The 144,179-nt window shown below is 38.1% G+C and overlaps 7 protein-coding genes and 2 long non-coding RNA genes across 14 annotated transcripts in view; 1 reads left to right on the top strand and 8 right to left on the bottom strand.

The window, feature by feature from the left end:
• Positions 1–14,845, bottom strand: part of LOC143877555 (Zn-dependent exopeptidases superfamily protein) — a 19,403-nt gene extending 4,558 nt beyond the window's left edge. For 2 of the 3 annotated variants that reach the window (XR_013250665.1, XM_077379679.1), the window contains exons 1-7: positions 14,626–14,845; positions 14,428–14,512; positions 10,827–10,962; positions 9,041–9,313; positions 4,431–4,557; positions 4,022–4,261; positions 406–538 (exon numbers count right to left, since the gene is read on the bottom strand). Coding sequence is in view for 2 of the 3 variants with exons in the window: in XM_077379679.1 (XP_077235794.1) it covers positions 406–538; positions 4,022–4,261; positions 4,431–4,557; positions 9,041–9,313; positions 10,827–10,962; positions 14,428–14,512; positions 14,626–14,787 (1,156 nt within the window). In the remaining variant the exon portion in view is untranslated. The remainder of the gene's footprint in view (positions 1–405; positions 539–4,021; positions 4,262–4,430; positions 4,558–9,040; positions 9,314–10,826; positions 10,963–14,427; positions 14,513–14,625) is intronic. The other variant, XM_077379680.1, reaches the window with a different exon arrangement.
• Positions 14,846–21,846: 7,001 nt separating this feature from the next.
• Positions 21,847–34,823, bottom strand: LOC143877554 (poly ADP-ribose polymerase 3). Its single transcript, XM_077379678.1, is given in 19 exon segments — positions 21,847–22,053; positions 22,173–22,306; positions 22,309–22,354; positions 24,123–24,278; positions 24,504–24,586; positions 24,674–24,776; positions 24,937–25,146; positions 25,438–25,595; positions 25,675–25,751; positions 25,887–26,014; positions 26,244–26,487; positions 27,479–27,612; positions 27,716–27,881; positions 28,452–28,521; positions 28,637–28,694; positions 28,780–28,887; positions 32,881–33,067; positions 34,050–34,330; positions 34,579–34,823. Coding segments are annotated over 19 exon segments (2,451 nt in total). The 5' UTR covers positions 34,618–34,823; the 3' UTR covers positions 21,847–21,984.
• A 5,549-nt stretch (positions 34,824–40,372) lies between these two features.
• Positions 40,373–44,156, bottom strand: LOC143876672 (zinc finger protein WIP3-like). Its single transcript, XM_077378359.1, has 2 exons — positions 43,451–44,156; positions 40,373–41,254 (listed from the first exon to the last, which is right to left on the bottom strand). The coding sequence occupies exons 1-2, from the start codon at positions 43,985–43,987 to the stop codon at positions 40,805–40,807; spliced, it is 987 nt and encodes a 328-aa protein (XP_077234474.1). The 5' UTR covers positions 43,988–44,156; the 3' UTR covers positions 40,373–40,804.
• A 14,727-nt stretch (positions 44,157–58,883) lies between these two features.
• On the bottom strand, positions 58,884–74,414 carry LOC143877553 (uncharacterized). 2 transcript variants are annotated; one of them, XR_013250664.1, is made up of 3 exons: positions 72,161–74,414; positions 60,028–60,144; positions 58,884–59,391 (listed from the first exon to the last, which is right to left on the bottom strand). It is a non-coding gene; the product is annotated as an uncharacterized LOC143877553 (long non-coding RNA). The 2 variants fall into 2 exon arrangements; XR_013250663.1 differs by lacking the exon at positions 58,884–59,391 and having other exon boundaries at positions 59,754–60,144.
• Positions 74,415–76,234: 1,820 nt separating this feature from the next.
• On the bottom strand, positions 76,235–81,146 carry LOC143876671 (uncharacterized). Of its 3 annotated transcripts, XR_013250453.1 has the most exons (5): positions 80,517–80,583; positions 80,173–80,273; positions 79,160–79,244; positions 77,436–77,524; positions 76,235–76,476 (listed from the first exon to the last, which is right to left on the bottom strand). It is a non-coding gene; the product is annotated as an uncharacterized LOC143876671 (long non-coding RNA). The 3 variants fall into 3 exon arrangements; XR_013250454.1 differs by lacking the exon at positions 80,517–80,583 and adding an exon at positions 80,753–81,146 and having other exon boundaries at positions 79,160–80,273; XR_013250452.1 differs by lacking the exons at positions 79,160–79,244; positions 80,173–80,273; positions 80,517–80,583 and adding an exon at positions 80,753–81,134.
• A 2,396-nt stretch (positions 81,147–83,542) lies between these two features.
• Positions 83,543–85,868, bottom strand: LOC143876670 (protein SELF-PRUNING-like). Its single transcript, XM_077378358.1, has 4 exons — positions 85,602–85,868; positions 85,368–85,429; positions 84,614–84,654; positions 83,543–83,980 (listed from the first exon to the last, which is right to left on the bottom strand). The coding sequence occupies exons 1-4, from the start codon at positions 85,800–85,802 to the stop codon at positions 83,763–83,765; spliced, it is 522 nt and encodes a 173-aa protein (XP_077234473.1). The 5' UTR covers positions 85,803–85,868; the 3' UTR covers positions 83,543–83,762.
• Positions 85,869–91,576: 5,708 nt separating this feature from the next.
• On the bottom strand, positions 91,577–120,686 carry LOC143876365 (uncharacterized). The gene is made up of 11 exons (XM_077378076.1): positions 120,299–120,686; positions 119,990–120,201; positions 116,362–116,629; positions 115,675–115,987; positions 111,279–111,335; positions 107,748–107,935; positions 107,125–107,374; positions 94,744–94,997; positions 94,439–94,650; positions 92,828–93,092; positions 91,577–92,172 (listed from the first exon to the last, which is right to left on the bottom strand). Exons 1-11 carry the CDS (start codon positions 120,548–120,550, stop codon positions 91,858–91,860), a joined length of 2,586 nt encoding a protein of 861 aa, XP_077234191.1. The 5' UTR covers positions 120,551–120,686; the 3' UTR covers positions 91,577–91,857.
• Positions 120,687–125,534: 4,848 nt separating this feature from the next.
• Positions 125,535–130,188, top strand: LOC143877552 (putative lysophospholipase BODYGUARD 2). The gene is made up of 5 exons (XM_077379677.1): positions 125,535–125,732; positions 127,162–127,415; positions 127,542–127,753; positions 128,712–128,985; positions 129,701–130,188. The coding sequence occupies exons 2-5, from the start codon at positions 127,164–127,166 to the stop codon at positions 130,013–130,015; spliced, it is 1,053 nt and encodes a 350-aa protein (XP_077235792.1). The 5' UTR covers positions 125,535–125,732; positions 127,162–127,163; the 3' UTR covers positions 130,016–130,188.
• Positions 130,189–132,981: 2,793 nt separating this feature from the next.
• On the bottom strand, positions 132,982–143,357 carry LOC143877551 (diphosphomevalonate decarboxylase MVD2, peroxisomal-like). The gene is made up of 10 exons (XM_077379675.1): positions 142,759–143,357; positions 142,463–142,661; positions 139,910–139,973; positions 139,521–139,584; positions 139,331–139,411; positions 136,255–136,341; positions 135,825–135,982; positions 134,872–134,920; positions 133,555–133,679; positions 132,982–133,463 (listed from the first exon to the last, which is right to left on the bottom strand). The coding sequence occupies exons 1-10, from the start codon at positions 142,972–142,974 to the stop codon at positions 133,244–133,246; spliced, it is 1,263 nt and encodes a 420-aa protein (XP_077235790.1). The 5' UTR covers positions 142,975–143,357; the 3' UTR covers positions 132,982–133,243.
• Positions 143,358–144,179: the final 822 nt, after the last annotated feature.

The following is a 144,179-nucleotide window of genomic DNA, read 5'->3' as shown; positions in this document are numbered from 1 at the left end:
TTTGTATACGCGGATTTTAGAATCTTGTATTTCCTCGAAATCCTGGATGGGAGACGAGAGAAGAAGGTTTTAGAAATCTCAGGATCGAGGAGAAATTTCTAAAACCTGGACATCTTACTTAAAATCCAGGATTCTAAAGAGAAGCAAAACGGACGGTCTCCTTCTTATCTTTGTCTCCCATCTGGGATTTTGAGGAAATCCAAGATTCTAATCCGCGTATCCAAACAGCCCCTTAGTATCATCACTAACCTAATAACAAAGATATTAGGGGAACCTATATAACAATTTTACAATTTTCTAAATATAATCTATCGCAGCTGAAAAAAAAAAAGAAAAAAAAAAAGAGGGAATAGCCACCAAAGCAACACCTTGCAAGAAAATACAACAAAATTGATAGGAATATACCAAGAAAAGATTCACGGATTGCACGCTCGAAACCACCCTCGCCCACATATTCTTGAGCTAAGCAATCAACTATGCGTCTCATTGCCTGAAACATGGTGGGTGCACCAGCCCCCTGTAATGAATTTGATCCTACCTGTACAAGTGATAGAACGATTTATAATGTTCACATGTAAAGTGAAAAAACAAATAGAAGATTATAAATATTTTAAATGTGAATAAATATTGAGACTAGTTGATTGAAAGTACATCTTCAATAGCAGTTAGAATCTAAAAGTTCAGACTAAAATAACCCATTTGAATAATTTATGTTTGCTGCTTCCACTAAGAAGCACAACAATATAAAAGCAGAAATATATAGTGTGCAGATCTAAGATGAGCACAAAGAAATTAAAAGAGTAAATCTTCTTGTAATTCAACACTTTAATCACCTTAATTTTATTCTTAGAGAGGGTTTTAAGAATATAGTAGGCACTAGCATCTAGCATGCAATAGATCTATTCAATGCTTAGAAGGAAGATGTATTCATTCAGATGATTTTCAAAGAAGACAGCAAAATGATCCACAAAAACTATTTCATTTGGTTCGGAAAAGGTTTTGCTAAGGCACATTGCAGAATCTAGGCATATATTCTCAAGCCATGGTCAGAAATTCCAAATCCTCTACTAGTACAGGCAATGGAGTTCAGGGTCGTTTATCAACAACTTCAACTAGTACCTTTTTCCAGTAATTATATGACCTGTTTGTGGCTCTCTTACAGACACGTTAGAAGGTTAGAGTATCAGGAATAAGAGTGACTATTTTCGAATGATGGAAAATATGAAAGAAAATTTGAAGCCCTTTTTTAATTGGAAAATCTTCAACATATGGCGGGAAGGTAACAAAGCTGCTGATTATCTCTCGAAGCCTTCATGTTCTAGTAAAGGGGACTCTGTCCCAATTGATGCTTTACCATCTGATCTATGTCAAATCCTGTATGATGACTCCTCTGGAGTTTTATTTTTGCGTTTGTAATCTTATTTTATTAATGAACTGGTAGGGGTCTGCCTAACCCCAAATTGCCCATCAAAAAAAAAAAAGAGTGACTATTTTCTGTATGTTATAATCTATTTGCACAGATCCTTGGAGAAGATTGTGTTTAGTGTGTTTAGTAGAAACCGGTGAGACCTGGACACATGGCAGAGGTGACAAATGCCCTAAAGTGTCAGGGGTTTAGCATGGCTACCTCCAAAAATCTGACAAACGGACACTTTTATGTGCAAATAATATTTTAATGCTTGGTTACCATTAAAAAACACAGATGTTCATAAGTGGCGTAAAATGTATAAAAAGTTTTTTTTTTCAAAAAAATTACCAATCAATATCCAATTCCAATCACAATCAATTAGCAAAAACCTTAGCTAACAAATAATCAATTAAGAAATAAATAAAATGCATGCAATGTGTGAACATTACAAAATGAGCAACACTTTCTCCCTACAAAGATTTAGAAAATACTATAAGAAAAGCAGCAAGTAGAAAGTACTAGAAGAAAAGAAGAAAGCACAAAGAACAATTTGATACTTTGGTAAGCGGGACTTGGTGCCTTTAACATGGTATCACCAGTCTTAACTCTCAAGTATCCATACGATGGGAAAAAAACCTAAAAACTATTAAGTACCCAAATAACACTGAATAAAAATGACCTTAAGATAAGTCCAAGTTTTCTTCACAACTGCGTAGAGGTAAAGAGGCACATTGTTTTTGTATACTAAATAGGTGTGGTATGTTTTTGAAGACAATAGGAAACAAAAGAAGTTTAGCATGACATGTTTGGCCCAGTTGTCAGTCATGATGCATGTTCAGTATGTTTTTAGCACTGCGCTGAGATACTCATGACAAAAATCTAAGGGGCCGTTTGGATACACGGATTTTAGAATCTTGGATTTCCTCAAAACTGTAGATGGGAGACAAGAGAAGAAGGAAACCAGCCGTCGTTTTCTGATTTCTCGCCCTTCTTTCCGACAGCAAGAGAGTGGGACATCATCCCATGTTTCCAGGTTTTAGAAATCTCAGGATGGTGAAGAGATTTCTAAAACCTGGACTTCTTACTTAAAATCCAAGAAATGTTGTTAGGACAGCATACAACAGCTTGACCATGAACCCTCTTTTACACAATTTTCAAACTAAAACGTGGATTCTAAAATCCGCGTATCCAAACGGAAACGGCCTCTAAGGGCTGTTTGGATACCTGGATTTTAGAACCGAGGTTTTAGTTTGAAAGCGGTGCAAAATTCTGGATTTTACAATCCATTATCCTGGATTTTAAGTAAGAAATCCAGATTTCATAAATCTCTCCCCCAATCCAGAGATTTCTAACACCTGGAAACGGGATGATCTCCTACTCTCTCGCTTGACGGAAAGAAGGCCAAGAAATGAGAAAACGAAGGATGGTCTCCTTCTCCCAAAAGAGGATTTTGAGGAAATCCAAGATTCTAAAATCCGCATGTCCAAACGGCCCCTAAGAACTTGGCATTTACCCCAGGCAGTAAGAATAAAATGTTCTTGAACCTAAGCCACTTTGTGTTGGATTAATGTGTGCGTGGTATCAGCTTATTTCTTTCATTTAGACAATGACTCGTATGGGGTTCTCATGTGACATGGAATGTGTTCATGTTGCAACCTTTGCAGAAAAGAAAGTGGAGCTTGAGGCAATAACTCCCGAGTCCTGACAGACCTTTTGGGAGTTACAACCATGTCTTTAGTATGAAGTAACACCCAATGTTTCATCATATTTGAGCATTCTATGGTCAACAGAGCAAGGCAATGGAGAAAATTAAATACGCACTAGGGTTTGGCTTTGAAATGCTTCTGAATGGGTTCTTTACATTCCACCCCTTAAACAAAATAAATAACTTGGTTTTCTATTGATTCAAGAGCTATTTGATGAGTTCTCTGCAAACTTTGTCCAGACAAGCTTTCATTGAAGGTTGTGGTCAACAATATGCAGGGCTGTATTGAGGCCTTATTTAGAGTGACTTAGGGAATGCACTAATATTTTCAACCATTTGTTGAAGCAGTCTAAGAAAACGGGCATAGCATCCAAATTTGTCACTTAAGTTGATGGGCACATTCCAGTTGTGAGTTTTACCCAACTGGACTGGTTCCTTGTCCAAGACTTGCCTCACTTGGTTCCATATCATTCATATCACCATATGGTCAGTTGCCAGCTAGGCCTGTGTCCTAAAATAATGATCTGAAGGCAGATCTTAGCGATGCTTCATATTGATTTTTAAAGGAAAGAATTTTCGAAAAGACAAAATTTATGGCTTCTCAGAGTGATGGTAATCATTTTTTTTATAATGGTCAGAGGGACGATAAATATTAGGGCAATGATAAATTCACACCCCCTGTAGGATAATTCACACCCCTTTAACGTGAACTGACGTTAGAAAGCGTTAAGTCTGCCACATACCCTCCATTAAAGGGGTGCGAAATATCCTACAGGGGCTGTGAATTTATCATAGCCCAAATATTATCATAATAAATATGAACAGCATGTTATGTTCCAAGAATCAGATTCAGATGTGAAAAAAGGAACTAAATCAATACATATTTGTGTCAGCTGAATAGAAATTACCTCTTCATTGTCAAACAAAGCAACCATTCTGATAGCGTGTTCATTTGATAAATCTTCAGGCAACTGACATGAATCCACAAGAGCTCTAAATGCACAATAGCTTGAAGCAAGATTGTCTAGTCTTCCAGAAAAGATAAATTCATTATTTCCACCTCCAAGGCAGCTAGGCTGGGTATCACATACATTCAACTCGATACTCACAATTTCATTAGCACAACAGCCCAGCTCATCTGACAAAACCTGAGACACAGAGGGGCTAGATTAAGAAACTATAGAAACAATCTTCCAAGTGCAAGAAAATTTTGTAAATATCACATTGTTACTCTATCCATTGAATCTACCATTTTATTGAATTTGATGAGTAACAATAATTGAATGTCCACAGATTAATAATGATAAAAGAAGACACCTGCATGAGCAGTGGGTGATGAGTAGTTTTTTCTTCAGGCTTTGTAGAAGTCTCCTCATGCTTTGTTGCAAGAAGTGGAACAAGATGGGTCTCTAGGTTAGGTTTAAACCCATCTGTGTTCACTGAGCTGAACAAAAAAGAATAGCAGATAAACCGTTAGCATACGGTCCACTTTCTGAAGGCATCACTGTAAAAAATGGAAGAACATTAAGTAATTCATAAAACAAAATTATCAGAGAGAAATTAGTGAAGTGGAAGAACAGGAAATGAACTTCAGCTAATATTTAACGAAATGAGTTTTTTTTTTTTTTGCTAACTTATTGATGATAGTGTGTAGACCTCAGTGACAATAGAATGGTAGAGAATGTAACCTCTAAAATAGAAATAAAACCTGTGGTTGTTGCTGCAAATAAGTTCCAAACTGGCAAATTCTATTTTAAAATTTCATGTCAATGTGACGTTACTGCAAAAGTTATGTTTCCCTCTTCTTTTTCCTTAGTTATGAGTCCAGAGTCCAGACATGTTCATAAATAAATAGTATGTCCATAGGTGGACTTTGCATTTACAAATAGATTATGACTAACTTCTTTGGCTGATCTGAAGCAGGAACTTCAATGTAAATTATTTCTATGTTTAATGGAATGTTGTGTCTGAATTCTGAAAGTTGCTGGACCATCTCAACTATTGAACAACTTGCTTTAACTTGTGGAAAAGTGTTGTTCCAATGATATGACATGTAGTAGGCACAGAAACATGTAGGAAATCCCTAATTTAATGCTCTAGTATGTTCATGGAATAGACCATATCAATATATCTCCAGGTAAGATTTATCATATACGCTGATTAAAGAACAGGTTGGGCATGTCCCAATTAATATTTGTATATTTCAAGTCTTTCCTGACAGTCACATCTTCCAATCAAACCCCCTCCATACAATCATGGTTTTAAAATTTCCACTGAAACTAACATGAAACGGCCAAAATGTTTTCATTTCCATCCCCACAGAAATGCATACCGAAACTGAAACACATAGTGAAACCAAAAACCGTAAGTATATTAATGGTATATTATATCAGTAAGTGTTAGACAGTTATATTTATACCAATTGCATGCGAAATGTGGTGTATGTATTATGTATAAATATTTCTATGAACTACATGTGAAATCTATTATGTACTAAACTATCACATCTGCGAAATCGCATGTCACTAGGTGTTCAATGTTGTTAAACCATTATGGATGGTTGTCTTGTTTATGTGATGGTCTCTACATGTGTATTGTGTCTATTCTAGCATTCCATGAAGTTTCATCTTAAAATTCTACCATTTGCATATGTTTCCATATGATTTTATAGAATTTCTATTGAAATTTCCAACTGAAACTGAAACATTTTCGTTTCCATGGCGACCAAAACCGAATTTTAAAACCTTGCATAGAATGTATCTATTTTTTTTAATGACTGAATAGAATGTATCTATTAAAAGTAATATATGAGATGAGGCAGATATTACAATGGCCCGTGAGTTCCAACCACCCATGAAGCTAGATTCAACTGATTATCCAGCATCACTATTGGAGCTGGTGGAATACTCAACTCAACAAAGCCTTTGTCCCAAACTAGCTGGTGGAATGAGGTACAAAATTGTCAACCAATCCCATAGCTGTTTTTCCATGGGAGGAGGATATCAAAGAAATATGAGTAATCTAACAAGATTGAGAATTCAAATACATGAGTATGATCAAACACCATGGGCTTTTTGGTAATTACCCATCTCATCTGAATATTTTCTAATTTATGGTATTTGGTCATAAGTAAAATTAAAAAAAAAATCAACTAGAACAAAAAATTGAAGGAGCAACAGCAGCGAGTGATCATTTAGACATAAATAAAAAGGAAAGTTAAAAGCTCAAATAGCTACCAGCAAGCTATCATTAAAAGCTCACAAGTGTTATCAATCATCCCAAAAGAAGTAACTTTGAAAAGCTGGGCACATGCTCAACAATAAATATTAGCAAAGGTATAAATTGCTCAAAGTAACAGAAAATAGAAACGATGATGAGGCTATCAATAAGACTTACCAAAATATGGAAAGATGGAATCATTAAAAGCAGAAAGAAAGGAAAATCTCAAGGAGAAATGGAACTAAAAGCACTAAAGAGGAGGCCAATCACTAATCAGTGATGAATATTATGTACCTAGGAGAGATGTATTACCATCTCTTCTTGTGGAACATTTGACATGTGGTAGACAAGTGCCAGGACGATAAACAAATATGGGGAATAGCTTTATGGCCGGGATCAATATGGAGGAGAGTAGAGCAGCTATTTTGGCGGGGGTTTTGGGTGCAAGATAGATAATCTCCCTCTCTCTTACATTGGTCTTCCTCTCGCCACAGGTATCCCTATCAAATCAATCTGGAATCTAATGATAGTGAAATACCCCAAATGATTTGGGTTCTATTCATTTCTAAGTATTAAAAGAGGTGTATTTTTGTCATTCAACATCAAGTTAAGTTTTTTTAATTTTTTATAAAACCAGAACTTTATTGTTTCTTCGACAGAAACACAGAGAGAGGGTTTGACGGAGAGAGAAAAAGAGGAACTAGGGTTTGGCGGTAAGGAGAAGAAGAAAAGGGGATTTTGTCGGGAATGGGTGGTCGAGCGGTGGATTTTTGGCGTTGGAGGTAAGTAGTGTTAGATATTTTGATTATCAGCATGCGAAATAGGATTTTTAGTTGCTTAGGGTTTTTAAAAAAGGGGAAATTGTAGGGTTTTCTTGATTTCTTAAATCCGGCAATGTTCTGACAGAATTCTATCAGTGAAATTGGTTCTGTTAGAGAGCTTTCCTCGTAACCTACCCAACGGAACCAGCTTTACCCATTTCCATCGGATCGTTTTGGAACCCCCAAAATTAGTAGGGTTTGGTAATTTCTGATTTGGGCTTGTTTGGTGAAATTTAATACTTTTAATCTATGTTAGACTTCGTATCTTTCCCTAATTACTGTTAGGTTATGTTTTGATTTGTCTGTGATCCTTTGCACAGGTGATTGAGTATTTTGTTCGGAGAAATTGGGAAGTGCTTATATTGTAAGTATTCAGCCTAACTTTAGCGGCCTTCGCATGGAAATTTTTGAAAAGATTTTGCAAATAAAATTATTCTTTGAAAAATATGATTTAGCATAAGATTTTGTAACTCTGGGTATATCTAGAAAATTCATGAGGTCAGCATTTTGGTAATGCCCATCGTGTCTGGCTCGTGATGGTTGGTGTGTCTATGCTCCCCCCAATGGGATGGTACGTTGGCCCTCTTATGTCAAAAGAGGCTAAACAATTGACCCTGTCGACTTGTATCTGATATCTACTGCAAAAACAGTTATGTTAGCGCCTCCTAGTACATGAGCATTGTTTTGTTACTATACATTTTCTGATATGTACGAGTAGTGATTCTGATTTTGGATTTCAAACTCTATATGTACCTAGACTTAGCTTTAGTTGAGCTATATTACTTGCTGGCTTTCGAGCTCACTGTGGTTTATAAATTTTTTTTAGGCTCTGAGGCTGGCTGAGGCGAGGGATTCACCCTGTACTTGCGGGATTTTTTCGGGACTAGGATCAAAAAGAAGTTTTCCCATTGGTGTATGTTTGGAGGGAGGATCTCTCCTATAAAGGTAGTCTAATGCAACATCCCAACTTTATGTCCCTCTTTAGAATCCCGGTGGCAGTTTCCAAGTGGATTGAGAAGCTCCAAAGAGATTTTTTTTGTGGGAAGGGAGGTAGGGTGGGAAAAGACTAGCACATGGTGAAGTGGGAGAACAAGTGCAAGTCTAGATCGAAAGGCGAACTGAGGGTGGAAAACATTCAAATCCGAAAGTATTCTATATTTTGGTAAGTCATATTGGAGCCTTTGGGTAGAAAGAGATGCCCTTTGGAGAAGAACTTTTATGGGAAAATATGGGAAGGGAGATGTGAGTTGAGTTCTCTTCTTTCACTAGGTTTACTTCCATGCATTTTGACTAGGTGATGATGAATTCTTCACTTGAAACTCTATTTCTTCTGATTTGCTAGCATCCATCGCAGAAGGCATTTCGCGGATGGGCTCTGGCATGTGAGAACAGCCACACCGGCTCACTTTTCAGCAGATTTTATCTTCATTCATGATGTGGCTGCTCTCAAATGCAATAGCCCATCTGCGAAATGCCTTCTGCGACGGACACTAGAAAATCCCTACTTCTAAACATTCTCTATATCTTAAGTTCTATCTCATTTCTAAGCATTTAACAGTGTCTGGGCCAGAGTATGTCTTGATGTTATATCTATAAATGCATGACTAAGGAGAATGGGCAATTGTGACTACTGCTTCATGAAGGTGACACTTCGAATTTCCAGGTTGTATACTAATCCTGAAGGGGCAAACTGCTTCGAAAAATACTTGTCATTCGTTTACCATGCTCATCAATAAAGACTACCAAAAATCATCCAGAACAAATTGACAAGTTGTAATCATTTTTATGGCTTCCAAAGAAAATTAAATAATTTCCACACCATACAAAAACAATGTGTACACATCAAAATTCATCTAAAGAAGAAAGGGAGTACAAATAAGCAGCAACCGGTCAAGATGAATGGCCAGTGTTGGTACTCGTAACAATGGTTTCTTCACTTTGACGAGCTTATGAATGAAGGACCCATCACCAGCTTTCAAGATAGCTCTTCCGGCCACGCTTAAATCCCTATCAAACCATGTATGCCATAAACCAGCTCCGTAAGTTTGTACATTAATCATAAGAAATCCGGATTTTGATGAAGCAGATTTTGGTTTTAGTTTCAGACAAGGGCTATCTGTATGTGCAGCAACCACATGAAACCCGCTACCCAAAGTGTACCTGTAAAACAAAGAGAGAATTTAATCATAATAATCCCGATATCAGTATGCAAAATTTGAGATATGAGAAAGACATGCGGCTAAAAATTGACAGATATTCAAGATAACTGCGTAATAATATTGAAATAACAGTGATCTTTTCTAGAATGGCAAATGTGTATCATATTTTACTAATTCAACTGCACAAGTTGTTGCATTTTGATAACTCATAACAGGTGTTGCATTTTTTTCAGTTTTTATGGGGTATAAAAGAATAAATTTGAATAAATTGGTTATTGGAAGTGGATGTAATCCAAAATGTGGTTGATGGGTACACTTTATTGTGTGTAATACTGCAAGAAATAAAGATAAAGGAAGGATGTAGATGTTAACTTACCAACTTCTCTGATAGCTTAAGCTATTGGAGAAGTTGGTAAGTTAACATGGTACCAGAGCCAAAGGTCTCGAGTTCAAACCTCCCGGATAGCGAAAATCCACATGCAATGGTCAGCCCAAAGTGGGACCACATGTGCCTCGTGTTTGCCAAGTGGGCCACACGTGCGGGGGAGTTTTAAAGTATAAAAGATAAATAACGCCTTTGGTTAGTTAACATGGTATCAGAGCTGTTGGAGAAAGGCGTTATTTATCTTTTATACTTCAACACTCCCCCGCAAGTGTGGCCCACTTGGCAAACACGTGGCACATGTGGTCCCACTTTGGGCTGACCATTGCATGTGGATTTTTGCTATATGGGAGGTTTGAACTCAAGACCTTTGGCTCTGATACCATGTTAACTAACCAATAGATAATATAACAATGCACTCTTTTCTCTTTTGGGCCTCAGTTATAGTAAATAAAGATTATATAATAAGCGTTTCTTCGCAGTATACTTGGGTGTTGTCACGAGTCATGCAAGGAGACAAAAAATGACCCAATCACCTCAATGAAAGTTCATCTGACTATGCCAGAACAATCCTAGTAACGGTCAACTCGCAAAGATAACCATACCTTGTTAAGGGGTCATTTTTTCACAAGCTTTCAATGGATAATTGCAGCTTGATGTGTTTGACTTGCTTAGCTTCTATTTGTTGATTTCGTAGGAGATTCAATGTCACACTCATGATGTCACACTCATGGAATTTAATTCTATGAGAAGTATACTATTTTCTTGAAATTGCAAATCATTTTGGCATGTGTTTAGTCTTGCTTCCAAACTACAGATCTATACAAGTTCAGATGATTTGATGCTTGGATAAATATCCAGAAAAGTGATGTGTGTTTTTATTGGCGAGTATTACTCGGAAATAAAAAGACCCAAAAATTTGCTAGAAGCATATGCCACTGAGGTTCTAGAAATATGACAAGACACTCAAAGTTCAGATACTATGTAGCTCAACAACTCTATATTTAACAACTCAATGCATGCAAACATGTGAAAAAATCCAAAAAAGCTAATGTTCTTACACAGTTAAATTGCTTCCCTAGTAAGTATTCAAAAAAGATAATCTAATAAAAAATAAAAATGATTGACGCACTTTTCTCCAACAGCAAAAGCCACCAAGCTGGACATGTTCCGTGTAAAGAAGTAGCGCCCACCGGGTTTTAGGTCCCATTCATCATTCTCATTTAGCAAATGAAATCCAGCTGCTAGAAGTTGGCGTTTAGCTTCAGCTGCAAATAAGGACAGAGCATAAGGTAAAGTGCAAAAATAAATGAGAACACAAGCATAGTGGAATAGGACATCAACCAAAAATTCTACTAAGATTCACTGGGGCCCTCGAGTGGTATTTCCACTTTGTATTTTGAGAAGAAATTTGTCTGATATTTCCACTTGCTACATATTCTGAACTTTCAAATCATATTTTATATCACCATATTACATTTCTTGAAAAACTCTAGTCGTTACAAGTTTCTGTTGCACAACATTCTCATAGTAGCACTCAAGCATCTAAGGACTACTGAATACTGACCCCCTTCCTTGTGGGTAGCATCATTTGAAAAATGGCCCCCTTCCTTGTGGAATGAGAGAAATGAACACACATTTCAAGAGAAATATAGTTCAGTAAAATCAGTTGTGTTGAAAATAAAAGTATCACTTATTGGCAGGGGGCAGTGCAGGAAGACGTGGGTATTCCCATGAGATATTGTTGTGAAAGTGGGAGGAAATTATGCAGGAAAGATACCCAAAAAAAAAAGATCAAAGTCTGTTGCCCGCTAATATAATTTTGTAATTTTTATTTTTATCCATAAATTTATCCCTTCTCGAAAAAAGGATACTCCTATATACCAATTATTCTAATATATAATAGAAATTTTTATTGAAAAGTTAAAACTGAGAATACAAAACATCCAAGATTCAAACGAAAAATGGTTATATCAAGGCAAAACTTGCTCAATAAACAGTTTCAATTTTTTTTTTTAAAAGAAAAGTAGCTGAACTGCAACTAATATATTCAATTTATCTTTCCAAAAAAAAAAAAAAAAAACTAGTATATTCAATAGAGGTACTAACTATTTTGACTTGTTTTTCGAGCTGTCTGCTGAATTCCAAAACATTATTGGTCGATTATTTTGTTCCGTTGCCTTGATTGGTTATATGCCTTCTTTTTCAAAAGCTCACATCTTTGCCTCTTAAATGCCTCTTTCTTGTTTAATTATTCTTTTTGAATAAGACAGATCAATCGAGTAAAGATTAAAGTACAACTACAACATGAAACAATTCTACTCCATAAAGAAGATCGAAGTCCCAAGACAAAGATGGGCAGATTGACACCTTAATTATATCACACTACCTTCTATATATGTGTGATCTCAGCTAACCTACAGTAATGTTCAATATCTCTGCAGACAATGCAGTTGCCTTCGGTAAGATATTTGATATATTGTTGGCACAGCACATAACAATGACACAATCGACCCTGATGTTCCAACCAACCGCCCTGCAAAACATCCAAAGTGAGCATTTTATACCATCCTCAATGGTCTAGCTTCATCCATCATAAATTTTCTACCCCATCCAGGTATAAAAGTAAAAGAATTGTTCCGTCCCATTTGAGTCATGAACAATCGCACCAATAACCTGCCAGACCCTGATAAGCCTACTGGATCTATCAATGTTCAGCTTAATCACTTCCTCTAGGAAGGATCAAAAGGGAGTAAGTCCAATGGGATATCAATAGACCAATCAACCATAACCCCCTCGCCCACTCCGCAATTGGCTTCTTATCATCGAGGGTGGCAATCAAAAGAATTTTCATCGCACAAAAGCCCGGGGAATTTCCAAAAGTTAATACTGTGCCAAAGACCCCAAGAAGTGGCATATAAGAACATCCTAAAGTACACTAAACTTCTCATTGACACCATAGAGTCAGCTCCCATCACATAACAAAGAACCGTAAAAAACATCTCCAAACTTGTTTTTTTTTTTTATGACATAGGGTGTCCCCACCCCACTTTGTAGAGTGGGACTAATTCCCTCCGGATGCGCGCAATCACCCGTAAACCACGCGCATCAGGTAAGCCCAGGGGGATTCAAACTCTCGTCTCTGGGGAGCATACCCAAGACTTTAAGCCAAAGAGCCACACCTGTATGGGTTTATCTCCAAACTTGTTGAGCTCACTAAAAAGGTTTCAAATGTAAGTTTCAATTAGGAATTCGGTCCCCACAAAAGTGGAAGTACTTTGTGAATGGAAGTCCATGGAAATCATGTAAGAATCATGGAAGTTTATGGAAGACCATGAAAATGACAGAAATTTAAGATGCAACTTCAGAAAATGCTAGAATGAGCACAAATACACACCTAGAAATCATTGCATAAGCAAGACAACCATCCATAATGGTTTAACAAGAACAAGCACCTAGTGGCACGCATTGTTGCGTGTGACTAGAATAGTAAAGGTAATTCTAAAGATAGATGTGTCACAACTCACAAGTTTTGAAGTTCATGATTGTGATATTCTTTTACTTTTCAACTTACTCGTCTTATTAATAGAATATCATTAATATTTCATGGGTATATGGGCTTTTTTAGTTGTGTGAGCACCACAAGGCATCAATCTTTGGACTTCGTTCGGACTTCGACTTTGGTCCGCACTTTGATCTCCACGGAAGTCGACATGTATTGGCCAAATTCGACACATGTTGGTAGAATTTTAAAACCATACTCACCGACACTCAAAATGAAGCTGTGTCAACAATTTGTCCCACATGCCACATAATGGGCAGCTTCCAGAATGAAGGAAGAAGGTAAGGAAATTAGGCATATTTATAGTTTTGCTATTATGGATATCTGAAGAAAGCTGGTACATGTTATGTTTCATACCCAGATGAATAGTAAAGAATCTAGTTTTCAATGCAATCCAATTTTCGGATTTGTTGGTCCTCTAGAAATCCTTTTGTCGTAAACTACTTCTCTAAATTGTTAGCAGTAATCTAGATACTATAAATAGAAAATAATATAAAAAAGATAATTAATATATCACTCATGGGAAAAAGAGAAAGGAAATCCCTTCAACTGAAAAAATAATCCAAGTCGCATAACAATTTTGTCAGTCAACCATTGTGTTAAGTACAAAATGGAAGTTCAATACTAATGACATCAAATTGGTCGTACAGAAGATGGGATGGCTTGGGGGTTTTGCTTGGCATTTGGGTGCCACATAACTAAAACCCCTTGTTTGGTTGCCAATATAGCATTGAGATCCCTTGAGAATACCTAAGATGTCTATAAAATCCAAGCCCAAAACCACAAAAAAGGGTGGTTTTTTGCTTGCATTTCTTGGGAATGATGCTTTGTCTCTCTTTCTCTCTCTTCACTCTCCCTCTTATTTCTCTATATTGGTAATGACACTCCCTACCACTACTCTACAAGGTTTGACAATCAAACAATACTCACCACTATTCTATTAGGTAAGTTCCAGGTAGATCCAACACTTGTATGTTCCCTATTGACTACTTACATCACTACACTACAAGGTAAATACCCTCAACCAAACAGAATCTTAAGGAAATTCAGGTTTATAGAATGCAGCATTGAATAGATTTCGATCATGACGAACCCCATAGCATATCAAGCATCTTTATTATTCTAAATGCGATGAGTGAAGTGAAAAAACAATAACACATGTTATTGTTACCAGTGGCATGGAAATGTGTCCAAGACTCGTTCAGATAATCCAGTAGATCGCCAACTATAGATGGATTTTCCCCACTCTTTGAGGTCTGCTCAATTGCAAAATCCGATGGAAAAAAAGGTTCAATAATCAGAAACAGTATCTGAATTGAATTGAATTTTTGAACAGAATAGAATCTCCCAACAAATCAAAATTGAGTACCTCTCCAATCTGATCTGGATTAGAGGAACGGAGATGCGTGGTATAAAATCTGCAAAGGCGATTATTGGCTTTGAGAAAGGAAGTCGAGAAAGGGTATTTTGGTAATAAGAAGGGTTTGAGAATTGGAGAAGGTTTGAGAAGTTGGAGACGATTCATCGCCATATCCAGGGGCTCTGGAAATGGATTTCGGAGAGAGGATAGAAGAAGAAAGCAAGCCAAGAAAAGGACCCTTGGTTTAGCTATAATTACGGAAGTACCTTAGCTTCCATGGTATACCGTATATGTGAAAGGATTCCGTTATGATCGTCGCCCAGCGGATCCCGATCGTCCATTAGGGTGGGGTCGACTGTGGATAACCAAGATTAAGGGCTGTTTGATTTCGGGGTAATCTCTGAATAAAAGCTTGTCCTAAATTGTTTTACTTTGGAATTATTTTTGTCCACTATTTGTCTCATGGAGCAACCCTGCCTGTAGAAAATGACCAAGTAACCTTTTTTTATAATGTAAGAAGGCGGGGTGAAGATGTAGTAAATATAATTGGACATGAGGTATCTAAGAGGGATATCTTTCACTATCTTGGTTCAATCCTACATAAGGAAGGATAGATTGAAGGGGATGCTAACCACATAATAAGAGCATGTTGGTTGAATTGGAAGCATGCTTCAGGAGTAATATGCGACCGTACAATACCTGCCAAGTTGAAAGGAAAGTTTTATAAGAAACCTGTGAGGCCAGACATGTTGTACGACTCAGAATGATGTGCCACAGAGAAGCAGCATGTGCGTATGGTGAGTGTGGCGGAGATGCGGATGCTTAGATGGATGTGCGGCCACTCAAAGTTAGAAAGAATTAAAATGAAGATATCAGTAAAAAAAAAAGTAGGGGTGGCACCGATCGAGGAGAATATTAGGGAGCACTGCTTAAGCTGGTTTGGGCATATCCTACGTACGCTTTAGATGCTTCAGTGAGAAGAAGCGACTCGTGCCAAGTTGATGGAGTAAAAAGATGAAGGGGCAGACCGAAAACAACTTGGGTATAAATAGTGGGGAAATACATGACCGCTAGGAACATAACAGAGAACATGACTTTAGATAGGAGAGAAATGGAAGAAAATGATCTATGTAGACGAACCCAACTAGTGTTAGGATTAGACATAGTCAATTTGAGCCAGATGGATTCTTTCACCATCTTTTTGAAAATTTTACAAATGATTCATTAGCTGACCCCAACTAGTTTGAGACAGAGGCTTAGTTGAGTTGAGTTGAGTTGAGGGTATCTTCGCACCATTTCAGGACGGGACTAATCCTGTGGATGCATGCAATCACCAGTAAACCACGTGCATCGGTATTACTACGGTTCAATTTCAAATGCACATCTGCATGACTTAATCGGGAAGCATTAGCGGTGGAAGCGTCCATGTACATTGGTTTGCCAATCCCGCTCAAAGTCTTGCTTAGTCCATAGGGAGTCCAAAATTTTAGATGAAGCCCTGATAATCTTATCCATATGGGCCGGGACTGTTGAGAGAGATAATTTCTCTGGGGAGATATCAGGAGGCCACCGTCATCTTAGCAGGTGATGTCCTCCATAACTGTGGGTGTTGCCCTCCAAAGCTTGCTCACAGTATTACCAGGTTCGTAAATTTGAAGAGGAAAAAACCTCATTGAAAGCCATGGATATGGAAAAGCATGAACTTGTGCTTTGAAGAGTGATGTGGTTGTCGAGAGGACCATTTGGGTGCCAAGGGTCCTTCAGGCACTCAATTCTATCAATCCAGATGCTAACCTTTGGTTCAAAGTTGATATTTTTATTGGATTTTTCCATTTCATTTTCAGGAATGTCAGAATGTGAATAAGATTATGATGTGATTCCGACTATTGATGTTGGGATGCATTTGGTTTCACAGAATCGGACAATGAAATCGACATCCTATTATGATTCCGCCTGATTATGGCTTTTGGTAAAGAAAATGAACATAATCAGAAGCAAAAATGACACTTGGAAGGAATTATAAGGGGAAATGTTAGAATCCTTCTATGCCCTAATAGATGGCATTCCAATTCCTCCTCGACTTTTTTTGGATTTTTTATTATATTTTGTTTGAAAAAAATGTGTACTTCATTTTTTTTTCCATTCCATTTATATACAACATAGTTATAGTAATTAGAATCTGAATGTAGGGGAATGAGAATAAGAACCAGAACAGGATGCCGATTTTAGATTACCAACTGTAACAATAGAGAGGGTGAGCCTTGGTGCAATGGTAAGGTTGTTCCATTGTGACCTGGTGGTCACGAGTCGGGTTCGAGTCATCGAAACAGACTCTATGCAAAGCAAGGGTAAGGCTGCGTATATCTAGCCATCCCCAGACCTGCAATGGCGAGAGCCTTGTGCATTGGGCGCCCTTTTAACTCTAACAGTAGAGTAGAGTAGAGTAGAGTAGAGAGAGAGAGAGAGATGCTTAATTTTCGTTGTTGAGCAACATAAACAAAATCCCAAAAATGACAGCCCACAGGGATTCCACGGGGCCAACAACGATTCCACGTTTGTCTTTCTCCTACAAGAAAAAGGAGCCCTTTTTAACTCTAACAGTAGAGAGAGAGAGATGTCCAATTTTCGTTTATTTTACTTCACTTTTGTCTTTCTCCTACAAGAGATGTCCACGTTTGTCTTTCTCCTACGAGAAAAAAGGAAACAAAGGGCCTTATTTATTTTACTTCACTTGTAAGGTTGCTGTTGTTCACCCCTCCTTTCATGGCACCCTTCGACAGCTTGTTGGGAGAAGATCTCTTAACGGCAATGGATGAATTGAAAGGTCCGAATTATGAACTCTGCAATCAGTTGTTGGAGTTAATAGGAGTTCAAATCGTTCAATTTAATAAATTGAAACCCTGCTTAATAGATACCCATGACACTATTGAACTAGAAAGGTGTAACGCCTAGAAGGTAGGGCAGGCAAGCAGCACGAGTTCTCCCTCAAAGAGAAACAAATCATTTTATTATTCACTAGTTGCAGTCCCGTGCGATGCACGGGGCGAAGAAAATATTATGATCGTGATAAAATCGGATATGATCTTGAAAAAATCGGGATGGAGATGGATGTGTACTAAAATATTGATAACCCCAATAATTTTAGGAGATTTAATGCGTAGTGAGAGATTATTTTAATCAATCCTTTATTTTAGGCGATTTTTCCATTCCTTGATTTTAGGTTTTTTTTCAATTCCAAAATAAGAAGTATTTTAGGAGATTTAATCTGTAGAGAGATACTATTTTAATCATTCTTTGATTTTTGGCGATTTTTTCATTCCTTGATTTTAGACATTTGTCAATTCCAATATAAGAAGCGTTTTAAATTCCAGGTGCCACATCCCCTTAACACGTTTTTAAATTTCGTTATTAAGTTTACGTGTGATAGATGAATACATGTTAAACAGTGTGCCACATGTATTTTTTTCGGAATGCAGTGGGGGTGACACGTGGCACAGCCTCGGTCCAAAAAAAATGCTTTATAACTTATTTTTTTGAAAAAATGAAAGAAAAAAGAATTCATAGGGTAATTATATTTGTAAATATAAAAATTAGAAATCAGTATTACACAGTTGAGTAGAAGATAACACCTAAATTAGTTATAAATTAACAATTAACAATAAAAATAAAGCCAAACTCAAATATAAAAAATGCAGCCAAAACTTAAAACCCAAAATAGAAATGAATATCATAATAAACAACCAAGTTTTAGGAAAAAAAGATACTAGAAGTCAGAACAATAAAATGTATAATTAGAATAAAAATAATTGGAAGTCACTAAATGTTATAGAGAATAGAAATTGAGGAAAACAGATCAGATAACTTGCAGATATCATAACTCAACCACATCGAAATCAATTTAAATCAACAAAAACCACACAATGCAACTCGTCTGAGTCGACTCGCGTATAACTTCGTAAAAACGTGAATGACCCATCGTCAAGATAAAAAAGTAACATCTAAATTTATGCATTTCAATCTGCTAACATTCAATGATACCAAAATCAAGATAAATGAACAAGCTTTGATACTTAGGCTAAAAATAAGATGACAAAAATAAAACTTCAAAAATAAGGGACTTGTTCCACGCTTTGTAATCAATGACAAACCACATGTTCTTGGTTGTTTTCGCCTGCATTAAGTTTCTATAGACCAAATTTAGAGACGAGTTTGAGTTCTTGAACCATGATTGAAATGAACATATAATAACAGATACGAATAGCATATATCTATACAGATGTAGTTATGTATGGATGCTATATTTCTTCTTATGTTTGGTTTAGTGGGTCATGCATTTTTCTGTGGTGTTACCATCTGGGGACAACAGCATCATCAGAACCAGAAGAATCTTGGCCATTAGCTTCTAATATCTTCCTCATTTCATCAATGGAGAGGTATTGTCTGGTGGCTTTGCAGAGCTCTTCAGACTCCGCGGCCACATCTGCTGCTGATTTCCCATTTGCATGTCCATTACCATTGGATTCTTTCTACTTGACTCTGCCTCTTCGCATTTGTTCTCGGCCTTTTGCTTAGTTTTCTCTACTCTGCCTTCATATTCTGAGGATGATTGCGTATGAGAGCTCGTCTCAGGAGCCTACAATCCAGAAAAGCAAAATAAACAAACATACAAACCCAAAAAAAAAAAAAAAAAGTTCACATTTTGCCTTTATAAATTAAAATACTGAAAGTCTGAACATTATTTTGTCAAACTTAAACCCAAAAAAACTTGAAAAAAAAAAAAAAAAAAAAAAGAAGAAGAAGAAAAGTCCCCCTTTTAAGTGTCTTTTCATTTATCAATATTAGTGTCAAAAGTAGGGAAATGATATATCCGCCCCTTTTTATCACCAGGAACACCCCCTATCAGTTTTTCAATGACTAAAGAGGGGCTGTTATACTTATGTCAGAAGAATTCAATGCCCCTAATTGCAACAAACACTGACAAGGGGTGTTCGTAGTGATCAAAAGGGGTAGATATATCACTTCCCTAAAAGTATAAACAGGGGGTGTTCCTGGTGATCAAAAGAGGCAGATATATCACTTACCTAAAAGTATAAATGATTAAATAACGCCTTTCTCCAATAGCTTAACTTTTGGAGAAGTTGGTAAGTTAACATGGTATTAGAGCAAATGCCTGGGTTCAAACCTCCAGGATAGTAAAAATTCACACGTAAAATGGGTAAACCCAAAAGAGGGGCCACATGTGCCACGTGTAGGCCAACCTTAGAAAGAGAGGCAGCACGTGAAGCGGAGTGTTAAAAGTATAAAAGATTAAATAACGCCTTTCTCGAATAGCTTAAGCTTTTGGAGAAGTTGGTAAGCTAACAAATAATACAATATCGAAAAAACACATCAAAATACAATGCATTAGAAAAATAGAAAGAACCCACTTTCATCTTCTTCGTACAAAAGAGAAGGAGAAATGGTGCCCAAATGAGGCCTATAAACCTCGTATAGACACTCTTGGAACTAGACACGTCCTCGTCTTCTTGTGGGAGTAATTGCATGTTGGTCACTGCATGACCATGTGTAGTTTGAAGAAAAATAAGGAAGTAAACGTGTCAATCTGGGGTGTATTTTTTGCAACAGTGCTATAAATATTCATTCATCTGCTATAATCCAAACATGGCAGGTCTGAGACTATCAGAGAATAATCCAAACATCTGCATTATTCACTCATCTTCTTCTATCGGCTTTATATTTACATTTTGGAAGGCACACTATCAGAGAATAAAGACGATGTTGGATATTGACCGGAATACCCTTTGCTCAGTGTTAAATTTTCAAATAAATGCCATTTCAGAGGAATAAACATGGCAGTAGGTGATAGGCATGCCGTTTGAAAAACCTATCAGATGGATTTATTAGATTTTCTACATCTGTTGTAAGCTGCCAGCAGACCTCCTCGGAAAGCGTACTAGCTCCGCGGGAGATCTTTGGCAGGTCAGCGTTTGCCACACCCAAAGCTAAGGGTATTTTAGTCATTTTAAATAGACGCAAGATTTTTGCCCTAATTAAATTTTCTTTTGTGTTGGTTCTTGGTTTAAATTGCTGGCTTTTTATGGTGTGGCCCACATTGGTGGGACCCCACCCACTTTAGAGAAATAGTTGGTTTTCCTTTTTAAGTTTGTGCTGAAATTTATAAATATGAGTTGCATTTGATAGGAACAACATCTACAGAGATCATAAGAACCCTCTTTCATTGTTCGGGAGCGAGGAATTTGTGATCTCAACATCTAGTTGCCATGGCCGGATGTAAGTTCCGCATTAATTAATTATTACATATCTATATTGTATGCTTAGCTTCAACATTATTATCTATGGGACTGGGTGGGACCCAGCCTAGAATCAACATTTTGATATGCATCTTCTTCTACCTAAATCCTAACCTCGAATTTTTTTATATTTTCGGTTCTCACAATACCCATTCTCCTCCGGGCTTCAGGAACGAATTGTTGGGCTGGTGAGACACTTCATGCATTTATTAGTGCTAGAGGGAGAGTAAAAATGGTTTTCCTTTTAGCATTTTCCTTCTTTAAAATGTTTTGAACGATATCACTCTCGTTTTCACTCTTACCATGAGGAAAAATCCCTACCCATGATTCATTCATCTTTTCATTTTTCAGCTTCTTGTTCATACTTTACAAATTCACTATCCACTGGAAAGAAAAACAAAAGATGAACGGCAAGGCACCTTTATACGGTCCAGATCAATTTCAAATCATGAGATCTATTAACTAGCGTAAAACTCCAATCTGCTCATAATGATGATTTGACCGTTGGATCGCTACTGATCATCAACCAGTATTCTAGATCATTCCCTATTGAAATTCGATCGTTAATATTGCGTCTGGTCGTGATCCTATGGTTCAGATTGCATCCGATCGAGTTCAACTGCCGGTACGCATTTGTACACAATCATGTAATTCAGTTCACACCCGCTTGTGATCGATCTCATCCAATCACACCAACCATTCAATATTAACACGAATCATGATCAACGGTTCATAGCCTAGCCAATCGAAAAGAATTTAAAATGCCTAACAATGATGAGACATCCGAAGTATTCATGATCAATATAAACAGCAACTAACTTTGCATCACATACTTAAATAAGTGAACAAGGGTAAAACTGCATACATTTACAGCAAAACAAGAACCCTAATGCATTCAAACATCTCTGGTGATTTTATACCCAAAAAAAAACCTCAAAATTATCACCAGCTACCCACATTACCTTCCTTAATTCCCAACCTACACTTGGAAAAAAAGAAGAAAAGAGAACAAGAAAACCAGGAAATATGCTCACAAAACCTTCTTTTCGATGTCTCTTCATTCGCCGGTATCCATCACCCTGTCCTTCTCTTCGAACTTCACCCTCACCACGAACGTTATGCAAATCTGTGTCACATATATCGAGATGAGATAAGACATACGCTTCATAATTAGAGGAACATTCTCTTGACAATTAAAATGATCATATGCCCTCATAGTTAACTATAATGACCAAACAGAACCACATGTTTTGGATCATAGACGGCGTACTCATAGTATTCGAGAGGGCTGTTATTGTGCCCCGATGCGACAAGTCGACCGCAAGGCACCTTTATGTTGTCCTTCCACATGGCGTGTTCTGATTCGTCATGCTTCTTCCACCTATCCCTATCACACCCAACTTCTTCTCTTCCAAAACCTTCGTATCCTGCTTCCAAATACAGCCCACAAACCAACACAAAATAAACATGAATTCTGCTAAAAAAATTCAAAAGAAAGAACAAAGAAAAGGATGGATGAGATAGGAACCCAGAGGACCCATATATTTTTCTTGTTCAAGACCACCATGAATTGAAAGAACTTCAAGATCACCATAAACACATTCTTGACATCCAGTTATACATAGGCCATGTTCTAGCGCAGCAAGAGCAATAAGGGTTCGAAATTGAAATTTGCTCCAGGCGCTAGAGTTTCCTCATCATCAATCCCATAGTCCGAGTATATCACTTTGCCACCAACCTGGATTTGTATCTATCAATGGGTCTATCTGCTTTAATTTCCACCTTGTATACCTACTGACATCTTTTGCGCCCCTCCAAAAAGAGAGACACGTCCTACAGGATGAATTGTTGGAGGAATGAAAGCACTGGAGCCAATAGAATGAGAAGTTTAGACTTTAGACGAATGAAGGTCACGGGTTCGAGTCAAGGAAACAGCCTCTGCAAAGCAGGGGTAAGGCTGCGTACATATAGCTCTCCCCAGACCCCGCAATGGCAGGAGCCTCGTGCACTGAGCCGCCCTTTAAGGTACTCACCCTATAAAATGAATTGTTGGAGAGGAACAAAGGAACTCACGCTGTAAAATGAGAATAAAATTGAGAGAAACCAGCTGATTTTTTATGGGAGCTTCGAGTTCTTTCTACATTGCTTCTATTTAGAAAATCCGCTGGGCAAATCCGATCCAATCGTGCCCAAATAAACGGAAAAATGGAAATAATAAGCAAATCACAAAATGAACACCAAGATTTTACATGGTTCGGCACAAAGGCCTATATCCATGGGCGAGAACACGATCTTCACTATGAGAAAAAAATATACAAGGATTACAGGATTTAACCCGAAACCCACAAATCCGCAACCCTTTCATTGCTTCTCTCACCCAAGACTGTACACCGAGAGTAACCCGAGAGAAAACCCAAGGGAAGAAAACCCACAAGAACCCAAGAAGACTCTCTCTCTCTCTCTCTCTCTCTCTCTCTCTTCTCTCTTTTCTTCCCGCATCTCTCTCTCATCCCTTGAGGTAGCTGACACACCCCAAGCCTCTTTCACGTTCAAGAGAGCCCTTGATATCTTAGGTTTTTCCAAAACCTAAAAATCCTATGTTTCTTATTTTTGGTCTCACACCAAAATAGAAACACATGGGAAACAAGGCAACTTTCCCAACAGCTTCTTTTCAACATGAATGAGATGCAGCTTCAGAATTCAGAGCTGAAGAGAGAAGATAACAAATAAGAATGAGATGTGGCCATCTGAAATATGCAAGTCCTTCGGAGAAAGATGATGAGAACTTGAAGCAAAAAGTTAAATCAAAGAACAGACAGGAATTAGAAAGGAGTATAGGAGAGTGAGGGTGAGGGTGAGGGTGAGGGTGAGGAGATGGTGATGGCCTTACTAACTAATAGAGGGGATGGAGGGCATTGGGAGATGGCCTTACTAAATAGGGAGGTTGGAGAGCTATTGAGTGTTGGAATGGGAGACGGGGTTATCAGGAAATGGAAATTGACTCTTGGATTGGAATGGATACAAACAAATTCTTTATCCCCCTTTTGTCTAACGAGGCTAGGCAGGACACCCACATTGAGTGGTGAAAATCTACTCTCATTCCAAGTTACCAAAGAACATCAACTCAGAAATATTAATTACCAATATTTTCGATAACAGGAATACCCCCAAAAGAATTAAAGTAATTTTGTTTACCTTTGGTGGACTCAAAATCTCTATGATTTCATCTCCAAGAGAAGCAACTGCTAAGATCAAGAATCCTTCACGCCGATCGACTGCTGTAAATCCATGCCTCGCGGCTTCCTTCGCAGCTTCTGCTGCAGAGTCGGTGCATACAATCGCCCTTCCAAACTGTCATATACCCGTTCACTGTTAGAGAATAAATTGTAGACATGTGGGCTCTGCCTAGATTAGACACATTGAGATATGCCCAGCACCCAAATCGCTCTTAACCTTGGCTGTTATCAGTGCAGATTTTAGGTCTTGGGCAATTTAACCGATGGCCCAAATCAATTAGTGGTGGGATCCATCTATGCAAATACAAGAACATATACCACCACAAGAAGATGTCAATACCATGTATCCGGGCACCAGTATAGAACATATTCTTGGCAAGAATCCTTTGTGCATGTACCTAAGTAAGTTGGAGCTTCTGATACCTGGTTTAAAGAAGGAAGAAAATAAGGAGAAGATGTGCCAAATGACAAAATTAACCCAAACACCATAGTATAAAATAACATACGTACCACACCACAAGAGGACCTTGTAGGGTAGCTTTTTTATTTCATCGTATGAAGTACATGCACTCGATTCAATGGCAAAGATGTTGTCTACAGATACTCCATAGCTCTGCATGAAATATGTATATGTGAATCAGACTGTTCTCAAACCTCAAAAAGTGCCCACAATACCCTAAATTAACCAATGATACAAAATTCTTAAAATGCCAGAAGCGTCCTCAATTACGCAAAGTTTCAAACATGAAATTGTGCAAGGAAGATGGTCTTACCACATCACCAACCTTTATAGGCTCGTAAGTCTTCTCCAAATAATTCAGGATCATCTTGTAATCTGCTGAGTGTTTCTCCAATGGAAGGATTGAGCAACCCAATTTCTTGTAGCGATGGAACAAAGGGTCATCGATTATCTCTCCTGTCATGTCTCCTACGAGTCGTGATGCCACATTTATATCTCGGACAGTCTCCAATCTCGCTGCCGCCTGCATGTTTGATTGGATTATATACAAGAAGCCAACGGAATTCAAACCAAAAGAAATTTACAATACTAAAACTTAAAGAAGCAACTTCTAAAAGATGCTGAGCTATCGACATTAAAATGAGTCGACTTGATTCCAAGCTGGGTAGAGCATAAAAAGCATAAGATGTCCAATGACTAAAACCTCAAAACGTGAAAAAGTCTATCATACTATAGCGAACATGTGCAATCCAGTTTTGGTTTTTCAAACAATGGAATTCACACATATGTAGATGGAAGGCCTCAGCAGATTTACGTGGTCAGCAAGTTGCAACAAGTCCCTAAAGAAGAAAGGCCTAGTTGAGTGCAGGAGTGTGAACCACTTGTTACTGAAGTCTTTCCAAAGAGCATTGGCATTAGTACCCATTTCCACCAATTTCACTGATTCTACAAACTCTAGTAGAACATCCTCACCTACAAAACCAAAACCATTCTCAAATTTTGAGAGAGAGAGAGAGTGAGAGAGTTAGACATAGAGAGAGCATCTGCTTACATTTTTTTAAATGGGCATCAGTGAGCATCCCTGTAGGTAGATCTGGGCTATCCAATCCCATGACCATTACAGCATATCTGCAAAGCAAATACACGATTCCCGTTTATCATTTTCGAGCCCAAAAACAAGAACTAATAAAGAAAATGACTTAAAACTTCCAAAAGATTGCCTCTAGAAATAAGAAAGTAAACACTAAGCCGATGAAAACTTACCTGTATATTTCCTGACGGCATAAGACCTTCATGATATTGGCAACCAGTGGATCAAGCTTGCTGCGGGCAGCTGCAATTTCAAGCTGTCGTGGATCCAATCTTCCATATCGCACATCAAAACCTTCACCCTATAAGGAATGGCAAATGAATTTTTTCCAGTCTAAGTCCTAGATATTTTCAATTTCAAGTAATTGAGATGGAAAAAAGAGCATCTAAGGACTTAAGGGTACTTTAAATGACGCTAAAATCAGTTAGAATTTGCAAATATCATTTCTAAGATTGTTATTACCATTATTCACAAATAATCATGTTTAACTTCAAAACTTTTGGAATGTAAAAGGGTATAATAAAGTGCGCCATGTCTATTTGATAGAACTTCAGACGCTTCTTTTGGATCTCTCTCTCCCATGGCTCGAATCGGTTACCAGTGAGCTCCTCGAAGACCTTAGCAAACTCCGCAATTGCGTCATCAGCATTATCAATCTGTTCAACCCTCTCCTCAACTCTCTCTTCTGCTCCATGGCCATTGCCAACTCGGCTCTGCTTGTAGTAAAGGTGCAAGCGATTTTCGGGCACCACAATCAGCTGCATGATACAATACCTGTCCGAAAGTGCAAATTATGACGTAATCCTTAATACTAAAACTCATTTAGTCAACTCAAAATGACACTGGTTGCTAGTAAAATGAGTTGACCCACAAACCAATGGGTTAGTGTGAAACTTAATCACTTTGTTTGCATACTTAATGTGTCAAAATATAAAGACTATGAATGTCAATATATAATATGTAGGAAATGATTTTTTTAACCCCCCTTGCCAATATTTCCACCCCTCTTGTTTGTCTTTTTACGATACCCATTGGTTGACCCACAAACCAATGGGTTAGTGTGAAACTTAATCACTTTGTTTGCATACTTAATGTGTCAAAATATAAAGACTATGAATGTCAATATATAATATGTAGGAAATGATTTTTTTAACCCCCCTTGCCAATATTTCCACCTCTCTTGTTTGTCTTTTTACGATACTTCTACCGTCCTTTCCCAGTATTTTTTTTTCGAATAGTGGAAATTGTATTAAGAAGCAGGCAGAAACCCAATGACCGAGATGGTCAAGTACTAGCTAAACGAAAGGAAGAAGGGAAAGAAGGGTGGAATACATTCAGGAGATCTATGTAAACAGCAATAGTAACAAAAAAAAGAGAGGAGGAGGAGGGTAAGCACTAGGAATCTAATTCACGCGTCAGCTAAGGTGAGACCACCTCAGCGGAATGCTCTATCTGGATAATCAACTCCCTTTCTTAGTATTTCCACCCTTCTTGTTTGTATTCTCCTCAAGATGCCATCATTTGCAGTCAGACACACAAAAGGGAAATGCAGTCATTTGTAGGAAAAGGCAAATGAAAACAGTTGGAAATGATGGGAAACAGGGTGGAAATATCACCCCTCGAGTATTTGCATTATCTTGATTAGACCTACTTCCGAATTGAGTCTACTTTTTGAGTTTCTGAACTAAGACCGGCAAAACAAGTCTCTCTACTTGGCTAAATTCACGTGGAGTGTAAAACAGAGGAGGAAAGAAGGTAATATTACTCAGTTAATCCTCTTCCCTGGTCAAAGACAGAAAATGCACAATTGAACAGTATCCCATCTTTCTCAAAGATATAACCACCTTGCTCCTCCAGCTTAGAGTCTTCGTACACCCCTCTCTTACCACGTAGTTTAAGCTGTTGGCAAAGACAACCAGGAAAAACCAAGAGAACCCATGAAATTATCCATTGGAAGAGGCAAGAAACACATACAGAAAGGGATTATTCTAGGAACTCATACTTTTGAAGAGATATCCTCTCTAATATCTTGTTCGTCCCATGAAATCCCACAGCCTTCTGATGAAAGATTAGCTCTTACAACACCATAAGCTTCCCAAGGCTGGGCTTCTTGCTTGTCGGTGCTATCATTTAGCCAAGCTTCGCTCACCACAGGTATGTTGCTCTCCCTAGAAAAGCATTTCCCATGGAAATTTGTCAATGCCACCCAACAATTAAACCAATTGAAACACAGACCCAAGAGCTTGATAAATCATGAAAATGAACTAAAACTCCAGCACAACAATGGTAGAGTCTAAACAGATTACCAAAATCACCCACAAATAATTCTGGAAATGTTTCAGAGAGGGGTCGGGAGAAATTTGATAAAATGCATTTGTATAATACATCTCCTATGTACACATACTTATTTTCTAGATAAGAAACAACAAAAAGCATTGAACGACGATCAAACCGTCAAATGCATGTCTTTAATCTTTAAGAATTCTAAAATTCTTAATTAATCTATGAAATTGATAAGTTAATCATCAAATTTACATTTAATTTTAAAAATCAGGATTATTTTGTAAAATTAGCATTTGTGCGTGAAGTACAAGATATTTTTACATTATTTGGAATTTTCGAAATTTAAAACAGCGCTCAAAAGTTGAGGATTTTAAAAAATTTGTAACTATATGTAACCAGCTAAAGTTTAAAGAACATCAAGTGAATGAGGTGAGTTAATTTTATCAAGAACTAACATTGCTTTGATGAATTTGGAGGACCTGCTGCCCTCGCCTTCAGCAGGAGACACCACAAGGCAAGTTACACCTACAAAACAAAACAAAGTCCCACAAATTTGAGAACCACAATTGTTGTATAAAAAACCTTGAACGACATATTCTCTTACAATCTTGATTTTTTTCCACTGGTATGGTGATTCTACCAGGAACTGTGTTGGAAACCTTCCCTCCATGCTTCTCTATCTCTGCCCTCCAGTATTGCTGTCGTAAAAAAATATTAGAAAGCAATAAAAAAAACCGATTAAAAAAAGGCTTATCGACAACAGTATTCTTATGTGTGTGTGACAATGTGAGAAAGTCTTCCAGAGAGACAGATCGTCATGCGGGCAAAGGACTTGTCTTGGGGTGATAGTACCCTCTGAGGTCGGTGACTTGGGTCCTGGTTCTTACGCCACTAAAAACAAAAATAAAACAAAAATCAATATAAATGAAGACATTTTGGATTATCATTCAACGGTCACATGTGAGCATCTTGCCAGATCACATAGATCAACAGTCATGTGTAACCAGATCCCTAAGGACGTCCAGATCGATAATAAGACGATTCATATCGGCGATTGGGCCGAGCATATTTCTAACTTAGTATATTTCTGTTTTTTACTGGTAGTATATTTCTATTTTTAAACTTAGCTTATTTACATTATTAGTTAAATACTAATTTAAAGGGCGGCCCAGTGCACGAAGCTTCTACCATAGCGGGGTCTTGGGAGGGCTAGATGTACGCAGCCTTACCCCTGCTTCGCAGAGAGGCTGTTTCCGTGACTCAAACCCGTGACCACCAGGTCACAATGGAGCAACCTTACCGTTGTGTCAAGGCTCGCCCTCTATTAGTTAAATACTAATTTACTTAGCTTATTTACTTAATTAGTTAATTGCTAATATTATGTTTTCAAGTTATGCATTCTTTTCAAAAGGCAGTTTTTATAAAGTTTCCAATTGTAGTTCACCACAAAAGGGCAACAAGCTAATTCGTGGGATATGAAGTATCCTTTCTAAAGATTAGCAATACCCTTAATTAGATTAGTTAAAGTAGAAAGTAACTGAGGTTAATTAGCTATTGCCTTTTTATTCCATGTAGTTGCTTTTGTTTCTTTTATTTAATGAATCGATGACAAGCATAGCAGTTTCCATCAATTCTATTGCCTAAAGTAAAGAGAGCTCCTTCTTATTCTTAGTGTTACCAAATATAAAGAAAGTGACTCCCATACATATGTTTGGAATACAAAGTTAAAGGAGCTTGTTTTTAGACGATTAAAACATTGAATAAAGTGTGTTTTGTGCAAGAAGGTGCTCTTAAACTTGTTTCTTGGAGTTTCCATACAAATTTGGGTTAGCTTTCAAGCCCTACGAGTGTCCTTTGTAATCTTTTGATCGGATCGTCTTCTCCATTATTGATCGTATGCCGCTCCCATGTCAATTGGTATTAAAGCGGTGCTTGCTAATGTGCCGATTTATCAAATGCATGTATTCAAATGCCCTATGAGCGTGGAAAATAGAATTGAGCAAATCCAAAGGCGCTTCTTCCTATTGGGAGGGAGGGGGAGGCAAGGTCTGAAGATAAACGTGGTATCCCACTAGTAAAGTGGTATGCAAGCCTAAAAGCATGGGGGGGCTGGGCATAAGCAGGATTAAACAAATGAACATTTCACTTCTCGGAAAATAGCTCTGGAGGTTTGGGGAGGAGGGATCCCAACTTTGGGTTAAAGTCCTAGTAGGAAAATATGGAGCTGCACCAGGGCTTTGGAGATCAACGGACAATTTTAGATGTCTAGGGGTGACTACTTGGCAAGACATAATGCGATTCTCACATTTGTTTTTTCCTGGGTGCAAATTTAGAGTCTATTCCGGGGAGAGGACAAGGTTTTGGGTCGATAAGTGGTGCTCAGATCGGCCTTTGAAAGATAACTTTCTGGACTAGTTTGTCACTGCGGTTGCCGGAGATAGTTTCGTGAAGGACAACTTTGTTAGAAGTCTTGCGTCCATTGGTCAGCTAATGGAGTTGTTGGAGGGGTACATTAAACAAGTTGGTATGGATAAAAGGGTCTGGATCTGTAATTCATCAGGGGACTTCTCTATCAAGTCCTTTTTATCAACAGCTTGTGGCTTGTCCTCCATCTCCCAAGGTAGCTAGAGTATGATCAATCAAGGTCCCGCCTAGAGTACGCATCTTTTGTTGGGCGGCTATTCTTGAGAGGAATTAGACTGTCGACTTCTTGCGATAAAGGAAGATGATCATCATTGACCACTGTGCTTTGTGTATAGAGGCCGGAGAAACTGTGGATCATTAGTTTATTCACTGCAAAGTATGGAGCAAACTGTTACGTATATTCGGTATTGCTTGGGTGTTTCCTGAGAAATTAATCGACCTTTTTTCAAGTTGGGCGGAGCGTCCCTTGAAGAAAAAAGGAAGAATTTTGTGGAATGTGGCCTTTTTAGCTACCATTTGGGTGCTTTAGAAAGAAAGAAATGCAAGAGGATTCGATGGGGTTATAAAAAGCCCTGGTTTCTTGTTCATCAAAGTGCTTGCTTTGTCGATTTCTTGGGTCAAGGCTATTCCATACTTTAAATTTGTATCCGCCTATGACTTATGGGAAGGGTGGAGAGTTGTGTGCTCAAGTGTGGAGAAAAAACAACAAGTTGTCCAAAAGTAGGTTCCTCCTGAGCTGGGATTTTTTAAGCTTAATTTTGATGGGTCAAGCTTTGGAAACCCTGGTTTATCGGCATTGAAGGTGTTTCGAGGAATGAGTGTGGAGAGGTTTCATGGGCCTTCGCGGATCCAATAGGGATGGTGGATTCCTCAAAAGCCAAAGTGAGAGCATTTCATCATGGTATAAGTTGATTGCTAGAGATCGCTTAGATAAAGTAGTGGTAGACAGGGATTCTCTTAATGTCATCCGATGGCTTGATGGCTTGGCTAATCATCCTTGGAGGTTTGATCAGTTTTTTGATGAGATGTTTAATTGGATGGGATCTTCATCGGTTGTGTTCAGGCATGTTCGTAGATCAGCAAACTCGGTGGCCGATGCTCTAGCCAGAGATGGAGTTTCCATGGAAGAAATGGTGCTCTATGATTCTCTTACTCCTTGATGTCTTGTTGTTGTTATTTTTCTTTTGTCTTCCTAGCCTCTATTTGAGCTTCTTCCTGCATTTTTTTTTTTTTTTTGAGAATTTGCTTCTTCCTGCATTTAGACCATCTCGGCCATCTTTTTCAATGAAATTGGCTATTATTAAAAAGAAGGAGTATAGTAGTTACACATTTGGATCTTGAATTACATCAATTAGATGTTAAAGCAACATCTTTAGATGAAAATTTAGATAAGAAAATTTAAATATTACGACCTGGTGGAGATATAAATGAAGAAAATAAAGATAACATATATAAATTAAATAAATCAATATACAATTTGAAACAGTCTTTAAGAAAGTGGTACTATATTTTTCATAACAAAGCAGTAGTATATGTTTTTATTCCAAACAATTATGATCATTGTCTATATTGGTTTAATAGTGGGATCATGTCCTTATATGCAGATGATTTGTCTTCCATTAAAATGGTAAGGTGAGCTCAAAAGATAAACACATTGATATATTCGCACCCCCTGCAGGATGATTCACACCCCTATAACTTGAATTGACATAAAAAAGCGTCAGACTTTAACACGTCTTTGAAGTCAAATCACGTTAAAGGGGTGTGAATCATCCTACAGGGGGTGTCAATTTATCATCACCCTTGATATATATGACACAAGATAGAAAAACAACAAAACAGTGAGTCATTTGCCTGCCATCCATTGAAATGGTGGCAGATTTGTTGACAAAAGTAACATCATTTGAAATTATAAGGAGTCAAGTGATCTCCAATGGACTGAAAGATGATTAATAGACATCCGAGGCAATATTGGCCACGTGGGAGATTTAGGACCGTATGACCAAATAACTCATTGAAGGGTCCTGATTCACTTTTGATAAAGATTAGCATGCACACACACAACATGTTTTATTAAATACACGCACACACAATATGTATTAATATTTATTTTCATTAAATCACATATTATGTTTGCATAATCAAATTTACCGTGGACACAGCTAAGTAAACATGACTGGGTGGTTGATTTGGTTATGTCAACTAAATGTAGTTAAATTCACTCTGTAAAAGCTAACAACTATTATGAGTAGGAGAAACCACGTTTGGGAAGCCTAATGTCTATATTAAATACTATTATCAAAGGTGCTTGAATATGATCCAACTTGTAGGATCGAGTTGCGACGAGGAGACTGGTGATAGGAAATCAGATGAATGAATCCAATGAAAGTAATCTATCAAACTCATATTAGAGTAGTAAATAAAAGCACAAAGAAAGGGGGAGAAAATTACAACGGTAACCATGCTATTTTTTATCCCATCAGGTAATTTGAGGGGCTTTTCTATTCTTCGTGGGTCTCTGGTAGTGTTTGTGCAAGCAGACCATTCGCTATAAAATCCATTGCATCTGTACTTGCTCTCGGCACACTCCAAAGCACCGTTGCAAATGGTGCATTTACCCAAAGGTCCATAGAACATCATGTCCTGGCTGTTCAAAACAAAGAACAAAAATTGTCCCAACTGGATTAAAGATGCAAATTTACATGGAAAAATACAGATAGAAAGGATTTCGTATACATGTCACAATATCACCAACTCAACTTGCTCGAGTCAGACTTGAGTCGTTATACAAAGGAGTTGACTCCTATAACTTGGTAAAAACGTGAATGACACAGTGTCAAGACCACAACATAACATCTAAATTTATGCATTTTAATCTGCTAAAATTCTAGTTGAACATTACGTTGGATATTTCAAATTATTTTATTTATTTTTTATTTATTTAAAGAGGTACTTCTTTTTGTTCTAGAAATGGTATCTCAATTCAAAAGACAATTTTTGTTGTGAAAGGGTATCTTGTTTATTCAAAAGATGCTTGTTGTGAAAGGTTGCCTTCATGCATTTTTATTTTCTATAAAAGAAGGCCTAGGATCTCATTTCATGAACAATATTTTGTGAACAGTTTTTTAACTCTTTTTTTTTTTTCTATTAACACTCCTCTTTCTTCTTTCTCTAGTATAGGCATACATGTTGCTATTGAATTTGGTGTGTAGCCCTTATCATAGTATAGGCATTGTGTCCTCATAACTTTATTTCCTGGTAACCACCAGCAGAAGTGGGGAAATAAGTTTCAATGGAAAGCCTTAATTGGCTTGCGTTGTCTGTCTCTCATTTATATACCTCATTCTATTTGTGTTTGTGTTTCTTACTTTGATTATTTGAGTCTCTATTGATCATTCATCATACCAATTTGTCTCGAACACATTAGTGGTAGAATGGACTCGAGTTTCTATCAAGTTGACTCCGCGCAGACCAACTTTCATTCATCATACCAATTATGATAGAAATGAAAACATAAAAACAAATATGAAAACCATCTATCTATATATGTAGGGATGCCATAATTCTCTTTATGTTTGGACTTAGGATTAGTGAGTCATGCATTTTTCTATGGTGGGTTTTGGATATACCATCTTGGGACAACAGCATCTTCAGAACCAGAAGAATCTTGGCCATTAGCTTCCAATATCTTCCGCATTTCATCAATGGAGAGATACTCTCTAGTAGCCTTGCAGAGCTCATCAAACTCCGCGGCGACATCTGCTGCAGATTTCCTATTGGCATGTCCATTGTCTTTGTTTACAACCTTTGAGTTCTTTGTCCTTGAGCTTTGCCCTTTACTCTCCGCCTTTTGCTTCTTTTTCTCACCTTTACCTTCATCTTCAGAAGATGAAGATGAATGGGCATGAGACTGCAATACAGTCAAACAGGCCTAATTTGGTTTAGAACCAACAAAATTTTAGCCAAAAAGAGAGGGGGCTTCTGAAGATGAATGAGCATGAGACTGCAATACAGTCAAACATTATTTGGTCTAATTTAAACCTCAAAAAATTAATAATAAAAAAAAAAGACAGAAGAAAAGTTTCTCTTTTTAAAACCTAACTTCATGAATTTGGTTTATACCCAACAAAATTTTAGCCTTTTGCTTCTTTTTCTCACCTTTACCTTCATCCTCAGAGGATGAAGATGAATGGGCATGAGAGTGCAATACAGTCAAACAGGCCTAATTTGGTTTAGACCCAACAAAATTTTAGCCAAAAAAAAAGGGGGGCTTCTGAAGATGAATGAGCATGAGACTGCAATACAGTCAAACATTATTTGGTCTAATTTAAACCCCAAAAAAAATAACAATAAAAGACAGAAAAATAGTTACTCTTTTCAAAACCTAACTTCGTAAATTTGGTTTAGACCCAACAAAATTTTAGACCCCCCGCCCCCCCCCCCCCCCCCCACAAAAAAAAAAAAAAAAAGTTCTCCAAGCATTCACACTTTTTCGCCAAAAACTCATAAAGACAAGAAAGGAAACACCAGCAACCATTTTGAAGTAAAAAGAGCAAGAACTCACTTTCATCATCAACTATGTCTTATCACAACAAAACACAGGGAAATGGTAGAGAAAGAAAGAAAGACAATTTTATTAGTCTTGTGCATTCTCTCTTGGAATTAGACACGTCTTCCATTTCTTGCAGGAATTGCATGTTTGTCACTGTTTGGAACATGCAAGTGTTGGTTGTAGAAAAAAAGAAAGAAGTAAACGTGTCAATATGGGCGTATTTTTTGCTCTGTAACAAGAGTCCTGCCTTGGAAGTTGAGAAGACACTGGTTTTTGTATGTATTCTTTTGGGACATTATATTTAAGGAAAGGGTGCTGATAAATTAGACCCAAAATATTTGTCCCCTTTTAACAGCCTTTGACAAGAAAATTGAATGGGACCAAATTGGGGATAATAAATCGAATACTAACCGTTGCATATGCTCATGGAGATGAATTGAGGTGTTCTGGAGCTGATATTCTTTTAGATGATTCTAAGTGAAAGCCTCTGAAGATCTCGTCTGAGCGAGAAGAGCTTGAAATGGCTTTTCCCTGAGGAATAAATAAGAAGTTTTCAATGCGTTTATTTGTTTCAAATCGACGGTGAAAAATTTACTTCGATAAAAGGGCAAAATACTTCCAAATGGATTGAGTAGCAAATACTACAGCTTTAACTCCCTCCCAGGACTTACATACATGGGATAGTGCAGGCCTTCCCGGACATACTTGAGATAGTGTAGGTTTTCGTTCCATAGTTTCCCAACTTAAAAAAAATCTGTTGGATGGGCGTTGTAGACTTGGAGAGTAGTGGAATAAGACGTAACAGGGACGAGACAAGCATTGAATTTGTTTGGAATTACTTCGGAGAATAGTTGGATTTACTTGGAATTACTTCATAGAATAGTAGAAAGTAGTATTTTGTTATGCGGCACAGGCTCGGAGAGTGGGGAATAAGTACGGATGTCATTACCCATTCAGAGAGTGAGAGTCTGTGTGTGTGTGTGTGGGAGAGAGAGAGAGAGGCACAATTCACAAGATTTTTAAAGCAAAATTTCATTTATTTGGGAGAATTTGGTTTGAAAGCCATAAGGAGATAAGAATTCCACCTTAGCAGACATGCGATAATTACCAATATAACTCATTAAGGAATCTCTTGAAAGTTTGATGCAACATTGACAACCAAATGAGGAATGGCATATGAAATTCCTTTAAAATCCCGATGGCTGTCGAGAGTTTGTGCAACCTAATAGTCATTGTATCCAAGGAAACTAGGACCCCAATTATAACTTTGTATAGCCAGGCATAGTTCACTAATCCCGCCTGAACTTGGACCGGTCTCCACATCCAAATCATGGTTTTTAAGGCTACAATTAAAATGTTTAATTTGATTTTCTATGTAACAATTCTAAACGATATCATGCTAACATGTTTCCCTATTATGCCCCTGACAATAAAAAATATATATGGCGTAGGTATAAGTGCGAAGCACAAGTCGGGGTTGAACGCCGTCGACCTCCGATCGGAATAACCTTCGAATAACCATGAATTGGCATTCGCTCATAGATGAAGGCAGGTCAACAACTCTGGACTCTTGATTCGCAGCAGGAGGTTGCCACATTTCATTGTTCCAGACATGCAAATATAAAGCATAGTGCACCAGAAATGTGGGCATGAAATGCCAAAGGGTTGGACAAAGAAACTGTCATGTAACTGGCGGAGGGCATGAGGGGGGCCATTGCCCCCTCCTGACTCGCAAAATTCATTTTATATTGCATGCACATACATGCATGCTTTATGTAGTTTAGTGGCCAAGTGTAACTTAGTCTGGCCCCCAAGTGTGAATTCCTGGCTGCGCCCTCGGCAGAGGGGATGATAGATACCACCTGTCTGAAAAGTAATACTCTTCAATAGCTTATATAAGATGTGGTCACCGACAATATAAATTGGGGAAGTGAGGTTGCCGTGTATCTTGGACCTCAGAGGGGTTGATATACTTCACGTGGGAAGGATTCAACGGACCCGATTGCCACGTACACTGTGGCTGGCTGTCCCATGTAAACAAAAGGGGCCCATTTATCATGTCCCTGTAAATTGTTAGACACTGACTGTATATCCCCCTTCTCTTCCACACTTCTCATGTGAACCGAAACCAGGGATTGTCCAGAAGTCAACAACGATTTACAGGTCCTTATCTCCTGCTCATTCCTTTCTCCTATCATGTCTGTCCCCATCAGACACATAGGACTATAGGAGATAGAGAAACAAAGATAGAAAGTGATTTGTACAGGTTAGGTCTGAAAAGCCCTAGGTTCTAATTGGTCATTCCGATCAAACCAACCCCAATTGTAATTGTGCCTTACTGTTTCATTTATTTGATAACAAGTGGAAAATATTTTTTCAAGGTCAGTCCAATAAGGAGTTTTAATGAGTCCTTGAAGGTGGCTTTGAAGACGAATGGGGGAATTAAGTTCCCATGATCTCCTGATTTTTCTTAATGTTTTCCATGGTCCCCATGCAAGCCCGGGTATAAACGGTGCTCGATGTCATTCACCCGTTGAGATTACAACTCCCGAAATATAAGGTATATGTAAGGGGCATGCTCTTATTGTTTGCAGATCAACGGTCCAATTTTGAGACGATGGTGTCCAATCAGATCTTAACCCTATTTATTAACAGCTCTTTTTCTATTCTTCTCAAAGGAAAATGTAAGAGAAGTCAAAGTCCTCTTTTGACCCCAACCTTCTCCCCCAAAATATCCTTTTCCATCTAAAACTAGATCACCCGCCTTTCACACGTACTCACATGGCTAGATCATGGTTTGGCCTTGGCATGGCTCGACTCGACACATAACACCAGGTCTTGTTTAAAGGGGATTTAGACATTGGCATGGCTTATTTTGACTCTAGCCATGATAATGTGAGACGCACCTACATAAGCCACTCGTGAGACACCCTTTAATCGGGGCCCACCAGTGTGTGGGCATGATCTGGACGGTTGATTTAATGGGTGCCTTGGACTCAATCGCCACTCTACCATTAGATCTTAGATGAAATTTTTTTCTCTAGATAGTAAAGCTTACTATAAAGATTATTTAGATCATGATGATGTCATGTGGGGGGCCCAATGACTACTATATATATATATGACTACGAGAGTCTCATCTCAGTATCGCGCATTTCTTCATGATGGATGAGCGGAGTCGAGGGTTGAGCCACTCGGCTCAAGGGAACGCGGTTTCTTAGTATTTGCACCGACAAAACATGGTGGCCGATCCCACCTTTCCTTTTCTAATCCCATTATTTTGATTCTTCATCTTCAAACACCCTCACGGATTTTCCAACACCTTTTCTTCTGGTCAAGCCCACCCCAAAAGAAACCCACAGTAACCTCTCTCTCTCTCATTCTCTCTCTACAATTAACTTAGAAATTGAAATTCTCCTATCGTTGTTAACATAAACATCACGAATAACCTGATAACAACAGCATCATGAAGAACAAGGTGTCCTAGGTAGCTAATCTAGGATACTAGGATACATTCTACATTAAGGCCATTTTTGGCAGCCGTGAAAGTTCTTTTAATGAAATATTAGTTTATCAAGTGATGGGGGAGGAGAACAGAAAAACTCAACTCACCACCCTTATGTCAACACTTGGTAGGAGTTTTCCATGAAAAAAATTTCATGGTTGCCAAACCTCTCTCTCTCTATCACACACACACATATGTACACATATGATATAGGTGGATTTATGATGCAGGTGCATCTCGCACGATCACAAGATCAACGGTGAAGATCGTCGGAGTGGTAAAGATTGGATGATTTCAGATTTCATTTAAATCAACTGCTTACATTGAATACTACATTTAGGAGTTTTACTTTTATTATGATTATTTTTGAGAAATTGTTTTCGACGTATTTTCTATAAAAGGCCATCCCTTGTAAACGTTGAAAAAGCTTTTTATGAATAAAAAATTTCAGTTTCGTCCCTAAGAACTATCCCTCGATTTGCAGGAGAAAAGTTACAAGCCATCCGCTGCTTGTGGTTGCCGCCCTAAATCAGCCGGGTGGCTGATTGTTTCAAATACAAGAAGAGCCATCTGCATCTGCTGCTCTCGTTGTTTCACACTTTTGTGCAAGCCGACCATCATTCCACTTTCTATTAAAGTATAAAAGATAAATAACGCCTTTCTCCATCTCCATTAATTCACAGCCCCTGTTAATAACCTAAATTGACCCCATCTCTTAAATCTTAGCCCATCAACACCTTCCAAACAGCCACCTGTAGCTTCCTTGCCTTGCAATCAACCCCTCAAATTTTATCCTCATCCGAGAGCTTGTTACACCACCCAATAGCCATCCTTTGTCTTTTAATAATTAAACCCCCTATTCACAATTTTATCCTCCCTTTCTATGGCACCATTAGCCAAGAGACTCCCAATTACCCTTCTTTAGCCAAAATATAACCTATCCAACGCCTCAACCCATCAGAATTTCTTGAATCAATTCTTGATTCCTTTTAACCCTCAACCCTTCACACTTCTCTAATCCACCTTGCCTACCGTACAGCCTCTGCGTTAATTTATCTATTCATGTATATACCTCCAAACTTTTTCTTCTATGTAGAACTTTGTACATTATTATCTAATTTTTTTTTTGCTTATTTGGGAAAAAAGATCAGTCGTGTGTGTGTGTCTACTTGTCTGTTTCCCACGTGTAGTGCTTTCTTTTTTTTCTCCTTTTCAATTGTAAATCATGGGTAGTTCTGTGGCGCCCTCATGTTGGACTGATCCCTACCTAGCCTTTGAAAAAAGGAGCAAAGAGGAAAAGGTTTTGGAATGATTCTCTTCCCTTTATGCATAATACAATTAATCTAACCAAACATGAGTCTAGCCTGTGAGTAGTGTTCCGTGATCTGTGCCCACAAATTCGGTATATGTGCCATGATTTTTGGTATTATCTAGTGTTTAAAAACACGGATGTGACGCAGAACGCGGCCAAGAGAAATCCTGCCCGATTTAGCCTGGACGCTGCTAAGAACACGGTTGGCACGGTTGACCAGTCATAACTTGGGAGAGTCAAAGGAGTTTATTGACTCTGTAGGGCAAAATGCAGAATGCGGATGTGGTGCAACGCGGAACGCAGCCAAGGCAAAAAGGAGTCGACTCGGGCGAGTTACTTGTCGAGTCAACGATTTTTTTAGCACCGGTTTTATCCATTATAGCTTCATGGATGCATGAACTTACTGTATGTAAATGTAAATCTTATTACTTATTAAGATTAATTAAAAAGAAATATTTAGTGAAGATCATAGAGATGTAGGATGAACTAGTATAATAAATCAATACGTTATAGCTCAAGTGAGTTTCATTCGAAATTACTAACCAAAACATGCAAAAAAAAAGAGGAGAAAAAGAAACAAAGGAGATAGAACATTTGTGAAATATCATTAATATATTTCTTACACATACAATTGATTGCCCCATTAGTCAATGAAGTTGGCAAATTTTCTCCATTAGAGATTACAGACAGCTGACCTTTTGGGAGACTTTGAATATCAAGCTACACCATATTAATGTGGCTGAAGAAAATTCGCCTACTTCACACACTTGCTTCAAGGTAATCACCCTACCAATCAAACCATTAAGCAAACCATCTAGTACTGTAGTAATTATCGCTCGCACTTCGACATGTGCTCCGTAGCAAACTACTCTCCTCATGTGTGCTCCTTCAAACAAACACTTCCCAAGAGTTTTTTGTTACTGAGCACAAGCTTAGATGAGCTCACTAAACTTATACCCCAATACCCATAAAAGAAAAGGCGGCTTAAAGCTCTAAACAAGCTTAGATACTAAGATTAGTGTGATCTCCCTGAGATCACTTCTTCATCTTCAGAACCAGTGATGCATTCCTTCTCATCTTCGAAACTATTGTGAGAAGGATGGGGAGAATGACCATTTCCAAAGGCTCTTATGTGATCCTTTAGTGATCTTTTGTGTTTGAAATCGGACCCACATACACAAAACCAAAGCTTCCCGCAATTCTTCTCATGTGTTCTCCAATCTCCCTTAACTGCAAATGACTTACCACATTTTCGGCACATAAAGGGCTTCACTCCATGCTTTCTCTTGTAATGGGTTTGAAGAGTTCTAAAATCCTTCAATGGTTTTGCTCGAGGATGATTAATGTTGTTCTTACAGCCATTTGCACAGCAGTAGCAGGGCAGCCTCAGCATTGCTGTTGGTTGTGTTCCTCTAAGGGATTCTGGTCCTTTTCTATACTTCGATCCATGCCCCCACATATGCATCTACAATCAAATTTTTTAAGGGTCATTATTTCTTATGGAGGAAATAGTAGTTCTAGATGCTAAAGAAATAAATTAACAATGGTACGACATAAATTATAAGACTATATATTCATATTTTTATTTTTAATGTCATAAATCTTGTGGATATCATTCAACATTATTAAATTTGGAATTTGGTGAGCATGGGTGTCGACTAGGAACTTGGTTTTTGGAACACGGACTGCTATGGATTTTTTTTTACATATATCTAAGGTTTTAAATTTCGGTCCAAACATTCGTTTCAGCTGAAATATTTCGATTTCGACTGCTATCAAAACGGAATACACTTGAATTCGGAAAAATACTAGATTTTGTCCAAATTTTCAGAATTTTATCCGAAATTTCAGGATTTCATTAATGTTTTAAGTCAAAATATGGGAAACATGGAACTTTTCAGATGAAAAAACAAAGTCATTACCATAGAAACCTTGACAAGATCAACTACAAACATGGAAAAGAGATTAACTATGAGTTTTCTTCAAGATATTTCTAGATAAAAAAGAAAAAAGATATAAAAAAAGAAAAACCAGTTGTGAAGAATATTGTTTAGATTTCGGCCGTGGTTTAGTACTGAAATATTTTCGTGATTTTACAAGATTTCGGCTGAAATTTTGCACTGAAACCGAAATGTTTTGGTTTCGCTAGTGACCGAAACTTAAATATAAAACCTTGTGTACATCTTATGATGGGTTTTCATTAACTCATAATATACCTGTTAGGGCCTTGGGTTTAACCTAACTTATGGGTGCGATTCTTAGAAATTGAATTTGCTTGCTAAGCTGTAGTTTATCAGAAAAGAATGGTTAAAAAACACATAAATTACAATATAGAGAATCAATTGACTTTGAGAGATAGAACACAAAAAAATGAAAGATGAAGTGAGTAAACTGTTGTTTTTTATTTTGAATTTTGTGCTTTTGAAGCAGTTGTGAGAGATTTGTTTCAGTGCAATGAGTAAACCTTATTGAAAGATCTTTACATTTTTTTTCATACTACTTATGTAGCACTTAAGTGGAAAAGTTTCTTTTAAGTTTCACTGGACTGTTCTCATGAAGAATGTAATACATTAGTTCTAATAGCAGTGAAAAAGAAAAAATGAAAGATGCATTTGCTCTACAGTGTTTGAAAAACGTCTTGCGCCATTTCTTTTTCTGCTTACCAAATCGTCAGAATGGCCACAGCAACTATCTTTTTTTCTTTACACTGAAAACATCTTTCCCAATAAGAATTTTTAGGACATAAAAGAATCATAATTTTTTTTTTTCGATGAAGAGAAGCCAAACATATATTAATTGTAAAACAAACATATATTTTCACCATTAAAAAAACATATACTTTCAGAATTAGAACATATGTGTAAATAATTCATGTATTTCTATGCTCTGGTAAGTTTTTTTTTTTTTTTTTGATGCCATAGGGTATCCCCACCCCACTTCGTGGGGCGGGACTAGTCCCTAGGGGATTCGAATGCTCTGGTAAGTTTAGCTCAGCTATGCCCCCATATTTGCATTTTCTTGAAGTCTCTCTTTTTATTAAGGAAATCGAAAAGGCAGTAACTGAGAAAAATGATTAGATAATTTTTTTGGGGGGTGATTAGAATTTTTCCCTGTTAATTTTATAATTATTTCTCCTCCCCTTAATAAAAAAATGTTTTTTTCTCAAAACACTAGATCTTTGCCTTCCTTTAAGAGTAAATTGGAGAACTAAAATGATGGAAGGAAAATCATTTAGTACTCATTAGACACCATTCTCCAACATGCCTAATAACATTAAAGAAAAAAATTAAAATAAAAAATATGAAAAAATTTAAATGTAACATGCATAAGAAAATATAAAATCTCTGCGTGTGTGCGCGCATCTTTTCTCCCTAAGAATCAATTAACCAGTCCAAAGAAAAATGGGCCACCTGTAATTTACAGTCCAAAGATAAAAATAACAAAAAAGAAAAGAAAAGATTAGAAACATAAGGATCGAGAATGTAAATTTCCAAATACCAGCAGCTCATTAGGAGTGGTAAATATATATATTTTTTAAAATTAATGTAATTTCCATGCACCCATTTGTTCCTTGTCTTTTTTCTTTTCTCAGTCAAATTGTTATAGATGAATCATCACAATAGAGAAATATAAAGAAACCCTAGAAATTATGAAGACTAACCTGCATGTTGTTGTACCTATTGAATGTCTTGTTACAAACAGAACATGAGAACTGTGTTGGCCCAATGAGAATCTGAGCTGGTGTGGGAATCCAAAACCTACTCTCTGTGCTCAAACAACCATCTTTGACAATCTTCTTCATGGATTCCTCAGAGTTCAAGGGCTCGGTCTCAACATCAAAACCACCAGAATTTGGCAACCCTATGTGCAAGGCCACCGCAACCTTGTCAGATTTTTCATCCTTCACATCAAAATCCTGCCTTTGGAACCCAGCCTCCTCTTCTTTCACAGTCTTTGTCTCTGTAAACCTGCTTAAAAGAGGAAGACATTGGGTTCTTTCATGGAACTGTTGTTCTTCTTCATGTTGTTGATAAAAGAGAGGGAGTTGAAAGCAGTTCATTGAGTTTGTAAAGTGTTGAGATATGGATGAAGAGGGTGGTGGTGAAGGAGAAGGTGGTGATGGTTTGAGCCATTCAATGAAGGGTGGAGCTTGGAAGCAAAAACCCATATCATCTATATGGTATTGCTTTATAACCATCTCCTCTAAAGCTTGAATTCTCTCCACAGAGAGAAATATTTTCTGGTAAGGCTGGTAGCCTTGGTTGAAACCATGAAAGGTGGTTTGGTCTCTTTTAGAGGCTTTTTCTACCTTCCTTTCTCGCTGTTCTTTTGTTTAGAGAGAGAGAGAGAGAGAGATTGAGATTGAGATTTCTTTTCTCTGATCTTTATTGAGATTTCTTTTCTCTGATCTTTCTTTATTCTGTTGGTAGCTTTTTTCTTTCCTTTTTCTTGAGAGAGAGTCTACTTTGATCTTTCTTTTCTTGAGAGAGAGAGAATAAAAGTTGGGGGAAAGCATGTTAAATGATGACGTGATTTTGGGAGTCAATGAGAGAGAGAGAGAGAGAGAGAGAGAGAGAGAGAGAGAGAGAGAGAGAGAGATTAGTGGTGGGTTGGGGAAAATGGAATGAAAAATCAAAGCTATAATAAGCCTTTAAAGTGAACCTCGAGAGTAACCACAACTTCGCGGCTAACATTCAAGTTGAGCTCATAATCGTGAGATTTTGGCATTGGTACGAGAAATCGTACGATAATTCATACCAAACTTGTGACTGGGCCCACCCACATGCCATGAACATGATCAGAGCAGTTAATCTTGTGGACCCACCATCATTGAGATACGTGTCGTACAAATTGAACTAATTGGTCAATTCACCCTCAATTGAACGGTTGAAAAAATTAAACACGATGATGGTCTACATTCTCAGATGCATGGAGTTGTCCGTTTACCCTCTTTCACCTTCATGGTGGGCCCACCAAATCAACGGTCCAGATCTTAATGTCATGAAAGTAGCTCAATCACTTGTCTCTACTAGGGGTGGACATGGTTCGGTTCGGTTCGGTTTTGGGCTAAACCAAGAACCGAACCATATATAATCGGTTCCCTGAAATTGGAACCAGAACCGAACCATATATGTATGGAACCGAACCAAACCAGAACCATATATAATCGGTTCGGTTCTGGGTTTACCCAACCTTCACCAATGGCCCTGTAACCCCTGTTTAGTGTTTATATATGAATAATGAATTACACTTGGTTATTCTGTTCAACATGAGACCGAACACAACACTTTGTTATTCTGTTCAACATGAATTACACTCGGTTCGGTTCCAATTACACTTGGTAATTGGAAGATCCTAACTGTCAATCAATGGAATCTCACTTGAAGCTTTAGACCGGATAGCAAGGATCATTTGGTTAGCAGTCCTAGGAAAATCATTTCCATAGAATGATCTTAAACCTCCGATCTATAGAGGTGATACAAGAGTTAGGTTCATTCTATGGAAATGATTTCCGGGGCACAACCAATTTATGTTGTGTCCCAACAAATGAACGGTTTAGATATTCCTATGAAGTGGGCGGTACATTACTTTTTTGAAAATACTAGATTTTAGGGCCACACCCACACCCTATAAAATCTCGTGGAAATGATATTTCCATCCCCTGCATGAATTAAAACTTATAAGGGGGTGAATTAAAATGGGCGTGGGGTGATTTTATCAAATGAGGAGGTATGGAACTTAAGGACTTAAGGTGAGGGTCGGTTCTCGGTTCGGTTTTCGGTTCCGGAATCCCAAACCCAGAACCGAACCGAATTTGCACCGGTTCCCGGATTTCGGAACCGGAACCGAACCATATAGAAATGGAACCGAACCGAACCGAACCGAACCATATGTGCCGGTTTGAACCGGAACCATGTCCACCCCTAGTCTCTACAAGTATATTAGAAAATCAATTTCACACTCTTCCTAAAATACACCTATTGGGCCTCAATTTTGCCTCATTTCCGTGATCACATCTATTGATCCAAACGCTAATCATAAATCCGGCCAAATGGCATTAAAAACACCTTGATCCGATGATCCTAGGCCCTTGATCCATCAAGCCTTGATCAACCCGCTCGTTTACGATTCTGCAAAAAGAATCTAAGCCGTTGATTTTTGTATCCCTTATTCTTAATCATGGGATGTCCGTTCCAGATAGGACACAGACTAAGTCGGCACATGATGTTTTACATGATCGACGGTCCAGATCATATACACCCCACCTTGTAGGACCCATTAATTGCCTTCTACCACTACCATTGATAATAAAAGTGAGTACTAAGTGTAAAATTCTCGAGTTCAGTTGGTGTTTCTATTGTAACCATAGTTAGCAAAACTCCGTTTTAAACTCCATTTGTTTTAAAAAAAACACGTTTTATTAGCGAGCCATTTAAAACTCCGTTTAAAACTTTTACAATGAATAAAACTCCGTTTTTTTTTAGGCGAACGTTTTAAAATGCGTTTTAAACACATTTTTTGCCAACTTTCCAATTTTACTCCTACCATATTTTGTAAATGACAGAATTCTAGACTCATTTTCTTGTGTTTTGAATTTTTTTTTACTATGTGTTTTTGAACCAATACCGTATTAAACTCGGTTTTTTGCCGTACCGGTTTTTTTTTGCCCAATCACGTTTTGCTAGCTATGATTGTAACTCACGTGACTTATTTTCCTATGCCGAATTGCCGACAGGATATCGTGAACCGATTTTCAGGAGTTACAAAAATCTTCTCTTTTTCCACCCTCCTTTTCCCTTTCGCCACCTTTTTCGTTATCTTCCCTTTGGCTTCATTGCACTCGACATTGGGTTCGAAGTTTCACACCTCACCGAATTTCGCCTTTCATATTCGAGAGTGAGAAGAAAAGTCAAGAACAGTTTCTAAATGGGAAGTAGATTTGCGCCCTTTTCTTTACCGGGCCACCCCTTTAGTGTATTTACGGCTACTTTTTTTTTACACTAGAAGGGGATGACACAGGGAAGAGAAGGGGGAGAATATATCATTTCCTTTTATGTATATGATAAATATTATTTTGAGTAAAGTGTTCATGCACAAGAGTGCAGATAAGTTACTTGCTCTCGAGTGCAGCAACAGGGTGGGGCCCACATTTTCAGGGGGATCACAAGCATTCATTTGGAAGGCCCTTCCATGGATAGTGTGTCCCAAAAATCAGTCTCATTGGGTCATCCTAACTCAAGCAAAGGTGGAGGGGAAAATGGATAGACACCGTGTGTCCATGTTTCTGCCCATTTTTCCCTCCACAAATGGTGGGTTAGGAATTAGGATGATCCAATGGGGCTGATTTTTGGTACACAGCCTATCCATGAAAGGGCCTTCCAAGTGAATGCTTTGGATCCCCTAAAAGATGTGGGATCGCCCTATTTCTGCACTCGAGTGCATATAATTGATAAATATTGTGAGAAATCTTATTCCTGGTCTCTGTTCTTCTGCCTACCTGGGTTTGACATAAGGGTAACTGGTTGTTTGAGTATTGTATGAAAAAGGAGGAATTGAATGTGGTGATGCTACAATAAAGGGTTGTTGACAAGTTGATGACTCTAGGGCAAGAAAGAGTTGCAATCACAGTCACACCAAAGCACAATCCCTCTAAAAAAAGGGTCCCTCTATAAAGGGTCTTGAACTGACTGTTGGAATAGTTAATTCAAAGTGTGGAATTACCTTGTGGGTCCCATCTAAGGCCACCCAAGTATTTCCACGTTAAAGTTGAGTCGGTTAGATTGGGTAGAGTTTTTTTGATATTTTGTTTTTATCATTATCTTATTATTCTAGAAGAAGTTAGCCGGTGGAGAGTCCTTGTTTTATACAAGTTATTCGAATATGATGCTCTTTAATAGGGACTAGAGTCTATCTTTTTGGGTGAAGTTTTAGTTTTTGAGTAGGTTTAGAAAAGAGACAAAAACGGGTGATTTTTTGTAACCGATAGCAACATCTATTTAAAGATGCTAGTGTCAGTAGTTTCATACGTGAATAAGATGGAATGAAAAAAAGTGATGATTTCTACTGTCAACATTATAGCCTCTTCTATATTCTTCTCTGATTCTTATTTTTTAGTTATTAAAATTTACAAAGTGGTATCAAAGCAGAAGGTCTTGGGATCTCTCAATCGAGTAGAGAGCAGAAAAGTCAGGGCGAATTCAAAAAAACACCAGCAAGGGTTCGTTAAGTTCACACATGGCAGGCAACACTAATTCTTCAAATTTTCAGCAAAGTGTTCCTTTATTTAAAGGAGATAATTTTCAATTTTGGTCAATTAAGATGTAGACGTTATTTATGTCTTATGAATTATGGGAATTGGTGGAGAGTGGCTATGAAAATTTTGCAGAAGCAGAAAGATTGACCACAGCAGAGAAGAACGAATTGAAGGAGAGTAAAAAGAAAGATGAAAGGGCTCTTTTTCTTATCCAACAAGCCATAGATGAACCAATATTTCCAAGGATCATGGCTGCAACTACATCGAAAGAAGCATGGAATTTGCTTCAAGAAGAATACCAAGGTACTACGAAGGTAATTTCTGTTAAGTAACAAATCCTCTGTCGTGATTTTGAGAATTTGATGATGAAAAAGTTTGAATTATTTCAAGTTTTTTTTTTCTAAAGTGAGTTCTATTGTAAATCAAATTAGAACTTATGAGAAAAATTAGATGATCAAAAAATTATTCAAAAGGTGTTACGGAGTCTTCCAAATAAATTTGATCATGTAGTTGCTGCCATAGAAGAGTCTAAAGATTTATCTACATATTCTATGAATGAATTAATGGGTTCTTTGCAAACACATGAGCAGAGGTTGAATATGACTACAGAAAATCCACTAGAACAAGCATTTCAATCAAAAGTGGATTCGAAGAAAAAATCTGATGATTCAAATAAAGGATTCCGAGGAGGAAGAAGCCGTGGACGTGGTGAATTCCGCGGAAGATGAAGAGGTAGAGGCCAATTCAGTGGTTATCAGAAAAATCAAAGTGGAGGTAACCATGAATCTACTTCTTTATTTTGTTCTATTTGCAAAAGATCAAATAATAGTGATAAGGATTGCTGGTATAAGGATAGTGAAAATCAAAATAGAAATTTACCACAATATTTTTATTGCAAAAAGTATGGTCATATTAAAAAAAATTATCATCAAAAGGTTAGGGAACAAGCAAATTATCATGAAGAGAAAAGTGATGAAAAAGTTGAAAAAGAAGATAACGTATTTTTGTCATGTCTAATTGCCAATGTTGAATTGAATGATAAAATATGGTATTTAGATAGTGGTTGTAGTAACCACATGACTGTGAACAATGATTATTTTCTTGAAATAGATGAAACTGTCAAACCACGAGTAAGGATGGGTGATAACAATCATGTTAATGCCCATGAAATTGGTCCCATCGTGGTTTATACACTGGTTGGCAAGAAACAAATTCAAGATGTTATGTATGTTCCTAAGTTGGCTCAAAACTTGCTTAGTTTGGGTCAATTGACAAAAAGGGGTATCGTGCTATTTTTGATGAAGGAGAATGTCAACTTTATGATAAGAAAAGTATGAAACTAGTTTTGTTTATTAAGATGACAGAAAACAAGACGTTTCCACTAGTGTTTTCAAAACTAATATTCAATGCTTTTAGTGCATGTGATGACTCTATGTTATGGCATATGAGATATGGACATTTGAATTTTGGTGTATTGTCTTTGTTGCAAAAATTGAATATGACTGTTGGTATTTCTTCTTTGAAATATGATGAAAAAGTCTGTGAAGCTTGTGTTTTGGGAAAACACCACCGTGAGCAATTTCCAAGTGGTAAGTCTTGGAGGGTCTATAAGCCGTTAATGCTTATATATGCCGATATTTGTGGCCCTATGCAAACTTTATCCTTGAGTGGGAATACATATTTCATTCTATTTGTTGATGATTACTCAAGGATGACATGGGTATATTTTCTGAAACAAAAAGATGAGGCTTGTTCTATCTTCAAACAGTTCAAGACACTTGTAAAAAACCAAAGTGGTCATTCTATTATTACTCTTCGTATTGACCGTGGTGGTGAATTTATTTCCAAAGAATTTCAGGATTTCTGTAAAGAAAGTGGAATCAGAAGACAGTTGACGGCGAGTTATACCCCACAACAGAATGGAGTTGCAGAGCGAAAAAATAGAACATTTGTTGAGGTGGCAATGAGCATGTTAAAAGACAAAGGGTTGCCTAATGATTATTGGGCTGAAGCAGTAGCCACAGCGGTGTACCTATGCAATAGAGCTCTTACAAAAGTAGTTCAAGGAAAAACTCCATATGAGACTTGGAGTGGAAGCAAACCCAATGTGAGTCATTTTAAAATTTTTGGTTCTATAGCCTATGCTTTTATCCCATCTGAAAAAAGACAAAAGTTAGATGATAAAAGTAGAAAGTGTATTTTTGTTGGCTATATTGTGGAGACAAAATGGTACCAACTTTATGATCATATTTTTAAAAAATTGATCATAAGTCGTGATGTTATTTTTAATGAAAAAGAAGCTTGGAATTAGAAAAATAATGTTGAAGCCCCCTTATGTGTTCTAAATGAAAACACATCAAGTGAAACTCCTTCTCTTGATATTTGTTTACCAAATCCTGATGAGTCACCAAGTTCATCTGGTGATTCCTCTCCCATGAGAATGAGAAGTCTTGCTGATATTTTCGATTCATGTGAGTTTGCCTGTTTTGCAATGGAGCCTTCTAGTTTTGTTAGTGAAAAAGAAAGAATGGTGTGATGCAATGAAGGAAGAGATTGATGCAATTACTAAGAACAACAACTGTACATTGGTGGATTTGCCTCCAAACGAAGAAGCATTGGACTTAAGTAGATCTACAAGTTAAAGTTCACTGCAGATGGTTCTCTCCAAAGACACAAAGCTCGGTTAGTTGCAAAGGGCTATGCACAAAAGCCAGGTATTGATTATTTTGAAACATTTGCACCTGTTGCTAGAATGGATACTATTAGAACTGTTTTGGCTTTAGCAGCTCAAAAGAATTGGCAAGTTTTTCAGCTTGATGTGAAATCAGCCTTTCTTAATGGAGAACTTGAGGAAGAAGTGTATGTGGAACAACCTCAGGGTTTTGAAATCAAAGGCATGGAGCATAAAGTGTACAAATTGAAGAAGACACTTTATGGGCTTAAACAAGCGCCACGAGCATGGTATAGTAAAATTGACAGGTATTTCCTTGAAAGCTCATTTCAAAAGAGTGCTAGTGAACCAACTCTTAATGTTAAAATTCATGGTAATGATATCCTAGTTGGATATGATATACATTGGGAGTTCTCTTGATATGGTAGAGCATGCTAAAAATTTTTGAAATGTCAGATTTGGGTCTACTGCATTATTTTCTTGGAATTGAAGTCATTCAAGGATCTAATGGGATTTTCATATGTCAGAAAAAATATGCTTTGGATTTATTGAAAAAGTTTGGTATGACAAATTGTGCACATGCAAAAACACCTATGAATACTAATGAGAAACTTACTTTACAAGATGGGGTTGAAAAAGCAGATGAGAAAATTTTTAGAAGCATTGTTGGTGGTTTAATTTATCTAACTCATACAAGGCCAGATATTATGTTTGCCGTTAGCATTATTTTCAGGTTTATGCGCAGTCCAAGCAAACATTATTTTGGGGGCAGCAAAGAGAATTATGAGATATATCCAAGGCACAATCAATTTTGGTGTTGTGTACTCAAAAGTCACTAACAATAAATTGATTTGTTTTTCTGATAGTGATTGGGCAGGTTTTATTGATGATCGGAAAAGCACAACGGGCTATTGTTTTAACCTTGGATCGGGTGTCATAGCTTGGGCATCTAAGAAGCAACTTACTACGGCGCTCTCAAGCACGGAAGCCGAGTATATTGCTGCTACAACTACAGCTTGTCAAACAATTTGACTACGAAGAATTTTGTGTGATTTGAAGGAGGAACAAGGCGGACCTACGCGGATGTTTTGTGACAATAAATCCACAATTGCCTTAACAAAGAACCCAATTCATCAAAGGAGAACGAAGCACATTGAGATTCGTCACCATTTCATTAGAGTAGTCACAGCCAAAGAAGAAGTAGAACTAAAGCATTGCAACACTGAAGATCAAGTGGCAAATATTTTCACAAAAGCTTTGCCAGAAGAAAAGTTAAAGAAATTTCGTCATATGATGGGAGTACAAACGCCCCACATAGTTTGAATTAAGGGGCGTGTTGGAATAGTTAATTCAAATGGTGGAATTACCTTGTGGGTCCCGCCCAAGACCACGCAAGCATTTCCACGTTAAAGTTGAGTAGGTTAGATTGGGTAGAGTTTTTTTGATATTTTGTTTTTATCATTATCTTATTATTCTAGAAGAAGTTAGACGGTGGAGAGTCCTGTTTTATACAAGTTATTAGAATATGATGCTCTTTAATAGGAACTAGAGTCTATCTTTTTGGGTGAAGTTTTAGTGTTTGAGTAGGTTTAGAAAAGAGACAAAAACGTGTGATTTTTTTGTAACCGATAGCAACATCTATTTAAAGATGCTAGCGTCAGGAGTTTTATATGTGAATAAGATGGAATGAAAAACAGTGACGATTTCTACTGTCAACATTATAGCCTCTTGTATATTCTTCTTTGATTCTTATTTTTTAGTTATTAAAATTTCTAAACTGACTACTGGTAGCTGCACTTGTTGATGGTTTGGCTGGCAAATCTTTTCAAAACGCGCTTTGGAAGCTAAGTTCTTCTCACTAGGGGCGGAGGGACATCTAAAGTGCAGGTGGCCACGGCCCCCAATGACTTGCAAAATCCCTTTTATAGTACTGATATGTGCAGAAATTATTATATAAATATAGCAACACCCAACCACCCCCCCCCACCCAATGACCAATGCAGGCGAAGTGTACATTAAATTCCTGGCTCCGCCCCTGCTTCTTACTATCTAAACTTAATTAGGAGAAGCACTATACGCTTCATATGTGCTTCCTCTTCATTCAGAGTACGCTTTCTATATTTCTATGTAGGTGAGGTTTTTGCCACAGTTGGAAGCCTTCTCACAGATGACACGACTATAAGGCATTTTCTGTCCTCAACAAACTTGGTTCTAATTTTGAGGCCTTTGCAGAAATCCACATCCACATATGATGAGTTGACCCCTAATCTCATTAGCCAAGAGAGTGGGGGGTAGACAAATAGATCTACTTGGGTGTTAGTTCCTTGTGAAGTCATAAGAATAATATATACCGTTGAATGCAAGTAGATTTTTAAAGAAAAACTCAGTAGATGGCTCCCTAGAACAACTTAAAGCTCATCTAGCGGAAAAGGAATATAATCGACAAGAACAGGTCAATTACCATGCTACTTTCAACCCCATTGTGAAGTCCCAAACAATTCAGATTGATCTCGCTATTGTTATTTCTTGTCGTTGGCGTATATGAAAATTTTGTGAAACAACCAGTTACACCAAAAGCACTAGCGGTTAGAGTTGGTGTTATTTAATGATGTATGTACTTCAATACTCCCCCCTCATGTGTGGCCCCTCTTTTTTTTGGGTTGGCTTGGCACATGTGGCCCCTCTTTTCGGCTAGCCATACTCATGGATTTTTAATATCAGAGAGTTGTAGGGTTTCGATTGGGGGGGTTGGTGGGTGTGGGGGGGTGGGTCTGGCTCCTTTAACACCAACTCTAACAGCTTAAACTTTGGGAGTAACTGGTTGTTTAGACGATATTATTGTCAGTAGAAGCATTATAGTTCTTTTATTTCTACCAACGGCTATCAATTTTCTTATGAAAGATCTAGGTTCTTTATTAATTTTTGGGTATCAAAGTTCAATGGTCTTTTTCTTCACAAGCAAAGTATGTCAGGGACATTCGTTCATGAGCACAAATAAAAACATTCAAAGTGACTGCCACACCTAAGCCACAAAGCTTGCGACTATTAATTAAATAAATATTTTCCTGATTGCTCTATCTATCACTGCTTATTTGGGATTTGATCTCTCTTATGTAGCCAATCTAGTGTGTCATTATTTTTTTAACCCGGAATTTATCTAGAAACCCTGGGCGGCACCTTAAATTTTATGGATAGGAATAAAAGATACAAGAGGACATAAAACCCTGCCTTTAAACGATAATACAAGATAAAAATAACAGTGAATCCCTTTCCCTCCAAAAAGAAAAGAAAAAAATAAAATAAAATAAAATAACTAAGCATTATTTCTCACGGATATAGGGAATACGCATTTGGTCGCATCTCGCAGCTCCTTTGGGCTGGTCCAATCCCAAAAGACAGAGTTGATACTGCTATCGTATGCATAATTTGCCAAGCTGTCTGCAACAAGATTGCCTTCCCTACAGATATGAGTGATAGAAAAAGCCATAGAAGATAATATATTCCTTATTTCTTTTACTGTGTAATGAATGTGCCATGGGGGTCTATTTTTACCTTTAATGATATTAACTAGGATCACGATAAATTATTCGACCCATATTTTTTTGATACCTAGGGCGCACTATAACGAAGACCTTCTCGTAGCCCAACCCTGGATCTCATTATCTCGGCCCTGACCCGCCCTGACCCTGAGTTAGGGCCGAGAAACCTCAACCCATGGCCCGCCCTACAGGGCTCAGTGCTGGCCCTAGCCCGCCCTGATTGGGCAGGGCCGGGCCGGGTCGGCCCTAATTGACCTTAGTGCAAATACCTGTTAAGAGTGCCAAAAATAAAGCAACCACTTATCATATAGAACAAAATGATCAATAAACAGAGAAAGGGAACAAAATAAGACAATATGAATTCAACAACATGACGGGCAACAGAGACAATTAATAATAATAATCTAAAGAAACACCAATCCAAGATAATAGAAAACATTAGCAAAAGAAACATGCATAGATGGTTCAATTCTATAATAGAAAACTTAGGGTCGGGCCGGGTAGGGTCATGGTACCCGAGGCATTAACCCAGTACCCGACCCGACCTGAGTCAGGGTCTAAAAAAATGAACCCTGACCTGCCCTCATGGTTGGAAAATCCAGCCCTGACCCTGTTCGGGCTCAGGGCGAGTCAGGGCTGACAGGGCCAAACTTGCACCCCTACGCTTCTCGCATCGCTCTAGTTTCAGCCACCATATTAATATTCTCACCGTAGAACTTGGCAGAAAGAAATTCTTACCTTCAACTTGTTATCTCTAATGACGCCTCTTCCTCCAGTGATAACAGGGATAGTGTGTCAATAAACATAGGCGGTCGTACATGAATCATATATGCAACTTGTAAAGAATATTCCACGCTATGATCAAAGCATACTGTCGATTAAGAGTTACATCTCTTAAATGATACCTCTTTGAATGTTTATGCCTTCTCTGATAAAAATTGAAAATTGAGCTGGTGATTCGGAACAATATGTTTTACATCTGGCGATTGTGTTTTTATTGGCTCTAATCTTATTTGGTATAAAGAAATAACCTAGAGTTGCACATTCCAGGTTGAGTCAAAATATAGAGCTTACCTAGTTGAAGTTTAGTCTTCGAGCTCTAATCCAATGGAGCCAAGAAAAACTCTGGTCTTGCAGGGTGGGCCCCTGTGGGTACGAGCTGGAGCTGCCATAGCTTATGACTGGAGCAAAGGGAGGGGCCAGCAGAGAGAACAATAAAGATAACGAGCGATCCGCACATCAAGCGGGAGGTACAAGTAGTAGGCAAGTGCTTTCTAGGCCAAAATCCCAATCAACTAGGTGGGGCACTCGACCAAAGGGGGACACACTGACTAAGTACAAGAAATTAGCCCCAATCCACTTTATTAAAAAGTAAAAACAAAGGACAGCTACGTGAGGTCGAACTAAAGGACCTATGGAAATCGTCTTCAGCTTGAGGTGGATAACAGTTATGGTTTTACTTTCTCAAAACAATTATGGTTTCGGTTTCTTTCGCTTAGAAACCTTTCGATCAAGGGGTTGAGCCTCTAGTTCATGGGTAAAAGGCTTTGTTTCTCTCAACCAAGGGGTCGGAGGTTCAATCCCAGCTTACCTATCACATAAAAGTGAAACCATTCGATCAAACCATAATGGAAATGATAGTCTACCTACCCTTTCTATGCTTTATATTTTCGTCATACAGTGTTATTCTTTTTAATGTTTCATTTTTCTTCAAAAAACTGCTATTTTATCTCATTGTAACTTACTCAACAGTTTATAAAGAGAAGATTTTCCCTTTTCACTTTAAGGTAGTGCTTAGATTATTTACCCTCTACCACTCTGACAACTCTGATGATACTTCTTTCCACATGAGGGGTGTTGTGCTGATTTTAACACTTTTTAATCTATAGCATTTTAAATGTTAAAATCTAAAAAATTCTACATAAAATAGTTTAATCATACTTTGATACCAAAACCACTCACAAATCCCAAGGGTGTTTTTAAAATGTGAAAAAAATATGTCCTAAGGTGGGGGTAAATACTGAGGTCATGCCCACGATTCCAACTTCACCACCGAAATATATAAAGGGAGATGATATTTTCACTCCCCCCGCATTACATGCACGCTCCCCTTATAACTTATAACGGGAGTTGATGTGAAAAGTGGGCAACTTTAACGCTTTTTGACGTCACATCACGTCATAAGTGGAGTGTGAATATAATGCAGGGGGAGTGAAAATATCATCTCCCTATGTAGAACAAAAGGTTGTATGACGTCATCTTAAATTAAATTATTTTTAATTAGAGATTGACTAGTAAGATGATCCTATTAGTGATCGTCTGGACGCATGTTAATTAGCAGTAGAAGAAAAGTAAAATATTGTCATTTTTCAGAATAGACATTATGTTTACTTTCCCTTTTCTCTTGATTCGGGAGGAAAATCAAAATGCTATTATTTGGAAACTCAGTGGCAGACAAGGAAAGTAGAATGACCAGTGGAGGGTGACCAAACATTACCTAGAAAGTGAAAATTAAATCATATTACTTTCTTAGTAAAACACTGTTTTGGTAGCAACCAAATAGACATCATGGCTGTTTATCTGATGTACCATCACAGGATGACCAAGTGGGTCCAAGTTCCGCACCGAATAGAGATGTCATTCGTAAGATTAAAGAGCAGCCTTACTCCTGCTTTGCAGAGAGGCTGTTTCCGTGACTCAAACCCGTGACCACCTTAGAGGTTGATGTCCAAAAATCATAAATAATTAAGATCGAGGTCAAAAATCAACAGCTTGAAGACATCATAAAGGTTGAATTTTAATCATATCAATGGTCTAAAATCATCGGATGAGAGCTAACGAAATAAGCTGGAATTGTGATACCCAACATTATTCAAGGATCCGATTACCCTACACATGGCGGAAGGGTCCTTATCTGATCATTTTTCTCCCATTTTACGTCAAAAGAAACAAAAGAAACGGCACCTTTAAAGGAAAAAATGCTCATCCTGAAAGATTTTTCCTTTTAATCAATCAATGTCATCTTAAAGTATTTGAATATAACATAACCTATATTTCAAGACAGGAACCTAAGTAGAAATCTACTCATATTTTTTGTTATCAAAGACAAACAATGGGGTCTGGTGAAAAGATGAGGGCAAATTGCGTATATTAATTTGAAAAAAAAAAGGGGTCTCCCTCTGTTCTTTGCTTTCTACACTTTGTATCTTTGTTAATGTCACAATCAAAATCAGCTGAAGATTAGTTTTTGATTTTTTTGTTCATGACATTTCCTTGTGGTTTTCGTAAGTTCCAACTTACAACTTGCATCCATCCCGTGACAATGCTTAAAGTTAAGTTGCTCTCATGATTAATTCGAATCATCATGGCTAAAAAAAGTTTAGATTGGAAGAAAACAATTTAGGATAAATACATGATATGCAGTGAAATTCGAGTAACAAATTTTTATATTTGATCGGATGGCTGGCTAAGTGTAGTGACCACAACTTGATCTCATATCAGGTATGACTAGTAGGGGTGCAACTCGGGTCGGGTCGACCCGACCGGAGGAACACTTTTTTCCACTTTTTTCCGACCCGAACCTGATTTCCATCCCTACCCGACCCGAGGAACCCTTTTTTCCCAACAAGCTAACAAAAGAGAAATTTGATAAAAAAAAAATGCTGGGTTTCACTTGGGTCGGGTTGCCCGAACCCTCAACTCGAACCCGACTTTTTTTTTTCAGGTTGAACCCAACCCATGCTGCACCCCTAGGTATGAGGCCCTCCACCACGATAGAAGGTGACTCGAGCTGTTTGGATGTATGGAAAAAATTTTCATGGAAAATGAGTTTTCCAATGTTCAGCTAACTCAATTTCAAATTTTTTTTTTTCAGAAAATATTTTTCCAAAAAAATTCTGAAAATATGCATCCCTACCGGAACTTCAAAAAAACTTTCCATGGAAAAAGGCTTTTATAATTTTCTCACCAGATCAAAACGTCTCATTAATTGTCTTACTAATACACAAAAGCCTAGGACAATTGGGCCCACAAATATTCCATGGAATATATTTTCATGGTTGCCAAGCATGACTTAAACTTCTCTGATCAGATTGCTAGGATGGTAATCTAGAAGACCAGTGTAACTTATATCACGCCATGTGGTTCGAACCATATGTAACTTATATGAGTAACTTATGGTAATCTAGAAGACCTGTGTAACTTATACCCTACAGAGAGCTATGTGGCTCGAACCATATGTACCACCATGGCTACACCATTATCGGAGCCTTAATGGTTGTGGGTGATGCACTATTTCAACCAAGCAATCAACCTGAGGGCATCTTTGGACACGTCTAATACTTACTTTCATATAATCTTCACAAAATAAAAAGGGGCGAGGTTTCTGAGGTATCGCTCACTCTGAGCAAGCCACATTATTCAAAAAATTTTACCAATCATGATGGCCTTCATAATCATGTTCGTACAACAGAATGGTTTATTTTCAAACTTGGTAATCATAATTGCATTGTCTATCGATCCTAGATCTCCTCCTTTTAAAATTTTACTTCTTAAGACTTCATTTACCATGGGCTGTTATTTTATACAAATAGAGTTTTCCAAGGATTATATTAAATATACATCAGCCATCTAGAAAGCAAGACTTACTCTCAGTCGTGTACAATAACGTATCGATGACATTGAGCCACTGCCATCATGAGTCATGACTAGATCTTCTTTCTTTTAAACTTCTATATAATTTCTTTGTTTATTTGCATTTCCATGGAACCCCATTTCGACTTTTCACAACAAACACCCACTGTATGATTTCTTAAAAATGCATTGACCAAGGTTTGCCAATATACAAGGACTTGGGCACCATCCCTTAACAGCTAAAAGGGTGAGTTCTACCCGGGTCCCAAGTGATATCAGAGCCGAGGCATTACAAGTTTACAACTCAAGTTTACCCTCTAGGATGGAGAAAATCTATCAGTTAGCTCCCACGTTGCTTTTGTGTGGAGGGCGAGATTGTTGTAGGTCCCAACTATTTGCACCTACCTACAAGTTCACCTCTCAGACCACCCCTTTATAACAGGCATGGAAGGTAGCCACAAGATGAAATATCCAAGGCCATCAGTATGACATTGGATAAGGTTTACCTAGCATTTGCTCCAGAGTTATGGGTTCAATTGGTCAGAAAGTGAGGCATTTCATTAGTGTAAAATTTATAATGTGATTCACAGAAACATTGGAATTACCCTTCTATCCATCTATGCAGGCACATGATACAAGCAACTAAAAAAGAAAAAAAAAAAATTGGAAAGCTAAATGAAACATGCATCCCCGAATTCAACTCGCATTCAATAAAAGAGCACGGAAAATGCCAAAGTAGTGAGAACTGAAAGGCTCAAACTTATTCAATTCCTGACTAAATGCAGAAACCTTGATGCTAAAGCAATTTAATGAAGTCTATCTAAACAGACAAAGCAAATAGATGGACGCCTCAAAGGGAAATAGGAAATAGAGAAGCAACAGACAATTTACTAGACAAATTCAGAAGAACTAACAAAATAATCAACTGTAAAAACTGAAAATTTCTTTGCAATTGCAAAGTATTTTTCAGGGGCCGACACCACTACATTTCGAGCTATGTAAAGTCTTGTCCAACCACCTTAGGTTTGTCTCTTTAAGAACTAGAAAGTTGGTAGCCTAATCAAGAATAACATATGGAGAACAGTAATGCTGAAAAGAAAATTCAACAGTAGAAAAAATGGAAGGGGGAGGAGGGTACTCACCACCATGGGTCTCTCCCATGGTAAGGGAGCATTGGCGGCAACCATGCTGCCTAGTCCATACTCGCACCGAATAGTGGATTTGCAGAGGAGAAATCACCTCGCTAACTGACGATTATCCTGAAAATACATGAGCATCTGATTTTTTTTTCCGAATGGTGATACAAATATTAAGTAAAGCTCCCAAGACCGAGATAGCCAAGCAACAACAAATAAAGGAAACAAGAAGAAGGTAAAAAAACAAGAAGAGACAAAATCAAACCAACAATAACATCAAAGAGGATGATAATAGAAAATCTCCAAAAACCTAGCGCAACACAGGAGCGAGCAAGATGGTCCCCGCCACGTTGTTGGCTGATTGGAAAACATGTTGAGAAAGCAAATCGCGATCCTCAACCGTGTTCAAGATCTCCTCAATAGCATCAACGAACCTCCACGGAAAATGGCCACCATCTCTAACACAACATATCACAATGGAGTCCGCCAAAAAACTAAAGGTGTCTAAGAACGTCTTATGCACGATTCTAATCCCATCTAGTAAGGCCTAGAGCTCTGCTTCGTTAGAAGTCCTAAGTAGGCTTGAATGATCTTAGCCTCTGACCCACGAAGAAGACTGCCAACCCCCGCCAGTCCAGTATTTCCAAAACTAGTCCCATCGAAATCCAACTTTAGGAATCCCAAGGAGGGAGGGGCCCATCTAGGGGCAAGCCACTCTGCCCTATACCGACTCAGTCTAATCTCCTCCCAAGCTCTACGAAAGTTCTTTTTTGAATAGAAACGTATATTACTCAGAACACTATGTGAAAGTTAAGACTCACCAACCCTTTTAAAAATGGGGAGAACCTCTGCCCAGTGAACATCAATTGAGAAAATTTGTTGTTTGATGAGAAGAGTTCAAATTAGGGAGAGGTTCAGGCTCTTCTCTATGCAATCAGATTGGTGGACATATCTCATATTGCCAGTTACATCATATTATTATCGAGTGTGACTCCCTCAATGTAGCTAGATGGGTGAGAGACAGAGCCTCATTTCCATGGTGTTGATGCCTTAGAGGCAATTCTTGGTCGATTAGAGGGCCACTTCACTAATGTCCAACATGTTTCGCTATCGGCTAATACGGAGGTAGATACTCTGGCACATTCAGGAGTAGGTAGAGTGGCATTTATGACTTTCAATCATTTGTCTCCTTGAGAAGGCTATGTTGGTCGTATTAATTTTGCTTATCATCCCTTGTATCCATGCCATTATAGCTACCGTCTAGATGATTGTACTTTCTATGACCATCCTGGTTATTGGGATCTATCCTCTTTATTTAATAATAATATTTTCCAGACTCGTACAGAGGGTGAGAGGAAAGCTCTTCAATACTATATATTCATCATCCACAAAAAATTCCTTTATAAACCTCTATATAATAAATATTGCTTATTGGAAATTGGTTATCTTATCCACTGCAGTACCTTATTTAAAGGTAATATGATTGCATGGGTGGATGATTTTTATTAGGGTTGCAACCGACCTGATAAAACTCTGGGTCGGGTTCAAAAACCACAGGTCTTGGATCAGTTTTGGTTTCAGTTTGAAAAGACGTAAGCTCAGGTCGGTTCGGGTTTCAAGGAAAAAAGCCCAACCCGAGTGTGGTTAAATTACTACATCCTACAAGAAGTTACTTCTTTCAAGGTGTTTCTTGCCTTTTTTTCCCTGTTTTAGTTACATGACTTCCTAGAAGTACGAGTGTTTTCTAATTCCATATTGTTTGGCTTCCTGCAAGGCTTGGATTCATGGCCTCCACAGCTAATCGACGGCCAAGGCCAGAGCCCAGAGGTAAACCTCCCTCAAGCAGATTTTTGTCATTGAAGCAGCTCAAGTTCCTTTTGTAATGTTTCCAACTTTCCATTGTTTGTGGCTGTTTTCAGAGCTCTACAACGTCAACCTCAAGTTTAAAACACCTCGATTGCACCTCAGAAAGCTGACTGCTGACAAATTGAAGCTCCTTGGTAAGATGTGTTTCGTGTCTCAGCTTCAGCTACCTCTTGCTCTTTTCTTTTTGTTTTGAAAATTGAAAATATATTTATATACTGAAATCGTTACAAGAAACAGGGGACCAGGAGTTCCCCTGATTACAGCATATAAACAGCATCGAACAGGTTCGTATGCACAAAAACCTATAGAAACTATAAAGAGAGTTTACATATCCCCCAATAACCACCTTCACCAAACCGAGAGTATCTTCCTCCAGAAGCCTGTAAAAAACATTTCATAAAAAAACCTTTCATGTACCCTTCTACCTCCAGCTAGCTCTTGCTTCAACTGGAGGGACTGTAACTTCTCCTTGGTGAGTGCTGCTTCCACTTGTCTATTTTTAGCGTTGCTATGCGATATTCACCAGTTTCGCTATTGATGTTCATCGGCTCCGATTCATTGTCCATGACAATTTCCTTTATTTTTCCATCTTGCCCTGTTTCAAAATCACACTCTACGCCTCTGGTAGCATGTGTTGTAGGATAAAAGGCAGCACCACTATCATGCTTAGTAGTTAGGAATGGCTTACTCTGACAATGGGCGGGCACTCTTATGGACTCTTGCCACTCCATCCACATGATTCACCCTTTCTGTCCCATCTCCACTTCATTTTCACAAGGGTCCCTAACAATCTCAACCCTTTTCAAGTCACAGTTTTTCATGTAGCTGTTTTCTCTGTGTAAGACTGGAGAAACCCACTTAGCGATTGGTTTGGGAAGATTATAAGGAATAGCAATGTAATAAAGGCTAGGAATAACAATGTAATAAAGGCTCATATGAAGAATTGAAGGTGAAGCCTGCGTAATGTATCTTTTTTTTCTTCTAAAGAGACCTACGGAATGCATCTTATAGCTATCAAATCTTTGCTTTCATCCATGTTGAAGATTGACGCCAATGAAAGCAAATTTAACTGAAGGCAAAGCCTGCGGAATGTATATCTTTTTTTTCCTAAAGAGACCTACGGAATGTATCTTATAGCTATCAAATCTTTGCTTTCATCCACATTGAAGATTGACGCCAATGAAAGCAAATTACACCTGGATTCATTAATTGCTGGTGAGTAATTGTTTCGTTAGGCACTGTTGAGGCAAAAAAGCATGATCACTGGTGAGTAATTTTTCCTTAGATAATGCTTCTAAGGATAGGTCTTGTCGTTTTTCTCCTGGTATTAATCCCTATTCTTGTGATAGGGTTAGTGTTTGTATGTTGATTGTATCATCTTTCTCATTCTAATAAACCGGTAGGGGTCCCAGCCAAACCCCAGCTTACCTATCAAAAAGAAGAAGAAAACCAAGTTATAGCCGACTAATTGCTTCTTTAGGCAACGTTGAGGCAAAAAAACACATGATCACTGGTGAAGGAAACCCCAGTTATCTACCGAAGGATTCTGATAAGGTAATTTCAAGTGAGCCACCACATTTATGTTAGAAGAGTTGCCTTCCAATTCTTATAACTTCTATATGACACTTGTTAGTTTGGTTGTTTTTTACTTGTGCGTGCTTAGTTGATGCTTACTTCTACCTAAAGACGGGAAAAAATTAGCATATACATTCAATGTGTGACCGTGGAAAAACCTGACCCAAGAAACTTTCTCGGGTTGGGTCGGGTTTATGAATCACGGGTTTTCCATAAAATAATACGACCCAGCCGATGCAAGTTGAACCCTATTTTTTATTTGTGTGAGCTCATTTGATGGAATTATCAATTTAATATAATTCTGCATCAACAAAACACTTTTAATTGAGCAAACTCCTGATATTCTATGGTGGTCCCTTGATACAAAAAAGAAGAACAAGAGGCAAAACAAACAAGGGAACTTGAGGAAGAATGACCAAACAATGGGAGCAATGCTCAACCACAAAAAGGTTTCTTTAATTTATTCCAATATTTTCTTGAATGACCTCAACACACATAGATCACCCCTTTTTTATAGATTTTTCCACTATATAAACCATTTACTCCCATGACAACTTCCAACCACACTATTGATAACGTAAGAATTTGACCCAACTTGGAAAATATAATAATAACAACTTTCAAAACATCTTGTAACTCTAAACTCCTATATTCCAAGATAACATTTTCCAAAATGCCATTACTACATGAAAAACTTGAGTTCCAGATCTTCATAATACTTTGACCACCATTATAACACCAAAATCGAGGTACATCAAGCTAGGCACATATGTATGCCACCACATGTGCTACATCATCATCCTCCGATTGGAGAGAACTCGCCTTTGAGTTCGCATCCATTTCACCATAATATTTCGATAAATCTCGCACATAGAAAGTGTGGTGAGTACGTACACCTGGTGGAAGTTCAATCTTGTAAGAGTTGTCATTGATATTCTCCATGATTCGACACGGGCCAATCTTCTTCTCCTCGAGTTTATTATATTTACCAATCAGAAACCTCTTTCTTCAAGTATGCCCAAACAAGCTCTCCTTCATTGAAAGTCTTGAACCGTAGATGTGCATCGGCCACTTCTTTATATTCCATATTGCTTGCATCAAGTTATCTATAGACATCTTCATGAATCCTTGCAATTGTTTTTGTAAAGTCTTCGGCTTCTTTGCTTGTTTGGGAAAAGTTGATCAAAGGCACAAGATCAAGGTAATGTGATGGAACTCGTTCATACACTATCTCAAATGTAGTCTTTTCGCTTGAATGATTCATCGTAGAGTTTTATGCAAATTCAGCTTGAGGAAGCACCATATTCCATTGTTTTGCCCTCTTTCCCAAGTTTCTTCCATAAACTTTGTCAAGGTATTTCCATAAACTCCTCCAAAAGTGGCTAAAAATTTTGGTTTCTCAATCGGAAGTGATGGAGTTGGTATATCATGATGCTTAACCACCTCTCGAAAATAAAGATCACCAATATAAGATGCATCCATAATCTTCTTACATGGGATGAAATGTGCAATTTTAGAAAACTGATCAACAGCTACAAAAATAGAATCTATATCTCTTTGACTCTTGGATAATCCACGTACGAAATCCATACTTACATCTTCCCATTGAGCTTTAGGAACCGGTAGAGGACTGTAATGAATCATATTTTGTGTACACTTATGATCTGTGGACACGAACATGAGTGTCACGTGTTGACAAGGACACGGAGTGTCAAACATGGCAAACCCCCAAAATTTAGAAACGGGGACACAGCTAAAATACAAAGTATAAATAATCATGATTTGTAGATACGGATTCGTGTTGAGTTCGACACGGGTATGAGTTGTCTGACATGGCAACATCTAAAAATCTAGAAATGGTGGCACGTACATACATATAAAATTGTTGAAAACTATCATAATTTATAACAATATAAATATGATATTCATTTAACAAAGTAAACAAACTAATAAATCTTAGAATTAATCAACTATAATCTAAAAATAATATGATATAATCAATTAATAACACATTCATCAATTTAATCTAGTTCTCTTTCGTCCCTAATATACAACGAGAAAGGGAGACCAATATGATGCAAATATTAGTTAAAGAAGAGCTCAAAGAAGAGTTTATAATAAAAGAAGACTTAATAATAAGTGGTAAACACAATCTTCACTAATAAAATTGAATCCCACACTTGACAGGGTACAGAAATGCGTCCACTCGCCCACGTTAAGTCTAACACTTCTAGCATTATAGCAATACCTTTAAAAGTGTCCAAAGGAGTGTCGACGCGTGTGGATACGCGTGTCGTGTCGGACACAGCAGGACACGTGTGTTGGCAATAAATCCAAAGTGTCGGCTAAATCAAGAGGTGTAGACCCGCTTGATGTTTGACATATCCGGCATCACTTCACATAATGCTCCACATCGTGTTGGATTCCCAGCCAAAAGTACTCTTCCACCAAGGCAATAGTTTTGTCCCGACCAAAGTGTCCTCACAATCCTCCAGCATGAAGTTCATGGATAATAACTGTTAGAAGGTGTATTGCATAGCCTAAGGGCATAGTGGTCTTTGTATGTTCTCTTTATATATAAATACTAGAGTAAGGGGGAGCTAACCCTAACTTCTTCCTTTTCTCTCTAATCTCTTCTCCTCTCAACATGGTATCAGAGCCCTAGGGGTTTTTGTGCCCTAGGGACCATTGGAGGAGCTCTCCTTCTCCTTCTTCTCTCCTCCCTCCCTCCATCACGCTCCTCCTTTTTCTCCTTCTCGCCCACCCTTCCCACACGCCCCTGCTCCTGCTCCTGCTCCTCCCTCGCTCTCTCTCTCTTCCACCCCAATCTCTTCCTCTTTCTTCCCTTTTTCACCCTTCCCTTCATTTCCCTCATTAAAACCCTCATTTTTCCCTACTAATCACATTTCCTATCCCTCATGAAACCTTAAATCCCTAACCCTCCCACCCTAAGTTCTAACCCTCTTTCTCTCTATGGTCTAAATTTCTTCCGCCCCTCTTTTCTTCTTCGCTCCGCGACTCCGACGTTTCATCTTCTCCATTTATGCCCTAGAGGCCCTATTATGCCTTTTTTTTTTCTCCTCTCCTTCGTCGGAGTCGCGCCACATTCTCTCACCACACATAGTGGTCTCTTTATGCCCTCGAGGCCTTCTCATTTCTCTTGTCCCTTACTTTGACGTCGTGTGATGTCTATTTTGACTTCGTTCCTTCTATGGATCCTCCTATTGTAGACAATCCCTCTCTCGGGCAAACCTCTTCTTCTTCTACCCCTATTTCCCATTCATCAGGTGATGCCTCCTTCCTCCCGATGACCACGGTCAAGCTTGATGGTTCCAATTACATGAATTGGAAAGTGGCGGTGGAAGTTTATCTCATTGCCAAAAGGAAGGTCTACACCATACGTCGTGACCCTCCTGCGGCTTTGGATCCCACTTATGAGCAGTGGGAAACGGATGATGCTCATATCCGTAGTTTACTCTGGCAGAGTATGATCCCACAGATTTCAGGGACTATGATGCAGCTTCCGACTGCAAAGAGGATTTGGGATCATACTGCGGTTATGTTTTCAGGCGTTGGTAACCTCTCCCGTATTAGTGCCACATATTCTGCGTGGATGCATCTTTGGCGTGGTGACACCCCTCTTTCTACATATTATGGCCAGTTCGTCTCTCACTGTCAGCAGCTTGACATTTTTCTGCCCTTGACGACAGACTTAGCCGTCGCCGCTCGGCAGCGGGATCAGCTTCGCGTTGTTTAGTTTCTCGAGACCTTGGGCCCCGAGTTTATGTTTTTTCGCCAGCAGATTTATGGTTCTGGCACTATGCCTTCCCTCGAGGAGGTCTATCAGCGGGCACAACAGTGTCTAGGTGGAGCCTCTCTTACTCCTGCTGTTTTTTATGGTCATGCTACCGCGGCATATGCAGTAGGAGATCGTCCTGCCCGTGGTGGTGGGATGTTTGGCCGAGGCCGTGGCCGTGACTCTAGTCGTGGCGGACGTACCATGGGTACGGATTTATCTAGTGGCAGGGGATATGGTGGCCGACCTCGTCCATATTGTACACATTGCCGGCGCGAGGGCCACCGTGATGAGACCTGTTATGTGCTACATCCTGAGCGTCGTCCCCCGCCGCCATCTCAGTTCGGGCGATCAGCGCACCTTTCTACTCTGGACGACTCTGATCCTCGAGCATCTTCCTCCGGCTTCAGCCCAGCTGTACCGTCTTTCACTCAGGCCGACTATGATGAGCTCCAGCGCCTACGCTTGGCCGCCCATCCTCCCAGTGCTGGCTTTGCACAGCCAGGTAGCACTCCTGCCTCTCTTCTCAGTAGCTCGAGCTCTTGGATCATTGATTCGGGAGCCTCGAACCATGTGACAGGTAGTCTATCATCACTCAGGTCTTTTCACCCTCTTTCCTCTCAGTCTATGACCCTCGCTGATGGCCGTACTACTCCCATTTCTGGTACAGGGAGTACCTCTCCCTACCCTGGTCTTACTCTCTCCTCTGTGCTTTGTGTTCCCCAGTCTCCCTTTAACTTACTTTCAGTCAGTCAGCTCACTAAATATCTTAACTGCTATGTCTCATTTTATCCATCTTATTGCTTATTACAGGATCTTACGACTGGGAGGACGATTGGTAAAGGACGTGAGGTAGCTGGGTTGTATCGTCTGGATGAAGGTCCCCCCCGTACCATTTTACACAGTTCTGTCGACGCCTACCAGTGGCATTGCCGCCTTGGTCATCCATGCATTGAGCGCTTACGGCGCACCTCTATAGTTTCTGTTCCTATTCAGTCTTTTCAGTGCGAGGCCTGTGAACTTGGAAAACACCACCGTGTGTCTTTTCCCTCTAGGCTTGTTAGTCGGGCCTCGCACCCTTTTGCTTTAGTGCACTCTGATGTATGGGGTCCCCTGAGAACTCCTTCTATTTTTGGATATAGATATTTTGTTGTTTTCATTGATGACTATTCTCGCATGACTTGGCTGTATTTGCTTCACGATCGTTCTGAGGTTTTCTCTGCTTTTCGTACTTTTCATTCTGAGGTTACAAATTAGTTTGATTGTACCCTCAAATGCTTGCGCACAGATAATGCTAGAGAATATTTCTCCACTACCTATGGGTTCCAGGATTTTCTTTCCAGTCGGGGTATTCTCCACCAGTCTTCCTGTGCTCACACCTCTAAGCAGAATGGTGTGGCTGAAAGGAAGATGCGCTCTTTACTTGATGGGGCTCGCTCTCTTCTTATTCAGATGCGAGTTCCCAAGAGCTATTGGGGTGATGCTGTTCTTACTGCATGCCACCTTGCCAACCGGCTTCCATCTTCGGTTCTTGGTGGCTCTTCCCCCTTTGATGTGTTATACCCTGGTCATGACCCCTTTCCTATCACCCCTAGGGTCTTTGGGTGTGTGTGTTTTGTTCACCACCTTGGTCCTGGCTTTGATAAGCTGGACCCTCGAGCTGAACGATGCATCTTTCTTGGGTACTCCCGTACCCAGAAAGGTTATCACTGTTACAGTCCTCGCCTGCGTCGGTCCTTTGTGTCTGCTGATGTCACATTCTTCGAGTCTGAGTCCTACTTTGTATCTTCTCATGAGACTCCTTCCACAGGTCCTGACTCGGACCTTCCTCTTCCCCTCCCCACCCTTCAGGCTCCTCTCCTCTCCCCTCCTGTATTAGTTCCTGAGACTATTCCTGTTTGTGATCCCTCCTCTTCACTACAGGCTCCTGAGGCTACTGAGGCTCCTCCTCCCGCTCCTCCGCAGACATATCCTCGTCGGCCGAGATCTACAGCTCATCCTCCTCCGCCTGCGCCATCGTCCTTGCAGCCGGAGATCACACCCCCCACATCTCAGGTACCTATCTCTCCTACTCCTACTTCAGATTCTCCCATTGCTTCTCGTACTCGTTCTCACAGTACTGCTCACCCGATTTCCTCTGTTATTTCATATGATTCTCTCACCCCGATGTTTCGGAGTTTTGTTTCCTCTTTGTCCTCTGTTTCTTTGCCACAGTCTTTACCAGCTGCACTTGATCATTTGGGATGGCGTGCGGCCATGGATCTTGAGATGGAGGCCCTCCAGGCCAATAAGACATGGGAGTTAGTTCCTCTTCCTCCTGGGGCTCGACCAGTTGGTTGTCGCTGGGTTTATGCCGTCAAACACTTACCTGACGGTACTATTGAGCGCCTTAAGGCGCGGTTGGTGGCAAAAGGCTATACTCAGACCTTTGGTGTTGATTATTTAGAGACTTTTTCGCCGGTCGCTAAGATTCCGTCTGTTCGTGTTCTTCTATCTCTTGCAGTTACACATGACTGGCCTCTGCATCAGTTAGATGTCAAAAATGCCTTTTTACATGGTGAGCTTACTGAGGAGGTGTATATGGAGCAACCTCCTGGGTATGTTGCTTAGGGGGCGATGTCCTCCTCAGTATGTCGGTTGCGGAAGTCTATATACGGTCTCAAGCAGTCTCCTAGAACCTGGTTTGGACGATTTAGTGATGCTATCATGCACTATGGCATGAAGCAATGTGCAGTTGATCACTCCGTCTTCAGTTCTCATTCCACTACTGGTTGTGTGCTATTGATAGTATATGTCGATGACATCATCATTACAGGCAGTGATTCAGAGGGGATACGCAGGTTGAAAACCTTCTTGCAGAACGAGTTTTCAACCAAAGATTTGGGTCGTCTCAGATACTTTCTAGGCATTGAGGTTGCATATTCTACTAGAGGTCTCTCCCTCTCACAGAGGAAATATGTACTAGATCTTCTTGAGGAGACAGGTCACCTTGGAGTGAAACCTGCGTCTGTTCCCATGGACCCAAATGGGAAACTTCTTCCAGAAGAAGGAGATTTATTAGATGACCCTGGCAGATATAGGAGGCTGGTGGGTAAGCTCATATACCTTACAGTCACTCGTCCAGATATATCATTTGTTGTTGGCTCAGTCAGTCAACATATGAGCTCACCCCGTACTTCTCACTGGGCAGCAGTGATTCAGATTCTTCGCTACTTGAAAGAAGCACCAGGGAAAGGACTCCTATTCAAGAAGCTTAGTCATACCCGAGTAGAAGGCTTCTGTGATGCAGACTGGGCAGGATCTCCAGCAGATAGGAGATCTACCACTGGATATTGCACCTTTGTTGGTGGCAATCTAGTGTCGTGGAAAAGTAAGAAGCAGGACATAGTCTCCAAGTCGAGTGCCGAATCAGAGTATCGTGCTATGTCTCATACCAGCGGGGAGCTTATTTGGTTACGTTCTCTCCTTTCAGAGATTGGTTTCTCTTCATCTGCTCCAGCTCAGCTGTATTGTGACAATCAAGCTGCAATTCATATAGCTACCAATCCAGTCTTTCATGAGAGAACCAAGCATATAGAGGTTGATTGCCACTTCATTCGCCAAAGGATACAAAGAGGCGAGATTCACGTTTCTTTCACGAGATCTGCTGATCAGTTAGCAGATGTGTTTACAAAGCCCTTAAGCTATACAAAATTGAGTGACATATGTAACAAGCTTGGAATGTACAATATATACATTCAAGCTTGAGGGGGAGTGTTAGAAGGTGTATTGCATAGCCTAAGGGCATAGTGGTCTTTGTATGTTCTCTTTATATATAAATACTAGAGTAAGGGGGAGCTAACCCTAACTTCTTCCTTTTCTCTCTAATCTCTTCTCCTCTCAACAATAACCATACGTAGGGAGCCTTTAGGAATACATAAGAGGGATCCTCAAAATAGAAATCCGTCATGAATTAGGACGTCCTCGTGATGTCTATTCTCACATAATTTCCATATCTTTCCAAAGTCACCATCATTGGCATAGAGGCACTTGATTTCATCGAAACTCATGAAGTGCACACTCGTGGTGTTTTAGAAGCATCACACGATGGCTAAGGGCATCCGCCACTTGATTGAGTTGTCCACTCTTATGTTTCAACACAAAAGTGAATTCTTATAAAAAAGCAACCCACTTTGCATGTCCACGATTTAGATTTCCATGATTGTTGGTGTATTTGAGCTCTTCGTGATCAGAGTTTAAAAGGCTCCCTCTGAATGAGGTAGTGTCGACAATGCCGCAATGCTTGAGCAATCGCATAAAACTCCACATCATATGTGGAATAGTTTCGCCGTACCTCATTGAGCTTTTCACTAAAGAAAGTAATAGGGTGTTCCTCTTGACTAAGCACACCACTGATGCCCACATGTGAGGCATCACAATCGACCTCGAACATCTCGAAGTCCGGAATTGCAAGCACGAGAGCGGACAAGAGGCTCTCCTTGACAAGTTGGAAGCTCTTGTAGGCATCCAATGTCCACCGAAAGTCACTTTTCTTCACACAATCGGTCAATGGGGCTGATATTGTGCTAAAATTCTTGATGAATCGACGGTAGAATGACACCAATCCATGGAAGCTTCTCACATCATGTATGCTTTAAAGTGTTGGCCATTCTCGGATTGCCTTCACATTTTCTTCATCCACTCTAATTCCTGGGGTAGTTAGAACAAAGCCTAAAAAACTAGGCAATCCGTTATACAAGAGCACTTTTTAAGGTATACATAGATTTTCTCCCTTCGCAACACGATTAGGACATCCCTTAAGTGTTTTTCATGCTCAATATAATTATGACCGTAAACAAGAATATCATAAAAATAAAGAACAACAAACTTATCAATGTATGAACGAAGGACTTGATTAATAACCTGCATGAATGTACTTGGTGCATTTGAGAGGCCGAATGCCTGATAACCCACTCATACAAGTTTTCAAATGTTTTGAATGCGGTCTTCCATTCATCACCCGGCTTGATTCAGATTTGATGATACCCGCTTCGTAAGTCGATCTTTGAGAACACATGTGCACCCGCTATCATATCCATCATATCGTCCAATCTTGGAATTGGAAATCAATACTTAATAGTAATCTGATTTATTGATCGGCTATCGATACACATATGCCACGATCCGTCTTTCTTTGGAGTAAAAAATGCCAGTACTACACATGGGACTAATGCTTTTTCGAATATAGCCTTTTGTGAGTAAGTCTGCCACTTGTCGATGAAACTCTGCACGCTCTTTTAGGCTGAGCCTTGTTTGGAAAAGTAGCACCTGGGATCAATTCAATTTGATGTTGGATTCCCCTTAATAGAGGGGGTCCATTAGGTAAATCATCCGGGATGAGGTCCTCAAACTCTTTCAAAAGAGGCTTCAACACATTACGCATGCTTGTAGGCTTCATCACCTCCTTTGCCACTAGTTTGTACGTATCACCACATACTTTACTTTCTTGTATGAGTTTAGACAAAGTAAGAAAGGTCCTCAACCTCCACATTAGATTTGGGAGTACTTTCTTCCTTGCTAGGCAATAGAACAACATCCACATTAACCCTTCAAAAGGTATAGGTGTCCGTGCAGCCATCATGTATAACATTTCAATCAACTTGCCAAGGCCCTTCCAAAAGTATGTGGTATACATCCATAGGGACGACATCACACCAAACTTTATATTTAAAATTTTTTTCCCATTGAAAAGGAAACTAAAGACCGTTTATCAAATCTACCTCATTGCCCTCTCTGAACCATGAGATACAATATGGCTTCGGATGTGATTCGGTCTTTAACTTGAACTTGTCAACCATTTCTTATGATACGATATTCTCACAAGTTCCACCATCAATCACGATCGTGCATAATTTGCCTTGTATCTTATATCTTGTCTTGAAAATATTAGATCGAAGCCAATCTTCATTGTCATCTGCTTTTGGAGTTGTCAATGCTCGGAAAATCACCAAACTATCCCCAACTTCGGGCTCAATTTCTTCTCGTTCCACATCACCCTCATCATAGACGGGATCAATGGAATCATCAAAAGCATCATGTTCATCTTCTTCATCAATATAGTTCACACGAACATCGACTTGCCGTTTTGAGCAATCACTTGCACGGTGATCAATTGGGCCACATTTGAAATAAGTGAAAGGCCAATTTCCACATCCCACACCACTCTCAACACGTGATGAATTACGACCAACGGTGGTATTGGGACACTCAACTTTGGCAACGACAACACTTTGGGAAAATTCACCTCTTGGAGAATGATCGAGGCTACGAACATTCACGAACTTCTTTGCGCCACTACAAGCAAGCTTAGCACTCAACTTTCAAGGCTAATTGATATGCACCATTGACTCTCCACAAACGTTGCATCTCGACTTCATCACGAATTGCCATTTGCAAGCCACTCACATACCTCGAAACCACTTCATCATTTCCATATTTACTAAATACAGAATGCAAAAAAGGTGCAGCCATCCATGTAAACAAAAATCTTCAGAAAAAAATAAAAAATAAAAAATAAAACAAGCCAATACGGCTGTGCAAGATTTTTTTGAACAATTCCACCACAGTCCTGATAAAACTGAAACATCTTTTGTTGGCACACACTTAAACATGGCATGTGAAGCTTAAAGGTTAAGATATTGAGAGATGAGGGTAAAAGCATAAAATGACAACAAGCTCTAGCAAAACAGTGAGATCAACCATCACGATACTTATACATCCTATACTATATTTTTACAATAGCTACTGAAGCACCAAATCTAAGAAAGAATAGAAAAATGTACAGACAAATCTTGGAGGAAAATTGCTTGATCGTGTTGCAGCAATCGGCCTAGCCGGAAAGATTGAACCTAGTTTGTTGAAATCTGATGCTGGAAAATTTTGCATTGTTGTGTCCACAAGAAGAAAAAGAACCCTAACCCTCGATTGAACGGGAACTGATCAGCCCCATTGCTAGTTATTTACGAATTGCGTCAAAAAAACCCTAGCCTCTCTTTTCTCTCAGATCAGACCAGAAATCCCTATTTCACCATCCTATCAAAACCTGCAACAAAAAACGATTCCAAAAAGTCTCGAACACGAGAGTTGTTATTAGCGTACCTTTAAGGCTTTAAAAACCAAAAATGATATAAGCACAGCCATGTTTTTATATTTGCACTAACTCATCTTATCTCATATCATTAAACGAGCCCCAGAATGTTCTCCTCATAAGTCATAACTCATAAGCAAGGTTTAAAATCTCGGTTTCGGACCCTGAAATTTCGAAATTTCGGTTGAAATCCGGTACAAAAACAGAAATCAATATTTTTATTCAATATTAAATTTCGATCGAAATTTCGGTGAAATATTAAATTAATTTAAAAAAAAAAAACAGTTTTTTTGGCTCAAATTTCAGAAAAACCGAAATCCGAAATCGGTCGAAATTTAAAACCATGCTCATAAGCCAAATAAGAAAGAAAAGACAAGAAGGGTTTGTACAATTATTAAAGTGTGTGAAACAACTAATTACTCCTAAAGCTTAAGTCGTTGGATTGGGAGAAAAACTTTCTCTAGGTAATGTTTTTTTACTTTCACTATTTAGAAAGAAATGATATAATTATAGTTAGTTTAGAGTGATACATGGAAGTAAAAATTGAATAGGTATGGTTCAGGTTATCTTTTTCACGTGTAAAAAAAAGTCACAAAATTTAGAAATGATTTTCTTTTCCAAAAAGCAAAATCCTGCAACAGACCAGCCGCGGAATGCCTTTTGCAATGGACGCTTGCAAATCCCGTACTATAGTTAGTAAGAGGAATGCTAAAACTAAAGGGTGCACTTGCAAAAAATCAGCCTCAAGGGTGCCCCATTGGACTCTAATGGGGTAAAATACGGTATAACCGTAGGATCATGCCGCGTGTCCATAATTATCACTAAAAGATCTATCATCATTACTTATCATTTACCTTTATCTATTATCTACAAGAGAGAATAAGCAAGCGGCGTACGTTACCCAATCCAAGAGACTGAAGCCTTTTTCCTCAGATGATGAGGAAAGTCCACGTGGCACACGACAAAAGAGATTGCATGCATAGGAGACAAGCATATCTGAGGTAAAACACACAACGAGCAAGGGACTTGAATCGACAAAGGGATCCCCACTTCCTAAAACTAGAGAAAAAAACCAGAGGAAAATTCTTCACCATTAAAGGAGGGCTTTAATTGCCCATTAAAGCTAGGATAACTACAGGAAATGAGGAGAAAAAGGTGCCAGACACCATCACTGCCCTTCCCCTTCCTTGGATCACTCACACCCCATAAAGAACCCTTAGTTGGGTCAGGTAATCTAGTTACCCACCCCATTATCTTGCTGGTTCATTTATTTGGTTGAAGTTGAAATCTGACTTGGGTGTTGAAGTGGTCGTCCGGGACCAAGCCCGGACCCCTTGACCCCCTTTATTTGTGATTGTAGGTATCAAGCGAAGGTTCTCTATCGGCTGCACGATCATAGATCCGGATTTTGGCCTCATCATACCCACATCAGCCAACTACATCTGATCATTCCTCAGGGCTATCAGGGTTTTAATTCATTCTAGATATTATTTTTAAGGTTATTATGAGCGTTGATACAGAATTTGAAGGATTTAGATTAAGTTCTATTAAAAAAATAATCTTGGCATAGATTTGAAAAAAAAAATGGTTAAGGTATACAACCTTAATATTTATTAGCTTTTTGTCCACTAGTAAAAAATGCACGGCATTGCACGTGCAACTAAAGTATTTTACGACATAATTTAGGCTGCAAAGATATCCTACTTAAAATCTTTTGAATTTTGAAAGAAGGGATTCAGCCATGTCTTTTGAATTATCTGAAACATGTTTATTTTTACTACTATACGAAAATCATGAAACTGCATAGAAGAAAAACATAATTAATCAAACTATGTTACCCGTTAAAAGTTAAAAAAAGAAAGAAAGAAAGATCCAGATTGACTTCCTACAAGAATCTTCCAAGAGAAGCACAATCTGCATAAACATTATAGAAGTCTTCAAGAATTTTGTAACTCTTGTCAATTTATATGCTCAGTCCCAAGCATATCACTCATGTACAAGTCTGCAAGTGATGTGAGCTTCTTGGCAAACTCTGGTTCATTCTTCTCTTGTTTTCAACTTTTGGTCCAATACAATCCTCATCTTTCTCTACCTGTTTAGTGCTCATACAAAAAATAAATTAAAAACTCTTAGGCATCATGGTCAAGACAACATAACTGAGTTGTAGAAAGATTACATAATCAAGAAAAAAATTGAAAGAGAATAAAATCAACTGAAGGAGTAAAGCCAGCAGGAACCATATAAGCATTTCTCTATATTTTTCTTTTTGCATGACGGTGATAGCATTTATGATTGGCCGTGAGATCTCGTGCATGTGTTACATTGCCCATGTGCTTAGCGTGTATACAGGCTTAGCTCTTCTTTCTAGCCCATGGGTTGCATTGCCCATGTGCACACTCTTCCTTTGCAGCATCCCTGTTCCAAGAGAGCACCATGAGAGAGAGAGAGAGAGAGAGAGAGAGAGAGAGAGAGAGAGAGAGAGAGAGAGAGAGCAATGATGCCCCTTTTGTCGAGGATCTTTCTACAAAAAATGACACTCAACAAATGATCCAGCACAATCTTCTATAAGACCATTTAACACTGCAAGATAGCTCCCAAGATAACCTTGTACACCAAAAGTCAGGCTGGAAATCATATCTGAACATCCATCCAATCAACCAATGCCCATTAACCTGAACTGAATCAATGTGTTTGCCTCTAAGACCTCCCCCTCAGGACAAATTTGCACTCATCAAATGTTTCTAATTCATTTCTTAGAAGAATCTTAACTTCTTTGAAATTGTGATATGTTTTGAAGCCTTGAAATCTTCAAAGGGTCAAGGCATATAATCATTACAGTATGTACCTAGAAACACATTTATCAGTTCTAATTTCTTACAGAGTTGAACTGTGTCATCATTTGATTTGTATTTATCGAAGGGAAAAGTGGAGACATACATTGCTTGGTCCATCAAGAGAATTTTGCCCTCCCTGGGCATGGTAGGAAATTATGACATCAAATACAGAAACTGAGAAATGAGGCAGACCTGTTAGGTGATCCTTACTCCTTACCACAATGAGTTGCACCATATTGTGCTTCAAGAACATAGGCTCACATGTAGAGTAACTATTTGAACTATGATAAGGACCACCATATATGCCTACATTCCAAAACAGAAAATAAAATAATAAAGTAAGACATGAACTCTCTCACATTTGATTAAAGCAGAGGAGAGGGATGGATGGAAGGAGTAATAATGTGGCAAAACAAAAGCTAAGCCTATGCCCACACAATGAAAATAAGAAACCTGTAAAGCTGCTTCCAAAACATAAACCAAACAGAAGGTAAAGTACAATGACATAGGGTCAGTTTATGATGCAGATGCAGATGTGCTACCTATTAATTAACAGTTTTTGTTGGACAAATAATTTAACAATAAATTAGTAGTAAAGAAGACATACAGAACGCTTTTTGTTTCACTATACTTCTGATTACTTTAAACTTCTATACTTGGTACCTAAGCTCTAGGAATCAACTCCTTCAGATAAGCCGCAGGCCTGATAAACATCCATTCCAACCTCTATGGATTCAGATCTTGCCATTCCTTAGTAAACCACTCTTTAAGTGCATCCAGAATAAAGGAGAAATAAAACAGCCAGGTCCGTTTTACTAAGGATTCAATTGATTTTTTTGGTATCTAAATGACCACACCACCAAAACTTCCACTGGCGGACAACGTAGCACTGACATCAATCATTGAATTTCAGGGAGTAGTAAGGAGCATTTCAGCTATCGTTTTATCATCCACTCAAAAGTCTTCATATGGAGAATTCATACCCATTTTGATGTGATGGCAACATCTTCATGGCTTTCAAGAACACAAACCTTCACGAACAGGATTAGGGATCAAGGGGATTGATTATTAGGAACATGAATTACATAATGGAGGTCAAGATAGTTTCTGAATTCTTGACTTAGTTTCTTGAGACATGGCTTTTTTTAAATCAAGACTTGTAATTTATTTACCAGCACCCCTTCGAGGGGACATATTTTTCAAGAGACGTATTACGAACAGTAATTGCATAATGCAGGTCAAGAGAGTGTTGGATTTATAGTTGCCTGTCTAGGATAATTTATTGGGACAAATGTTTGTTGAAATCAAGACTTCCACTTTCAATAAGACACTTTTGATCCCAAGAGACATAATTTATTAAAATTTTATTTTTCCATTCAAAAATGTTCTCCCCAATCGTGCAAGGTGCTTTTGAAATGCTTATATGAGGATTTAAAAATATTGGCCACAAAACGAAACATAGGCTAAAACATTTCTGGAGAGGAACAATAAGAAAGAAACATGGTTCTGTCTCGCCATGCCTGGCAAAATTTATCCATGTGAACACAATAGCCATTAAATAAACAAAGCATACATCATGAATGTATCTGACCATGTTGCACAAAGAAAAAAATTCAAAATAAAAGCAACCATGAATAAATCAATGAACATAGGGAGATGAAATCCACACTACATTGTTTGACATTCACACTCTTATTTTACACTTTCTCATTGGCTATCAAAATTTGAATTTTATTTTACCCCCGGTATGGACAGTTCGAGACAAAATTTGGGACCATCATAATGATGCAAAACTGGTTTGAAAGCACCTTCTTCCGATGCCTTGCATATTTTCGGAACACGGATCCTTACCCATTATTTTTGGTAAATTCCGTGGATTAGATGTTTCGACAATGATAGAAAAGGAAAATAATATAAACCATCAACCCATGATCAATTTACCTGTGCAGGAAATATTGATTCACCTTTGCACTTCTTATCTTCCTATGTAGTTGGATCTCTATTAGATCCCCCGAAAAATGGAAGCCTACAAAAATAAGGAAAATATGCCAATGGGGGACGCCAAAATACAAGAATTGTCAACGGGGGACACAATTTTGAAAAATTGTTAAGAGGGTTGATAACCCCCTTTTGAGAGTTTGATAACCCCATTTAGAGGGTCAATAATCCCCTTGAAGAGACTTGATAGCCCCCATTTCGACCCTCTCTAACAATTTTTCAAAAGTGTCCCTGGTTGGCAATTCTCGTATTTTGATGTCCCCCCATTGGCAATTTTTCCATAACAAAAAATAACAGAGTTAAGTTGAGAAATGGGCCTAAGAACAGCAACAATCACTATAACTTCGGAAGGCATAGCCAGCACAAAAAATGGTGTTAATGTGTCCCATCGGAAGAATAATGAACAGGAATGGCAATCATTTGTTCTAATACTTATAACAAGTACCTTATAAAAACAATTTAATCTCAATTTTCCAGAATAATCACCAATATATAAGTAGCATTTTCATAAAAAGGTATATTTATTGTCTTCACTTTGAAAATGAGAGATCTAAAATACAGACAAAAGTCACTCAACCACGGACAAAAAACAGACATACTGAAAATTTCTCAATATCCTCAGAAAATTCTAAAAATTGTTATTTCTGCCTTGTTCAAGAGCAAGCAGACATTTTCTTTATGGACTCAAAAATAACCATACGTTTCAAGAACAAAAATAATTATTAGCAATGCATTTTCAACCTTACATCCTCTTCCGTGAAAATGACTGGAGCAACACAGAACAACAAGCACTGTATTTTAAATAACTCCATGATGGCCTATGATGATATCTATCCTACTGAATAAAATATTAGTAAATGAGAGCATTCTCAATCATACTTTCTCCTTCACTGATAATGACTGGAGCAACTAAGATCATGAAGAAGTTAAAATAAACAAATAAAGACAAAACAGACCTCAAATATCCCATGTAGCTGGTGAGTAGGGTAATTGTAGAGGAACAGAGGCAATCCTGGAGTTATTGTCCGGACAGAATCACGATATGTAGGTGGTAAGCCTAAAAATGAAAAATGTCAATGCACAAGTACGAGAATGGTTTAGAGATTGGGCATGTAGCTCAATGGTTGAGGCTTTGTATCTCAACCTTGAAGTCACAGGTTTGATCCCACCTTACCAGCCCAAAAAAGTAAAAGAATGCTTTAGCATTAACACAAACAGAAGATGAAGCAATCCAACACAAACTAAAAAATCCTGGATATATTCATAAAGTGTTTCTAAGTGATTAGGTAAGGAAGCCTACAATTCAGCAGCATCCCAACCTTCTAACCAGATCCACATTTACGGAGCACAGTGAAAATGGGTAAGAAGGGAAGGTTAACAAAAAGTCCCCAATGAGTCCGATAATCCTCACGTCCTGTACACGAAAACATTCAAAAACCTTACATAGAAAATTAAAGGAAAATGGAAATGAAAAACCCTTAAATTAGAACAAGTAGAAAAAATAACTAGAAGTGAGAGCTTGAATTAAGAGATTACCAAGAGTCCGAAGTCAATCGTACTACATCGCCTGTTGGTGATGGAGATGGAAGCGAACTCGAGAAGAATGGCAAGCAGGTGGAGGTTCAGTTGAAACCTGCATGTAATATGGGAAAGTAGGACACCTATTCGATGATTCACAGAGAAACCAAAGTTAAGCAAGAAAAATCAACACCAAGAAGAGAACACGTGTCCAGAGGAAAGTAAATGTGGAGGGAATTTTGCTAGGACATAAATATTTAATTAGAGTATTGTGGCGAAATGTTCTTAAGAATTATTTTAATTTCTCTTCTTCAAGAGGACGATATTTTAACCGAGTGGCTTTGGCCCTCCACAAAGCAATGAATGCAGCGTAGTTCTCCTTTTGCTCCTTGCGGATCAACTACAGGTTGTTTGGGTCAATTCCATTTGAGTATTGTACCACTATTGCCCGATGAACTCTTACTTGATCTCAGCCCATATAGGGTCCTCCTCTAATCTAAGGACATCATCCAAACAAAAGCAGCCTTAATGTCCCATTTGCAAAAGAGATTTAACTTAAATTAAAATAACATTATTTGCAAATAAGGTCCGATTTCCGTTGCATCCAAGGAGGCCCTTAGTTTTGTATTTAATACATTGTGATGCTTGGGCACTAACACTTAACTCATTCTGGGGGGTTATGGATATGATTTCCATTGACGACTTTAGTTGTTGCTCATGGATTCTTATAACCGATAATTCATTAGCCTCCAGATGCTTTAAACATTTCAAATGAACATCTTAACATGCATTTGATAAAAGGATTAAATCGCTTGCGCCCAATTGTGAGATTGAATATAAGGGTACATATATTGAGATGGGAGCCGAAATAAAATGCTTGCGTGCTACAAGATGTGACTCACTAGGATTACTCTACTACAGAAAAAATACTATTATGTCTAGTTTTCTATATTTTGTTGAGGGGTTTTAAGGCAAGGCAGGCTATATCCTCATGTATCTTTTTCCATTTATTAATAGAATTTAGGGTTCGGCCCTAGGTAACCCATTAAGTGTCGCGTTTAAAAAAAGGGAATCGACCCCTATATATATATATATATATATATATATATATATATATATATATATATATAAGCACCGCCCTATATGGGGTCGATTTAAGATATATGGGGGTCGATTTATCACTATCCTTTAAGATTTTCTACTTTACAGAAACGCTTCCAAAATGGGAATCCGTTTAGAAAATAAAGATGAAAGTGAAAACGACTGACGATTTGGTCATTTTCACATTGGTTTTGGTGTTTCATGGGGATTTGAGCTCTATTCCTTGTCTTCTTTTATGTATTCATTGAAAGAGATTCCTGTTCTGCTAGAAACCCTCCTTCTTTTAGGCCCTGTTTGGATGCCACATGTCTGCTATGTTCAGGGATTTTCCAAGCAAAACCTGTCACCAAAAATACACTTTTCTCATGTTTTATCATGCTTGATTGAGTTTTGCAACAAGCACCCTTCCCATGCAATTATGAGTTGTCGAGTAGATGTCGGTGATGTGGCATCACAGCCGTTTCCATATGAAATAACCCAAAAGATGGTTATTTCTTAGGTAATCCTCTCTCTCTCTCTCTCTGATGCATAATGCGGGGTTGAACGAGTCTTTTACTTTTTATTTCCTATTTTCGTCATTTATCTTGTAGTATATTTTTGGGGAGTCAAAACTTTTCTGTTTAGCTTGATTTTGGTATTTTTAGAAAGCTTTTTCTATTATCTATCTAAAGAGCCTAAGATTATGCGATTTGGACTTGATTTTGCTAAGTTATAAGCATTTTAGGTCAATTATAGGATTTCTATTTTAGGATTATCTTAGTCACAGTTCTTGCTTTTATTTCTATTGCTTTAGATAGAAAATAGAGGCAAGTATTTAGGGTTGCAAATCTTGGGTGTTGACTATTTATATTATGTAATGGCATGAGGAAAGAAAGAGATAGATTGAATAAAGTTTATTTTTTGGGATATCACTTCTAAGAGAGCATTGACTCTTTCAGGTGGGTAAAAAGCTTGGCTCCTTTCACGTGTTATGTTGGAGTTTTTCTCCAAACCGTGGCATGAATTTTGGCATGAGTTTTCAATCCCCCAATAGATTATTTTAATTTCTGCTTGTGTTGATCTTTATCTTGGTATTGCTACTCACGCTCCCCGTATCATTCTCTCTCTCTCTCTCTCTCTCTCTCTCTCTCTCTCTCTTCCAGTTACTCCTTTGCATCCAAACACTGTAAAGCATCTGGAGGGTTTTATAATCTTATCCCCTCCCCAGACTTTACTTGCCCCTTAAACATCGAAACAGAGCCTTATGTATTTCATTGAATGTCATGCTAGCACTCACATCCCGGAATACACAAATGCATGAAGCCCTGAATGAACTGATTGACTTTGATTGACATCAAGGTTTTGTTAGGTCATAGGCTTTCTAAACTTTAAGGGAAAATGTAAGTCTATTCAGCATTTCACACTAGCTTGCTTGCATGTGATAGGCCATAAAGGCCCCTTCACTAGGCCCTTTTTTGGGGCTAATCATGGTCATTTTACGTAGTGGGGGTTTTCACATGTGCTAAAAAACTTGGGAAGAACAAAATTGGATGGGAAAGTAGAGAATGATTTGATGCCAGTGGCCAATTCCCATGTTATTATTATTCTGTCCAGTACTAAAAAGGAAAAGACAGCTGACCTGTTGTTGTGAGAGAGAGAGAGAGAGAGAGAGAGAGAGAGAGAGACCCACATCAAACCACAAAATTGCACATGAAAGTTGGGCCACAATCACCACACTATAGAATCCTTTTAACGAAAAATAGAGTACAGAGAGAGAGAGAGAGAGCATAATTAATTCCTCCCTAGAAGGCCTTTCTGTATTTCTGTTCTGTACTATAGGGCCCATGTTACATTATTCTACTCGAATGAGCCTTGAAGGAAAGTACCCCAAGGGCTTATTTTTAGCAACCGACTTGGCTAAGATTGCATTGAGATGGTCCTTGTCTTGTTAGCGTCTCCTTGCAGCTGTTTCTCTCTGTGAATTAAAGAAAACAGCTGCCACTGGGAGGCCAAGGTCGTTCTCCTCCGCGAACCTTCGAGTACTGAAATGATCTCTTGAAGGTGGTGGGTCTATTGTTTGCCTGCGCTTCTGCTTGAACAGAACAAACACAAACCTGTGGATGCCTATGTTTGGCCTTGGAATCTCATAAGTCACCACATCCCTTCCTATTTCACAAAGCAAAAATCAGTACATCGCAATACATCACATGCACTCTCTGTCACCATAAGTGTACCTATACTGGCTACTGATGATATTGGCACTGCCATGTTTTGATAATGGTAGGGATGCATCATGGGTCGGGTTGAGCTTTTGCTAAAATATGAATTGAAAAGAACTCCAATCCGAACCGATTTTATGGTAAAAGCTAAACCGAATTCCCAAAAGTCGACCCGAGTTGCACCCCATAACAATGGACCAAACTCACATTGTCTTTTATTATTTAAACAGCTGTCAAAAGCTCTTATAATTCCCCAGAAGCTCTCAGCAGCTAATTAAAAAAGAAACGACAAGGTGAGTTCGGCCCACTATCAAAACATGGCTTTGCCAATATGGATCAATAGCTTATACACACACACATATATAGGGAGTGTCTAGGCAATTTTGCAAAAGCCATTTCCGGCGTACTTTTGCAAGAGAGAACAGCCACCTTGTAGCAGATTTGTATATTGATTTAATTCATCTGAAGTGGCTGTTCTCTCCTGCAAAAATGAGCAGCAAAATAGCTTTCTTTAAAATTGGAGAGAGAGAGAGAGAGAGAGAGAGAGAGAGTAAGTATCCGCATAAGTAAAAAGACCCACCAAAAGTTGCATCTGTTGTGCCTGGAATGTCTGTCACTATCCTGCAGGATTCAATTCAAATTGAAATGATAAGTTTTCTCTGAGCCATATCCTATTGAATATATTTCTTTGTTTTTCTGACTAGGTTTGGCTGTAGTAACGTCAAATCAGTAAAATCACCAACGCAAGTGGAAATTACCATGTATGCATTTTACATACATCAGATATACACAGAATATATCTGTTGGAGTATATGATCATAGATCTACATGCAATAACATATACTATGTAGAAACCTGTAATAAGAGTGTGTTGTGACATGGTTAGCAAATTTATCCCCAGGAGGAGGAACACTTGGTGTAGGTTCTTTTATAATTTTATATTAAAGTAAATGTTATTATTTTGATTTTGGTTTTTCGTATAAATTGAAACAACAACCACACACACAAACATTTTTTAATCCGCTAATTTAAAACCGGAACGTACTGATCATGAATTAAATCCGTTCATTTAATCCGCCTATTCGTTGAACATAGGTTTTGCATTTTTTATTACTTTACTGTTTTCTTACTATGTTTTTTCAACCAATACAGTATTAAACCCGAATTTTTTCTCTGTTCTTTTGCTCTATCATAATTTGCTAACTATGGTTGTGGCCCATATGTCCTAAGGCTATACACATAGGGCCAGGAACTCTCTCTCTCTCTCTCTCTCTCTCTCTCTCTCCCTCCTTTGGCTATTGGACGACCTGATTGATGTGTATTTTAGGGTATACCAGTGTATGTGTTCCTTCAGGTATGGATCACTAGGGCCAGGAACATCTGGATCTGTCATAACCTGCAAAAGGGAGGGCAAATATAAGTAGGAAAAAAAATAAAATAATACAAGAATTTAAGGAGAATTAGATCACAAAAGCGGGGCAAGGAAGATGAGGGAGGCTTATGACTATATACATTTGTACATACATTGAAAATGAAAAATATAAAAGCATTGGATGGAGAGGGAATACCAGTGTAAAGAAAGACCTCATATCACCTCCATTAATCTCAACCTTAGGTTTAGAGGTTACTGAAGATGGGTAGAATTCATGGCCATTGCAGACTTGCTTATTGGAGTTGTAAGTCACTATCATCTTTACTGTTGGAATGAAGGAATCAAGCACATCCCCAATCACTCTCCCAACTACAAGAGGCTCTATCATTCTTGCCATGATAAGGACTGGAAAAGGAGAAAGATCAAAGGTTGGTCTGAAAGAATAAATAAGGCAACGATTTTCTAAGGGGGTTTCTTATTGGGCATGGAAGTAGAAGCTTGATACTTATAGTGTTGAAAAGCACTTTACAGAAAGTTACGTCAGATGTATTAAATAATCCTGGAAAACATGGATGAAAAAGCATATACTTGGTTGGACATTATAAAAAAGCTAGGTGGTATGTTTTTTGTTAATTTAATTAATTATGCGAGGGGGTCTGCTTCTGGAAAAACTTAAGTGGCATGCCTCGATGCCTCTCTCTCTCTCTCTCTCTCTCTCTCTCTAATATACATTTATCTTACCAAATTTATAGAGATAATGAAATAAAAAAGAAAATGGCTACATGCACTTGGCCAAAAGGAAGGGGAAGAGGAAGTAGAAGGGTTCATGTGTCATTCTTTCATTATTTTTTTTTCTGTTTCGTTTGAGATTGGTGTCTTATTTCATGAAAGTGGAAGCTGTCCTCTAGTACCTAATGGGATTAGTAAGTAAATGGAAAGTGAGTTTAGACCCATTTTTTTTAACTGTGGGGTTTTTCTCAAGTTAGGTCTCCTAGTAAGACTAAGGGAGAGAGATTAGGTTTATGAGACAAGTTGTTAAATCTAAAGTGTATTTTTTGGAAACTCATTTAGTTTTGTTTACTTTTATTTTTATTTATTTTTTATTTTTGAGAAATGTGGTAAGGAAAAAATTATAATTTTGTGTCTAAGGGCATTTTGGTCAAATTAATGAACTACCTTGCACATGTGTGAGTCACACATGTTTGCTCCATCTTTTCCCTTCTTACTTCCCTCATATTTCAAATTCAAACCCTTCCTTGAAACTCTAAACCCACCACCACTTCTCTAAGCCATTAAGTCTCCATTTTTCCATACCCACTATACCACTTACGTAAGCCATAAATTCTCCACTTTCCATTGACTAAGCCATATCTCCATTTACTTCTATTTACTAGGATTTTTGTAGAGTTTCCCCACTAGGAAGACCTCCGTTGAAGCTCTTCTGTGCAAGCTTGCGATTTCAAGCAAAGAGCCAACTTGCCGCATTTTCGCTATGTTTTGAATGTTTCTTTTTATTGTTCTTATCTTGTATTGTTGTTCTTCTATCATATATTGGAGTTTATCTTGGTGTTTGTCCTTCTTCTAGTTTTGTTGTGGATGTTGGGCTAGTGTAAACTTTGGTTTCATTATTTGAGAAGTAGATATTCCGGTGTTGTGAAATCTGCACTAGTTATATAAGGTATTGTTATACATTATGTAAAGTGAGAAAAGAAGAACACACACACACACATATATATATATATATATATATATATATATATATATAGACACACACACACACACAGAGAGAGAGAGAGAGAGAGGGTAAGTGCTTTACTTGCACCATAGTTTTTCTTGGTTTTGATCTTCTGGGTTATGAGAATTAAACAAGTAAGAATTAGGTTATGGGAATAATAATCATCTACTCGTAACCTCTTGTGCTTTGTTGATCATAGTGGAAGATGATTTTTCTCTCATGGATGTAGGCAATCTTACCAAACCATTCATGTAAACTCTTTTCTTCGTTGTGTGTGGCTTGTGGTATTTACTATTTTCTATTGCGGTTGCATTGTGTAGATCTAGGTAGGGTTAATGGATTTTTTTAACAAATTAAGTATTATTAGAGCCATAGTTGGAGCTAACATGGTTGTGTCATTCGTCGACAAAGAATGATTAAGAGCATCAAAGTTTTGAATGCTTGACGAAGATTCTAGTGTAAGGAATAGCTTTGAGTTTTATCACTGAGTAATTTCATATAAGACCTTTGTGTTGTTTAGTTTTGATTTCAGAGATGAGTGGATCGATTGAAGTATAGATTGATTGTGAGAGAAAACTAAAATACAGAATTCTCAGATGAGTAGAGACAGATCGATCAATCCTGTTTTGGCCAATTAGTTTAGTGGTAGTTCGATTAGACAACTAGATAATTTGGACTACTCGAGTCGAAATTGAACTTTTTTACTTTCAAAGTTTGTGAAGTGATTTGAGGTTAATCTGAACGGCTGCAAAGGGCTCAACCTCAAAATTCGAAATTGACAAATTTAATAAAAAAAATCTACACTATATGACAAAGGAGGATAAATGACCTCCTAGTTAAATAAAGGCCTTTCTAAGGTGGAGGCTAAGGGATAGAAACTTTGGATGTTTTTCTAAAACCATGAGATTTTACACTTAGTTTCCTAGTGAGACTAAGAGAGAGAGAGAGACTCAGGTTTACGATACCTTATAGACTGAAGGGCGCCCTTGCAAAAAACCAGTTACAAGGGCATGCACCCCTATTGGTCCATAGCAAGAAAGTGCATTTATGGTTACAGTTGTCAACATCATTTCCATATTTTTTTATGAGATGAGAAAAACGGAGGGCTTGAACCTAGATAAAGGAACAAAATGAATTTAGCAGGACAGTCCTGATGAAAAAAGATCCAGATAGAAATATAATTTGAGGTGGGTTTTTGTCCAAAGGTGAATTAGAAAATGGTGGCATTATCTTCACATTTTCTTTTTTGTCTTAAAGGAGAGAAAAAGATGAATTTCTCCTTGTGAGTCCTCAAAGAACCTTCAAAGGTGCTTCACATTTCTTCTCTTATCTTCTTTTAACATAAACAAAGAGGAATTTTGGGGCTGGATCATGTGGGAACGTTCCCAAGGCATTTTGATCATTTCCTTTCTAAGAGTAAAAAGAGAATTTGTTGAGTTGTGTCGTGTTGGAACCTTACATACAGAGGAACTTACTATATTTAGTGATATTCTCTCAAAGGTTGGCGGGCATAAAGGAACTCCACCACAGAACAAAGTGTTAGTGCTGAGAGGTCATTTCAGGTAAAGAGATTCGTGGTTTCTTCATTTGGTAAGAAAAGGATGCAGTTTCTATAATTGGAAAGAAAAAAGTACATTATTGTATGATCTTTCACGTTGCACTATATTTCATAATACAAATGCCCCGTCCCAGTTTCATCTTTTTTCTCCACCCTATCTCAGGTTTCTATAAGAATATGTATTTACAAATCTCTCTCTCTCTCTCTCTCTCTCTCTCTCTCTCTCTCTCTCTCTCTCTCTTCCCCCCCACCCCGCCTCGATCTCTCTCTGATTATAGTAAGGCCCTTTTTGTTTGAATTCTGAGAATCCATTGTGAGCAAAAGTGATTATTGGAATCAAATTTATGTTTAATTTTGGGAAATGATTTCAACGCTCCAATGTTTTGATGAACATGCGCTCCACATGTTTGTCGTGTACTATTTAAAGGAATTTAAGAGCTTTTTGAGAACCGTAATATTCCTCTGACAGCCCTTTAAATACTACACGACAAAAATTGGAGAGCATTTTATCAAAACATTGGAGCGCAGAAATCATTTCCCTTAATTTTTTAGTCCAATAATCAGTTTTGGAACTAAAACAAACTGGGCCTAAGAGATGAGATTAGTAATGAGGCCATTCATTTATGCATGATCTGGATTCTTCATTCATTTGATGGGTGTCATTACACCCATTTTTGAAATTAAGATAAGATCGATCTTGTGATACCCAATCATTTGTTGGTTATGAATTCATTGGATTGGGAATAGTTATTCACCGATGATCATTCCTAAAACTATGGATAATGATAGTTATTTTCAACAGATTGGGATTTGAAATTCAAAATGCGTTGTTAAAGACAATTATGATATGCTTCCTCTCAAAGTAAGGGGCGATTGTGAACAGTTGCCATGAAAAAACTATACATATGGTGATGGTTGTGTCCAAACAAAGAGGTCCCATAACCAATTCAAATACGTCTTAATTTATTCATTTTATCTTAATTTTTACCATAGTTTTTAGTTATCTTAGTTGTAATTTTACTCAATGATATGAACTCTAGAAGAAATATAATCAATTACCGTTTAGTTTCTATTTTCTATCAACACATAGGTGCTTGTTCGTGCACTCTTTGTTGTATTTGACCGAATGTCCTAGTACTTTATCGTTGCCGTTGGCATTCCTGTATTTATCTGTATTTAAGCCTGCATTTTGGTAACTTAAAGTCCTTTGTTTCTCTAAAAAGCATTAAGAGCATAAGCCAAAAAGTGAGCTCCCCTTCTTTTTTTTTCTCAATCGCTTGGAATCCAATCCCAGTGAACAAATTCATTAGCCCCTCACGTTGATTTTTTTATTATGAGTCTGCATTTTAGTCCAATAGGCAATAGTCATTTTTGGACTTTAAATCATGAGATGCCATAGCCCACAAATCACCGCAATCAAATAATCCTATAGCCCTGGTTATTTTGGATTTTGGGAATCGATTATGAGTCCAAAACTGGTTATTGGACTTAAAAATTAAATGCAATTTTGAGTACAATGATCAGTTTTGGACTCAAAATGAATTCTCAAAATCCAAAACGAACATGATATATAGATTTAGAAAACAGCTCCTATGCATGTGTAGAGAGTTCTCTACACACTAGCTTAAAATACAGTGGGGGCCCACATTGTTTGGGTGATCCAAGCCATCCATTTTAAAGGCCCTCACATAGATAGGGTGTCTACAAAAAATCAGATCCATAAGATCATCCCAACCCTACGATTTGTGGAGGTAAAATGGATGTCTTTAAACCTTCACAAATTAGTCTATTTTTTATTTTTTGTGGACACCCTATCTATGTGAGGGCCTTAAAAATGAATGGTTTGGATCACCCAAATAATGTGGCCCCCACTGTATTTTAAGTTAGTGTGTAGATAACTTATCTACACGTGTGTAGGAACCGTTTTCTCATATAGATTTCAAGTAAAAAACGGTTCACCGCAAAATTGGATGTTTGGTTCTCATAATAGAATCTATTTTGGACTCAAAATCAATTCTACATCACAGCAATTCATGTGTTTTTTTTTTTTTTTGGAATGTAGAATCAATTTGAGTAAAAATAGATTCCACAACAACAAACAAACGCCCAATTTTACCTAGAATCGGTCTAAACTCAAAAATCAATTCTGAAAATCCAAAGAAACATGGTCTAAACAACCTACTTGTCTCCCTTATTGAATCTTTAAGATACTATAGTATCGTGGAATCCTACTATTTTGAACTAGAGGAATACTAAACTGAAGGGTGCCTCTGAAAATACCAGCTTAAGGGTGCCCTATTGGACCTTCTCACCAAAGTGCATTAAGTATTTCTTTATTTTTATATTTTTATGTGTCATTAAAAATGCACTTTGCATAATTATATAAAAGCATAACCTCCTACTCTAAATGTACGTCCCCTCTGCACAATTATAGAAACTCATAGTAAGATTTTTGTTTGACCTTAGGCCCTGTTAGGATTGCAGGAATTTTCTAGAAAATTTTGGAAAGGAAAATTACTTCTAAAATTTTCTACATTTTAACACATGAAAAAACTAACCTTTTTAGTTTTTACTCAGGCTCTGTTTCTTTCGACAAAAAAAATGGGGGTAAAATTTGTTTTATGCCCATTTTACGTCGAAAAGAAACTGAGCATTAGCGGAACCTTCAATTTAAGATAACAACTCTCTAAATTAACCATAATCATATCATTTACCTTTGATTTGTGGAAAGAAAAAATTCTCCCAAATAATTCGGAAAAGTTTTTCCTGGAATCCAAATTGGGCACTAATTGAGAAAAAAACAAAGTACAATTTCTTTCAACCAGAACTCTTACACAAATTAAGAAAGAAAAAAAAATCCCCAATCCAAATCTTTAACTCTGTTAAGAAATAGTTTATTAAAAGACACATTCATTCAGAAAATTTATGGTAATTCAACATCATAAAAACAAAATATAAAATATTTAGGATATAGACACCCATATGTACTAGCTAGAAAGAACGACAAATATATAATATATAGTCTTACATTCCAATGTTCCAAAAAAGAAATAAAGGAATACTATTACCACTAGCGCATCTGACATCCATGCTTTTCTCTCATGTTCATGGTAGAATATTAAAGATTTATATATATTTAAAAGAAAAAGAAAATGAAAACTAGCTAGACATGGTAGAGGGCTCTTCTCCAAGTAAAAGTGCCCTTAAGATGGTATCACTCCAACCATCTGCGAACATGAACAAGTGCCCCCCGTCGGGAATTTCATGATACTTGATCCAAGGAAGCCTCTTTGAAACATATCGTTGTAGATCGAAGGGGACGAGCCCGTCTTCATAACCATGCCAGAGGTGAACAGAGCCCTCATTGTTAGGGAACGGGCTGTTTAAATCCATCGGATCAAATTCCCAAGTCCCAAAGCCAACCATTGAATCCCGATAGATGGATTCATGATCACCTTGTTGCCGCGCCTTGTCCTAGAATCAAGAGAAACATGACAGAGACTTCACAAATCACAACTATCTTTACTAGCAATTCAACTTTATTAGTCTCTCTATGTTTGTGTTGCCTCGAGTTATTTGGACGAATAACTTGTGAAGACAACAGTGAAATCTCTTTTTATTTTAGTGAATCCCTTGCATTTGTCCCCTGGTTTTCCCCTTCACACATAAATACGGTGTTGTGCTTTGGTTTATAGTTGCATCTTGTTCTTGCTTTCCAATTTCGCATTATCTATATCTATTTGTGGCGTGGTTTATTTCTTTTTGGCATATACGAAGAAACGTTTGAAGGTTATTTGATTCTTTGATTTACATCTCAACGCATGCGAGCGTAAGGTGGGGGTGTTGGAGAAACCTAGGCAGTTGTTTGGATGCTAAGAAAATTGATCTTGGAACATTTTTCCATGGAAAGTGAGTTTTCCATTGTTTGGCTAACTCATTCCCTATGGAAAGTATTTTTCCAAAATTAAAATTTTTTTATGCTTTCTAAGAGGAAATGCAATCCTACTAGACCACAAAATCCTTATCTCCCATGGAACATTATTTTCTATGGAGAAACCTAAATTCATAATTTTTTTTCCTAGATCAAACCGCCCCTAAACTGAGGGGTTCTTGTTATGGAGTAAAGTACCTCAACAGGAGGCCCATTGGCTAACATCATGCCGTAGATCTCTTTGTCTCGTAGACTGAAAACTTCGGAGTTTCCATCAAGGATGCCTAACGAGCGAAGCCATTTCTGATTCATATACCAATTAACCAAGAATGGTGCATAGTGCACAATACGAAGCCTCCATGGATCACGAATGGTCCGCCGAAAGGCAACTCTACATAGATCTTTTGGAAAAGAAGGCCACCAGTAGTTTACCACTGGAACTATTAGTGATGCCCCTGCAAGCCTGCAAGAATTTGATTTGGAACTTCATTACAATTATTTGAGAGGTTAAAGAGATTAAACCTATGCATACAGCATTGAAGAGACAGCAGCCTTGCTTTAGAAACATAATTCAGTCACCTTATTCCCATATCAAATGACGATCCTGATTGCTAGATCAGTAGGGATGCAACTTCGGTTGGGTTCAACTCGATTTCGGCTCAGGTTGGGTTGGAATTTCCTCGGGTTGGGTTTGTTTTGGGTTGATAAAAGCCAACCCAATTTAATTTTGGGCTAGGTTAGGATTGAGGCATTGGGCAACCCCGACCCAATGCTAATGTGTCCTTCTAATTTTATTTCAATTTTCAAAGTCTTAAGGCCCTGTTTAGACTGCACGAATTTTCGGGACAAGTCTGGAAAAACAACTATTTTCAAAAAAAATCTTACATTTCCATTGTTTGATTACAAATAGAAAAAGTAACTTAACCACAGCTGTTCAAATTTATTTTTTGGGATCTTCGATTTATAACGATATCCCACTAAAAAAGTAATAAGTATATCATTTCTCTCTAGAATGAGGAGACAAAAAAATTTCCCCAAGGCCCGTTTCGATTTCAAGAATTTTGTGTAACGGTTTAGAAAGGAAAAATACTTCTAAAATTTCTTTCTTTTTTTACACATAAAAAAATAGCTGGAACCCCAAACACTCTAAATTAACCATTGTCATATTATTTTTCATGCAATTCAAATAGATTTTAAGAAAAAATTTCCCACAAAGAAATATTTTTCCTGCAATCCGAACTAGGTGGGTTCTGTCACAAACCAAGCCGAACAGAGTTACAGTCCTGAGTGGGGCCTGCTTTGGTATGAGACTAGGTGCGTCCAGCCTAGTATGGGACAGGTCAGGTCTTTAAACCTGGCTTTACACATTCCATTGGCTATGGAGCTTTTGGTGTAATAGTTAGGTACCTAACATCCCATATTTGAGTCACGTAAGGGGCGACCTCTGGAAAGGGGTAGCTGAAAAACAGGGGAGAGTGAAAGCTGGGTTGGGTTAGGATTGAGAGATTTAGACGCAGGTTGGGTTAGAGTTGACCCTCCTCAATCCAAGGCTAGGGTTAGGTCGTGCTACATGACATATGATTGGGTTAGGGTTGGCCTCAACCCACTGAACCCGGCTGAGTTGTTGCACCTTAAGGCTTGAGATGACAGTGATACATTTGCTCCCCCCATAAACACACTTTTTCCAATAGCCATGAGTCCATGGTTTCAGAGTTCAAATTCAGGAATAAATTAAGCAAGACAAATGTACAAGAAATTAAGAAAATTTTAGTAAACAGTTGGGGAATAATAGAAGAAGAAGGATCGTACCTATGTGGTATGTATTTGAGGCAACCCCAAACAGAACAACCCCCCATAGAAACACCAATCACATAAAACTTAGAACCCAGCTCCATCTGATCAGCCAATTCTTGAATATCAAAAGCATCACTCTTCACCGACCTCTTTGGATTCGGATCACTCTCTCCATACCCAGGTTTATCGAATGTCAAAAAGTAAATCCCCTGATCTTCCACAAGCCCCTTAAAAAAAATCAAAACAAAACTCAATTAGAAAACCCACAACAAAAATCAAACAATTTTTTTTGTTTTTTTTTTTAATGGGTTTATTCGTACTTGAGATGCTGGTATTTTGAAATTTCTTGAACCCCCAAATGGATGAACGACCACAATTTTATACTTAGCCTTGTCTTTGGAAACCCCACTTTCTTTATAGGCAAGATGTCTCCCATCTCTGAGTTTGATTCTAGGTGAAGTAATAGGAGGACCGTTTGAAGAGCCACAGATCTTTGGAGAGGGAGGTTTAATGGCCTTGTAAGCCCATCCCAAAGAACAAGCCATCAGAGCTAGTGCTATTTGTGCAATCATCCCTAAAAATTATGGGTTTTATTGAATCAAATTCAAATCCCACAAAACAAAGGAATTCAGAAATATACCGGAAAGCTTAGATTCATCTGTATAAGTTCTTGTGAAATTGGGATGAGGAGAAGTATGAAGAAACAAACCTGGGAAGGATTTGCAGGACTTTCTGATGTTGACTCTCGGAGGGATTGGAAACTTCGAAATAAAGGAAGGTTATATAAAAAGGGAAATGATATCCCTCCCCCCGTTAACGGATAAAATTCCCCCCTTTTAACGGTTTCTGTGAGAATAATTCACTACTTGAAGATAAATACACCCCCTTTAACGGGTTTTGTTAGGTTGACTCCAGCCATGCTCCGTTTTAAGGTTGCAACTCGGGTCGTGCGGGTCGGGTTTTCCGGAACCCTACCTTACCCGTCCCAAGATTGAGTCGGGGTTAGAGGTGTAAACGAGCCGAGCCGAGCCGAGCCGAGCTTGGCCAGGCTCGGCTCGGCTTGTTAAGCTCAAAAGCTCGGGTCGGGCTTGAACCAGGCTCGGGCTCAGCTCGGCTCGGTCAGGCTCGTGAGCCTTACCGAGCTCGGGTTATATTATGTTCACACCCCTCATCTTCCCTGGACAGCCCTATTAGTGTAATTTGACTACTTTTTTTACACTATGGGGGGTGGTCCTAGTAACAAATGGGGTTCCAAAAATGAAGTGACATATTTTGCCCCCCCTTCACTCCCTGGACAACCCTTTTAATGTATAAATTAATAATAATATATATATATATATATATATATATATATATATATATATATATATATTAAATTCTTAACGAGCCGAGCCGAGCCTGGCTTAAATTGGGCTCGGCTCGTTAAGGATTCGAGCCGAGCTCGAGCGAGCCTCCGAGACCGAGCTCGAGCGAGCCTCCGAGACCGAGCCAAAATTGACAACCTTAGTCGGGTTTTTTAAGCTAAAACCCTGCCCAACCCGAGACCCATGATTTCTAAACCCGACCCATGTTATTTTCAGGTCGAGTCGATGCCGGCCAGGTAAAACCCTACCCGAGTTGCAACTCTAGACCAGGATTTCTAGGTCAATGCAATTGAGGACTAGGTAGAAAGTAACTGTCCGATTAATTCTAGCCAATTTCACGGGAAGCCATTTCGCAGCTGGCTTTTGCTGGTGAGAACGCACACAGGTTGAGGTTTTGGCAGATTTGTCTTAATTCCTTTAATTCATCTCAGATGGCTGTTATGCGGAATTGCCTAGCAAATCCCATCTAACAATTAAATTCTGGCCCCCAAAGAAACTTGTAGGTAAAAACTAAACGTTGATCTTGTTGAACATCATAGCCATGTTTGGTAACTATGAATTTCTTTTCATGATAATTAGTCTCTCAAGGGAGGGGTAGGATGCATGGGAGGAGAGACTTGAGAGAGCGCGAATGAGTTGAGGTTGAGAAGTGACCTAAAAACAAGGAAAAAATAATCAGATTTTGGGTCGAGTTTTTGGTTTCCTTATTTTTCAAGCTTTTCCCACCCTCTCTTCACTCGGTTCTTCTCCTGTTTATTCATCTCCCATTGTCCCCCACAAATCTGCCCATTTTTTCTTCCACTGTTGGATGGGTTAGGATCATCCTATGATTTTGATTTTTTGTGGACACCCTATCTAGGTAAGGGGCTTTTAAATGAATGGTTTGGATCATCCAAACAATGTGGCCCCCCACTGTATTTAACCCGACTGAGTAGATAAGCTTAGCTACAAGACCAAGTAGCAACACTTTTCCGATTCCGAGATATGGATTGTTTTTTTCATTTGCTGAGTTTTATAATAATTTATCATTTTTATGGGATAGGGATATTTTTGTTATTTCCTATGATATAGGAGTAATTTGGTCACCAGAATGGATGTCCTTGTTATATTCTCCATGAGATAGGGTCCTTGGGATTACATTTCCTTACCCCTTGTGAAAATGACCATTTTTTTTGTTTAGGCCCTGTTCGTTTAAGATTATGTTGCGAGTTCCAATCTGATTAATGGAGTCAAAGTTACATTTAAATGTGAGATTATGCCCCTTGTGAAAATGACCATTTTTTTGTTTTGTTTAGGCCCTGTTCGTTTAAGATTATGTTGCGAGTTCCAATCTGATTAATGGACTCAAAATTACGTTTAAATGTAAGATTATGTTGCGAGTTCCAATCTGATTAATGGACTCAAAATTACGTTTAAATTTGAGTCTAATAATCGGTTTAACACTCACAATCGGTTGCCATAATCTTAAAATAACAGGGCCGTAGACAGATAACATTTATTATTACCAGAAGGAAGTTGCACCATGAAGCGGACAAGATGTCCCTCATACAAATATTCCAAAACCTTCTTCTTCTTTTTATCGGTAATATTCCAAAACCAAAGCCACAAATAAACAGTGGAAATGATAATGATAAATTCGCCCCTTTTCTTTACATTGGACAGCAAGCTCCAGTATACGTTGGCAATCAGGCCCGTTGAATCCTTCCCACGTGAAATACATCAGCCCCTCTAAAGTCATAGATTAACCATATCAAACACAACTACATAAAAAAGAAGAAGACCCTTCTGTCCAAGGAAACTCATGTTGATTAAAAAGAGCGTGTCATTTCTCATGGTACCCAATGTTTACAGAAATTAAAGTGTTTCCTATTTAATGTAATTTGTAACTTTCAAAAAGCAATTATCCCACAGCTTGTTTTCTGTTGTTGAGTAATTTGGCAGGAGGAACTGAATGTAGATATAAGAACAACTAAAGGGATAGCTGCAGAGAGAAGAAAAAAACAAATATCCAAGGATAGATAACATATGCACTGAGAGAATGCATAATTAAGCAAACTAATATTGGCAGAAACCCAATGCTTCTTCATGTTCCTAGGAATGCCAATGATCTAAGCAGATCGGCCGGCTAAATCCAGAGCATTGAGGACTCATTATACTCCAGGTCCACTCTCCCCATTGATGTGAATATGTTATCTCATATTTCCTCTGAATATAGTCATCTTTCTTTAAAAAAAAAAAAAAAAAGCATCTTCATCGAGAAGAATGAACAATCTAACACAGGAGAGATGGAAAATGGCGCTAATTTATGTTTGGTTGCCACTGAAGCTAGGCCTCGGGGTTTTACTTGGGTTTTGGGGGCCGCGTCATCAAAATCCCATGTTTGGTTGTCATTAGAGAAATGAAATCCCTGAAGACCACCAAGGATGTCTCCTAGTTATTGTTGGGTATATAATATAACCCAATATATAGGGGCTGGAGGCAACAAACTTGGTATTCCAAATTAGATACCTTGGGTGTAGTGCTTCAAGCAACCTCTTGCTTGACCTAATTACCCTAACAATCTTGAAGCATTAAGAACCCTAATTTTTATTTGTTTTGATTAGAAGCCTCTATCTCTCGGATTGGATTCACGTTTCACACGTAAACAAAATCGTTTTGGGCATGGATTTTTTTTTTCCTCGGAAATTTTTTGGGCGTAGGATTCTTCTCTCCCCACCACGTATTCCCACACAGAGACGCTCTGTTGCAGCCCTCTTCTCTCTCTCTGAACAGAGGTTGATGTTCTTGTTTTCCAATTCTTGGAAGAAGAGGGTCGGGTAAGGGTAGAGTTGGAGAATAACCCATCTCTGTGTCGTTCTCCAACAGACACCGTTGATCTGTTGAATACATCATTGCTTGGGATTTCTTGGGCGTGATTGCAAGCTGTCTCTCTCGTTGGAAACGTTCCTGCTTGGGAAACGTTCTATCATCTCTTTTGGCTTATTAGTCCTTTGGAAGGACTCACTTCCAGTTTTGGCAACGATCACTCTTTCCCATTGTTAAGCAACTGGTGGAGGCCAAAACTTCGGTGACTACTATTGAGGCCGAATTGCACATCATGCTTGGGATGCAAATGTGTTGGTGGTGGTTCTCTCCCCATTGAGTTTCGACTACTGTGACTCTCTCAATCAAAGTAAAGTTTCGTCTCTTACCCCACCTACCCTTCTCTCTCTTTCTATAGGAGTCGACCTTGTCTTCTTTCGGCAAGGTTTTGTGTGCCGTATCTCATCTGCTAGTGCGAGAAATCCCTGTTGGACTAGGATTCCTTTAGGTGGAGCTCTTGTTTCCTTGAATTTGGCAAGGAATTCTTCACATAAGGAGGGCTTGGTGGAGACATCCTTTGGTGCTACAAGTTGGTAACCAAACCTTTCTTTGGTCCAAAATTGTGTGGCCGAGTCAATTGACTTTCAAAATATTTGTGGCGAATCTTTTTTGGGACCAAGGCTTATTGGTGGACGATTTTGGTGGAGTGGATCTTTCTTCTAAAGCTTGATTTGGTTTTCTCCATAGAAGCTAAATTCCATTCTCTAATTGGATTTCGCATCGGTTTTGGTAACCGGTTCTTTGAACGCCGGTTTGGGTTGTTTTGCAACTGGTTCATAGACCGGTTCTTCCGATTTAGTAAAACCGAGTTCTTCAACTGGTTTTGCCGCCAGCTTTATTTGCAGCTAGTTGTCACTGGTTGTTTGAAATATTTTGCAACCGATTCTCATTTGTAGGTTTTTCCAAAAATCGGTTCAATTGAGAAATCAGGTTGGGCGTTGTTTCTATCAGCTGGTTTGTTTTACCTCGCCTCGGGTTTCCCCTTGGCTGGTTCTTTATACTTGGTTCACCCCCTATAAATCCCAATTACTGTTGGATTTGGGTTTGGGTTTTTCCCTTGGTGGTAATCTCTTGCTTTTGGGTTTCATATTGGATATCTCGGGTTCGCGGGTATTGGATTTGGTTTGCAGTACTTGGCTTTGGCTTTTGCGATTCACAAATCAGGTGCACTCTTTCCAATTTGTGTTTTAATCTGAAAATAAAATGGAAAAGACTGCAATTCCCTTTGGGATGGCCAAACTTCAATCATTTGGAGGCTCGGAATTTTATTCCTGGAAGCGAAAGACTCAATTCGGTTTGAAATACTTAAATGTTTATTACACCGTCTTGAGTACCTTTGCTGATACGATTGAAAGTGTTGAGGAATCTCAATGGATTCGAGATGAGGATCTCTGCAAAGACTACTTATTGAACTGTCTGTCAGACCGTCTTGCAGAAACTTATAGCAAATTTGACACTGCTAAAGAAAGTTGGGACAATTTAGATGCTCAATTCCGAAAGGAGGAGGAATTGTCCAAGACTCACCTAGTGGACAAATTCTTGGATTTCAAGTTCCAAGAGAACATGGAAATCACTTTTCACGTAACTGATTTAGAGAATTTGAGATCTAAATTGACCAATGAGAAAATAGTAATGTGTGATCCATTTCTTGTGGGTGCAATCATTTATAGGTTCCCATATGGATGGCACTCTTTCAAAACTGACATGTATAGAAAGAAGTTGCAAGTGGGATTGGATGATCTCAAACAGTTCATTCGAATCAAAGATGAGAACAAATCTAGGAATAACTTGGAGATGGTTAGACAGGAACAGTCAGCTGCTAATACGGTGATATATCCCAAGAAATTCCCTCAGAAGTCCAAGTCACCTAAGAGTGATATCCCCAAATTGGAAGCCAAAAAGACCGTCTTTAAGAAAAAGAAGGGTAAGTGCTACAACTGTGAGAGATATGATCACTATGCTGCAGATTGTAGGTTACCTAAGTTAGTTAAATCTGACACACTATAGAAGGGAGCTACTACGTTGGTAGATAAGGCTGAGCCTAAAATTTACACTGCTATGTGAGGCAAGGATAAGGCCAGTACTTCTTCAGATTGGTGGTTAGATAGAGGAGCCACGTGTTCTGTATGTTACCCAAAGAAACTTATCATTGGTGTTACCGAAGCAAATGAGACTGGTACAGTGGCTAGTGGAGTAGACCTGGAGGTCACTCACACTGGTACTGAGAACTTGCCCCTTTCTTCCGGTGAACTGTTTAATTTATAAGATGTATGTACTTTATGTTTGTATGGTAGAGTAACTTTGGTTGTTAACTCATACTATTTTGATTGTGCATATTTGTTAAATGGTATGTATTGATTGAGTTTAGTTAATGAGACTATTAGACATGTTAGTTTACTGTTATGATCCTAAGTGGTTATACAATCGATTATGACATGTGAAATATAAGAAAATGGTCCAAATTATTAACACTCATAATATACCATTAAGTGTGTCAATTAAGTATTGACAAGTGTAAGTTTAGGAGTGATAGAGGAGGAGGATTCACATTGACAGGGTTCAAGGAATTCTATACCTTTTAAGGCGTAATCCTTGAAACTATTGCTCCTCACTCGCTTCAATCATGTGACATAGCTGAGTGTAAGAACAGGACGTTAACTTAAGTGTTAAACTCCATGTTATTGTCAGCTAGCATGCCTGGATGCATTTGGGAAGAAATTGCTTTGATTGCAAGTCACATCCTGAATAGAGTGCCAAACTCAAATGCTCATCCACTCCTTATGAGTTCTGGCTTAAGAGATAGAGTACCCAAGAATTTTGGTGAGGACTTTGTGACCTACCATTTGGAGAATGATCCATCATCTTATTAGGAAGTGATGAGATCTATGGACTCTTTGTTGTGGACAGAAGCCATTCATGATGAAATGACTTTCTGTTAAAAATCTAACTTGGCAGCTAGTCGATTTGCCAAAAGGGGCTAAGACTATAGGCTGTAAGTAGCTATTTGTATGTGATTATACAAAATTTTGCTGGGTCTTAAACAAGCACCTAAATTGTGACATCAAAATTTGACAAAGTAGTAAAGAGCTTTGGGTTTTCTGATAAATTACTTGGATAAATGCCTTTACTATTGTTTTGTATCAAATAAGGTCATAATTATTTGCTTGAATGTAGATGTTGATTCTTGTTTCCAATCTCTCTCTGTGGTGAGTAATGTGAAACTAACCTTGGGTAAAGAAGTCGACATGAAAAGACCTGGGTATTGTTAACATCATTCTTGGTATGAAAGTAAGTTTTTGAAAGGCAAGGAATCACCCTTGGCCTAGCCCATTATATGAAAAACTACTGTCCTTTTGAGGATGCAGTGAGTGCAAACTGATTGAGACACCATTTTAATTATACCAAGAAGCTGATCTCTAAGGAAGAGACAGTGTGAATCAGTTAGATTATTCTAAACTGATTGGTAGTTTCATGTATGATTTGTATTGCACTAGGCCAGACATAGCCTTTATAGTTGGCATGCTGAGTCGTTTTACTAGCAATCCTAGCCATGAGCATAGAAATGCCCTTATGAGGCTGATGAGATACCTTTCGTGTACTCAAGAGTATGCTCATAACTATGGTGGCCATCCACTTATCGTGGAAGAATATTCTGATGCATCATGGGGATCAGAATTCGGGGACAACAACTCTACTGATGTTGTGTGGAAGTCGAATTGAAACTTTATGCTCTAGCTTCAGTTGCAAATGAAAGCAGAGGAGATAAAGATTCTGATTATGGTTATGGACATTCCACTGACCCAATTAAGGATTAGTTCCTTATGTGTCTTCTGTGGTAATCAAGCTACAACAATAGTTGTGAAGAACTCACTCTTTAATGGTAAGATGAGACATCTTAGGCTGAAACATGCCATATGCTGAATTATCTCAAGAACACGGGATTGTCACTTTGATTGATACGAAATCGAAGGATAATAGGCTGAAGGTCTCGCAAAGGGACTGAACAAAGATCAAATATTCAAAATTGTGGAGAAGATGGGGTTAAAGTCTGTATAGACAGGACTTAACCTACATCCATGTTATTTTGAATCTTCGAATCTCCCTTTTTGGCCAAGATAGGCACTTGATATGTTTCGATGATGTTTACAGTTGTTGTGTCATTCCACATTTGATGACATGTCCTTTTTGAGAAAGGTTGTACATTCCAAACTTGATGATACAGCTTAACTCAAATATGAATAAGATGACTGTAACATTCCAAGAAGAAACATGAAATGGTTCTTTGCAAAAGAAACTATTTGGTCTTGTTCTTTATTGAAACTTGACAATTAGGAATGGTTCTTTGCAAAAGAAGCTATTTAGGTCTTGTTCTTTATTGAAACTTGACAATGCTGCCTATGGTGAGAGTGATACTGATACTTTTTTAGCCATTTAAGAAATTGTACTATGTTCTTATGATAGAACTAGATACTTTCGTGAATTATGGGATTGTACTAAGTTCTTCTTAAGGTAGAACTAGATACTTTCATGTGTAATTCATGTTTTACACAACTGATTGGATTCATTCTCATGAAATTCATATTTTGATAATTCACAGGGATTGGCAAAAAATGAGGAGCTTGTCTTGATTTGGACTTTGATGAAGATGATTTACTTGATGAGTAAATCTTCTAAAGTCATAAAGACTTATGCTTACATTTCAGTATGCATAGAGTTCACTTTTTTGTGGAACTTTATTTTGGATCTCGATGATAATCATACCCGAATTCATCTAAGATTAGTGGGGTTCACTTATATGTGAAACTACCTTTTGGTTGAGTTTAGCTTGTTGTATATCTAAAACTCTTGGTTTGTCATAAAATGATTCATGTTTTCAGTTGGATTACAGATCTTTTATGATATAGACCATATGGTGATGTGGATGATTCAATATTTTGTTTTGAACATTACACTATCTATTTATTGGATTGTGCTATATGTAGAACATAGGAGGAGATTGTTGGGTATATAATATAACCCATGTATGTTGTAATATAAGCCCAATAAGATAATGGACCGGTGTAGTGGGCCTATTTGGGCTAGAGCCCACTAACCTATTAAAACTCTAGTGTATCTAATATATATAGGGGCTGGAGGCAACAAACTTGGTATTCCAAATTAGATACCTTGGGTGTAGTGCTTCAAGCAACCTCTTGCTTGACCTAATTACCCTAACAGTTATCTCCTTGTCGGGTGACGTAGCATGCCACCAAACTCCCAACAAGATTTTCTTGTTATTGATGCTCTCTCTCTATATATATGCTGGTAATGACACTTCCTACCACCACTCTACGAGATTGACAAACTTACCACTATTCTACAAGGTAACTGCGAGGAGACTCCAAGGCTTGTCTCCTCCTTGTTGGCTACTTAAGTTTTAATTCACAACTACTCGGCAGGGTGGTTGCCTACAACCAAACTAATAGGAAATCTCCTAAAGTCAAATCGAAATTGAAATCAATCAATCAATTACTCCATTTGCAAAAGCACCAAGCAGAAATTGCAGGGAGCAGTACCTATAGCAATCTTCTTAATAAATCCAACAAAGAAAAACTTTCAATCTGGTACAATGTAGGTTGCTAATCAAGCAATTCAGAATTCTCAGCAAACAGTATCTGAGCGCTGAAGTTGCTTTCAATGAACTGCGAAAGACCCGGCTGTTGGATCAAGTTCTTGACAACCTAGAGTGATGAACTGCAATGTACATACTCTTCTGTTCTTACTACGCGATGATAGAATCAGACCACTGCCCAATTCTAATTGGCACTTTGATTTGATTAGCTGTTGGTCTTAGTCTTACTAACGACCATCTAAATTTGAAGTATTTTGGTTTAACAATGAGTAATGTGGTTGAAGAAATGATTTTACTGTATGGGAATATTTACTTTGAAGCTTAAACAAACGAAAGAAAGAACTCAATCCAGGTAGAGCTTAAACTCAAAAGTTGAGAAAATTGAGGCATGAGGAAGGCCCCACTCTCCAAGGTTTAAATTGCAAGTTAAGACTTAAGACTACGACAAACCATATTTCAAGACATGAGCAAGTACAAGCAAGTTCTAGGCCATGTTTCACAACACTAAAAAAATTTCCCTGAATATTTTTTCCTAGAGGAATGAATTTTCAAGAGATTTGCTAATCCACTTTTTAAGGTTTCTTTTAAAGTATAAAAGATAAATAACGCCTTTCTCCAACAGCTTAAGCTTTTGGAGAAGTTGGTAAGTTAACATGGTATCAAAGCCAAAGGTCTCGAGTTCAAACCTCCCCGATAGCAAAAATCCACATGCGATGGTCGGCCCAAAGTGGGACCACATGTGCCACGTGTTTGTCAAGTGGGCCACACGTGCAGGGGAGTGTTAAAGTATAAAAGATAAATAACGCCTTTCTCCAACAGCTTAAGCTTTTGGAGAAGTAGGTAAGTTAACAGTTTCCATTTTTTAGGTAAAAGTTTTACACCAAAGAACCCTGAAGAGAATAACCCAGTTGCATAGTACTAAAAATGATTTGCATATAATCTTAAATGCACTCCCTAAATTGCATATAATCTTATATACAAATAATGGTTATAAGGAGTTTTATGTATGTTTTAGTTAATGGATTCCAAAGTGGTCTTAGTACCCCATTTACAGATAAGATTATCTTAAAATAATCTGTTTTTTGGTAGGTAAGCTGGGGTTCGGCAGGTATCCCTACCGGTTCTTTAGATAAAGATATAAATGATACACTAGGAACAAGATACCATCCCTAACTCGGAACTCATGATAGAGGGAGATCCAAAACTCGAAAGTTACATAATCAGGAAGTTTGATGGGCGCATGTTGGATTCTTTGAGAATCACTTTTCGAATTTGCTTGATCCCATTTGATGTGGGTTGAGTCTTGCCTAATAAGGGCTTGTTCAAGGACTGGAGAACTGTTTACCAGTTGGGTAGCCTCGTCGTCCATGTCCAGTATGGAAAATCTGTTGCTTAGGCGATCAATGCCCTTGTCTTCTTTTTATTTGAACAGTTCATTACCTAAGTTTCACTTTCAACTTGGGCTTCTTTGGCTTACAGACCTCCACTCCTGCCTGGGCTTTTTGTCCTTATCATCCCTATTGTTGTTCCTCGGGCATGTCTCAAATGTGTGGTTGAAATCCTCGAAGATGTTGCATGATTGAGGCTTCCAAACTTAAAATAAATCTGCTTTGCAAATAAGGGCCAATTTTGGTAGTATACAAGAAGGGCCCCATACCATGGCTGTGCTTTTATTCTCCTAGAAAATTCATTGAAAATCTTGTCCAAGGCAAATTCCTTTTCAATTAATTTTTTCAGCATAGACAAACATGCCATAAAAGTCAGTAAATGTGCAGTTCGGGATACATATCAGTTGCAAGCAAGTTACAACCAACTAAGCCAACAAAGATAGGAATATCTTGAACAGGGACAGTACCATTTGCTAACAATTCAGTTTCTCAATTTCGCGCGCACGCACACACACGAACAGGGACAGTACCATTTGCAAACAATTCAGTTTCTCAATTGCGCACGGGCGTACACACACACACGCACACGCGCGCACACATATATGGACAATCACCATCAGATCAACAAAAAGACATGTGATTGAGAGAGTTTTAATACCTCACCATCATTTATCATGAAGGAATAAGAAGAAGTCAAAAATGTGTGGAACATTCCTTGGTGTGTTGGATATGAGATACAGAAGAATAGGCCCACAACGAGCATGAGAAGATGTTCAGAGTTTATCAATGGAAATGATCTCACTGACCATCCGCTTCATAGCGCGTCTATTAATTGGCTAGGTTGAACTGGTTTTGTATGGACTATGGACAAATTCCAAATTAGAAAATTTGCAAAGTAAATACCTCTCTCTTTACATGAAAGGATACCTCTTTTAAAGGCATCTCCATCTAACATCGTGACACATAATTTGGCGAGGACACCTCTCTTTGCATTACATCATCAGTAATTGAAAAGATTGAGAGAATCCAAAAATAATTTCCTGTGTAATGACAATCCTCCCTTTAGGAAGGTTCATTTAATTAACTGGAATCAAGCCTATCCCCCAAAAATGGAGAGATTGGAGTTTATTATGTTAGACTTCAAAACGGGGCCATACTAGCAGAATTGCAGTGCAGGAGTGGGCAGCTAAGGAGTAAGGATACCTACTTGTCTCAAATAGGATGAGCCTAGTTTGCAATTCAGTGAGCAACCAACCACAAAGCAGTTCACAAACATGATCGTAGTCGAGGTGGAACTTGGAAGATACAACAGCTGAACCAAAAAAAATAAATTTCGGGAAGATAATACGTACCGTCTTCTTAGTTCAAAGCATTTCCCGTTAGCTGTTACAATAATCGAGGGCTGGCTATTCTAGCTAGATGCAGTAGAGGGCTCTTCTCCAAGTAAAAGTGCCCTTAATATGATATCACTCCAACCATTGGCAAACATGAACAAGTGCCCGCCATCAGGAATTTCATGATACTTGATCCATGGAAGCCTTTTCGAAACATAGCGCTGTAGGGAGAAGGGAACTATCCTATCTTCATAGCCTTGCCAGAGGTGAACAGAGGCCTCATTGTTAGGGAATGGGTTGTCTAGTTCCATTGGATCAAATTCCCATGTCCCGAATCCGACCATCAAGTCCCGATGCATAGACTCGAATTCTCCTTGCTGTAGTGCCTTACCCTGAATTTAAAATAAACTGATACAAGTTTCATAAGAGGGAACTTTACAAATATTTCTATACTCAATTATTTGACCCCAAATCATAATAAAATCAGCAATGCTAAATATCCTTCAGATAAGTAGAGAAGGGGCACCCTCTGCCATTAGGTTGGTGAAGGAGAGGGGACCCAAACATCAAAAATTAGAAATTCATGTATGGGTCCCGTCGCTTGCTGACCAAGAGGGTGGAGGATACTTGAATGATATTAGAATTTCTGTAATAAAATCTGATAACCAAACACAAGTTATTAGGCTAGAAATATCTAAAAATTAGCAGGACAGAACATTGTAAATCCGAAAATGTGGAAAAATAATTTATGGGAAGAGGAATTACCATAATAGACCCGCGGGTCATTGCAACCTTTTTAATGATCTCTTTGTCTTGGCGACTGTAAACTTCAGGGTTTCTTGAAGCAATGGCTGAGGACGGGAACCATTTCTGAGTCATCCACCAGTAAACCAACCGAAGTGCCCATTGGTCTTGTACAAACTGCAACTTGTTGGCTTGACTAGACAGATTGGCTGGAAAAGAAGGCCAGAAGTAGTTTACGACAGGAACTAACAGTGTGGCGCCCGCTAACCTGCAAGGCCTTGCAATTTCAGTAACAAATGATTTGGAAGGCAAGTAAAACTTTAGAGACAGAAAAATTCAAATTACAAATTACATAGATCTTCGATTCTAATCGCCATGGCCGGAGGCATGTTCCTCAGTTAATTTCAAATTACATAAAGCTTTCATAGACAACCTAGGTTGAAAATGAAGGATGACAAAATTCAAAGTTTTATCTATTCCTTGCCAAGGGTAAGGCTTATGGATCAAGGGCCTAGGATTATCCAATCAAGATTTTCTCAAAGAAAATTGGCCAGATTTGTGGCCATCGACTGGATCAATAGATCTTCGTGAGAAGTGGCCTCACTGTCCTTTCAGAAAAATACTAGACTTTCACGTGCACACATCATATAAAACCTCTTGACGTTTCTTTCAACATTTAATTCGGTGTGCACTTTCCTAAACCAAATGGTTACAAATTGTGTAGTGAGGAGAAGTCTTAAACCAACGACTTTTAGCAATTCTCTTGATAAACAACGGAGCATGTGGCACGAAGGGGGGACCAAATTAGAGTATGAAAGGAAGGAGGTGTAGAGTTTGAAAGGTCCTCAATTTCAAAATAGGCGGGCCCCACCCTATATGGCCCCACCACATGCATGGTTTTGGGTAGAGATGGCGGGCCCTACCGTATCAAAATATGATGTGTAAAATGGTCGGCCTCACATTCTAAAAGCATGCATTATGAAATGATGGGCCACACTCATCCTACGCGTTAGGTGTAAGAAAAACTCCACCATAGATAAAAGTCTAGTAAACTTTTCAACGTAAAATATTTTTCAGTTAATAATATCCATTGAAAGAAAACAAAGGATAAAGGAAAGAACCGTGTTTACTCTATCACGGGGGTATTTTAGCCTTTTCCTATAAGAATATGTTGGCCATTTTTATGAGAAGCTCATTTATCTAATTTCCAAAGAGAAAAATGGTAAAATACCATTTTATATGATAAATTTGTATTTCGGCCAATTTCAATGAGATATGGGAATTTTTTTCATAAGAGATAGATATTTTACGAGCAATGATAGATACAAGGGAGCCCTTGCATAGAGAGCCAAAAAAGGGCTCTGGATTGGATCCACGTCATCAAATGTAACTGAAAATGACGTGGATCTAATCCAGAGCTCTTTTTTGGCTCTCTATGCAAGGGCTCCCTTGTATCTATCATTGCTCTTATTTTACGTATAATTTTTTATGAGATAAGGGTATATTTGTTATCTTTCATGAGATATGCATAATTTTGTCACTTTCCAAGAGATGAGGTATTTTAGTTTTTTTCTATGAGATCTATACTTTTGTCATATTCTGATATATGGATTTTTTGTCATTTTCTGAGTTATAATAATTTATCATTTTTATGGGATAGGGATATTTTTGTTATTTCCTATAATATAGGGGTACTTTTGTCATCCGGGTCTCCTTGTTATCCTCCATGAGATAGGGTCCATGGGATTGCATTTTCTACCCCTTTTGAAAATGATTTTTTTTTTTTTTTTTTTTTGGTTTAGAAAGATAACATTTATTATTACCAGGAGAAAGTTACACCATGAAGGGGACAAGATGTCCCCCATACAAGTAAATTCCAAAACCCCAAGCCCCAAATAAACAGCCGCTAACCCGATTCGTATGTTATGAGCATGGTTTTAAATTTCGTCTGAAATCTGAAATTTCGGATTTCGGTCAGGACAGAAAACGAAACATATTAATTTCAGCGGAATTTTTTAGAAAATATTAAATTTTTTTATTACAGAATTTCGACCGAAATTTCAGCCCAAAAAACTGACATTTCGAGCGCAGATGCTAAAGGTAACAATTATAGCTCTCTCATCAAATTTTATACAAACAAAGTGAGAGCAGGGGTCATTTTACAGGGAATTCCTAGTTCCATTTCTGTCTACTAATTAGTCCATCAAATGTTGAAATTGACAGATTTATTTCAAAATTTTGCTTTCCACAAACATTTTCACCATATCAAGCACAACTACATAAAAAAAAGACCCTTATGTCCAAGGAAACTCATGTTGACTCAAAAGAGCGTGTCGTCTCTCTAGTACCCAATGTTCAGAGAATTAAAGTGTTTCCTATTTAAATATAATTTGTAACTTTCAAAAGGCAATTATCCCACAGCTTGTTTTCTGTTGAGTAATAATGCAGGAGGAACTGAATGTAGATATAAGAACAAAGGAACGAAAAAAGCAAATATCCAAGGAAAGATAACATACGCACTGAGAGAATGCATAATTAAGCAAACTAATATTGGCAGAAACCCAATGCATCTTCATATTTGTCACGCCTAAAACCGAGTCTCCGGTCTATGCACATAACAGCGCCACATATTCATCAACCATGAATATGTAAGGCATTCACACTGGAACCATGCAATAAACAGAGCTACTAAAATTAACCAATTGATTATCTATCAGAGTAATCAATGCGGAAACTAAATATCTTTGTCCAACGGACTACATCAATTTAAACCAAATTAAATAACTAATTGTTCATTCCAACTAAAGCTGCTGTCTGAATAACTTAAAATAATAAATCATAAACTGTCGCCCTTACTCACTCCCAAGCCTTCGAAATCAAACATCTACTGTTCTCCACCTGTAACATAGAATGCATGGAATAAGTTAATGCTCAGTGAAATAAACATGTCTACACTAATAACATAATACCAATTAATAAAAACAGAATAATTGGCAATATTAGTACATTTGTAACTGACATAACAATCAAGCTAGCAAACTGTATAACTGGCATAAACATACATAACTTGTAACTGGAACTGTATCTGTAACTGTGACTGACGCCTAGTGTAGTGAGACTAGTACTGCTAGACCACGTAGCCAACGGAACCTGCCACTGACTCGTACGAAGCCGAATCCTAACGATCTCGTAGGGGATTTTACCCTCGAAAATACCACGAAAGGTGATACTGCGGCTTGATCCGTGACTTTACTTCGACGGCCTAGAAAAAAAAGTCTCATACACTAGTAATCATGCCAAACACTTTGTCTCAATGGACATTAACTGTTGCATCCTTACTCAGACAACACCATGTCTTGACACAAAAACTGTGACTAATAAGTCCAAGTGGCACATACGTGCGTATGGTAGATCCGAACTAGGAGTCAATACCACACTATAAATATTGACCCTCGTGTACATTAACACAGTCAATATCAATCAAAACATGCATACTTGCATAAGAAATCATATTCAATATTAGAATAACTGTGGTAGAACAAGTCTACTCACCTGTGGTACTTGTTTGATTTGTCTCCCATGAAGTAACTCCTTCAATCACTGTGTAACCTACAGTCCATATTAATCACTAATTAATACCTTGGATTAATATTTGTCTTCTGAGGCAAATCTGTGCCTTCAAAACTTATTGGAAAAACCTCCAAAAATCAACCCTTCCTGGTATGTCGGGCGTCCGAGCCACCCCCTCGGGAGCCTCTGAGATTTTTCCCTTTCTCAGGAATTCTCGAGTATGGGTGTTCGGGCACCCGACCCTTGCCCTTCAGACGCCTCCCTAGGGCGTCCAAACATCGCGATTTGGGTTTTTCAAAACCCAAAAGAACACAAGTTTCTTTTAGATTTCTCTATCCGAAATTCCATCTTTAAGCATATTAAATATCTTAATACATTATTTCTCAATCTCCTCAATTGATTAGGGCATCTAACGCGAAAGAAAGCGAAGATCTTCGGGAAAAACCAATTTTCCTCACCCTAATCAATGGTCTTTGATCGAAGAACACATGACTTGATTAAATCTATATAGACATGATCTCTTCTTTATTCTCAAGAAATCTAAACCTCTGTAGAGAGTAGAATAATCACAATTGTAATTTACATACCTTTTGAAAGACGGATTACCCAACTTTTCTTCGTTCTCCTCTCCCAGAAGCTCCACAAAGTTCCTTTTTTTTAAAAAAAAAAGGTAGCTCCACAAAGTTTCTCTTTAGGGTTAAAGTTCTAAAGTCTATAGCTTAAGGGTTTACTTATAGACTCTTGCTTTTAAGAGTCCTAACTTAGCAAGCTTTTGGAAACCCTAACTTATTCTAACTAGGAAACTAACTATTTCTAATTTTTATTTAATTACTTTATAATTTAATATTTTGGGACAAAAATACCCTCTCTCCCCAAAACGTTTCCACGTTTGGGAGTTTGGGGTATTTCAATGTTCCTAGGAGGGCCAATGATCTAAGAGGATCGGATGCCTAAATCGAGAGCATTGAGGACTCATTTTACTCCGGGTCCACTCTCCCCATTGATGTGAATATGTTATTACATATTTCCCCTTAATATAGTATCTTTCTTGAGAAAAAAAATGCATCTTCATCGAGAAAAATGAGCAATCTTCGCAGGGGAGATGGGAAAATGTCTCTAGTTTATGTACGTTTGTTATCAAACCAGTTAGCTGAACGATTTCCTTCTCTTAAAATGCAAGAAAATCTCCATTCGAAACCCGAAAGAAGGGCTCTAATTCAATAAACAATTGTGAATGAATTCAGATGAGCTTTGAGTTTCATTTTTGAGATTTACTGCAAGTGATATTCAGTTTCAATCCAGATTGGGGACTGAGGAAATGTGTGATTAGCTAGTTGGACTCCTTTGAGAATAACTTGAAATTCAGCCACAATAACGGACACTGACCCAATGTAGAGTACAAATTATCTATTTGGTTGCACAAAAGCTGGGCTTTCCTAGGGGTTTTACTCGGATTTTGGGTGCCGCATCGTCAAAATCCCATGTTTGGTTGTCATTAGAGAAATGAAATCCTTGAAGACTACCAAGGATGTCTCCTAGTTGTCTCCTTGTCGGGTAACGTTGCATGCCAACAAACTCTCAATAAGATTTTCTTGGTATTATATATGCTGGTAATGACACTTCCTATCACTACTCTACGAGATTGAAAAACTTACCACCATTCTACAAGGTAACTACGAGGAGACTCCAAGGCTTGTCTCCTCCTTGTTGGCTACTTGAGTTTTAATTCACCACTACTCAGCAGGGTAACTGCCTACAACCAAACTAATAGAAAATCTCCTAAAGTCAAATCGAGATTGAAATCAATCAATCAATTACTCCCTTTTCAAAAGCACCCAGCAGAAATTGCAGGGAGCAGTACCTATATCAATCTTCTTAATAAATCCAACAAAGAAAAACTTTCAATCTTGTACAGTGTAGGTTGCTATTCCAGCAAATCAGAATTCTCAGCAAAGACCACATGGATCCCAATACGCCATGCTGGACCTGAGCGCTGAAGTTGATTTAAATGAACTGGGAAAGAACCATCTGTTGGATCAAGTTCTTGACAACCTAGAGTGATGAACTGCATTGAACATACTCTTCTGTTCTTACTAACCCATGATAGAATCCGACCATTGGCCAATTCTAATTGGCACTTTGATTTGATTAGCTGTTGGTTTTAGTCTTACTAACGACCATCTAAATTTGAAGTATTGTTGTTTAACAACCCTTCAATGAGTAATGTGGTTGAACAAATGATTGTACTGTATGGGAATATTTACTTGAAGCTTAAACAAACAAAAGAAAGAACTCAATCCAGGTAGAGTTTAAACTCAACTCAACTCAACTAAGCATTTGTCCCAAACTAGTTGGGGTCGGCTAATGAATCCTTTAGAAAATTTTCATGAAGAAGGTGAAGAATCTACCCGGCTCAAATTGACTAAATCTAATCCCGACACTAGTTGGGTTCGTCTACATGGATCATTTTCTTCCATTCTCTCCTATCCAAGGTCATGTTATCTGTTATGTTCCTAGCCATCAAGTCTTTCCTCACTGTTTCTACCCAAGTTGTTTTCGGTCTACCCCTACCTCTTTTTACTCCATCAACTTGGCACGAGTCACTTCTTCTCACTGGGTAGAGTTTAAACTCAAAAGTAGAGAAAATTGAGGCATGAGGAAGGCCTCCTTCTCCGAGGTTTAAATTGCAAGTTAAGACTTAAGACTACGACAAACCATATTTCAAGGTATGAGCAAGTACAAACAAGTTCTAGGCCATGTTTTACAGCACTGAAAAAATTTCCCTGAATATTTTTTCCTAGAGGAATGAAATTTCAAGAGATTTGATTACCCATTTTTTAAGGTTTCCATTTTTTAGGTAAAAGTTTTTCACCAAAGAACCCTGAAGGGAAAAACCCAGGGCCGCTTTGCATAGTACTAAAAATGATTTACATATAATCTTAAATGCAGGTTCTAAATTGCATATAATCTTATATAAAAATAATGGTTATAAAGAGTTATATGTATGTTTTAGTTAATGGATTCCAAAATGGTCTTAGAGCCCCATTTACAGATAAGATTATCTCAAATAATCTGTTTTTTGGTAGGTAAGCTGGGGTTTGGCAGGGATCCCTTCCGGTTCTTTAGATAAAGATATAGATGATACATTAGGAACAAGAAACCATCCCTAACTCGGAACTGATGATAGAGGGAGATCCAAAACTCGAAATATATGAAATACAGACAACTAAACCTAGGAGTTTGAACTGATCAATAATCGTGAGTTACATATTCGGCAAGTTTGATGGGCGCATGTTGGATTCTTTGAGATAGTCTTAGGGAAGGAAAGCAAAGGCATTCCTTCTTTCGAACCGTCTGTCATGGTTCACTTTGGAGTCGGTTCCAGAAGATGTTTGAGAATCACTTTTCGAATTTGCTTGATCCCATTTGATGTGGGTTGAGTCTTGCCTAATAATGGCTTGTTCTTTTAAATGATCAGTGACGAAAGAACTGTTTACCAGTTGGGTAGCCTCGTCGTCCATGTCCAGTATGGAAAATCTGTTGCTTAGGCGATCAATGCCCTTGTCTTCTTTTTACTTGAACAGTTCATTACCTGAGTTTCACTTTCGACTATGGCTTCTTTTGGCTTATAGACCTCCACTCCTGCCTGGGCTTTTTGTCCTTATCATCCCTATTGTTGTTCCTCAAGCATGTCTCAAATGTGTGGTTGAAATCCTTGCAGATGTTCGGGGGCAGAGCTCTTGTCCCCCTTTCTATTTCTTCTTTTTTTTTGGAATGAAAATCTGTTACCCAAAAAAAAAAAATCCTTGCAGATGTTGCATGATTGACGTTTCCAAACTCAAAATAAATCTTCTTTGCAAATAAGGGCCAATTTTGGTAGTATACAAGAAGGGGCCCATACTATAGCTGATTTTTTTTTCTCCTAGAAAATTCACTGAAAATCTTGTCCAAGGCAAATTCCTTTTCAATTTATTTTTTTCAGCATAGCCAAACATGCCATAAAAGTCAGTAAATGTGAAGTTCTGGATACATATCAGTTGCAAGCAAGTTACAAGCAATTAAGCCAACAAAGATAGGAATATCTTGAACAGGGACAGTACCATTTGCTAACAATTTAGTTTCTCAATTGGCTACATATATATACATATATGGACAATAACTATCAGATCAACAAAAGACATGTGAATGAGAAAGTTTTAATACCTCAGCATCATTTATCATCAAAGCAGTTCACAAACATGATAGTAGTCGAGATGGAACTTGGAAGATAGAACAGCTGAACAAAAAAAAAAACAAATTCGGGAAGAAAATACGTACCGTCTTCTTAATTCAAAGCATTTCCCGTTAGCTGCTACAATAATGGAGGGCTGGCTATTCTAGCTAGATGCGGTAGAGGGCTCTTCTCCAAGTAAAAGTGCCCTTAATATGATATCACTCCAACCATTGGCAAACATGAACAAGTGCCCGCCATCAGGAACTTCATGATACTTGATCCATGGAAGCCTTTTCGAAACATAGCGCTGTAGGGAGAAGGGGACGAACCTATCTTCATAGCCTTGCCAGAGGTGAACAGAGGCCTCATTGTTAGGGAATGGGTTGTCTAGTTCCATTGGATCAAATTCCCATGTCCCGAATCCGACCATCAAGTCCCGATGCATGGACTCGAATTCTCCTTGCTGTAGTGCCTTACCCTGAATTTAAAATAAAATGATACAAGTTTCATAAGAGAGAACTTTACAAATATTTCTATACTCAATAATTTGACCCCAAATCATAATAAAATTAGCAATGCTAAATATCATTCACATAAGTAGAGAAGGGGCACCCTCTGCCATTAGGTTGGTGAAAGAGAGGGGACCCAAACATCAAAATTTAGAAATTCATGTATGGGTCCCGTCGCTTGCTGACCAAGAGGGTGGAGGATACTTGAATGATATTAGCATTTCTGTAATAAAATCTGATAACCAAACTCAAGTTATTAGGCTAGAAATATCTAAAAATTAGCAGGACAGAACATTGTAAATCCGAAAATGTGGAAAAAATAATTTATGGGAAGAGGAATTACCATAAGAGACCCGCTGGTTATTGCAACCTTTTTAATGATCTCTTTGTCTTGGCGACTGTAAACTTCAGGGTTTCTTGATAGAATGGCTGAGGACGGGAACCATTTCTGAGTCATCCACCAGTAAACCAAGCGAGGAGCGTAGTGTGCAACCCGAAGTCCCCATTGGTCTTGTACAAACTGCAACTTGTAGGCTTGACTAGACAGATTGGCTGGAAAAGAAGGCCAGAAGTAGTTTACGACAGGAACTAACAGTGTGGCACCCGCTAACCTGCAAGAGCTTGCAATTTCAGTAAGAGATGATTTGGAAGGCAAGTAAAACTTTAGAGACAGAACAGCTCAGAGTGACTAAAAACCAAGCAACTATTGTTTAAAAACATGATTAAATCAGATTTCTGAGTTGCCTTTTTTTAGCAGTAAAGAAACCTTTATTAAAAAAGAGAAAATAGAGCCATATTGAGGTGGTCAGAACAAGAGAGCAAAAAGGAAAACAAACTTGAAGAAAATACAAAAGAGAAAAAAGCCATCAAGGGGGAAGGAAATAAAAAATCTCTAGAGCCTCTCTGCCAACACCCGCCCATGCTTATCTGTCTGCATCACTGTCCGCCACGTGATGGCTTATTAGAATTGGAGTCTTTAATATCAACTTTGATCAAACAGTATGATATACTACTTTTTAACATGACATACTACTTTATAATTTTTATTATAGGTATGGTTTAAAATGTCTATGATGTGGGCATTCTGTAATAAGACCCCAAGTCAGTCCTCTCTGGATTATGCAAGTCTTGAAATAGTCTTCTGCGTCTTCCAATTGGAGCATGATGGTAATATGACAAAAAAGGGGGTCGTTTTTGCGAAAACTGTCAATCTACTTCAATCGGAACACAAGAAAACAGAGAAATTGGACACAAAACACAGAATAAGAACACGAGATTTATGTGATTTGTCACGTTTTGGTACTCTGGCCATGGGCAATGGCAATCCAAGAGGCTTAATGTAGGCAAAGATTACAAAGTACAAGATATCCTAAAGGTCCATGAACAAGACCTTATACAGACTCACAATCATAATCCCCCCTACAACAATTTCACCCAAATCATGAAAGCTATTCTCCAGTCTTGGTCTGAATTGCTAAATTGCCAGTCATAGCCACCATAGGTGATTGTGTTCGCCGAATCATCGATGTTTATCATCAGTCCTGAGTTGATTTTGGGCATCATCAAATGTTATGTTGTTTTAATGATTTTTTTTTAATAGAATAGAAGAATGATTATTCTTCCTAATAACTTGAAGTAGGTTTAATACATGAATGATCCTCAATCATGCCAATTGATTTAGTATGATAATGGGTTATTTTAGAACAATATTTTTTTTCGACATGTTTCAAAATATATACTTTTCAATGAAAGTACTGCTACAATACTTCTCTAATTGGGATTGTTAGTAAAAAAAAAAGATTTTCACCGAGAATTTGTTAGTGAATTATTGACTCTATAATTAAGCCATGTTGCTATGCATTGGCTTCTCTTGCATATAGTTTCTTCATATAAGACTAAATACACAGAATAATAGTAAAAAACTATATTTATTCTATAAGAACCCTAAAACACGCACTAAAATTTCTAACATTATACAAAATTTTAATTGTGTAAAATAATAGTAAGACCTAGGACACTCTAACAGACGCTCTGTTTCTTAATGGGACGGTGACATAGAACAAGTTTTTAAATTCCAGTTTCAGGCGCCAAAGAAAAGGAGACTTGTCAGTTTCAGTTGGAAATTCTTGAAAACATATGGAAACATATGCAAATGATAGAATTTAAAGATGAAACTTCAGGAAATGCTAGAATTAGCATAGACACACTATTAGAAACCATCACATAAGCAAGACAACCATCCATAATAGTTTAAAAATATCGAGCACCTACTGACATGCATTGTCGCATATGTTTGATAATTTAGTAAATACTAAATTTCACTTGTAATTCATAACACATGAACAACATTTTGCATGCAATTCATTTAAATATAAGAACAATGACAGAATGAAGGGCGCCCTTCAAAAACCAGCTCCAAGGTCGCCCCCATTGATCATTTTTCCGTAAAAAACGGAAGCAGCTTTGACTTTGCTGAAACCGGCCAATGGGGGCGCCCTTGAAGCTTGTTTTTGCAAGGGCGCCCTTCATTCTATCATTCCTCTAAATATAATTATTTAATACAAACTAATATAGTATGCCACAGTTACACTTACAATTTTGGTTTATGCATTTCGGTCGTTTTGGTTTCGGTGGGAACGAAAACGAAAACATTTTGATTGTTTCATGTTGGTTTTTTTTTTTTTGAAAGGTTACGATTTTATTCCGCAGCGCAGAGCGCAAAATGAAGGGACAAGATGTCCCAATACAAAAACCTACAAGATTGTTTCATGTTGGTTTGTTCAAGTAATTAAATAACACCAACTCTAACAGCTTAAGCTTTTGGAAAAATTGGTTGTTTCCCAAGATATCAGAGCCGGGAGTTGTTGGGTTTTGAACCTAGGACATGTCGTGAGGCAATAGCTTTGATACCATGTGAAACAACCAATTACTCCAAAAGTTTAAGCTGTTAGAGTGGTGTTATTTAATCACGTATACTTCAACACTCCCCCTCACGTGTGACTCCTCTTTTTTGGGTTGGCCATACGCGTGGCACATATGGTCCGTCTTTTGGGTTGCTTGCACAGGTAGAATTTTAAAATCAAGGAATTGTTGGGTTTTGGCACTAGTTCAACACTCCAACAGACGCCCTAGTTCTTAATGGGACTGCGACATAGACACAAAGAGTAGGGTCTACAAATCCTAACGAGTAAACTGTAGAACATAATCAAGTTAGGATTTAAATGGATTGTGACACAAATATAGGAGGATCTAATAGTAACGGAATCTAACAGCTGATGTTAAGGAGTGCAAAATAAAGGGAGCAATGCCATTACAGAAACAATGTGTATAAAAGAAAATGATACCCATGCTCCCTTGTTTTTATAATGACTCTTCACTTCTTATTGGAACTTGCTAGGCAATTTTGCAAATCAACTTTTCATCAGAGAAAAGTCACCTGGGAGCAGATTTTGTCTCATTGATTAATTCATCGAAAAAACTGAGCTGCAAAATGGTTTTCTGCAAAATTGCCTAGTAAGTCCCCTCTTTATTTCATAATTTTCTAACTAGTTTTTATAAGCTATTACAATTCTTTAACAACAAAAAAAAAACAACTTACAAGTTACAACCTATCAAGAAACTGTTGGACAAAGTGAGAGTGTCATTATCAAATTATACTTTTCAAGTGATATTGGCAACCCATATATCTGCACACCTTATTTTGATATTCACATCCCTCTTATTATATTGAATTGCACATGGGCTCTTGCACCCCAACAGGGTGTCAAAGGCAGAGTTTCAAATACCAAGACAATAAGCCGAGTTGGGGTCTCTGGACAGGGCTGAGTCTTGACTGAGTCCAAGTTTGACTCAGTAAAGATCAAGATCCATCACTCCCTGGATTTTTTGAATTGAATCTTGTATGTGAAATATTAGTAATTCAGCAGAAAAAAAATGGAACAGAGCAGGAATAACTAATAGAAATATCATACCTGTGTGGTATGTATTTGAGGCAACCCCAAACAGAGCAACCTCCCATAGAAATTCCAATCACATAAAACTTGGATCCCAACTCCAACTGATCACCCAATTCTTCAATATCAAAAGCATCACTCTTCACAGAGCGCTTCGGATTTGGATCGCTCTCTCCATATCCAGCTCTGTCGAATGTCAAAAAGTACATCCCCAGCTCTTCCACCAGCTCCTGCAATTTGAAATCAAACCCACAAAAAGTAGTTAGTCAAACTCTCTCAAACCCTTAAAAATGACAAAATCTGGATTTTTCTACCCCCAAATCTTACTGGAGATACTGGCAAGAGCATGTCTTTGGTACCACGTAATCCGTGAGCAAGGATGATTTTATATGTGGCTTTCTCTTTTGGAACTCCTGTTTCTTTGTAGGCAAGGTGTCTTCCATCTCTGAGTTTGATTCTAGGTGAAGTTATGGGAGGGCCATTTGGAGAGCCACAGAGTTTTGGAGGAGGTGGTTTTGTGGCCTCATAAGCCAAACCAAGAAAACCCACTAGTACAACTAGTGCTATTCTTCCAAGCATCTCTGAAAAAGCATAAATTTTTCAAATGACCTGAAACAAAATAAGATGTATATATAAATAGAATATTTGGAGGAATGGGGTTGGGTTGGGAGGAGAACAAATCACGAAGAAGCTAACGAAAAGGAGAAGATTTTTAATATCTGAGAACTTATATGATATCCGACCGTGAGATTATAAAAGACGGAGGGAGAGAAAACCATCTCTCCCTTGATTTTTAATCTAAGAGAAAGCTCTTTTCTGACTTTTCAAGGCGGCTGGTTTTGTCTCTACCCACCATTTACATTCTCACGGACAGACATCATATAATTTCTCTTAATACTTGATGTGTCTGTTGTTAACTTGCAGGCCTAATCAAAATATGAACATAAACTTTTTACTGATATTGGCACTACGATGTTTTAATAATTGCACAAACCCAGTTTGTCATTTATGTTTTAATTGGGCTTGTGAGAGCCTATTGTGAACTGTTATAACCTTTGACAGCGGTTTAAATAATAAAAGACAGGACGGCCTGAACATAAACTTTTTATGTTGCTGATATTGGCACTACGATGTTTTAATGATTGCACGCACAAACCCAGTTTGTCTTTTATGTTTTAATTGGGCTTGTGAGAGCCTCACTTTCCGTCTCTTCATTTCTCTATCTATAAAATTATAAATGAATGGAAAGTGAGGGAATGGAAAGTGAGGCTACTTCTTGCCGTTTCACTCTTTTCTTTTGCTTTGGCAGAGTTTTTTATTGTCAAAAAAGGGAGCCAAGATTGACCTAACAGATGGCAGCAGCAAATGCACATGCAGAATACAAATTTTTACTTTACCCAGTGATCTAATTAGAGGAATTATTAGGACTGGAATTTCTTAGCAGTATCTATTATAAAAAAAATTCTCTAATCCATTTTCCATTCATCTGCCCATTCTTTCACGAGTAATCATCAAATTCGCCTTTGGCTTCTTCCGATCTTTCTTAGACCCATCCGTGCTCCTGAGTTATCTCCTGTCGTGCACAATTTCAAACCATGTGACCCATCCGATTCACTTAGTCTTCCACGACAACCCAAATCCTTTTTTTTATTTATGGTTAAGCTGGGGTTAGGAGTAATGGTTCCTGAGAATATTTGAGGGGAAAACTGAGATATAGAACTATGAGATTGTGGATGTTGTGTTTAAGGGAAGTTTAGTATTTCTCAAACTGTTCATTTGTTGGGCTACAATCTAAATAGGCTGCACTCCAGTAAATCTTCTCCGCAAGATGATCCTAAGCCTCTGTTCTACAGTGAGATCACCCATTATAGAAACTATAGAGATCGGAGGGTTAGGATCACCCTATGGAGATGATTTATGTTGAGCAGTCTATGTATGTCGTGGCCCAACAGATGAACGGTTTGGATCATCCTATGAAGTGTGCCCTGGGATTTTCAAAGTAGAAAATAGGGATGGACATGGTTCGGGTCGAACCCGAAGAACCGAACCAGCCTCTTTGGTTCAGTTCTGAAAATAGGTGGTTTCGGTTCTGGGCCAAAATTTTGGAACCATTATTTTTCGGTTCAGTTTTGAGTTTGGGGTTCTGGTACCCAAAATCTAACCGAATGTATAAAATTATATACATGCTTTATTTTAATTTGCCATTTAGAGGTTTTATGGTAGGCTTTACCACACAAGATTGGTGATTTTGATTCGGGAGTACCAGATGCAGGGATCAATTCATACTTTTGGGCATCTTTACTAATTGAAATGTTTGATGTTGTTAGAAATATTATTCAGCAAAAAATAAATAAATAAATAAATAAGTTGGGTAAACCCAGAACCGAACCGAACCAACCCGTTCAAGATCGGGTCAGGTTGGTTCAATTCCACAGTTCCATGGTTCTTGTTCCCAATATTGGAAACCAATAGGGTTCGGAACCGAACCATGTCCACCCTAGTAGAAAGCAATACTTTTTTAGGGTATGGAATTTATTAAATCACTAGCAATCCTGGGCATGCTATGTATGGGTGTAAAATAGTGAGCCCCACCCATCATAAGATGAGGTGTAAATAGTGAGCCCCACTACATCAAAATATGAGGTGTAAATTGTGAGTTCCACCTCATGCATGAGGTTGGGGGAAATGGTGGCCCCACTTATCAAAACAGGAAGTGCAAATTGGTAGCCCCAACATGCTATAACAACCATTCTTTGGCCCTTGGAGCAAATTCCGGCTCAGCCCGTGTATGGGTGATGTTCCGGTCTCTAATTGTGCAACGTGTCTTTTGATATTAGTTAATATCGGTATTTTCCTCCATGGGCAGTTAAGGAAGTGATATATCCACCCTTTTTGATTACTTGGAACCATAGTTAGCAAAACTTCTTTTTTTCTTTTTTGAAAAAAATACATTTTATTGGTGTGCCGTTTAAAACTTTCACAACGAATAAACTTTTAGCCAAACATTTTTAAATGCGTTTTAAACGTTCTAAACACATTTTTTTGGGCCAACTTTCCAATTTTACCCCCATTTTCTTGTGTTTCCGTTGTTTTTACTACGTTTTTTTTTTTTGAACGAGTGCCGTATTAAACTCGAATTTTTGCTGTCCCGTTTTGCTAACTATGCTTGGTACACCCATAAACAGTGTATTGAATCCCCATTGAATCCTTCTGACATGAAGTACATCAGCCCCTTTGCAGTCATTGATACAGTGCTGATGGTGTCCCAAGTAATCAAAAGGAGCGGATATATCACTTCCCTTAGAATCATGAATAACCCAATCATCAATGTTAGCAACTACCAATAGAATTTTATTTACCTGATTCATCATAGATTTACTTTCAACCATCTGGAAAAGAACATATATTTTTTATTAAGTCCATGTGTGGCAACCATGACACTATTCCATGAAATATGGGTGGGCCCAATAGTGTGTGTGTGTGTGTGTGAGAGAGAGAGAGAGAGAGAGAGAGAGAGAGAGAGGGGAGGAGGAGGAGGAGGAGGAGGAGGGGGTGGGGTGGGGGGCTTGAGTAAGATGAAACCGAGAAGGCATGAAAACATCTCTACTAAAGGTGAATAAAAATGAAAAAAACTTGGCTACGCAACGTTGCGCAGGAACAGCAATGCATTAAAATACACTAAAAACAGGGGTGTGGCAATATCAATTTCATGGCCTGATATTTTCACACCCCCTGTTTCCTCTTTATTTTAGGGCGTTGCGACTTGCGCAGGTACCTCCTGGTCTTGCGCAATGTTGCGCAGCCAAGTTTTGTTCAATAAAAATTACCTACTTTAAATAGGTTTTTTGTTTTCCTGATTTTTAGGAGCTTTTCATGCTCCCTCACTCCCAATCATAGTTAGGAAAATGTGATTAGACAATAAAATGGGCAGCAAAAATCTGATTTTAATACGGTTTTGTACAAAAACGTCGTCAAAAAATTGAAAAACAGATAAATGCATTTAAAATTGAGAAAAGGGTTTATGCGCTCGAGCACAGAAACAGGGGAGGGGCCCATTTTGGGGTGGGGGGAGGTGATCCTAAGTATTCATTTGGAAGGCACCATCATGGATGGAGTGCCTACCAAAAATCAGCTCCATTGGATCACCATAGGGTGTCCATTTGTGGAGCTTATTTGCACTCGAGCGCAGAAACCCTTTTCTCTTTTAAAATTTTGTAATTTGCAAAATATAATTGAGGTAAAGTTCGAAAGTTAGTCAAAATGTGTTTAACACGTGTTTCAAATGTTTTCTGTTTTTTTTTACTATAAAAGTTTTAAACGGCAAACCATTAAAGCACATTGTTTTCATTTTTTTTATATAAAAACACCGTTTTTGCTAACTATGCTCCCAACCCTCTCAAGTTTCTTCCTGCCGCCCATCTCTCACATATTCGATGGAATACTTTTTCATGGTTGCCAAACATGGTCTGTGTTTGGATGCCACTTGCAGGGATCTCAAGCAATCACTGAGCAAAAAAAATGCACTTTTTGGATTAATTGGCATCCAAACATAATAAAGCACATGGCTTTATCAGGGTTTACATGGCATCCAAAATCCTGCCCCCGTCCATAGACTTTACATGGCTCTGTTTGGATCTGCAAATAGTTACCTTGTAGATTAATGGTATAAGTAGTCAATAGGGATGAGACAAACATTTGATCTACCTCGGAGTTACCTGGTAGAATAGTGATAAGTAGTGATTGGTTGCAAACCTTGTAGAGTAATAGGAGGTTGAGAAATTTCATTACCAATATAGATAGAGAACAGAGAAGGAAGAGAGAGAAAGAGAAAAGGTAAAATTCTACTTTCCAAATTTCTCATTTTTGAGAAATTTGACATTGAAGGTATAAAGAGGAACATGGGTGCCACGCACCAGACTAGCAATAATTACCCTTGAATCTTTTCTAGTAGTCCGGAGGGATTGTGATGCCAAATTGTCAACCAGACACCACAAAGTTACCAAGCTTAGGACATCCTTGATATGCCACCCTGGCATCCTTAAGGATGTTTCTACTCTTGGTATTCATTTCTTATTCAAGTGCTTCCCGCAGTTCTTTTCAATTTGGAAAGAGACATATCACTGTTGTTCGGTACATTAAGAACATGACTTCACACATAAAGTCTTCTCTTTTCCATAAATTTAACACTACTGCTCCACTCCTGTCGTATCGGTGGAGAGTCAGGTCCCGTTTAGTACTATGTTGACACCAAATATAGGGTTAATGCCGACGATAGGGATTCAAACTTAGGAGTTAAAACGTGTTTTTGGTGGGTATTCATAATCTAACTTGCCAAAAGCAATCTCCATCTATGAAGGTTTGTGTAGCTGGAGATTATGTGGACGGAATGTGATTCTTTATCTTGCCTTTAGTCATCCACCCCAAAAGAAAAAAACGATTGTCTCCAGATTGTGACTTGGAATCTAGAAAGAAGAATATCACTAAGGTGAAAGTGAGAATCTCTCACCTTCTTTATCTTCAAGGCATACTCTTTCCGATTTTCTTTTTCTCTCTCTCTTTATCATTCAATAGTAGTTTCGTTCCTCGCTTGGAATGGTACTTCAATGCAAGCAAAGCACCTCTACCGACAGAGAATTACGTAAAGGAAGCACTTGTTGGGTATGCTTAAATAGTCTACTGTAGATAACATTATAACAACATTTGCTACCCATTACATTCATCGGCGCTCTATCTTCTTAATTTGGTGCTCCACCAGTTCCGGGTAAGTCTCCCCCTTTCCTCTTCCTATAAATTTACTAGGTGTTCGTTTCTTTTTCTTATTTGTCTCTCGTTTTGTTTATATATCAAACCCTTCGCTTTCCCTTTTTAGTCGTAGATATGATAGAGCTCTTGTTTTTGTCCATATACTAAATTATATGCTGCCTATCTGTATGTCAAAAAAAAAAGCCCACAGGAGAGAGAGAGAGAGAGACTTCTCATATGGTCCTAGACCCTTGATCCATGAAGCCCCATTTATCTAATGCATCGGATGACATATGGACAAGATCGACAGTCTTGATTTCACACGTATGCCCAATTATACCATTGTAGGCCCCCAAACGTCGTCTTTTACCATTGATAATAAAAGTGACTTCGTATATTGTCGTTCTCATCTAAGAAAAAGATGCAATTAAGGTTCTGTTTGGATGCAGGTAGTTACCTTGTAGAATAGTGGTATAAGTTGTCAATGGGGAGGAGACCAACATTTGATTTACCTTGTAGAATAATGATAAGTAGCGACTGGTTGCCAAAAGAGGGCGAGCCTTGGCGCAATGGTAGGTTGCTCCATTGTGACCCGGTGGTCATGGGTTCGAGTCACAGAAACAACCTCTTTGCAAAGCGACCCCGCAATGGCGGGAACCTTGTGCATTGGGCCGCCCTTTTAGTGTTTGGTCACCAACCTCGTCGAGCAGTGGGGGAGGGTGTCATTACCAATATAGAAATAAAAGGAGGAGAGAGAGAGAAAGAGAGAGAGAGAGAGAGAGAGAGAGAGAGAGAGAGAAATTTGTCTTGGAAAGTATAAGGAGGGAACATTGATGCCACATCACCATACATCCCATTATTGCCTCTAAATTTTTGTCCGGTAGTCTCTGGGATTTTTATGCTTAATTGGCAACCAAACACCATATAGTTACCAAAAAGTGCATTTTTTTGCTACAACTTATACAGCTAACCTATAAGGTAACCCGCATCCAAACAGAGCAACTTATGCTTTTGCTTTTTGTTGTGTATGGAATGCTAAACTCAATTGCGCCCTTACCCCGCTGGTGCACGTCACCAGAGCGCATTTATAAAATTTAAAAGTCAAAGAACATTAAATGCACTTTTTGGTGAGGTGCATCAGGGTCTCTATCATCTGATTTTTGCAGGGGTGCCCCTGAGTTTAGCATTCTTCTACTTAGTAAATAAGTAATCTATTGTAGGAGCTAGGTTGTTTCACCTCCTTCGTAACTAAGTGTGTCCACCCATAAATCAGCCTTTCACTCTTTTGCGAAGGGCTGAGATTAATCTAACTAAGCAAATACTTCTTTTTGGTATGCCTTTTACAGGATATTATATTGATATGAAGCCCAAATACCATGGATGATGGTTTATAATCTTTCATCACCATGTCACAATGTTTTTTAATTTATAAATTCGTACTTTTGCAGGGATGCTTTCAAGAATAGTATTAGCTCTATTCATAGGTTTAATAGGATGGGCTTATCAGGCCATCCAACCTCCCCCTCCAAAAATCTGTGGTTCTCCAAATGGACCTCCTGTTATCTCACCAAGAATCATACTCAAAGATGGAAGGCATCTGGCCTACACAGAAAGAGGAATTCCCAAGGAGAAGGCTAGATATAAAATCGTTATAGTTCATGGCTTAAGCAGCTCCAAAGACTTCACGCTACCAGCATCTAAAGTACAATATTTTTCTGCCTCTCCTTGTAAATGACCATCAAATTTGATTGATTTCTCGTCATCTTTGATTGAATTTTATGTTGGGGTTTAATGGACTGAGTTTCATTTGATGTATTGTGTGTTACAGAAACTGGTTGAACAGCTAGGGATCTACTTTGTATCTTTTGACAGAGCTGGTTATGGGGAGAGTGATCCGAATCCAAAGCGGTCAGTGAAGAGTGAAGCTTTTGACATTCAAGAACTCGCCGATCAGTTGAATCTTGGGTCGAGGTTTTATGTGTTAGCAGTCTCAATGGGGGGTTACTCTATTTGGAGCTGCATCAAATACATACCACACAGGCACAATCTTGCTGATATTCTTAATTTTCATTTAAAGTCTAAAAACCCGGAATTTGACTCGGACAATGACCTTGCCAAACCAAACTTGGACTCAGTTCAAGACTCACTTTTATCTAGAATATGCTAACTCGGTTGCCAGTCACAATTAGCTTGGTATATATATACAGTTGGGGCTCTAATAATTAATATAGTTAGTGGCTGCATTTTATATAAGGCACTAGAAGGTATTTATTATCAGATAAGTTTTGTCCATAACCACTCCCTAACCCTAGTCATGTGGCATTTCCTTCGTCCAACTCTTCTTTATCCTTGTTCTGCTCACTTTTTTAGCGCACCAGGTTTTATAACTATGTAGCTAGGAAGAAAACAAACCCGAAAACCTCCTACTGCCATTTTTAGACATGAGTTTGGTGCCGGCTTCTCTGCCTGCATGTGTCATTGGTGGTGCCGCTACCACTGTCATAACAAAGTCCATAACTGTTGTGATCACCAAACAAATTCGATTGAGAAAAGACTGAAGAATGTTTCTTATGTACCCTACATATAGTATTTGCTTAGATATAACATATAATTTGAACAACATTATTAATGTGCATGTACTTTAAATAATCTTTCAATAGAAAGTATTCTCTTGCATATTTTATCACTGGATTTTTTATCAAGTATTAGAAATAAGAAACTAAAAAGTATGAGCATTGTAGCAAGGCTAGTTCATGATCTGAGCAATAAGATATAAGAGGTAACAAATTTATAAATCACTAATTATTAGAGCCTCAGCTGCAAAAATAGCTCAATTTTATAGGTTATACTCAACTTGATGGCACGAGTGAGTATCAACAATGAAGTTTGAGATAAAAACAGTCTATGTGCCACACTAACTAAATGCAACACTCGCTGTTTTGATAATGCCACCCCTCTGATGTAGTATAAGATCTAACTAAATTCTCTGTACATGCAGGTTAGCAGGTGCAGCGCTGGTAGTTCCGGTAGTGAACTATTGGTGGCCTTCTTTTCCTGCCAATCTCTCTACTGTTGCTTACAACATGCAGCTTCTACAGGACCAACGGACGCTCAGGATCGCTCACCATGCGCGTCCTTTCTTTCACTTTTGGATGACTCAGAAATGGTTCCCTTCTTCAGCAGCTATCCAGGGGCACCCTGATATTTTCAGTCGCCAAGATAAAGAGCTTATCCAAAGGATGATGGCTTTGAACACTGATGGATATGTGCAGGTAGCTATGATTCCCAGACTTTCCATTCCTTTATTTTCCTCCAAAAGATTGGTACAAAATCTAGGATTTCTATGCCCAATTCTTTCTATAATATCAGAGAGAGAGAGAGAGAGATCACTTCTCTTATCATATTTAGGGGTGCAACTTGGGGCAGGCTCGACCGAACCCAACTGATTCAACCTGATTTTGGCTCGAGTTGGATTGGCATGTCCTCCGATTGGGTAGTGTTGGGGTTGGGTAGAGGGCTTAGGCAACCCGACTCTAGTCTAACGCGACCTCATCCACCCTGATTTTATCGTCTTTTTATCGAGATTTTAAGGCTTAGGATTATGCGTTTTTGTGTTTTTTCTATTTTTTGACCCAGGCCAACCTGGCCTGATTTGGAAAATTGGGTTAGATGGATTGGATTGGGGTTGAGAGATTTAGAGGGGGTTAGGTTAGGGTTGGCCCTCCTTGACCCGAGGCTTGGGTTAGGCCAGCTTAGGGTTGAGGTTGTGGGCTAGGGTTGGCCTCAACCTAATTCAATCCAGCCGAGTTGACTTGAGTTGATCCACTTCCAAGTCAAGCTGAGTACACGAATTTTTGAACTATGGTTACCACTGAAGCCTTTGACTCGAGCACTGACTCTATAATGAAGTTTAGTAACAAAACATAAGTTTTCATGATCTAAGCATTAATTAACTGTAGAAGCTGAATGAAGATCTCCTGATTCCAGGACAAGGCAAGGCAACAAGGTGATTTCGAGTCCATCCATCGAGATCTAATGGTCGGATTTGGGTCCTGGGAGTTTGATCCTATGGAGATAGACAACCCATTTCCTCAAAATGAGGCCTCTGTTCACCTCTGGCAGGGTTGTGATGATAAGCTTGTGCCCTTGATTCTACAGCGCTATGTTGCAAAGAAGCTTCCCTGGATCAAGTACCATGAAGTTCCTGATGGTGGCCACCTGCTTTTTTTAGCCGACGGCATGAGCGATACCATCCTAAAATCACTTTTAATTGGCCAAGAACCACCTCCTGTATCCTGCTAGTTTAGCTATACTAGATTTTTTTTCTTTTTTATTTGATATCATCCCATGATTTCAACTAAAATCTTGTTTTGCCTGCTTTAAAATTTCTGTAACAGTAAAATGATAATGGAAGTGTGTGTTATCTATCAAAAAAATAATGGAAGTGTGCCAATTGCAGATGTCATGTTTGGCCATCTATGCCTGTTTTCTTATTTGTTTTTTAACAAAAATGGTGATTGTTTAAACAGATTTTTCATATTATAATAGTAAATATTGACAGCCGACCCCAACTTGTTTGGGAAAAAGGCTTTGTTGAGTTGAGTATAATAGTAAATATTGACATAATCCTAAGGACTTGATCCGTATCCCTCAAGCCTTGTTTAGGGTTTTACCAACCATGGATTTTAGGATTGGGTGGCTGTTTGGCATGAGACCAAGACCATGTAGGTAGCCTCGTGATATTCTACAAGATCAACAGTCTCGATTGCACCATAAATGACCCCATCTGGTACCCACAAATTGAACGTTAGCATTGATCTTAACAGTGACTGTCTGCCTAGTCAAAGCTACTAGAAGACAAGTCTCTCATTAAGCTATGGAACTTATTGCATCTCACATGAAATTATATCTCAATGATAATTAATATTGCCAGTGACCGCATTTTTATATAAGCTATTAGAGTAATAGTTACCAGATAGGTGTTGTCCACCTTCCCTATCACTAGCTAGGTGACACTTGAATAAAAAACCCGGAATTTTCGGCCACCAAGATATAGAGGCCTCATAGTGGACGAATGCATGCTAGAAAGATTGAAATCCTTGAACTAGGAACATTCTGTTCTGCTAACATATGAAAGAACTGGGTCAGACAAGCAAAATCTTTTGAAACCTTTATGTTGAAGTTCCCCTTTGCCTATTTCTTAGCTACTGTTTTTTGATCTAGGAACATTCTTTACAAGCATTCGCTGTTGAAACTTGTATCTTGAAGACAACAATAAAGTTTCACATTTTAAAAGATATAAATTAGTCCTTTTATCCTACCCTGCAGGGCTTGTTCAGTTCAATGCCAATCTCAAGACCAACATCCCCCAGATCATCGAAACTTCCAATGGAATGCTATAATTTTCTTCACCCATCTAATGGAACTATGAAAGCAACCTCAAAATAGCATCGATGAATCCTTGACTCTGCCAGGTGCCTGCTTAACAACCAATGAACCAACGGCTAAGTTGGCATAAAAACATACAACCCAAAACACCTACACGATCTTTATGCCACCATCATATTTTCAGCTTAAGGTAGCCCAAAACAAGAGACCAAGGATCAACACAGGACTGAGACTCTTGAAATAGTCTCCTTGTCTACAAATAATATTGAACATAACTCCTCAACTAGGGAGTACTAAGTGTCCTTTACACTATCAGAAAGTGGATATGCAAGACATTGATAAGCTGACTATTCCTCTATAAAACATATACTCCTCTGTATCACTCACAAACCTTCTATCAAGGGGCCGGAAATCTTGGCAATAAAAGAAATTACTCGTAAGGACCTTATCACGGGCTATGTTCCATCATCCATGTCATCGCCTATGGAAAGGCCAGAACATCATAGGTTTCTCGACATATTGCAGTTCAAATTTCTGAGACAATAATGAACACAACCGGGCATGCAGAAATCCATATTCCATACCAATACGAGATCATTTGCTCCCAATCGCTCTTTGCTCCCACCAAGTATAATAAATGATCAAACAAGCAACTCACAGTTCACCTAATGGGATAGTTTCGCACCAGAATAGTTAATCCTAGCATCAAGTCTAGACTCTCGTTGGACTTTCTACAATTCATCGTCAATTTTCACGATGTACCTGCATCTTGATGGTTCTGACACCTAAATAGCTGTGAAAAATATGGTGGTAATGGATCATTCATATATGAAATTACTTGCACAAGTACACACAGCAAATTTTTCACAATCATCGACTATCATGTTTTCTGTTGATATTTAATTGAATTGTATCGTTCAGATGGCCAATGGATTGCTAAAAAAGGTAGTTTTGAAGTCAATCATGTCATCTTAATTACAGATTAAGGCACAGCAACAGGGTGATTTTAATCCATCGAGACAGGATAGTCGGTTTGGGAACTTGGAATTTTTATTATATGTGTATAATAAACAATCCATTCCCTCAAAATGAGGGCTCTGTTCACGTCTGGCAAGGTTACAAAGATAGACTGGTTCCATCCATTCTACAGTGCTATGTTAAGAAAAGGCTTCCTTGGATCAGTTGTCACAAGCTTCTTGATGGTGGGAACATGCTTTTATATACTGATGGTGTGAGTGACACTATCCTAAGAGCACTTTTACTTGGAGAAGAGCCCTCCACTATATCTGGTTAGGTTAGCTGTCCTGTATTTTGCTTGCTTGGTCATCTGCTACTCAGTAATTCCACGAAGGGTGATCTTAGCCTTTAGTTTTATATAATATCTATTGACGTTGATTAGCCACCACTTTTTCTGAGGCACAATCAAATTGGAGTGAAGTGAGCATCTCCTTTTCTGGCGCTGAAAGAAAAAAGGGAAGGCATAGTTCCTTCTAAAAGCCTGAAACCAGCCAGTATAGTTCATCGAAAGTTAAACTTAGGAGTTAAAAAAGAGAGAATGTCAGTGGTTCCCATTAATTCTTTTGGTAGGGCCACCCTCAATGATGTTCCTTCACAAATTTATGGGAAGTTGAGATGCATTTTCAGCAACAGTCCATTCCAAAAAACAAAAAGACAAAATCATCACCAACAACGAAAATAAGGACTATCTAATTTCTCAAAAAAAATGAAAAGAACCAACGATATTTCCAATAAACATTATGGCCTTAGTAACCATTTGGTGGAATATATGGCCACTTCAGAGACAGGCATATTCCGCATACAGTGACTTTAGTTGATGGAACCATGCATGAAATAAAACCAAAGGCAAGAGATGTTAAGAGTTGAAAATGAATAATAGTTCCTGGATAACTCAACGATTAATATTACCATGGTGGCAAATGTACAACTGAATGAAATAAAATAGCAAAATTTAAACAACAAACGGTACAAATATGAAGGTTGTGAAACCTCACAACCTCCATGTGATCCCATTCACAAGATCACATTGAGTTCAGTACTTTCTGAAGGCCGCCAGGCTCATGGATTTATTTGCCAAAACCATGAAAAGAAAAACAAATACAAAATGGACAGATCTAATATATCTTACTTAGGAAGCCCAGTTTTAGGATGGATAAGTGCTTGATCTTCATCGGTGAGCAATACTGGACCTCTGCCAGGCTTCGTGCAGATGAAATAACTCACATCACCTATAATTTTTTTAGATGGAATGTTCTCCATTTCTGGAGGTGGCGGCAAGGCTTCCACATCTTTCAATGACTGCAAACCAGCTTCTTGTAGGATAGACTTATCCCCTAATACATAACTGGAATTTAAAAAAAACAGAACTATCATACCAGGAATGTTATATGTTAATATCAATATCAATAAGATCAAAACCTGAACCGCATACACACCTTTCTAGTTCATTATTTGGAAGTGGAGGGAAGTAGAAGAGCAGCCTCTGAAGCAGAAGAATAGCAGCTTTTCTGTTGCGTGCAATTAGAACTGCATTTGGCCCCGCATCAAACGTGTAAGCCACCTGTCATAAGTCTCATATCAGTCATCTTGTCCTATGTCACAAATATCATTCTCGGGAATTTCTCGGCGAGGGAAAATCTCAGGATATATTAAATTTTTTATTTTTTCGGGTTTATATTGGGAAAAATGATAAAATAAAATTATTTAGAAAAAATGTAAAAATATATAAATTAAGAAAAAAAATCAAATAAAAATATTGTAAAAATATCGTGATATTACTGCTGTAAATGAAAATATAGCTATTCTTTAAAAATTTTCGGGATTATTTCGGGATTTTGTCATTTTATCAAAATATTGCTAAAAATTGCTATATTTTCAAAATATCAGAGATATTTGTGACATAGATCTTGTCCAACTTCATTTTTTGACATCCACTAGCAATGGGCAAAGAATGCAGATAGTATTGTATGATGTAACCCCACATGGTTGATGCACCCAGAGTTGACTGATAGTGTTCTGTCTTATGTGGATATAGGAGGATTCAGATCAGAAACAGAAAGCAGTTTCCAAAAAAATGAGTGTGGGAATGCTTACAAAAAAAAATCAATAATCTTAAATATATTTTTTTGGTGAGTAGAATAATCTTAAATATGAATAAAATCAATTGTTGAATTTTAGTTATTATACTCATTTAGTTAGATTTTTCAATAATATTTGGATTTCAAAAATGTGAAAGATCTTAAACAAGATGACATTGGTAGAGATAAAGAAAGACTGATCGATTAATGAGATGGATAGTATTTGTTGCAGTAGGGAGGGGTAATCGGAAGTCCAGGAAGCAGAAAGCAGGAGCCCTCGTTTCAATGGCCAGTTACTGCTTTCAAATAAAGCATGTTAGTAAACAACATTCCTAGAGTTAAATTATGGGTATTTCAAATAAAGCACACCAATCACATACATACAACTATGACAATGTAGCAAAGATAGCCTGGATCCTACAGGCTTTGGGATGTTTAGATGACAACACTACAATCATGTAAATTTCATACTGATCACCTATATAATGAATGACAATCCAGAACTAACAGTTCCATGGCCGATCTATCAAGCAGATTTTATTGAAATATTGCAACCAGTTGAAATCTTTCCACTAAAGGATCATGCCATAAAGAGATACAGATGATCTGATTGATTATATAGAGAAAACAATTAAGCACAGACAGGCCATTTCTGAAGAATAGGAACAACTGTACCTGCGGGGTTCCTTCAAACCGATTCCATCTTTCCATGTAGCTTATTATCCTGAAACGTAATTGTTCATTGAAATCAGATGGTCTCATATCCCAAGGAAATGCAACAGATCCCCACATGTAAAATTAAGAGTAGCTAAAGGCAAGACATTGGCCTAATTTAGTGGTGTTCACCGATGAAACAATGATATGCTCTTCAGGTTTATTAGCCCTTTAGATATGTATTGAGATACACATGCATGTATAATATTTTGAAAATCAAAGTCACAGATCGAACCAAAAATAGCTTGCAGGATAATTTAGAATATTAAAAAATGAGAAGGAAAAAAAATAGAATTGCAAAAAAAAAAAAAAAAGAGATTAATGCATGTAAGAGAGATTTTAACTTTAGAATGGAAAAGTGAGAAAAAATAATAAAAAAGAAATCAAATTTCACAGGTCACAGTTCTGTCTGAAACCGTGACCCCTGCTTGTTGCTGAATCAGAAGATTCAAGTGATACTATACTATCCAAATCTTGATAAATAGAAGTCACTAATAATTTTGGATAAAGGATCCAACCAAGAAACTCAAAGCATTTTCCAAACAAATCTATTCAAATCATAAAACATAAGATTTAATCTAAATAATAGTCAAACTGTGAATCATAAGAATCGTTGTGCATGACAACATGAATGGATTGAGATCTAGGTTTTCTGCAACTTCTTAATCCCTTTCTTCCTTATTTATTGGTAGTTACCATTGGATGCTATGGATTATGATTTAATATTTATAGAAAACCTCTATCATTCAAAACTGCTATTGATCATTCAAAAAAAAAAAACCTGCTATCATGTCGGACATCATGCCATATCTCGTTTCCCACAACTATGTCCGGCACCAGAGAAGTCCATGCCCAAGATATATATAGATGCCTATCAGAAGGAAAATTATGGAAATTACGAAAAAAGAACCTACCTGTGGGAAGTATCATTCATGTAGAATATCGGAGGGGATGTATCCAAGCAGGTTGCATGAAACTGATTGCTGTCTGCACAAGTTAACTTTGCAAAAGATGCAAACTCGCGATTTCTAATGGCTTCTTCCATTTGCAGTATGCGTTTTGGGACTACCTCCTGAAACCATTCAAAACATGAATGAGCTAGCATAACAAGTTAGTAACAACTATTTTTTTTGGATCTTAAAAAAGCTACATAAAAATCAGAACGTAATACAACCACGTCACAAAGAAAGGGTGCATGATTATGCGGTATATTGTAGCACTAGAACCATCAGAAATATAACAGAGTTCCAAATGACACAATCAGAAATATAACAGACTTCCAAATGACTATTAGTAAGCTAGATCTCCAGGGAATAAATTTTAATGAGAATCAGAGTACTTCACCTTTGATCTATGATGTAAAAGAGTACTCGTTTCAACGCTCTCACGCATTCCTGTAGTGCTACTTGTTTCCTTCTGCCGTGAACTTACCTGGAATTGATAACTTGAAACGGATTAGACCAATGAAGTGGAAAGGTGGTGAATAACCATCTCACCATGCATGAAGGCCATCATATACAATCTTAGGAGAGGCTAATATATTGGTCATATTGGAAATACCAAATCCACAACTATAGATGAATATTGGAAACTGAACATATCAGGAATGCACCTCATGGATTAAAATGAGCTGCCTAGAAAGCCTAACACATGCCAATATGACCATGTATACTAACAACAAACAAAATGACCATAGTAGAACTTTAATATTAAGGTGAGACCCTTCTAAGTAATGTCACGGCCTAAAAAAATAGTTGTGGAGGTCAAAGCATGCCTATTGGACACAGGTAGTGATGCCTCTTTTGCACCTCTCTCGTCAACCTCAATATTCAGCTTCAGTAACATGGTTAATAATCCGTGGTAAATGCAACAAGATTCACATATTACTGTGTAAATATTTGTGTAGCAGGTTGGTCTAGGCATGTAACCGTTTTCTGTTTGTAACTATCTATTAGCCTACTTTGACACCAATAATAAATTTGGAAGGATTCTATTTATACATTTTTTTCTGAAATCATACTAGTCACGAATTTAAGTCCTTACAGCAATAAATATCTGTTTCATTTTCTATTAAGAAATGCATTTATCTGAAGTAAGTTATTGCTTAAAGGATCCAGGATGACCTCTAGAAAGTAGAAGTCCAAAGAGAAAAGATGAAAGGAAGTAACATCATTATCATGACTTTTGAAAAATAATACAACTCTATTGGAAGGGCCCCACTCAGATTCTGAAGCATTTAATGCAAAATTTTAGTATAAAGCTTTTGAAAAATACTACAACTCTATTGATAGCACCAATAACACAAGTATACAACTCTATTGGAAGCGCACAATTTCATCATACTATTCTGAATGCCAAGACTCTGATCCTTTCCTCTAAGTAGCATTCAGATTCTTACAGCAATAAATATTTGTTTCATTTTCTATTATGAAATGTATTTATCTAAATTGAGAGAAGAAAGAGCATATAATAAATATAAGATGATTAAGCTAAGCATCCATGGAAAGGAAAGCAATCTAAACAAATATTTATTGTAACCTTCTTCACCTTCTTCCCAAAAATACATGGCTTCGAAATTACTTCATTTACCCTGTAAATTAAGTTAATGAAGGAATGGGTGTATTTATGGTTTATTTATAAGTTCCTTTTTTGTTGTGTGTGTGTGTGTGTGTGTGTTGGGGGGGGGGAGGGGGTGGTGAGGGGGGGTGTCCACTATAACCTGTTTTTCCTTATGGTTTTTTTCATTCTCATATGTTTAAAAGTCAATAGAAAATATTAGAAATCACACCCACACACACACTACCGAACTTTAGTAACGATACTTGACTCAACTAGAATATTCAGTAAGTTTAAAGTAACTCCAAAGGCATTACCTTGCAAAGACAATCTTAGACATTATTCCTATACATTCTCAGTCTCTTAAAAGGTTAGAAGATTAACTCCCAAGGGTCTGTACATCGTAAACATTTCAATTTTAACCAACAGTCGTAAACATGTGCAATAGTGCATGGATTTTTTGTCATATGAGACACTCAAACTAACGAAATTTAAATCATAGACTAATAGTGAAGATATCAAAGGGAAGAGGCCTAGAATTTCAGGACCCAAAACCCTTCCAATCCCACCATTTGTACCCTTTATTAAGGAACCCTAAACACAACTTAATGTTTTGACAAAAACGCCCCTCCTCCCCTGTAGAAGACGAATTTTAACAGGGAGGGTCATTTGGGGTATTTCACTTACTTTCTAGAAGAGTGTGCATTGACTTTAATTCTTTTGAAAGAAAAATACTCATGGGAAAAGGCAAAACATGCAATTATTTTATGCCTATATGGTCGTAAGTTTTCTATTTTACACTTGCATGCATCGGATTTGCTGAAATAAACCTTAAAACAGCAGTAACTTAACTTCCGAGAGAAAACAATTGTACCCACAGTTTGAACATCTGTATGTAATTTCCTAGCCCTATTTCCTGCTGATATCTACTTCTTATAAGGTGAGGTGGTCACTTTACAAATCTCCCTGCTCTTTAAATTCTTAATTGCATTCTACTCCTCGGCAGATTATATAAGATGCATAATGCCCCTAACAGACTGTTTTTCCCTTTTAGTTCCAACCCCACCAGTTAAAGTTTATAAAATTGAAGTTGTTAAAACTCAATTCATCCAAAAAAAAAATCTTAATTAAGAAATTTGCCCCAAGTTGCATTTTTGTATGTCGGTATGAATAAAGGCTCTTCTGAGTTAAACAAAATCAGTGTGCACCTCTAAATCAGTAGGCTAATATCTCAAACTTTTTAAGGCTCAAACAATCATGATTCATGACTGATACAAGGCCCATTGAATGGAATGAACATGCAAAAGTTATAGAAAGTATGTGGTGCATTCTCTGCCCCTTGGAAATGAGTTTTCCTTTTTAATGAATTTCATCTTTTTCAGAAAAAAAAAGGTAAAAAAAGTAACGAAATAAGTAATGCAGAAAGACAAGATAAAAAAAACTGGAAAAAAATGCAATACAGATTTTTACTCCATAATGACTATATACCATGGCACAACGGTAAGGTTGCTCCATTGTGACCTGTTGGTCACGGGTTCGAGTCACGGAAACAGCCTCTCTGCAAAGCAGGGGTAAGGCTGCGTACATCTAGCCCTCCCCAGACCCCGCAATGGCAGGAGCCTGGTGCACTGGGCTGCCCTTTTTTTAATGACTATATACCATGAAAATATGATCAGCAACATGTACCACTGATAAAAATCAAGATGTAAGAATAGCACATACCACTGCAATAATGATAACAAGGTCATCCCAATGTGTTTCATTTGCAAGTGGGCTGCCCTTTTTTTTAATGACTATATACCATGAAAATATGATCAGCAGCATGTACCACTGATAAAAATCAAGATGTAAGAATAGCACATACCACTGCAATAATGATAACAAGGTCATCCCAATGTGTTTCATTTGCAAGTTGAACCGCAACGCTGTCACTTCCAGCCACATCCTTCCCATGATAAAACATTAAAATTAGAATTTGATGCTCAAATGTACATGATGCTTATTGAACAGGTAATTAAGAGGCATAAAAGATAAAACTCATAACCAACCCTTACATTTCCCATGACCCACTTAACGAATCCACCATACAGACTGCGACAAGCACTACCTGATCCTTGCCTGAACCACAGTACAAAAAAGTGACAATAAAAACATGGATACGAGGATAAATACTTCATTGGACTTCTTGGGCAATAGAAAATCAGTTAAAAAACCTTTAAATAAATTTACAAAGACTATACAAGCATATAAACTTTACACATGCATTAAAAATGATGTACATATATTTTTGTGTGCATGCATAAACTCATAAATGCATATGCCACACGCAAGCACGTGTACATATATACATACGCACATGGGCATGCAAGGCATGCACACACCATCATTCAAGCACAGCCTATAGCATGGTGAAGCACAGCCGTTTAAGCTCAAAAAGACTAACCTCGCAATTGAGGAAAGTACTCCAAGTTCATCTTTCACTTGCATCAGTTTTGCAAGGGAAAATACTGCAAAAAAAAAGAAAAAAAATGCCATAATTAGATAAACTGTGAATATTTTCTCATTAGATTTCAAGCATTATCCTAAAAGGCAAAAACAATTTGTACACACCCAAGTTACCTCGCAATTCTTACTCTGACATCCACCTACCTACGCATGCGAATTTCTCAAGCATTATAACTAAAATTGAAATCACTGATTATAATACATGCACAGGTAAGAAATTCAGCAGAAAAATTAGCCTGGGATCCTGACGTAGTGCAATAAGCCAATGCATATGCTAGATATAGAAGGCAATATAATTGTGGTTATGACAGCATATTTGAAGAACATAAGCATAGACACAAGCATTTGCATCATATCTGATAAGAGGGTTTCAAAGAAAACCAAGCAAGATAGAGGGACTTGGCTATAGGCCATAAACTGTGTAAAATAAGGTTCAAATGTATCAAAGACATCTTTTTCATGACTTCAGGCATTTTTACGGTCATTATTTTAGTTAAGAAGTTTGAGAAGAATACCAACATTTTCTTCCTCAATGCAATCACAATATCATCATATAACGCAACAGAAAGGCCCTTGTCAAACTTGAGCATTAGTACAACCTTAGTCATAATGGAATAGTGCTTAGCTTCACAGGAGAGTTCGTTAAAAAAAACTGTTCCCACTGCCTTTGCACCATCCTTACTAGCTTGTGAATTAAGTTCCACTCTCAGGAACAAACAAAGAAAGCATAAACATACCTGGTATGGGCAACCCCCCTGACGTAAGAGTCCCAGATGATTTGCCGAACAAAATATATGTGGATTTCTCAGCAAGATGTCAGGCACTATATTCCATCATACCATAAATCTGAATAAAACGAGAGTACAAAATGGATATTCTTAACGCCCATTCTAGTATGGTAGTGAATTGCTTCAGTTAAATAGAACAGTTTTACACGTGTGAAGGTACCCTCTGAGCATAGAGTACAAATACACCAGATAACAAATGCTCTGGAAATCAATTCGGTATATTTTATGATAAGAGGTTCCACTAGGCAAATTTGGAAATGGGATCTTGTTGGCACCTTTATGGTCATATCCTTCTATCTTCACTTGTTTGGTCAGACGTGATCATTGCGCCAGCCAGGAGAGCATGGATCTCATCTTAGGCCGTCAATAAAAGCCTAGTTAATCACTATGCATCGTGTATCACCGATGCCGAATTAGTCAACCACCTTTTGATCCACTGTAGCTTCGCGAGGAGCATCTGTTATTTCATCTTTTGCCTTTTCAGAGTTAGTTGGGGTCTTCCTGATCAGATCGCCGACCTTCTCTAGAACCTCTTTTTACTACTATTTTGTAGTTAATTTGTAAAGAAAGGAACAAGAGGGCCTTTAAAGGCGTTTTGGGAAATGCGCAAAAATCCAAAGGAAAATTCTCTCTATGAGTATCTAATGTGGGCTACGAGTCTCCCCATTTTCAGAGATTATTCAGCAACTACCTTCTAAAGCTTCTGGGAAGAGTTTCTTTGAAGCTGCTACATGATGGAATGCCCTCGTCTGCCTGGGACCCTCCTCCTTCAAGCTTTCTAAAGTTGAATTTTGATGGATCGGGCTTAGGGAACCTGGATTCGGTCAGCATTGGGGATCCATTGAGGAGTGTGTACAGAGACATCATATGAATACTTTAAGGGCCTCGCATAAAAGATTCCGATAAAGTTTAAATGCGGACTCTTCGATTCGGGATTCAACTGGTATATCAGACTTAGAATATCATTTAATTATTATAGGCGACTCACTCAATATTGTTAGATAGGTGAAAGATAGCATCAGGTATATGTGGAGGTTGACTGTATGATCAAGGAGATTCGAGATCTGATCGAGGATCAGGAGATTGAGATTCGCCATGTGTGGCGTTCAGCTACTTGTGAGGCAGAATGACTTGCCCGTTCTCGAGTCGATAGGGATGAGACTATGATTTTTGAATGGCTTCGCCCCTGAAGAGTCTGGTCTCTTTGTTGTATTGTTTTCCTTTTGTTCGTCTTATGCTTTTTTGTTGTGAGACTCCAGGTTTCTGTTGCTTTTAATGAAATTGCCATTAAAGAAAAAAATTCTCTGAAAATATAAAATGTAAATGGCGCGATAGCGGGACGTTGAATAGTAGGCCTCTTATAGCCTGAGTAGAAACTTCTTGTTAACCTTTACACACATCACTGGCTATAACGTATGCTTCTCTAATGTCAATAAGCTTTCCATCTCAATCCCCAAATTTAAAAAAAAAATAATAACCCTTAGCACAAGCAAATTCAGCCCCCATCAAGCTTCAAATTACTAATATTCATCAATAATCCAAAACCCACTAAATCCCCATAAAAAAAATCCAGCTACAGAACTCTAAATATCTACTCCGCAAAATCATGTCTCCAAACACATTCTAAAATCTAACAACATTAACCATAATTAAAAAAAATTAACAAGCATCCAAAAATAAAGAGTAACTAAAAGCAATCTTACCAAGACATGCAAATCCAGCAGCAGAGGAAGCCAGTCCGGCCGCTGTCGGGAAGTTATTATACGAAGCAATATGTAAATGCAATCTCTCCCAATCTCCTCTACGAATATGAATTCCCTTCTTCTCATCGTCCACATCACTGGCACGACTCCGAATTTCCTTAAGACAGTTCTGGTATCGACTTCCAGAAAGAGAAATTTCCTACTCTGACAAGAAAAAATAACAATAAAAAAAAACAAACCGAGAAAACAAGGGCACAACTGAACCAAAATCCCTCTAAAAAGAGATAAATGCAAACCTTTCCGTTGAGCCACATCCGATCTTTCTCGAAGCTAGGGCTTACAGCGACTGTTGTTGTCGTGCAAAGATGATCCGGATCAAGAGTCACGCTTATGCTGTCGTTTATCGGCAGAATTAGGGTTTCGTCTCGTTTTCCCCAGTATTTTATAACTGCGATGTTTGTAGGAGTTCTCGCAGTCACCATCAGTATCCATTTCTGAGATTCGTCAGCCATTTTCCCAGAAATGCAGAAATTAGGGTTTTCTGCACTGTTCTGGGATCAAAAGAGTCGGGTTTAAGCAAAATAGAACCAGCGATTTCAGAGTATGCAGAAATAGGTTATTGGATTCGATCTGAGAGGAAGAAATTGGAGTTTGTGAGTGATTTGGATTGGAGAAAAAACGATCTCTATCTGTGGAAGAAAAAAATCATCAATTCAGAATCTTATATTGATGAGTTGAGTGGGTCTGAGATCTTATGAGGAGCGCATTAGATCTGGTATGGATATGGCAGAGAAAATGGAGAACTAGATTTCGTTTTGGAGAGAAAAGGGGAAGAGATTTTATAACGGTTCTGCCGTTCAGATAGGAAGAAGAAGAAGACAAGGTGAGTTGCAGAGGGGTTTGTGTTGAAATTACTGAAATGGCCCTTTATGTGGAAAGGAAAATATTCAAATAATCGGGCTTGGCCAAAACGAGAGATAAGACAGCCCAGGCCCAGTCCATAGTCCATACCTCAAAGACTAAAAAACTTTCTTGTGCTAATAGCCTAATAGTGGTAAACGTTTTTTAACATGTGCACATCGTGTGGACATTGTTCATTCAATTCCAATGATTTTGATCGTCCACCGTCCATCTACAATAGACCCGCTAATGAGCTATTCTGATTGCCAAATACTGGAACCCACCTTTGACATTGCTCTAGAATAAGCCCCTGTTGGTTTTGGATTTTGAGAACCGATTATGACTCTAGAACTGATTATGTAGTGGGTCCGAACCTGCGGTCAATCTTAGACTGTTCATTTGGTGTCCCATGTCAAAATACATTTACTTTTGGGCCAAATTCAACATGACCAATCGTGTAGATAGTTTCGAAATCGACCAAGGTAGTGCCCACTTTATTTCCGGAGGTCCAACCGGACTCTTGGACTCATACACACTTGTAAGTACGCTTGTAGTTTTCATAGAGAAGAAAGGCATTTTCGTACTTTCAAAAGCTTTGTGTGTGGCACATTTCTCCTCGACACGTGGGCAGACCTCGTGTCCGGACACGAGACATGCCAGAATTTTAAAATGAAAGGGTTGGTAAGAAAATAGAAAATCAAATTTTTAAAGGGAATTATTAATTGGTAGTTATTAAAGTGAGGAACCTAAATTTTTAATAGCAAAACCTTAGTTTACTAGCTTTCCTATGGAGTCAAATTCAGTGGGCGAAGACCGA

The sequence above is a fragment of the Tasmannia lanceolata genome, unplaced genomic scaffold, assembly GCF_043159265.1.
Source record: "Tasmannia lanceolata isolate RefF3 unplaced genomic scaffold, GAP_Taslan_0.1 ptg000005l, whole genome shotgun sequence".
NCBI lineage: Eukaryota > Viridiplantae > Streptophyta > Magnoliopsida > Canellales > Winteraceae > Tasmannia > Tasmannia lanceolata.
The sequence above is the reverse complement of the archived record's forward strand: the minus strand, read 5'-3'. Positions and strand labels throughout refer to the sequence as shown.

Bases quoted from the DNA above. Each gene is read 5' to 3' on its own strand.
- LOC143876365 (XM_077378076.1), bottom strand. From the start codon at position 120,550: ATGCTTGGAAGAATAGCACTAGTTGTACTAGTGGGTTTTCTTGGTTTG. The intron at 115,988-116,361 runs GTAATTCCTCTT...TTTTAAATTCAG, and splicing joins TAACCAGCGGGTCTCTTATG to GGTAAGGCACTACAGCAAGG. The intron at 93,093-94,438 runs GTACGATCCTTC...AAATTCTTGCAG, and splicing joins CTCAAATACATACCACATAG to GCTTGCAGGGGCATCACTAA.
- LOC143876670 (XM_077378358.1), bottom strand. From the start codon at position 85,802: ATGGCAAGAATGATAGAGCCTCTTGTAGTTGGGAGAGTGATTGGGGAT. The intron at 85,430-85,601 runs GTATTCCCTCTC...TCCCTTTTGCAG, and splicing joins TGAGGTCTTTCTTTACACTG to GTTATGACAGATCCAGATGT. The intron at 84,655-85,367 runs GTATACCCTAAA...TGAATCCTGCAG, and splicing joins CTGAAGGAACACATACACTG to GATAGTGACAGACATTCCAG.
- LOC143877552 (XM_077379677.1), top strand. From the start codon at position 127,164: ATGCTTTCAAGAATAGTATTAGCTCTATTCATAGGTTTAATAGGATGG. The intron at 127,416-127,541 runs GTACAATATTTT...TGTGTGTTACAG, and splicing joins TCACGCTACCAGCATCTAAA to AAACTGGTTGAACAGCTAGG. The intron at 128,986-129,700 runs GTAGCTATGATT...TCCTGATTCCAG, and splicing joins ACACTGATGGATATGTGCAG to GACAAGGCAAGGCAACAAGG.
- LOC143876672 (XM_077378359.1), bottom strand. From the start codon at position 43,987: ATGGTTATAAAGCAATACCATATAGATGATATGGGTTTTTGCTTCCAA. The intron at 41,255-43,450 runs GTTAGTCTTCAT...ATTTGATTGTAG, and splicing joins ATAGGTACAACAACATGCAG to ATGCATATGTGGGGGCATGG.
- LOC143877551 (XM_077379675.1), bottom strand. From the start codon at position 142,974: ATGGCTGACGAATCTCAGAAATGGATACTGATGGTGACTGCGAGAACT. The intron at 136,342-139,330 runs GTATGTGCTATT...TATCAATTCCAG, and splicing joins TTGTTATCATTATTGCAGTG to GTAAGTTCACGGCAGAAGGA. The intron at 133,464-133,554 runs GTGTGTATGCGG...TTTAAATTCCAG, and splicing joins CCAAATAATGAACTAGAAAG to TTATGTATTAGGGGATAAGT.